This window comes from Puma concolor, unplaced genomic scaffold, assembly GCF_028749965.1.
Source record: "Puma concolor isolate L17-30 unplaced genomic scaffold, mPumCon1.1.hap2 unalloc_scaffold_76, whole genome shotgun sequence".
NCBI lineage: Eukaryota > Metazoa > Chordata > Mammalia > Carnivora > Felidae > Puma > Puma concolor.
This window is the reverse complement of record NW_028240287.1, coordinates 29,946-155,762: the sequence shown is the minus strand read 5'-3', so window position 1 is coordinate 155,762 and position 125,817 is coordinate 29,946. Positions and strand designations below refer to the sequence as shown.

General features: G+C 45.2%; 3 protein-coding genes, 4 long non-coding RNA genes and 2 pseudogenes across 31 annotated transcripts in view; 4 read left to right on the top strand and 5 right to left on the bottom strand.

Moving 5' to 3' along the window:
• The first annotated feature begins 6,055 nt into the window (after positions 1–6,055).
• Positions 6,056–14,045, top strand: LOC112869957 (uncharacterized). The gene is made up of 6 exons (XM_086696712.1): positions 6,056–6,992; positions 7,697–7,823; positions 8,548–8,643; positions 9,165–9,253; positions 9,691–10,784; positions 12,513–14,045. The coding sequence occupies exons 1-6, from the start codon at positions 6,855–6,857 to the stop codon at positions 12,526–12,528; spliced, it is 1,560 nt and encodes a 519-aa protein (XP_086552838.1). The 5' UTR covers positions 6,056–6,854; the 3' UTR covers positions 12,529–14,045.
• Positions 14,046–27,897: 13,852 nt separating this feature from the next.
• On the top strand, positions 27,898–28,533 carry LOC147570999 (ubiquitin carboxyl-terminal hydrolase 17-like protein 6; annotated as a pseudogene).
• A 5,176-nt stretch (positions 28,534–33,709) lies between these two features.
• Positions 33,710–36,853, bottom strand: LOC147570998 (uncharacterized). Its single transcript, XR_015247832.1, has 2 exons — positions 36,790–36,853; positions 33,710–35,560 (listed from the first exon to the last, which is right to left on the bottom strand). It is a non-coding gene; the product is annotated as an uncharacterized LOC147570998 (long non-coding RNA).
• A 2,032-nt stretch (positions 36,854–38,885) lies between these two features.
• On the top strand, positions 38,886–57,205 carry LOC147570997 (uncharacterized). Of its 2 annotated transcripts, XR_015247834.1 has the most exons (3): positions 38,886–39,087; positions 47,959–48,155; positions 56,230–57,205. It is a non-coding gene; the product is annotated as an uncharacterized LOC147570997 (long non-coding RNA). The 2 variants fall into 2 exon arrangements; XR_015247833.1 differs by lacking the exon at positions 56,230–57,205 and having other exon boundaries at positions 47,959–48,509.
• LOC112869889 (uncharacterized) lies at positions 52,276–67,241 on the bottom strand. Of its 4 annotated transcripts, XM_086696709.1 has the most exons (7): positions 67,035–67,241; positions 65,240–65,491; positions 57,537–57,597; positions 55,362–55,488; positions 54,539–54,634; positions 53,986–54,068; positions 52,276–53,550 (listed from the first exon to the last, which is right to left on the bottom strand). In XM_086696709.1, the coding sequence occupies exons 3-7, from the start codon at positions 57,570–57,572 to the stop codon at positions 52,306–52,308; spliced, it is 1,587 nt and encodes a 528-aa protein (XP_086552835.1). In that variant the 5' UTR covers positions 57,573–57,597; positions 65,240–65,491; positions 67,035–67,241; the 3' UTR covers positions 52,276–52,305. The 4 variants fall into 4 exon arrangements, with proteins under 4 accessions (XP_086552835.1, XP_025788710.1, XP_086552836.1 ...); XM_025932925.2 differs by lacking the exon at positions 65,240–65,491; XM_086696710.1 differs by lacking the exon at positions 67,035–67,241 and having other exon boundaries at positions 65,240–65,635.
• Positions 66,524–98,463, top strand: LOC147570995 (uncharacterized). Of its 9 annotated transcripts, XR_015247825.1 has the most exons (7): positions 67,630–67,744; positions 70,193–70,294; positions 70,520–70,574; positions 73,047–73,126; positions 75,556–75,716; positions 95,327–95,383; positions 96,613–98,463. It is a non-coding gene; the product is annotated as an uncharacterized LOC147570995 (long non-coding RNA). The 9 variants fall into 9 exon arrangements; XR_015247824.1 differs by lacking the exon at positions 67,630–67,744 and having other exon boundaries at positions 69,162–70,294; XR_015247830.1 differs by lacking the exons at positions 70,193–70,294; positions 70,520–70,574; positions 73,047–73,126 and adding an exon at positions 93,026–93,207 and having other exon boundaries at positions 67,624–67,744.
• On the bottom strand, positions 90,280–93,511 carry LOC147570996 (uncharacterized). The gene is made up of 2 exons (XR_015247835.1): positions 93,083–93,511; positions 90,280–91,360 (listed from the first exon to the last, which is right to left on the bottom strand). It is a non-coding gene; the product is annotated as an uncharacterized LOC147570996 (long non-coding RNA).
• A 3,925-nt stretch (positions 98,464–102,388) lies between the features above and the next one.
• On the bottom strand, positions 102,389–105,313 carry LOC147570994 (ubiquitin carboxyl-terminal hydrolase 17-like protein 13; annotated as a pseudogene).
• A 14,423-nt stretch (positions 105,314–119,736) lies between these two features.
• The window catches only part of LOC147570993 (uncharacterized), an 18,700-nt gene continuing 12,619 nt past the window's right edge, over positions 119,737–125,817 (bottom strand). For 10 of the 13 annotated variants that reach the window (XM_086696698.1, XM_086696704.1, XM_086696699.1 and 7 more), the window contains 5 exons: positions 125,725–125,817; positions 124,880–125,006; positions 124,056–124,151; positions 123,466–123,548; positions 119,737–123,014 (listed from right to left, as the gene is read on the bottom strand). The exon at positions 125,725–125,817 is cut by the window's right edge and continues 73 nt beyond it. In XM_086696698.1, the coding sequence (XP_086552824.1) occupies positions 121,224–123,014; positions 123,466–123,548; positions 124,056–124,151; positions 124,880–125,006; positions 125,725–125,817 (2,190 nt within the window). In that variant the 3' untranslated portion in view covers positions 119,737–121,223. The remainder of the gene's footprint in view (positions 123,015–123,465; positions 123,549–124,055; positions 124,152–124,879; positions 125,007–125,724) is intronic. The other 3 variants (XM_086696705.1, XM_086696707.1, XM_086696708.1) reach the window with 3 other exon arrangements.

Genomic DNA, 125,817 nt, shown 5'->3' with positions numbered 1-125,817 from the left:
CCTGGGTGGCTCAGTCAAGTGAGCATGCCACTTTGATTCAGGTCAAGATCTCATGGTTCGAGAGTATGAGCCCCATGTTGGGCTCTGTGCTGACAGCTTGGACCCTGGAGCCTGCTTTGGATTCTGTGTCTCTGCCCTTACCCTGGTCCCACTCTCTCTCTCTCAAAATAAACAAACCATTAAATAGTAATAATAATAATAATAATAAAAGGGATAGAAGGAACCAGCACTAGGAAGCCAACTATCAGACCCAATTTAAGTATCTCAGTCTTTTAACTTTAAGATTAGTGCCTGCCTTCTCCACACTGCCTCAGGTATCATTGTATTGGGATAAATGCCAACCAGGCATATAAGGAGCTCTGTCTCAGTAATTGTATATTAATGCTTCTATCCATTTTCCTTTCAAAACAAGCTTCCATATTGTCTTTTGTTTCCTAAAAATTACACAAACTGATTCTAATACTTTTTGCCAGTGACGAAAACAGCACAAAACAAATGATACTTAATAAATATTAAAACTTACCTTTTACCTGTCACCCAAGGGGTGTTACTGTGACTCTCTATCCCAGTGCCTACACCCGCTTGCTAATTCACAGTCCTGTTTGGCTTGTCCCACCTCGGGCATTTGCACTTGTCTGTTTTTCTCTGTATGACTCTTCCTCTGATCTCCTCATGAATGATTGCCACTATCATTTCTCTACTTTCTCAGAACTACATTCTCTGAACACATGTTTTTAAAACAACTTTTGTTTTCTAACAACAAATATTTTCAGGATTTATTCAACTATGCCATATTTACAACTGTGCCTTGGGGCCCCTGGGTGGCTAAGCCAGTTAAGTGTCTGACTTCAGCTCAGGTCATGATCTCACAGTCTGCGGGTTCAAACCCCATGTTGGGCTGTGTGCTGACCGCTCAGAGCCTGGAGCCTCTTCCAATTCTGTGTCTCCCTCTCTCCCTGCCCGCCCTCTCTCTTTCTCTCTCTTTCACAAATAAATACACATTAACAAAAAAAAAAAAGTGTGCCTACAAGTTAAAGAGGGGAAACTCTTCTGTTTTTGGATTTTTTTTCTTATAGAGATCTTTGTAAGTTTTTATTCCTGTATAATTTATCAACATTCTGGGTCTTGAATCCATATGTCTGACCCCAGTGCCCCTGCCATTCTGCAGAATGGATGTCGTGTTAGCAGGCATGAAAACTACAGTAATCTTATTGTCCATTTCCATCAGAGCTCTTGGGTGACCAAATGCATTGTCAATGAGCAGTGATATTTTGAAAAGGATTTTTTTTCTGAGCAGTAGGTCTCAACAGTGGGCTTAAATACTCAGCAAACTACGTTGTAAAGAGATGCGCTATCATCCAGCCTTTCTTGTCTGTTGATGGAGCTCAGCCAGGGTAGACTTAGTATAATTCTTAAGGGCCCCAGGATTTTCAGGATGGTACATGGGCATTGGCTTCAACTTAGTCACCAGCCGCCTTAGCTCCTAACAAGAAAGTCAGTCTGTCCTTTGCAGTTTGAAACCAGCCACTGACTTCTCTCTGGCTATGAAAGTCCTGGATGGCATCTTCTTCTGACAGAAGGCTTCCAGTAGATTATCCAACTTAAAAGCTGTTGGTCAGTGCACCCACCAGCATGAATTGTCTCAGCCAGATCCTCTGGATAACTGGCTGCAGCTTCTGTATCAGCACTCGCTGCCTCACCTTGCAGTTTATGTTATGGAGGCGACTTCTTTTCCTTACTCCCACCAACCATCCTCTGCTCACATCAGGTGTTTTTCTGAAGTTTCTTCACCTCCCTCATCCTTCAGAGAATTAATTGAAGAGAGTCAGGGCCTTGCTCTGGATTAGGCTTTGGCTTAAGGGAATGGTGACCTTCTCTACAGACCACACAAACCTTCTCCATATCTACAATAGGTCTGTTTCAGTTCACTTTCTTTTTTTTAATGTGTATTTATTTTTGAGATAGAGACAGAGCACGAGCAGAGGAGGGGCAGAGAGAGAGACACACACACAAAATCCTAAGCAGGCTCCAGACTCTGAGCTGTCAGCACAGAGCCCGACACGGGGCCGGATCCCATGAACCGTGAGATCGTGACCTGAGCCGAAGTCGGACGCTTACCCGACTGAGCCACCCAGGCTCCCCTCACTTCACATTCTTATCACCCATGTGTCCACTGGACTTGCACTTTTAATTTCCTTCAAGGACTCTTCCTTTGCATTCACAGCTTGGCTGACCTTTTGGCACAAGACACCTAGCTTTCAGCCTGTCTCTGCTTTCAGCATGCCTTTCTCACGAAGCTCATTCATTTCTAGCTCTTGATTTAACGTGACAGGCCTTGAACACTTAGGAGGCCGGTGTACGGCTGTCTCATGGAAAAGAGGTCCAAGGAGAGGAGAAGAGGGACAGCTGGTAGGTGGAGCAGTCAGAATACACGCAACACTTACTGATTAAGGTAGCCCACACCTATGGGCACAGCTCGTGGCACCCCAAAACAATTGCAATAGTAACATCAAAGATCACTGAGCACAGACCACAGTAACAAATATGATAATGAAAATGTTTTAAATATTGTGAGAATTCCCAAAATGTGACACAGAGATAATGTGAGCAATTGCCCTTGGAAAAATGGCACCGATCAACATGGCGTTGCCACACACCTTTGTAAAAAGCAGTATCTGTAAAGCACAATACAACAAAGTGTGCCTGCCTGTAGTTAAGACCTGGAGGAGAAGAGGTTCTATATTCTTCTGGGCCCAGGCCACCGCCTTCAGCAGCCCCCTCCTCTTCATCTCCAGGCAAGCAAATGAGATCCTAGAGCAGACCCTTCCTCTTCTCCAAGTCAGATTTAGTTGACATCCTACCGACTGCCATGCTCTACACGCACAAAATGTGATAGGTTCCATGAATAAATTATACCTCCAATGTTCATTTTCCCATACATAGGATGTGTTTCAACTATTTTTGAATAATACGAAACAGTATATACGTCTTAGGATCTGTCTTCATATATAAAAGAATAAATTACTTGTGAAGAAAACTCAGGCAATGTATTTTCATTTCAGGCATAGGCATTTGGTTCCCAAAAGAACAGTTTGTCCCTTTTTTCTTCTTAATGTGTTTGTATCAAATATAAAAGTGAACCTATAGTAACTCTCAAAAGGGAGCATTATTTTTACAGCGGAATTTAAGGTAATCAGGTTCTCGTTTCCCTGGTTCTCTGACACGTTCCTGTCTTGCCAGCCTCATCACACTGCACCATCCTTGAGCCAATGAGGGCTTCTGCTCATCAGAAAGGAGTGTCTGCGGTAGGAGACTGTGGACCAGGCTTGTGCCACACAGAGAGTGGAGCTCTATTAGAGAGTAAAAAGGATACGTGGTCAGATCCTGCGTTGTTTAAGGGCTCATTTAGAAGAGATCATTTAAAGAAATTTTTAAAAAACAAGAAAACTTTGTGTACAGAATCTCAAAGGATATATCTTTTAGGAAAACTTGTAGAAAATACAGATGTTTTAGTCAGTTTCCTAAAAACTTATTTGAGCAAAGCCTTAGGACTCCCCATGGAGGTAGGCAGGAGCACTATTAGAGACTTTCCCCCCTCCCCTGGTAACAGAACTTGTGTAAAATTGCTGAAAGAAGCCAAACCATTTGTGTCCCAGGGACTGAGAGCAAACTACAGTCAGGTGAGTTGGGTGGACTGGACGGGGAGGCAGGCTAGTGGATTTCTGAAGACGATGGCAGGTCTAAAGGTCCTACTTGTAAGGCCAGTGAGAAAGCAGGGAAGAAGTTAAAGCTGGAGAGTGTTAGGAATGAAATTTGTGCTTGTAAGTGATATTAGCCCCACCCAGCAACCTCTGGAGAGGGGAGTGGTTGCTGGAGGTTGAGCTCTAGAATCACTCTTGAACACTGGAGACCAACCTCCAGGCTGGTGAGAGCTTCCATCTGCTGGAGGGTAATCCTGCCCACCTCCATGGAGACTGATGGATCCTACCCTGGGGACCCTTCTGAACCTCACCCCGTGTACCTCTTCATCTGACTGTTCATCCTTGTAATAAACCAGTAAAACTGAGTAAAGTGTTTTCCTAAATTCTAGGAGTCATTCTAGAAAATTGCCAAGCCTAATTTGAGGGATTGTGGGAACCCTTGAATCCACAATGCTCTCGGCAGAAAATGTGGGCAGTCTGGGCACTACATTTATGGTTGGCATCTGAAGTAGAGGAAGTCTCATGGGGTAAGACTTTGAACTTGTGGGATCTGATGCTGACTCCAGGAAGATGGTGTCAGAATGAACTGAATCCTTGGACACCCAGGCAATGTCAGAACATTAGTTGTTGGGGTGAAGAAAACTATTTATACGAATTTTTAGGTTTTGAGAAATCCATGACTGTTGTCTGTCACAGGGTGTTGGTCGGTAAGTGGGTGGAAGAAATGGACGTATAAGGGAGGTAAGAAGGCGGAACTAACAAAATATGCTTTTTTGTCTCAGATGTTATTGAGCACGAGCCATGTAACCAGGCATTGGGATAGGTCCCGTGTATGCAGTTGGAATAAAGTTGCTTTTTTTTTTTTTTTTCTGTCCTGCATGCATGCAGAAAAGAGTGCATGGGGATTGAGGTGGGCAATAAAAGGGATGGAATTAGGGGCTGATAGACTTTAAGTGGTGTCAGTGGATGAGCTGGAAAGGGAGAGGCTCTGATTGCTGGAGGGATCTCCGGTTCTTCATCCGACAGGGCATTCCTGGTAAGACCTGGCAGGGGGCTATACCACTTAAGAGGACCATGTTTAGAAATCTGAGTTTGGGAAACAGAACACAACTGAAATCCTAGCTGTATCATTCCTTAGCCATGTACTTTCCTCATCTTGCTAAAGTTTCCTGAAACTGTGTCATGTGTCCATGTCATTCTGGGCTGCAATAATAAAATAGCACACATAGGTGGCTTAAACAACCGACATTTGTTTTTCACAGTTCTGGAGCCTGGGAACTCCCAAGACCAAGGTGTCAGCAGATTCAGTATCCTTGATGTGCCTGCCTTCTCACTGGGTCCTAACTTGGTAGAGAGAGAGAGCTGTGGTGTGTTCCTCTAAGAATTACTCCAGTCCCTTCATCGGGGACCTCCTCTCAAGACCTCATCTAAACCTAATTACCTCTCAAAACGCCCCACCTCCAGGTACCATCACATGGGGAATTAGGGCTTTGACATACGGACTTGGGTGAGGCTGGAGGGGACACTGCCATCCGGTCCATAACAGTGACTGTACTGAAAACAGCAGGATCTATTCTGAGGATTAGTTAAGTGAATGTTCTTAAGTTTCCAAGCAGAGAGTCCTATTATTAAACTTTGAATTTGTCTTCCTTATTTTTTGGACTCCAGGTGTAAGGAGGTGAGTTATGTCTGTTTTTGTTTGTGATACAATATCATTTTTCCATGAAATACATTTAAGTACAAACAAAATTTTGGTAAGAATTCAGACTTTACCAATATGTTTAAATATACGATTTATGAAATGCTGGGGTGTCATTTGTGGTGATGACTAATATACGACAATATTCCAGTTACAACTTTACTAAAATGTCAGATTGAACAAATATATTCCCTCATAAAACAAAACCTCTGCATTGTACATTTTCTAAGTCAGGCACTTTTTTTTAGGTTTGGGGTTCAGGGAGGGAATTAAATATCCCTATGAAAAAGTTGGCAGTTAACTTAGAAATAATGATTTTCATTGCCTCGTATGAAAATAAAAAAGAATATTCCTATCTTATTGACGAGCAGCAGTAGCCAAAGCCTTGTCACTTCTGATCCAAGCAGAAGTGAGAGCTCCCGCAATTGTCTCAGGGCATGTGGCGTGTTCTTGTAGGGGGAGCTGGGGGGTTGCATGCAGGCACATCAGGGATTCGTGACCAGGGGGTCTGGGAATTGTGGGTAACACTGGAGTCTCTTGGCTTCTCTCTCCTTGCCCAGCTTTTCCTGCATACGGTTTGCACTCTCTGTGAGTGGAAATCCGGAGGAAGAGACGTGGTGGCGGAACCCTTGGTGATGCAACTGCATGTGGGTGGATATGCGATCCTTCTCCGAATGATGCCTCTGTTGCCTGTGGCTGGGAATGCTTCTCTTGGCCCAAGTCTTCTAAGTGCATCCAGGCAGTTTTCAAGGGTCTGGGTTCTAGTTCATTGTTGCCAGGACGCGCGGATACTTTTTGTTGGTCAGGGATGGATCAGGAAGAAGTCTCCTTTCCAGCATTTACACCAGTGCATCTCGTGCTCCTTAAGGATGTCCTTGCAGAAAAGAAATATGCAGAGTTTTCCTTCCTCATGCAGTGTATGGGCTTGGTTGGTGGGTGATTTACCCGTGGGCCATGGTAGTGGCTGCAGTGACCTCGGCACGTGGTGACAGGTGATAGAGATGAGCAAGACCAGCAGTTTACGCTCCACTGAGGAGGCGGGCCTTTGAGCAGGTCAGCTCTGCAGTTTTCCAGAGAGTACAGGAAACTTTTGTGTGAGAGAGGAAATCAGCCATCATTTCTTTTCCCCTCAGTTTTAAGCTTACTAAAGGTTTGGTAACATACACTTGACTAATCTGGAAACTTCCAAGGATGACTAAATCCTCTTTACTACCCTTATCCCTTTTCACCCATTTTCCCTCGTTACAATTAAACTTTTTAAAATTGGAAATCTGAAAACAGTGCCTAGGGAGTATTTTTCAAAAAATTAACTCTGTATTTGGCAGAATGTGGGTAAAACTAGAGTCAAATTTAGAATCCTGTTGCAATTTTAGAAGGATTAGAGAGGCTACAAGTAATCGAGAGGATTCTATTGCCTTTCAACAGAAAAAACAGGATTACCATACGGAGGATTGATGCAGTCATCATTGTTGTTAAGAATGGAGAGCTCACTGCAGGAGAGATCACTGTGGGGCCATCCTTCGGACGAGCCATCTCAGGAGCCCCTAACCGGACCGCAGGACCTGTCTGCCCTGATACCTTATAAAGAACAAGTGAGTTTGTAACATGAGAGGTGCGACTTGCTGACCTCAAGTTCTGCATGAGAGTTGTTCATCCTGCAGAATGCTGGGCATTGCTTCATAGGTGTCTACCTTTAATGTTTATATACCTTCATTTGTACGTATGAAGTGTTTGCTGTAAAAGAAGCAACTGCGCATTACCTCATTGGAACTCCCAGTACATATATATATAGGTGGGTGTGTGTGTATGTATATCTGCGTGTGTGTGTGTGTGTGTGTGTGTGTGTGTATACACATACATATACATATACACACAAATATATTTTTTTCTTTTTTTAGTAATTTCTACAGTGAGCATGGGGTGCAAACTCATGACCCTGAGGCCAAGAGTCACATGCTCTTCCAACTGAGCCAGCCAGGTGCTTCTCACTACTATTTACTATTTAACCTAGGTTATAATCGCCACCCAGGGCATCAAAATTGCCAGCTTACTGGAAAATTTCCAGGCTATTTCCTATTGACATTCCTTTATGATAAAGTAATTGTGTGTGTATTTCCGTTTGAATGTGTCTGAAGGGCAGAAAGCAGATCGGCACAGTAGGAACATTTGATTTGAACCACAAATGGAGTCAGTTTTCTATACATACAGCTCCCCCATCTGCTATCACTATCATGTGACAGCTGCCCCCTAGGGATTGTTCAGCCTGGCCCTACTGAAACAATATCTGATATTTTAGGAATCTGTGACCTACAAAGATGTAGCTGTAGACTTTACCCAGGAAGAGTGGGCCCTGATGGACACATCCCAGAGAATGCTGTACAGAGATGTGACGCTGGAAAACATTAGTCATCTGGTCTCTGTGGGTGAGTCGGTCACATCTGTTCATTCATCCATCCTTCCATACATCTATCCATCTTTTTGTTTATTAACCTTGTATCCAGGAGAGCTTCCACATATTCTAATACAGCTGTCTGCTCTAACTGATATTTTTTTGTAGCATTTCTGAATACTAGATGGAATTTGTAACTTTCTATACTTTCATCATGTGTATTACATGATAATTTGAATACAGACTTCTTGGCCACAAGTGTGTATCTACTGCACTTTCTCCAAGACCCAGAACAATGCTGGGAATACAGTGCATATTTTTTGAATGAATAAATAAACATCCTAAATATTTTTCTGTCCTAAGCAGTGTGGGAATGGTGAGCACGGTAGAAAATATAACATCTTGTATCACTTTCCACATAAAACTCCACAGAATATTCTGGTGGAGCTTATGTGTATTGTATTCCCTTGAAAATAGTGTTAATCCCCTTGTGAGAACATTTAATTCCTTCTGGATGTAAACACTAAGCCTTCTGCTCTCTCTCAGCTTGGGCAGGAGCATCAGCAACCAGAGATCATACTGTCTTTGGGTGCAGTGTCAGGCTGAGAGCCTTTATCAATGTTTTTAGTGTTCAAGGTGTTATCCTCTGGGCTGTTCTTCCACACTCACGTTCTTCCTCAGCTGCCTGTACAGTAGTATATCAGGTGCTGGTCTCAGCACGGAACTGCAAATTCACATACCATTCTCCATTGATATAGGGTGTCATTTCTTCAGATCAGATGTGATCTCCCCGTGGGAGCAAAGAGGGGAGCTGTGGAGGGAAGAAAGAGGACCTCCCCAAGGCTGGAGTCCAGGTGAGCTGCAGACATGCGCTCAATGTGAGAAGGCTAGTGAGTAAGCAGGGTCTTATTGATGTCAGTGCAGATTTCCTTGAGTGAACGACAGCTTCAGAAACTGTGAGTGGCCAGTGAGACAGCATTCCTCACATTGTGTCATTATTTCTCACACATCAGTTTCTCTTCATGTACCTGTACTTACATTTCACCTCAGGCAAGCAATGTTCCTGTCCTCGTTGGAGGTGAAATTTCACATTGTGGTCTGTGTCATGATTTCTAGTGTCCTTCTTTTAGGATTTCCACTCTGATATTCTCTGCAACCGCCCATCATTATTTTATTTTTCTTTAACTTAAACATTGAGTTTTGTTCTAATTGATACTGTTCTAAAATGTATGTCTATTCACCAGTATTTTCCTCAATTTCACATTATTTGGTCATGTGTGCTTACCTGGTCTTGTGAGCTTGTCAACACTTTAATTCCCCTAGTCTACTCAAGGTGTTTCTCAGGTTTATTTCTTTTTTTCCTCAATTATATTAGGCATGAAAAAAAGCCATAACAAGCAAGAAATAATATCTATGCAAGATATCTACATGAAGGACCCACCTAACTGCTGGACAATAGTAAGTGTCATGAGGAGGAACCTTGCCTATTCATGTTCAAAGACCTGGGTGGAGCCTAAGTCATCAGTTGTAGAATCACATAACAATTAGTATAAGTACCTTCTCACAGAATGTGATTCACAATTTAAATCTGGGGAAGAAATTAGCCTGGATTTAAGCTATAATTGTTCTGAGAAATGGATAATTGCATAACCATGGTTTATTGGCATGACACATAATGATATCTTCAAAAACACTCAGCCCTCCAATAAAGATGCTACCAAGGGTAAAAATGTTTGTGCATGTCAGTGATGAACACCCCATGTGCATGTAAGTGATCTGGGGAAGGTTTTAGTTGGAGATTACCACTGAATGGCCAGCCTGGAATTCATAGGTAGAGAACTGGGTGTATACATGTTTGGGAGAAGTCCTATAACAGTCTCTCATCTCTTTTCCAACAGCAGAAACATCATGCAGAAGACCTCTCTGTATATAGTGGGTATGAAGTTTTCATTCACACCTACACACTTACGCAACATATCTTAACTGACACTGGACACAAACCCTATAAGTGTAATGAATGTGGAAAACACTTCACCCGAAACGCCAACCTTCATACCCATAAAATAAGTCACACAGGAGAGAATCCATTTGCTTGTAATCAGTGTGGGAGGCGCTTCAGGTATTTTTCATCTTTAACTAGACATAAGCGAATTCATACTGGAGAGAAGCCTTATGAATGTCATCTATGTGGGAAAGCCTTTGTTCGTAGTTCCCTTAAACAACATCAGAGAACACACACTGGAGAGAAACCATACACATGTCCTCTATGTGGAAAAGGCTTCGTTACAAGGTCTAATCTTCGAGAACATGAGAGAACTCACAGTGGAGAGAAACCATATACATGTCATCATTGTGGAAAAGCCTTTGTTCAAAGCTCTTGTCTTAGAAAACATGAGAGAACTCACAGTGGAGAGAAACCATATAAATGCCATCTATGTGGAAAAGCCTTTGTTACAAGCTCTAATCTTCGAGACCACGAGAGGACTCACACTGGCGAGAAACCATATAAATGTCATCTGTGTGGAAAAGCCTTTGTTCAAAGCTCTTGTCTTAGAAAACATGAGAAAACTCACACTGGTGAGAAACCATATACATGTCACCTATGTGGAAAATCCTTTGTTCAAAACTCTTATCTTCGAGAACATGAGAGAACTCACACTGGAGAGAAACCATATAGATGTCATCTATGTGGGAAAGCCTTTGTTCGAAGCTCTTGTCTTAGAAGACATGAGAGAATTCACATTGGAGAGGACCCATATACATGTCATCTGTGTGGAAAAGCCTTTGTTACAAACTCTGATCTTAGTAAACACAAGAAAATTCACACTGGACAAAAACCATATACATGTCGTCTATGTGGAAAAGCCTTTGATCATACCTCTTGTCTTAGAAGACACGAGAAAACTCACAGTGGCGAAAAACCATATACATGTCATCTATGTGGAAAAGCCTTTGTTCAAGGCTCTAATCTTCGAAAACATGAGAGAACACACTGGTGAGAAGACATATCATTGTCATCTGTGTGAAAAAGCCTTTGTTCAAAGCTCTTGGTTTAGAACACATGAGAAAACACACTAGAGAGAAACCATAAACATGTCATCTATGTGGAAAAGTCTTTGATATAAGCTCTGATCTTAGAGACCATAATGGAACTCACTCTAATTCTAGTGAGTGAACATGGAAGTGCCTTCAGCCACATTACTAATGTGAAACCAGCCAGAGGACTCAGGTGGGGGAAGTTCCATGGTCATATTCATTACAGAAATGCCTTCATTTTTAACTTCTCCTTACACAACATGAGTAAACTACATTTGGAGGAACCCTATATTTATAATCAAAGAGGAAGACACATTAGCTGGTCTCTGGTCATAGGTAGCACAAGAACATCCAGTATGAATACTAATCTAATCTCCTTTAAGTGGGAATTTACACAGGAAAATCTTTATAGATGGAGGTCACTGTAGGAGAATAACAGAAAAATTAATGCTGGAGAAGTTATTCATTGTTACATGCATGGAAAAAAACTTGACTAGTAGAAAATCTATTATAAGCAAGTGAAGCTTCACACTCTGTATTATAGTAAACGAATGGCAGCCTAAGTGGTTTTTAATTCCTTAGTCAACATGTAGTTTCTCACACTGTATATATGGCATTACTAAAATCAGATGAAAGGTTAGACTTTGCATTAGAAATCCCTGACTAGGAAAAACATTTATCAAGAAAGTCTTAACACACAATTTAGACATTGATTTATAATTCTGCCTAACAGCCTATTATTATAAAAATGTAAGAAGGGTAGCATTGTGACATCATCTGGCAGTTCTAAATTCAGAATTTTGTAACTTTTTTTTTTTGGTTCTTGGAACTGCATATGAAGCAAAGTTTTGCTGAAAAAGCCATTATGTTGGTCAGGGTCCTATTTTTCATGCAGCAATAGTAATTATGATGATTGGATTCAACTAGAAAGTGTCTTTGAATATTAACTGAAAAACATAGAACACAAGATGATGTGTCATTACTACATATTGTTAACCACGTATGTAGGTCGTAATGATGAATTAAAGATTCTTATATAGATAGTTTGTGACCGAACCCTGTATGAATTTTCATTTTAAAATGCCATTGAAACAAAGAAGGGTATTACCTAACAATAAGGGGGTCCATTCAACAACAGGATATAACATCTGTAAATATTCCTGCACTCAACATAGGAGCACCTACATATATAAAACAAATACGAACAGAAGTCAAGGGAGAGACAGTTATGCAGTAGAAGGGGGATGTTAATACACACTTCCATCAATGAACGAATCATTTGGACAAAAATCAGATAACATCTACCGTAAGTGACACGTTAGATGAGATGGACGACTTCACAGAGGTACACTGCACACTTCATCCCAAAGCAGCAGAGTAACATACTCTTGGCAAGTTTCCATTGAGACATTCTCCAGAATTGGTCATAGTTACTGCCTGTTAGTAGCAATGAGTAATTTTTTTTTTCTCTTTTACCCAAGCCATGTAATTGCCCCTCTTCCTCTTTCTCCTATAAAGCCCTTGCTTTCACCCCACAGATAGGACACGTTTCTGGTTACTGCTGGAATCGGTGCTCCCCAAACTGCAAATCTTTAATCCCAAGTAAACACTCATCTGCCTCTCGTTGCAGCTCTTGTTTTCAGGTGGCAATGGGGACAAGTAATGTTTCCTTTCCTTTCTTGGCCAGGCACTACAGAGCGTGACCTGGGAGAGCTGACTTTGGAAGGAACTCTCCATTCTGGCTCTCCCACTTTTCAGAATCCAACCCGCAGCTCCAGAATGAGTGTGATCACTCTGCCACTGCCTCAAAAGGTGCCATCATAGGCCACCAAACGATTGAAGAAAAATAATAGTTAAAAAAAACTGTTAATATTTATTTATTTTGGGGAGGGAGAAGGAGAGAGAGCATGAGCAGGGGAGGGACAAGAGGGGGAGAGAGAAAATCCAAGCAGGCTCTGCGCTGTCAGTGCAGAGCCCGATGTGAGGCTCAAACTCACGAACTGAGATCATGACCTAAGCCAAAATCAAGAGTCAGATGCTCACTCGACTGAGCCACCCAGGTGCCCCTCCATTACATGTTTTGATGACTGCCCCGCAACGGTGTGTTCGAACTCAACAACTCTGCCACCCACAGCCCCCGTCACTGGTGCACACAGATTTCCCCATCTCTGAACCATTCAGACCCTGGATTCCAGTTTCACACTGGTCAGGATCTGGCCTTTTCCTTCACCACGGCCCTAACAAGTCTCACAGGCCTGATGCCACGATGCTACTTTCCCTTCTCCCAGGCTCCCCAGTGGCCTGTGGGCCTGTAATGGACTCGCTGGTGCTCCGGGGTTTGAACTGTTGCCAGGCAGACCTTGCTTTTCACCTCCTGCATGCACTGATCCCACGGTGAACAAAACGCCCTCGACACACACACGCAATCTGATAACATGTTCTGACAATCACATGTAGACCTTCCACCCTGACCACACTCTCAACAGACACAATAATGGCCAACACCCCCACAGGCAGACAACGCAGGGACACACAACTGTATACAGATCATATGACTATATACTTTCTGACCACACAGAATTGGTGACACACATATAGTCATCATATAAAGGGAATCTGGCTGTGCATGTGTGTTTTGGTGTTGAGGCGTTTCACATGTTGCCATCAACATGACAACCCAGGGCTTAGAGAGAGGGGAGAGGCTCAAGGCACAGAATGTGTGCTGATGCCCATCAGAGCCTGGCAGTGCTCGTTCTTGGTGTATTGTGTAAGAGGCAGGTGGAGCCTAAGGATCTGCATACTAAGTGTTTGATACAAACATATCAGCCAAGAAAAATTTTTTTGGTAGAAAAAAATGCAGAAAATTTAGCCAGGGTCCCGTGAGAATGCATGAAGGATTCAGTATGAGTCCAAACTGTCAGCTGAGGATTTTTCCTCAGAAGATTCATACTGCTCTTAAAACTTGCATATAAATGTTGTATACATACAAATACTGAAGCATTCTTTGCGTTAAAATATTTCAAGTAGGGGTAACCTGGATGGCTCAGTCGGTTAAGTGTCCAACTTTGGCTCAGGTCATGATCTCACAGTTAGTGGGTTCGAGCCCCACATTGGGCTCTGCACTGGCAGTTTGGAGCCTGGAATTGCTTCGGATTCTGTGTCTCCCTCTCTCTACCCCTCGCCTGCTTGTGCAGGCTCGCTCTCTCTCTCTCTCTCTCTCTCTCTCTCTCTCCCAAAAATAAATTTAAAACAATAAAATACTTGGCGTGCCTGGGTGACTAAGTCGGTTAAGCGTCCGACTTCGGCTCAGGTCATGATCTCACGGTTCATGAGTTCGAGCCCCACTGACAACTCAGAGCCTGAAGCCTGCAGCCTGCTTTGAATTCTCTGTCTCCCTCTCTCTCTGCCCCACCCCCGCTTGTGCTCTGTCTCTCACAAATGAATAAACGTTAAAAAAAAAATTAAATAGAAATAAAAAATATTTGGAGTAAAAGAAGTTCAGTTTCTGCCATGACTGAGTAGATTTTATTGGTCTTACCCATAAAAAGCAACATCAAAACCTGATTAAAATATACAGATCTTTGAAGATTTGTCATGTTACCTGTTTAAACAGGAGTTTTTGAGGTACAATCCATGAGACTAGGGAAATCCAATGAGATGATTGGCACATCCACACTGGGTTTTCTACTGAGGCAATTGAAAATTAGGGGGGTGGGAGAATGAAATTCCAGGAAAAAAGATGGAGCCTTTCTGGGCTTGGTAGAAATAAGTTTGAATTCTGTGCATGCAAAATATTGGGGCTTTTGCTTCCAGATAAGGTGTGAGTAGAGGTGGAATAACAGTAGAAATTAAATATTCACTTAAAAGGTGTATTTGTTAAAGTCTAAAACGTTGTGGAACCAGAAAGGATTACCTGAACTGAGATTCCACCCGGGTAAAAGCCTTCGTTAGTGGAGGTGAGATCACCAGACATTTCCACACCTGAAGAAATTGCTTAGTATGGACACTGACAGTCTCAGGGAGAAAGACATCACCAGGGAATAAAAACAAGCTGATAGGCACATAGACTGTCGTGGCAGCTTGAAATCAGCAAGAGTCCCCCCAAACGGGGCTGCTTTTCTTTACAGGCTATTAGGTCGGGACTGGCAAGAAAGGTGGTGTAATACAATCCCATGATTTTGGGAGATTACTTCCAACAGCAGGAAGACATCTGCAGTGATTTTAGAAGAATGAACGTGAAGGCATGAAGGTCAGATTCACTCCAATCAAAGTGGCAACACAGGCAGAGTGCATTCCGATTACCGAATGGGGAAAATGTGATGTGTCCCAATTCTGTCTGCCTAAGGAAGGGGATAGTCACCATCTCTATGTAAAACAACATCAGTGCCAGCGTCTCCCTTTTAGAAGATCTCAGAGCAGCGCCCTGCCGGCTCACTCGGTGGAGCATGCAACTCTTGATCTCGGGGTTGTGAGTTCAAGCCCCATGTTGGAAATCAAGATTACTGAAAAGTAAAATCTTCAAAAAGAAGGAGAAAAAGGAGAAGGAGGAGGAGGAGAAGAAGAGGAAGAAGAAAATCTCAGGTATACAAGAAAAAAAGTAAGGAAACGTGATGGGGGGTGGGGGTAGAGGACAAATATAGACAAGACCAAAAAACCCATGCATATTTTTAGATTGGAGTCATGAAGAAAGGAATTTACAATAATTATGTTAAATAGAGTAAAGTAATAAAAATATATTTGAATAGAGACAAGTGCAATGGCTCTGGTTTTAGCAAACTCTGGTCTATAAGTGAAATTAATGGAGGAGGTTAACAGACTTTACATAGAAAACCAAATTAGTGGGGCGCATGGTGGCTCAGTCAGTTAAGTGCCCAACTCGGTTTTGGCTCAGGTCATGACTCACAGTTCGGGCTGATGGCGCAGAACCTGCTCGGGATTCTGTCTGTCTGTCTCTTTCTCTGTCTCTCTGCCTTTCTCTGCCCCTCCTCTGCTTATGCTCTCTCTCTCTCCCTCAAAATAACTTTTAAAAAGTTAAAAAAAAAATAAATAGAAAACCAAATTAGTGAACTCGTGGATGTTTATATGAAATATTCACACAAAAGCCCAAGCGATAAAGTGGGGGAACTGAGAAAGGCATTGTAATACCCTTCAAAAAGCACAGGATAATTAGATTCTCAGTGTTCCCACATATGAAAGGGATATTAGTCATTTCTAAATGAATAGTAGGAGCCAGTTACTGCCTTGTCCTCCTGAAAGAGGAGAAGCCCCCCCCCCCCTTCTCTCTCTCTCATCTCAGACTTCTACATGTATTTATGGGAAGGACTAATATGGGACTCATTCCCATTTAGTGATTTGGGGATTCATGGCTGTTGAGAAAAATCAGATTTTCATAGCTTCTTTCTGCGCTACGAGTTTTGCCAAACAGTACACAGCCTGTCACTAGAAGAGATGATGATTTTTTTTACATGATTATCTAGATTCAAGTTAGTTAACGTATAGTGCAGTACAGGTTTCAGGAACAGAATTTAGTGATTCAGCACTTACATACAACACCCAGTGCTCAACACAAGTGCCCTCCTGAATGCCTGTCACCCATCTAGCCCAACCCCCCACCCACATCCCTCCATTCATCCTCAGTTTGTTCTCTTTATTTAAGATTCTCTAGGGGCGCCTGGGTGGCTCAGTCATTGAGCGTCTGACTTCGGCTCAGGTCATGATCTCACGGTCCGTCAGTTCGAGCCCCGCATCGGGCTCTGTGCTGTCAGCAGAGCCTGGAGCCTGCTTCAGATTCTGTGTCTCCCTCTCTCTACCCCTCCCCCCACCCATGCTCTGTCTCTCTCTCTCCCTGTCAAAAATAAATAAACTTTAAAAAGATTCTCTTATGGTTTGCTTCCCTCTCTGTTTTTATCTTTTATTTCCTGTCCCTAGGCATACCTGTTTGGTTTCATAAATTCCGTATATGAGTGAAATTATATGATGTTTGTGTTTCTCTGATGACTTATTTCGCTTAGCATAATACACTCTAGTTCCATCCACGTTGTTCCAAATGGCAAGATTTCATTCCTTTTGATTGCCGAGTAGTATTCCAGCGTGTCTGTGTGTGTGTGTGTACACACCAACTTCTCTTTTATCCGCTCATCAGTCGATGGACCTTTGAGCTCTTTCCATAATTTGGCTATTCTTGACAGTGCGGCTATAAACATTGGGGTGCATGTTCCCCTTAGAATCAGCACTTTTGTACTGTTTGAATACCTAGTAGTGCAACTGCTGGGTTGTAGGGTGGCTCTATTTTTTAACTTTTTTGAGGAGCCTCCATAGGGTTTTCCACAGTAGCTGACAGTTGGCATTCCTTCCAATGATGCAAAAGGGTTCCCGTTTCTCCACCTCTGTGCCAGCACCTGCACCTGCGCCTGTTGTTTCATGAGTTGTTAATTTCAGCCATTCTGACAGGTGTGAGGTGGCATCTCCTTGTGGTTTTGATTTGTACTTCCTTGATGATGAATGACGTTGAGCATTTTTTCGTGTGTCTGTTACCCACGTGGATGTCTTCTTTGGAAAAGTGTCTATTCATGTCCTCTGCCCATCTCTTCACTGGATTAGTTGTTTTTTGGGTCTTGAGTTTGATAAGTTCTTTATAGATTTTGGATACTAACCCTTTATCTGAAATGTCATTTGCAAATATCTTCTCTCATTCCGTCGGTGGTCTTCTAGTTTTGCTGATTGTTTCCTTTGCCTTGCAGAAGCTTTTGATCTTGATGAGGGTCCAATAGCTCATTTTTGCTTTTGGTTCCTTTGCCTCCAGAGTCAAGCTGAGTAAGAAGTTGGTGCGGCCAAGGTCAAAGAGGCTGTTGACTGTTTTCTCCTCTAGGGTTTTGATGACTTCCTGTCTTACGTTTAGATCTTTTGTCCACTTTGAGTTTATTTTTGTGTATGGTGTTAAGAAAGTGGCCCAGGTTCATTCTTCTGCATGTCGCTGTCCAGTTTTCCCAACACCATTTGCTGAAGAGACTGTCTTTATTCCATTGGATGTTCTTTCCTGCTTTGCCAAAGATTAGTTGGCCATACGTTTGCGGGTCCATTTCAGGGTTCTCTATTCTGTTCCATTGATCTGAGTGTCTATTTTTGTGCCAGTACCATATTTTCTTGATGATTACAGCTTTGCAATACATCTTCAAGTCTGGAATTGTGATGCCTCCAGGTTTGGTTTTCTTTTTCAGGATTGTTTTTGACTATTAGGTCTTTTCTGCTTCCATACAAATTGTTTGTTCTAGCTCTGTGAAGAATGCTGGTGTTATTTTGATGGGGATTGCACTGAGTGTGTAGATTGCCTTGGGTAGTATCGACATTTTAACAATGTTTGTTCTTCCAATCCATGTCCATGGAATGTTTTTCCTGTGTGTGTGTGTGTGTGTGTGTGTGTGTGTGTGTCTGTCTGTCTGTCTGTCTGTCTTCTTCTATTTCTTTCATAAGCTTTCTATAGTTTTCTGTGTATAGATTTTTCACCTGTTTGGTTAGGTTTATTCCTAGGTATTTTATGGGTTTTGGTGCAGTTGTAAATGGGATTGATTCCTTGGTTTCTCTTTCTGCTGCTTCATTATTAGTGTCTAGAAGTGCAACCGATTTCTGTGCATTGATTTTTGTCACAGACTATGAGTCTGGAGTTCTCTCTTGTGCAGCAGAAGAGTGGACACAGAAGTGAATACAAGAGAGGCTAATGTCCAGGAGGAGACAAGAGCCCCAAACAGGGGTTTCGTCTCCATATTCATTGAGCTCACGAGATATTACCCGTGTAGTGAACGTGAAGAAAACAAGATCTTACACACGTGAACATAGAGCAAACAGTCACATAGTAATCATTAACTTGTGTGAGTAAGAAGCAAAGGGTCTGGGGGCATGTGGAGTTTGTGATCAAGGTACATTGGCACCAGCTGGAAAGTAATTTCCTTCAGGTGATATAACAAGTTTCCTTCATGATCCCATTACAGTATCTCACTAGCTAACCTCGGGCGTTTTCGCCCCGTGGTGGTGGCTTTCCTCCCTAAGCATTTTTCTAACCCATTACGTAAATAGAACCTGTTTCCCCAAGATTTTAAATCCTGCGACTTTGCTGAATTCATGGATCCGTTGTAGCAGGTTTTTGGTGCAGTCTTTTGGGTTTTCCACATAGAGTATCCTGTTGTCGGTGAAGAGTGAAAATTTGACTTCCTCCTTGCTGATTTGGATGCCTTTTATTTCTTTGTGTTGTCTGATTGCTGAGGCTAGGACTTCCAACTCTATGTTGAATAACAGTGGTGAGACCTTAGGGAGAAAGCGTTTCTGTCGCCTTCCTGACCTAAGGGGAAAGCTGTCAGTTTTTCCCCCATGAGGGTAATATTAGCGGTGGGCCTTTCGTATATGGCTTTTATGATCTTGAGGTATGATCCTTCTATCCCTACTTTCTGGAGGGTTTTTTTTGTTTTGTTTTGTTTTTGTTTTTTTTTGTTTTTTTTTTGGTCAAGAAAGGATGCTGTACTTTGTCAAATGCTTTCTCTGCATCTATTGAGAGGATCATGTGGTTCTTATTATTTCTTTTATTAATGTGATGTATCACATTGATTGATTTGTGGACATTGAACCAGCCCTGCATCCCAGGTATAAATCCCACTTGATACTGGTGAATAATTCTTTGAATGCCTGTTGGATCCGGTTGGCTAGTATCTTGTTGAGAACTTTTGCATCCATGTCCATCATGGATATTGGACTGTAGTTCTCCTTTTTAGTGGGGTCTTTGTCTGGTTTTGGAAACAAGGTAATGCTGGTGTTGTAGAATGAGATTGGAAGTTTTCCTTCCATTTTTATTTGTTGGAACAGCTTCAAAAGAATAAGGGTTAACTCTTCTTTAAATGTTTGGTAGAATTCCCCTGGAAAGCCATCTGGCCCTGGACTCGATTTGGGGGAGATTTTTGATTACTAATTCAATTTTATTACTGGTTATGGGTCTGTTCAAACTTTCTTTCTGTTTCAGTGTTGGTCACTTAGATATTCCTAGGAATTTGTCCACTTCTTCTGGATTGCCCAATTTACTGGCATATAACTGCTCATGATATTCTCTTACTTTTGTTTGTATTTCTGCAGTGTTGGTTGTGATGTCTCCTCTTTCACTCAAGATTTTATTTATTTGGGTCCTTATTCTTTTTGATCGATCTGGCTACGGGTTTGTCAATTTGTTAATTCTTTCAAAAAACCAGCTCCTGGTTTCATCGATCCGTTCTACTGGGTTTTATTTGTTTTCGTTTTTTTTTTTTTTTTTTCCTCGATATCATTGATTTCTGCTCTAATCTGTATTCTTTCCCATCTTCTGCTGGTTTGGGGCTTTGTTTGCTGTTCTTTTTCCAGCTCTTTAAGGTGGCAGATTAGATTGTGTAGCTGAGACCTTTCTTCCTTCTTTAGGGAGGCCTGGATTGCTGTATACTTACCTGACTGCCTTTGCTGCATCCCAGAGGTTTTGGGCTGTCGTGTTATAATTTTCATTGGCTTCCATGTACTTTTTAAAAATGTTTGCTTGTTTTTGAGAGAGAGAGAGTGCGAGTGGGAGAGGGGCAGAGGCAGAGGGGGAGACAGAATCCCAAGCAGGGTCCAGGCTCTGAGCTATCAGCACCAAGCCCGACACAGGGCTCAAACTCACGGACCTGAGATGGTCACGTAACTGACTGAGCCACCCAGACACCCCGGCTTCCATGTACTTTTTAATCTCCTCTTTAATTTCTTGGTTAACCCATTCATTCTTCAGTAGGATGTTCATTAATCTCCGAGTGTTTGTGGCCTTTCCAAATGTTTTCTTGTGGTTGATTTCAAGTTTCATATCATTGTGGTCTGAAAATACACACCGTATGATCCCGATCTCTTTGTACTTGTTGAGGGCTGATTTGTGTCCCAGTATGTGATGTCTTCTGGAGAATGTTCCATGTGCACTGGAGAAGAACGTATATTGTGCTGCTATAGGACGAAATGTTCTGAATATATCTGTTAAGTACATCTGGTCCCATGTGTCATTCAAAGATATTGTTTCCTTGTTGATTTTCTGCTTAGATGAGCTGTCCATTGTTGTAAGTGGGGTGTTGAAGTCCCCTACTATTATGGCGTTATTATCAGTGAGTTTCATTGTGCTTGTGATTATTTGATTTATATACTTGGGTGCTCCCAAACTGGCGGTATAAATGTTTACAATTGTGAGATCTTCTTGGTGGATAGGCACCTTCACTATGATATAATGCCCTTCTTCATGTCTTGTTACAGTCTTTATTTTAAAATCTAGTTTGTCTGATATAAGTACGGCTACTCTGGGTTCCTTTGGCGACCATTAGCATGATAGATGGTTCTCGATCCCCTTACTTTCCATCTGAAGGTGGCTTTAGGTCTAAAATGGATCTCTTGTGGGGCACCTGGGTGGCTCAGTCAGTTGAGCGTCCGACTTCAGCTCAGATCATGATCTCGCGGTCTGTGAGTTCGAGCCCTGTGTCGGGCTCTGTGCTGACAGCTCAGAGCTTGGAGCCTGCTTCGGATTCTGTGTCTCCCTCGCTCTCTCTGCCCCTCCCCCACTCATGCTCTGTCTCTGTCTCTCTCTCTCTCTCTCTCTCTCTCTGGCAAAAATAAATAAACATTAAAAAAATAAAATGGATCTCTTGTAAGCAGCCTATAGATGGATCTTGTTTTCTTATCCATTCTGATACCCTATTTCTTTTGATTGGAGCGTTTAGTTCATTGACATTTAGAGTGACTACTGAAAGATATGAATCTATTGCCATTGTGTTGCCTGTAGAGTTTGGAGTTTCTGGTGATGTTCTCTGCTCCTTTCCAGTCTTTGTTACTTTTGGTCTATTTTGTTTTGCTTCATCTTTTCTCCCCTCAGAGAGTTCCCCTTAAAATTTCTTGCAGGGCTGGTTTAGTGGTCATGAACTCTTTTATTTTTTGTTTGTCTGGGAAATTCTATCTCCCTTCTATTTTGGATGACAGCCTTGCTGGATAAAGGATTCTTGGCTCCATATTTTTCTGATTCAGCACGTTGAATATGTCCTGCCACCCCTTTCTGGCCTGCCAAGTTTCTGTGGATAGGTCTGTTGAGAACCTGATCTGTCTTCCCATAGAGGTTAAGTGTCATAGACTCTGGGTCTGGAGTTCTCTCTTGTCCAGAAAGAGAGCGGATGCAGGGTTACAATGAGAGAGAGGCTAATGTCCGGGAGGAGACAAGAGCCCCGAGTAAGGGTCCTTGCTCCATTGTTGTCAGGATCAGAGGCTTACAAGCATGATGGATGTGCACAAAGGGACAATGCAATCGTGAACATTAACTCATGGGTGTGAGGGAAAGGGGATTTTGAAGATATGTGCTGTTAGGGGTTTGGGTCAATACAAAACAAAATCCTGGCACTGGCCAGAAGGTTGTTTACAGCAGACGTGAGGCACCACCTCTGTTTACCTAAACTGGCCTAGGGGATAAGAAAGACAGAGCATGCTACCTCAGGGTCAACAAGGCGTCTTCCTTTTGCTAATTAGCTCAGCTCTGGGCAATTTTGCCCTTCTGTGATCTAAAGTCTTGTTTTCCTCTTTTTGTCCTTCCTTTCCTTCCCTCCTTCCCTCCCTCCTCCTTCCTTCCTTCCTTCCTTCCTTCCTTCCTTCCTTCCTTCCTTCCTTCATGTGAAAGCAGCTTTCTGCTATTGTACTAGATCAGGGGGTGCTTCCGCCCTGAATACCTAATCTTATTTACCTAATCTTGGATGTTTTCATCTTGAGATTTCCTATTCCTACACCTTTGTCCTATACTGGGGGCCTTTGCCCTGTTTACCTAATCTTGTTTACCTAATCTCGGAGGCATTCATCCTGTGGCTTTCTATTTCTTTATGCCTTGTTAACCCACTGGTGTAAGCTCAGGGAATTCCTAAGCTTATTCCCCACAGTTAAGGACTTTTTTCCCCTTGCTGCTTTCATCACTCTTTCCTTGTCTGTATATTATGTGAATTTGACTATGATACGCCTTGGTCATGGTCGGTTTTTGTTGAATCTAATGGGAGTTTCTGTGCTTCTTGGATATTGATAGGTCTTTCCCCAGATTAGGAACGTTTTCTGCTATAATTTGCTCACAAAAACCTACTACCCCTTATTCTCTCTCTTCATCATCGGGGACTCCTATGATTTGGGTGTTACTCCTGTAAAAAAATTTTTTTTAACAATTTATTTATTATTGAGAGACACAGAGAGACAGAGCATGAGCAGGGGTGGGGGGCGGGTAGAGACAGAGGGACATACAGAATCCAAAGCACGTTCCAGGCTGTGAGCTGTCAGCACAGAGCCCAACGCGGGGCTCCAACTCATGAACCGTGGGATCATGACCTGAGCTGCCCACTGAGCAACCCAGGTGCCCCACGGTTATAGCATTTTTAATATCGTCCTTACTAGCTTTTACTTCTTTTACCCCTGCAGAAAAGGATTCTATGCTTTTTTTCAGCCCAGCTAGTATTCTTATTATCGTGGTTCTATATTCTAGTTCAGACATTTTGCTTATGTCTGTATTGATTAAGCCTCTGACTGTCATTTCTTCCTCTTTCTTTTGGGGTGAATTCCTTCGTTTGTCATTTTGCAGGAAGAAAAAGAATTAATAAAATGGAAAATTTAAAACTTAAAAACAAAAAATCAAATAAAGGAATCTAGACCCTAGGTGTGTTTGGTCTGGTTGCTGAAAGAAGCTTGACAAAATAGAGATAAAAGGGAAAGAAAAAAAAGTAAGAAAAAGTTTAAAAACTACAAAAAGGATATAAAATAGAATAAAATGAAATGAAGAAAGAGAAAAAATTACCAAAAAATAAAAAAGCATAGTAAAAAGAATTTCAAGAAAAATTTAAAGAAAAATGAAAAGAAGCTTTTCTCTTGCTTTATCCAAGAAAACGAAAAGGGAGAAAAAAAAATAGCAATGTAAACAAAAGCAGTAAAAAAAAACCCCACAACTAGACGGACCAGTAAACAGAATGAAACCCGAATGAATTTACCTCACGTTTCCCCTAGTTTCCTCACTCAAACTATGAAGCACTCTATAGTCCATACACTAAGCAGCGGGAGTGACTTCTGGTGGTCCTCCAGGGCTTGGTTGGTGCAGTTGGGCAGGGCTCGGTGTAACTGCTCCGTTTTCCACTAGGAGGCGCTGCTTAGCTTACTGCTGCGGATCCGTGTGGTGCGTGTGCGCATGTATGCACATGCACAGGAGAGGTGTAAATGGCTTCACCCAGCCTCCTAGTTTCTGGCACAGGAACTCTACGCTTTCACCGACCCTCAGTCAAGCACCCCTTCTCTGTCTCCAGCTTCCGTCCTCTCCCTGCTTCTATACTGCCCGTGTCCAAGCTGTCAGCCTGCCAGGCAGGACCTTCCTCTTGAGTTTTACCTCAGATGAGGCTGTGTTTCCAAACCCTTAACTCCTGAGGCCCCTGCAGCTTGGACCCACTCTGACTCTCTGGGGCAGGGTCTTGCTGAGCAATGGTCAGGTGCCACCTTGCCACAGACAACATTCGTGTGATTCCGCTGCAGCAGAGGTTCAGAGACTGTGGCCAGGTGCCTGCTTGCCCCAGAAAAAGTTCATGCAATCGCACAGCAGCAGAGGTTCAGAGAGTATGGCAATTCACAACACACAGCCCGCACCAGGTTTTACTGAACTCTGGCATTTTTGTTCTAATACCAGCAAACGTGGCTGTTCTCCGGGGCTCACTGGGATCTTTGCCTGTGGGGAAGCCATATGGCCTCTACCACATGCCCTCCAAGCAGGGGAACTACTTCTCCCCTTGTGGCCCACAGACTCCTTGGAGCCAACTGCCTGTTCCTGGGGATTCGCCCCTCCTCCCCACCAGAGCATGGCCAGGCACTGACCTCTGAAACCTCAGACTCTGCACGCCCCTGTTTGTAGAGTCGTAATGGTATTAAAACCCTCTCCTTTCTCCTTTTCTTGTTCAGTCACTGGTGGGTGTTTCTACTCTTTCTCTCTAGCTACTTTTGGGTGGAGTGCTTTCCCTCTACATTCCCCCCATCCCCTGCCCCTTCTCTGTCCTCTCTCCACAAAAACAGCTCCCTACCCTCTGTGGCTTCTCTCTCCCCCAGTTCACCTCTCACACCATGTACCCGCCAAGTTCTGTGGCTCAAGTTGTGCAGATTATTGTGTTAATCCTCAGATCAATTAGCTATGTGCCCCAAATGTTTTGGTGCTGACCTAGCTGCATTTCAGGGATGAGAGAAGCCGAGAACTTCCATGCTGTTCCGCCATCTGGGAACATGAGGTTTAGTTCACTTAAGTGTGTGTGTGTGTGTGTGTGTGTGTGTGTGTGTGTGTGTGTGATGCCGATGTCAACTCAGGAAGAGAAGGTTGGATACCAATATTTCTACAGGTTGGCTTATATTTGTGGATATTTCTGAAGCTATTTCCTTTATGGCTAATGTGCACTGCTCTGTGGGCATTTTCCCTAAGATACTCCTCAATTCAGATAAAATAAAAAGCAAAACTAATTTCTTTTGATTAAGTCTTCAAGATCCAAAATCCATTTAGTCAATTTGAACTCTTTCAATTACAAAAATGAAATATCATGAAGGGTATTCCGGTTAAGACATCTTATTGATCTCCAGAGGTTGTATAAGCAATTACCAAAACCTTGGTGGCTTCAAAGGAGAGAACGTTATTCTCTCACAGTCTGGAGATGAGAAGTCAAAATCAAGATGCTATTCAGGCCACATTCCCTCTGAAGCCAAGTCAGTGACAAGGGCCAGGCAAAGTGCTCCTATATTTCTTGGCCTCTATTTACCAAAGAGGAGAAACAGACTTTGGTGTCTTCTCTTCTTAAGCTGTAGCTCCTCTTCCCAAGTGTTATGACTTCCAGATATGATTCTTTTTTGTTTTTTGGTCATTGCAAATTACATGGTGCACCAGCATTACTCATTTTCTAAAAGGACCTGATCATCGTAACATGTGTGAAAGAATTCTCTTGTCCGCTCAAAAATATATCGAATTTAATAAACCAAACAGAAGAACACAGGGGAAGGGATGAGAGAGAGAGAGACAGAGAGACAGAGAGATAGAGAGAGACACACAGAGAGAAGCAAACCTTAAGAGGCTCTTAACTACAGGGAACAAACTTAACTGATGGAGGGCAGGTGGGCGGGGGGGGTGCGGGGGGCTAGATGGGTGATGGAAATTATGGAGGGCGCTTGTGATGAGCACTGGCTGTTGTATGTAAGTGATGAATCACTAAATTCTAATCCTGAGACCAATCTCACCCTACATGTTAAGTAACTAGAATTTAAATAAAAACTTGAAGTCAAAAAGCAAACAAACAAGGGGAGCCTGGAGGGCTCAGTCAATTAAGCATCCGACTCTTTTGATTTCAGCTTAGGTCATGTTTTCACAGTTTATCAGTTTGAACCCACGTTGGGCTCTGCACTAACAGCATGGAGCTTGCTTGGGATTCTCTCTCTTTCTTCGCTGCCCCTCCTCGGCTTGCCCACGTGGGCTCTCTCTCTCTCTCTCTCTCTCTCAATAAACAGTAGAAAAATAAAAACAAACAAACAATAGAGGGGGAAAAACACAATTTCGGTGGACCCTGCCGCTCTGACACCTGGTTGAGTGACAGATAACTGATACATTAAAGCCACAGCTTAAATGAGGGTGCACTGCTCCCTGCATTTCCAAATTCCAACCTCCAACTGTGTATCAATGTCACAAATCCACAACAAACGTGTCCTGAAACAAGTGAACCTAAAACTACCTTGCAGTGTAATGTCCCAGTAGCACCAGTTAAAATTTGGCAAATAAACGATGGATATAGGATATGTACTCATATTGGGAAGGGAGCTAAAAAAAAAAAAAAAAAAAAAAAGATTTTACAAAGCATGAAACCAGCCACAGGATGTCTCTTGTTAGCATTTCTAGGCCACACCTTGATAGACAAATAAGTTTATAAAAACCTTCATGATAGTTGTATATACGGACCATATGGAGAGAGTTCAGGAAGTTTAGAAGCACAGTCATGGACAGTAATCATCCCCAAATAATTTGCTGGTGCCACATGCATTCTGGCTGGTGGGGAAGAAGTCCTCCTACATGACACCCGAGCTCAATTTGCAAAATGATCTTCCACATCCTAGGAAAAATAATATCCACCAGTGCTTGACTCACTTGATATTACTCTGAAAGCAAAGTGGACACTCAAAAAGGATTTCCACGGGGAAGTTGGAAACTCTCAAGTCAGTCTGTCCAGAAAGGGAGCAATGGAAATGAGGGAGGTGGAGAAAGTGCTGAAATGTGTGTCTATCCATTGAGGGAGGCAGGGGAAGGAGACAGGCTGGGCTCAGTGGTCTCTCTGCAGAAGAGGGACCACACCCTAAAACCCTTAGTCCCACCTCGAGCCTGTGGCGGATTGGATGACGTGTTCCTAGTCGAGTGGGTGGGGCGAGCAATAAAAGGGCTGGGGAGAGGGCCACAGCTATCATTCTGAGACAGGTCTCCTGAGACAAGCATCGCTCTGCAACGTGAGGCTCCACATGGGAGATCCTATGAAAGCTCTTTCTGGAGACATGAGGGCTGTTTTGTCCTACTGCCAAGAAGAGTTTCAGTTCAATGTCTTTCCCAAACTCAAATCTTGCTGGTCAAATATAGGTGGTGCTGAAGTCCACAGGGGACCCACTCTACCTCAGAAGCCATCACCATCATCGCAGACACTCTGCGACCTGCCTAACGGTTGGGCTCCCATGTCAATAGGTCTGCCCCCCGCAAAGAAACCTGTGAGTTGGAGGAGACCTTCTGTGGTTGGGGCTGGACTGCAGAACCTTGGGGAACACGTGCTATGCGAATGCGGCGCTGCAGTGTCTGACGTACACACCACCCCTCGCCAGCTACATGCTGTCCCAGGAGCACTCCCGAAGCTGTGGGAGGCAGCCATTCTGCGTGCTGTGTGCTCTGCAGGCTCACGTGACCCGGGCCCTCTGCCACCCTGGAGATGTGATCCGGCCCCGCCAGAACTGCTGGCTGCCTTCCACACACACACACACACACACACACACACACACACACACACAAGCAGGAAGATACCCATGAGTTTCTGATATTCACTCTGGATCCAACGCAGCAAGCGCGTTTGCGTGAGGACAAGACTTCAAGAGCCTCTCTGTCTGAGGACCTCACCCTCATCTGGCAAATCTTTGGAGGGCACTGGAGGTCTCAAGTCCAGTGTCTCCACTGCCCTGGCGTTTCCAGCACTTTGGACCCTTACCTGGATGGCAGGGCAGCTCAGAGTGTGAGCCAAGCGTTGCTCCAGTTGGTGAAGCCTGAAAAGTTGGATGGTGAAAATGCCTATCATTGTAGTACTTGCCTAGACAAGGTACCTGCTTCCAAGACGTTAACTTTGTACACTTGCCCCAAGGACCTAATGCTGGTGTTGAAATAATTCTCAGGTTCCACACGCAGCAAACTGGCTAAGGAAGTGCAATATCCTGAGCGCCTTGACCTGCGACAGTGCGTGTCTGAGCAGAAGGCGGGATTGATAATTTACCTGCTCTATGCCACGCCGGTGCATCCGGGGAGGAAATGTCACAGCGGACATCACTTCTGTTACATCAAAGCTGGGAATGGCCAGTGGTACAAAATGGATGACACCAGTGATGTGACTTCTGCCCTGAGCCAACATGCGTAGGTCTTCTTTGACACCCAGACGAGTGAATTGGAAAGAGACCATGGGAGTGAACCAGGCAGTGGGGAGACCACATCACTCCAGGCTGACCATGCAGACATGGCTGTGGCCCAAGGGGGGGTGGGGGGGGGGCTCACACAGACCCCAGCATCAAAGTTCCAGAATTGGAGGACCACGTGGAAGAGACACCAGTGCAACCAATCACATTAGACCAGTGGAGAGTCTTCCAAGAAAGCCACCATCCCAAGTCTGAATTCAACCTCAGGAAAACACAATTTGTTCTTCCCGCCCATGCAGTCCTAACTCACCAGTCCAAATACAGAGAGGAGATGGAAAAGGATCGTCCTGAACAAAACATCTACCGGCTCAACAACTTAGCCAGGGACATCCCACCTCGGAGGGCAACAAACATCGGCAAAGTCCCTTGTCTCACAGGCAGAGCCAGAGCTACCAAGAGGAAGAACAAGAAGGGACAGAGGTCTTGGGAAGCAGTCCAGGGATCTGAGTGCAGGCTTTAATGCACACACCTGCACACATACACACTCAGCCACAAACATTCACTCACGGCCCCTTGTAGGACATTATGTGTGATCTGGACATGTGGAGGGGCCATCTATCTGGCTGTGTTCATGACATATGGCATTCAACTTGACCTGGAGAATACTGAGCTATAAGGCTGGCTGTCTACGATGATGTTATTGGAGAGTTTTAGGTTTGTTACTGGATATTTGGAGGATTTCTCTCCTCCGTCAGCACCAAGGAGCACTGGGGGGCTATCGGAGCCTGAAAGGGCCAGAGGAGGTGGCCAGTCGGGCATGAAGGGTGGAAAGAAGGCTGAGCACCTGGAGTCCCTGTGAAAATGCCTGATACTCACGGTCCTATCATCCCATCCCTTACTCTCTGTGTATTTCTAAAGTACATTTGCCCAAAGATATTCACGTGTGGATGCTAGGTAAAGATGTGTTTGGAAATATCCAAACATGCACCAACAGAAGAAGGAGTTTGGAACAAACTCAGTGCTTCCACACAGAGAAATGACAAACGACCAAGAAACTGGATGAACTACAGCTCCAACTGAAGGCAGACAGACTTTTCAGCAAGTTTTTGTGTCAAAGGGGAGGAACAGAAGTAAACAGCAATTGGTTAGTTGTGCAAAGTTTTTACTTGCATAAATAATATATATATTCTGTAAAGTCTACACATGTCAACGTGAACACTGGCTGATTGCTTGGAAATGGTAAACAGCAAATAAATGCTTATTTTTCAGGAGATAAGTGGGCGAAGCCTTATTGGCTCGTGTTGGTTAAATTAGGCTCCCTTAACAATCACCCTCCCATGAGCCTGCAGAGAAGATGGTGGAAAGGAACCTTCTCCCACCTGTAATCGCTCAGCCACCAAGCAGCTGTATCTTGTCCCGCAGAGTTTGCTACCACCCCCCATCTGACAATCTCCTACACATGGGAGGAGGCACGGGGATTTCCGGTCGGTTCCATTACAATCTCGGTCCTCAGTTGTACACCTCAGAAAAACAGTCCCAAATGGACACCTAGGCAGCGATGTGGTATTTAAGGTCAGGGTATGGATGGATGTTCTAAGTCATGATTATATTTCTTGGGAGAGAGAATGACTAAGTACGTTGTTGAATGGGAAATTAGTGCATGATGCTTAAATTCCTCCTATGTGAGTGGGGCCACATAGGAGCAATCTGGTCATTTGACAAGGGCATTGAAAGGTAAACACTTGCTTTTTTCAGTCCGTGTTAAACATAGAGATGTCGCATTTATTAGAAACTAATGTCAGCATTTGAACTTTGTACAGGAAATCATATTTAATTCTAGATTCTCAAATATCATAGCTGACAAAGGTAAAAAGATACCCTTTTTTCTTTTTTATAATATATTTTAAATTTTAAGTCCAAGTTAGTTAATCATTAGTGTAGTCTTGGTTTCGGGAGTAGAATTTACTGATTCACTGGTTACATGTAACACCTAGTGCTAATCCCCACAAATGCCCTCCAGAAAGCTCATCATCCACTTACCCCATCCCCACACCCATTTCCCCTCTAGCAACCCTCAGTTTGTTCTCTATAGTTAAGAGTCTCCAGGGGCGCCTGGGTGGCTCAATCAGTTAAGCGTCTGACTTTGACTCAGGTCATGATCTTGGGGTTCATGCGTTCGAGCCCCGCATAGGGCTCTGTGCTGGCAGCTCAGAGCCTGGAGCCTGCTCAGATTCTGTGTCTCCCCTCCTCTGCTCATGCTCTCTCTCTCTCTCTCTCAAAAATAAACATTAAAAATTAAAAAGAAAACACAAAAAGAGTCTCCGATGGCTTGCCTCCCTCTCTGATTTCATCTTACTTTATTTTTCTTTCCTTTCCCCTATGTTCTTCTGTTTTGTTTTTTATTTCACATATGAGTGATGCCACTTCACTCTTTAATTAAAAGAGTTCAACTGGGCTAAATAGATGTTAGAGCCTGAATGACTTTAACCAATGAAATCCATTTTTACTTTTGATTTGATTCTTAATTAGGCAGAATCTTAGGTAAAATGCAAATAGTAGTGTATGTGCACCAGAGCCATAAAGGGAAAAGCCTCAGAAAAATAACCACTCTAGGTCAACCTGTGATTTTGGTATCCAACCTTCTCTTCCTGGATTGACATCTGCATCACACACACACACACACACACACACACACACACACACACTTTGAGCTGGATCTCATGATGGCATCCATAAGCATCCTTTGAGCTCCCAGGACGACTATGGCCAGCTCCTCCTGGCTGACCTTCTGCCATGTGTTCCACCCACACCCGAGGAAGTCCACACACCTGGCTTTGCAATTCACAGGGGAGGTCACAAGACAGAGTGTTGCACGGTGCTCTCTGACCAGAAGGGGGCGTCACTGGCCAGCACAGGCATTACATAGGCTTCCAGGAGGACCTGACATTGGGCAGTTGCTCAGCCTGGCAGGTCTGAGTCTCCATGCCTTGCTCTGCAGCCTGGGCATTCTCTGGGGCATAAAGGGTACCATGAACATTTACAGAAGGTCCAGTGGGCCCAGGATTTCCTCCTTGTGACTCTTAATTTTGGCCATGCTGGACCCTGGGCTTGGAGCTAACGTAGAGAACACTGAGCTGCTGAGTGCTCTGGGGAACGGAACCCCAGAGTCTGATTTGTGTGGAGTCATGAAGGAGCAGTGACAGCATCCAGCTCAGTTTCACTGTGGCGACTGAAAGCCTCAAGTATTAGCTTGTTTACTGGAAGTTAAGATCCTTGTGGGTTCAGAGTGGGGCCCTGAAAAGAAAACATTAAGTAAAAAGAGTTCAGACGCTCAGTTGGGAAGCTTCCAATTGAGTAGAGGAGAACCTAGGTTTTTGGAAGTAAATTTGTACTTGAAAATGGCTTCCTCTTGTGTCAAATGGGAAATTCAGATGTTGTTTTTAATTTTCTTTCCCATTTATTTATTTTTGAGAGACAGAGAGAGACAGAGCACGAACAGGGGAGGGGCAGAGAAGAGAGAGACACGCAGAATCCGAAGCAGGCTCCAGGCTCTGAGCTGCCCGCCCACAGCCCTACACGGGGCTCAAACTCACAAACCTCGAGATCATGACCTGAGTCGAAGTCGGACGCTTAACTGACTGAGCCACTCAGGCGCCCCAGAAATTCATATTTTTGAGAGACAAGCATACTTCCTTTTCCACATGCAACTCTGTGTGCCACAGAGGGTGTTGCCATAGCATCGATTCTGGCGTCCGTCGGGGTTAGGACTTTGTGTGACTTTGCTTCCGGAGTACATTGTGACAGGCTTCATGGAAGTCTCCCCAATGAGTCGTTCAAGACCACCTCACTTGCCTTGCCTGAGGGTGCCCTCCTGGGGTTGGGTCCTCGGGAGAGTGTGCAGGACAGGCAGGAAGGAGAGGTCACACAGGGTGAGGACTCTGTTTGACCTGGTGGTTATGGCTCCCCCTCACGCCTCCTGGGAGAAGAAGGCACATGAAGGAGTCCTGTGTCTGTGTGAATGACTGTCCTTTTTCATTAGACTCAGGAAATCCAGAAATCCGTATCCGAGGGAAGGCTGACGTGAACCTCCAAGGAGGTGGGGCAGATGGCGGGTGGTCACTGTGGACCACTTCTCCGAAAGTTCTTTGTGTGATCCCATTTCTCCATTCATAATTAAATGATGCTGCCACTCAGGAATCTGGTGCTTGGCAAGTGCTTGGATTTCAGCATAAGAAACCTCAGGGAAGGACAGCATCTCCTACAACACACATGCTTCTCTTCACCTGCATCTGGGGGATGAGCTGCTCTGCAGTTGATTCTGCTGAGATCCCCTCCCAGGGGGAGAAGACGGGAAAACCCTGAAAACGCTTGTCCAACTCTGACACAGTGCCCAGTGCTTTCCTGCCCCTAGCACTTGTCACTCTCCCTCCAGCCCAAGGGTCTATGAAAACGCCACACCTTTTGTTTGGGGTTTCCTCAACAGTGAGACCAAGCCCACATTTGTGTTCACCCGATCCGTGATCTGTACAACATCCCAGGTGATGAGGAATAGAACGGGGTGGGGGGTGGGGGAGTCAGAACTTCTGCGGCTAAGGCTCTTGCTTGTGCCACCACAATAAGTCATTATAGGCTTAACTCTTTCATTTTTGACTTGATGCTTTGTCTGCTACTCTGACACCTGGCAACTCAGATGTCTCTCCCCAAGGTCAGCTCAGCTCCTGCCAGGAGAAACACATGAACTGTCCTGGGCCGTGGGGATGAAGAGACGGTGAAATGAGTTCCATGATGGGACTGTGAAAAGGGATGAAGCATCACGTGGGCTGGCAGAGGGTGCAGGCACAGGGAACGCAGACTTTTGAGACTGTCAAGAACTGCTGGCAGAGGGATTAGAAAAACACGATGACAGACATGGGTCACCGGCACAGGGGTTGTAAATACACAGAGGAGGACATGGCGTGGCGATCCTGGAGAACAGATTTGGGCTGCGGGCACATGGGGTGGAGGCCCCGGAGGGCACACACGGCCGGCAGGCACAGGATTTGAGGAGACGAGAGGGAAGACATAGGACTCAACTAAATCAGTGCTTAGGCGTCCATTTAGAGACTGACATGCACACGGCTGAATACAGGCAAGACTCAGATCCGTCATGTCGGTTTCCTTCTCAGGGAGGAAGAAAAAAAAAAAATACAAACGCTGTAATACAGAAGTAAGAAAATAATAAAGAGGATAAAATAATGACACAGAAAGAGACAATATAAAAGTAAACAAGGGGGAAGTTGTTATGGTTAATAATAATATTCATAAACCGGTAGCAAACGTGCTAAGGAACAGAAATGGACAGTAAACCAGACTACTGATACTAGGCAGTCCAGATATTCTCTACAGAGCCTACAGACATGGACAAGACCAGGACACATTCTGCCCATAACCAGCCCACTTCCCTGCAGGGTCCCTCTCATGGAGCACCGCTTCTTCCCAGGCCACAAGCCCAGGATCCCCACGTAAATGCGCAGTGAAAGGGCACACCCTGGCCAAGTTCCCCCATATCATGTTAAAATCTATCTACAACATGATTCTTTGATATACATACATATATACTGTGATGGATTCCCACAGTCAAGCTAATTAACACATAGACCACCAGTTGGAAATCCGAGTAGAACTTTTGACTTCCCCAAAACTGAGCTACTAATAGCCTAGTGTTGCCTGGAAGCCTTCCCGATAACATAATCGGTCAGTGATCACGTATTTGTAGGGCATGTGTGTTACACACTGTATTTTTACAACGAAGTAAGCTAGAGAAAAGAAATTGATATTGAGAAAACATAAGGAAAATACATTTACAACGTTTTACTGTATTGAAAAAAAGCCACGAATAAGTGGTCCCATGCAATTCAAACCTGTGTTGTTCAAGGGTCGACTGTGTGTGCGTACACACATACGTACACACATACGTAGGTACATACACGTTTGTGTGTACGTGTGGGGTCTTCTCCCACAGCATCCAAACAGGCCTGTGCTTGTCTACGCAACCAAGAAGACATCTACCCTGGGCCCTATTCTCACAAGTCAGCTGCCGGGAAAGAAACCTGGTATGAGACCCATGCGCCCTACAGGGTCTCCCATCAAAAAACCTGAACTGAGCTTCACCTCACTTCAGGGACAAAACAATAAGACAGGAAGTGGCTGTCACTGATGCCCTTCTGCCAGCATCCAAGCACTTTGGCCAGGATCCTGCCCTCATCGTCATGCTGACACACAACAGGCCTCAAGTTTACTCCCGTGACGTTCCCCTGGCTGCCTCTAAACCACATAGCCTGAGCCAGTCCTAACCCAACAGACACAAATCAAGTGTCGTAATATGCCCTCAACACTGAACTCACATCCTGCTGCATGTATACGGGGCCAGGACTCTAAGCTCAGCCTCGAGGCATCCGGCAAGAGATTTGACCAGATGCCCGTCCAGACGCGCCTTAAGCCCCCAAATAAACTAAGACACATTCCATGCCAGATCACCCAGGAGAGCACTCAGAGACCTGATCCGGAGGCTGTCCAGACTCTCCAGTTTCTGTCCACTACAAATGGACTTGGACCAAAAGCAACACCCCACATGACCAGGAAGACACCAGCCCAGGTCCTGACCACTGACCTCTGGCCTCCAGGCAACAAGGCCTCCCCTTGAATGCTGCCTATACCTGTACCGTGCCTCCTCCTCCTTCACCACCCAGCCATGTTCTTGGCCGTCCCTCAGGATGGTCTGCACTGGATAAGACAATGGTTAATGGAGCTCCAGATTCAATGGCGGCTCTCATTCCATCCTCCTCGGAAGCAGGAGCCCTCAGTTTCTTGTTTGCAGACACTGTCCCTCTGTCCCCTCGAGGGTCCTCTGTGAAGACCTCTGGTCTCCTCTCTGAGAAGGACTGGGAGCGAGTGACTTGAGGGGACTGTGAGCGAGTTGACAGGAGGAAGATATACGAACAGCTGTTTCTGGTTGTTCAGTGCTTCCTCAGCTGCGGTATGTGTGCCAATGGCGGAATACTGCAGATAATGCTTGGGGGACACACACACACAGACACTGCATATTTAGTCACGTAAACTTAAATTGTATGTATGTAAATGGAACTTATTAAACTGGCATATAAATTATTTTTAAATTAATGAATTTTATTAAAAATGAGTCAAGGGGCGCCTGGGTGGCGCAGTCGGTTAAGCGTCCGACTTCAGCCAGGTCACGATCTCGCGGTCCGTGGGTTCGAGCCCCGCATCGGGCTCTGGGCTGATGGCTCAGAGCCTGGAGCCTGTTACCGATTCTGTCTCCCTCTCTCTCTGCCCCTCCCCCGTTCATGCTCTGTCTCTCTCTGTCCCAAAAATAAATTAAAAAAAAAAACAAACAAAAAAAATGAGTCAAGTTGTGTGAGTAGGTTTTAAACTGTAATGTAAAGAGAATACTATGAAATTCACCTGCATGTGGTCTGCAAATGATTAAATTTTGATACAATCTGGGAAAAGGACCCATCTATACGGTGTGCATCTTTTCAGCAGTGTCCTCTCCAGAGACAAGAGTTTTTGACTCTGCTGAAGTGTTTCAGTGGAAACCATGGTGGGGAATACTCTACTGTCTGGTACATTTTGATTATTAACCACCATTGAAACTGTGTCTTTTAAAAGTTATCTCACTATCAATAAAATTCTTACAAATATGATACACTGTACAAGTATTTTAACTTTGAAGCATTGGAGATCATTTTGTAAATCAGTTTCATTCATCAAAGTTTATTTATCTGAGAATAAAAAGGAGCTTGGCAGGACCTGTGTCTTATTAAAAACACTAAACCTTAGGCACAATTCAGCCCCAATGCATCAAGATACGCATATAAACAATACCCCTAAGTGGATCTTCCGTATATTAAATTGTGAAAAGCACTGTGTGCAAACCGACTGGCAGTTTTTCTCAAATTGCAAACAGTTGTTGGGTTTTAAAACTTTTTGTTCCCTAGGCACTGCCCTAAAGATACCAATCATTTGTTGTTGGTTGGTTTGTTGGTTTGTTTTGAGGCCTGGGCCTTGAGGTTTGAAGTCTCCACATGATGGTTACGGGCAGCAAAATGTGAGAGCCACTGGACTTGGTGGTGAAAATACTGCAGCACACGCATGCTGTCTGTATTTTCTAACTTTGGAAAATCCCTAACGAGCATCAAGAAAAGTTGTATGGCTCTGGATGACAAGGATTTCCTTCTGAAGAGCAAGTAACTTCTCCTTCCTTCCTGTCTAGCACTTACCTCAAAGGTGCTTTGGTCTTTGGACGGGAATTTTGTCCATCAAGTGCAGGCTGCCTCCTGTAGAGCAAGAAAACGTCCGTGAAAAACACGGGCAAAGGAAAGAAACCCAAGGCTGGACCAGCCCCAAATCCACTGTAACCCATGCAATGGTCCAGTCCCCACGTTGCTTGGGTCACGGGCTGTTTATTTTTCGTGCTGGACTGTGCTCTCGTCGTCTAAATCCTGCCTCTTTACTGTTTGGCAGCTTTTCGCAAAAACAAAGTAGCATGGCTCTTCATTTCGGGCAATAATGAAAGGGCCTGGAAAAGCACAGGAAATTCCTCTCCCTTCTGGAATCTTTTAACGACCACTGGAGTTAAAGCATTTTAGGGTCTGGTTGGCTCAGTCGGTTAAGCGTCTGACTTCAGCTCAGGTCATGATCTCACGACTCATAGGTTCGAGCCCCGCATCCGGCTCTGTGCTGACAGCTCAGAGCCTGGAGCCTGCTTTGGATTCTGTGTCTCCCTCTCTCTCTGCCCCTCCCCCACTCATGCTCTGTCTCTCTCTGTCTCAGAAATGAATAAACATTGAAAAAAATTTAAAAACAAAAAACAAAAAAACCTTGAAATGCTCATGTAAAAGAACAGACATCCATAACGACTATGCCTGGAACTACTGAAAAGTAATGTTTCCTTAGTTAACAACAGAGTGACTTATTTCCTGAAAAATACATAGTTTAAATGTCTCCATACGAGACACACAATATTCAGAAATAGAGAAAAAAATCATAAATATCTCATATATTTCAAATTATAATAATGGGAGCAAACATATGAAAAGATTAAAATACTTTAGAACGGTTCAAGCAAATTGTCGAATGCCATCATCATTCCTCATTTAGAATTCATAAGTCATCTGTACAAGTTCTTCTTCAATACATTTTTTCTTTTTTTTAAGTGTATTTTTGAGAGCGATAGAGCGAGCTATGTGTGTGCACACACAAGTGGGGCAGGGGGAGAGGGAGAAGGAGAGGAGGATGGGGGGGGAGAGGGGGGGGAGGGAGAGAGAGAGAGAGAGAGAGAGAGAGAGAGAGAGAGAGAGAGAATCTCAACCAGACTCCGCACTATCAGCACAGAGCTCCATGAGGGTATCCAACCCACAAACGGAGACATCATGATTATCAGCTGAAATCAAGAGGCTGAAGCTTAACCAACTGAGCCACCCAAGCACCCCATCACCTGTACAAATTCTAAACAGGATAAAGCAAATGTAAAGAAGAAAGGAGTTCCAGGCCATGTAGGAGCCCCGGGCAGTGCCTCTGCCTCCTGCGTGGACATGGAGTCTGGTTCCACAGTCTCTCAGCCTGGGCTGCCGGGAGGGTTGTTGGGGGGGGAGTGGGGAGGGGCGGGTGTGCTCACAAGCTGGCTTCCCCCCCCCACCCCCGCTCTACCTGCTCCATCCCCTCGCCCACTGGCTGTGGCCACCAATGTCCCCCTGTTCTACCCGTGGTGCCCCCGTGGCCCAGGCCACAACCGACAGCCCTTTACGCTCTTCCTGCTGGATGCCCCTGTCCACCGGGGTCCCGAGCCACCACAGAACCCCTGCTTCTCCTGCTCCACGTCCCCACCCACCAGGGTCCTGGCCCCCACAGCCCCCCTTCTCTCATCCGCTCGACGCCCCCTCCCTCCCGGGTCCCCGGTCCCCACAGCCCCCCTTCTCTCATCCGCTCGACGCCCCCGCCCATCAGGGTCCCCGGCTACCAAACCCAGCTGCTCTCAACCCACTCGCAGCAAACACTTAGAAAAAGCAGTTTGTGACATAAGCCCTTTCCAAACGGTTGAGAAAGAAACATCTCAGCCCTTATCACGTGTCCTCCCAACTGCATGCTTTGACTTGAAAGTAGCTCAAGTACTTAACTTGCAGAACAGAAGCGGCCCGCCACACCTGCGTGGACGCCCTGAGACTCCCCGCGCGGGACAGGACCGGACGGGACGGACCGGACCGGAAACGCCGCGCCCGGAGCGGAAGGAAGTGCCCAGACCGCACACACTGGCCCCGCCCCCTCAGCTCACCAAGACCCCGCGACCCCGCGACCCCGCGACCCCGCGACCCCGCGACCCCGCGACCCCGCGACCCCGCGACCCCGCGACCCCGCGACCCCGCGACCCGGAGGCGCTCTCTGGCAAGACCGCGCCTGCTCGCGAGTGTGAGCTCGTAGCCTCTGGCTGAGCTCCGCGCTTCGCGGCCCCATCCCCCCTGAGTCCTGGGCTGGGAGAGGCGAGGGTCCCGGATGCCTTGCCGCTGCTTATGCCTGCTAGGGTGTGTTTACGTTCCGGCCGGGAACACTCCCCTCGGGGGACTGTCTTGATTGTGTCCCTATGAACGCGGGGGTGGGAGCGGGACTGAGGGGACCGGGCGGGGGAGGGGGTATAGAGGGGTGACCGTCCCTGTGAGTGTGGTGGCGCGCGCTGGAAAGGGAGGGTGGATGGGGGAGGGGGTGAGGAGGGGTGATGGGCCCCTGTGAACCTGAGGGCGGGGAACCGGGCGGGGGCGGGGGTGATGAAGGGTGACGGGTCCCTGTGAATGTGGGTGTCGGTGGGTGGGGGAGACCCGGTGGGAGAAGGGGTGAAGAGGGGGGACAGGTCCCTGTGCACATAGGTGTGGGCGCGCGCGGGGTCTGGGCCGGGGACGGGGCGAAGAGGTGTGAAGGGTCCCTGTCAACGCGGTGGTGTGCACGGGGAAGGGAGGGTGGACGGCGTGGGGGTAATGAGGGGTGACAGGTTGCAGAGCATGCCGGTCCCCTGGTCTTGACAGCACACTTGGATAGCAAAGGACAGGTGAAGTGAGCAAGAAGCAGTGGGTTCAGTGAGAACAGAAGGAAAGGGCGTTAGTGTAGTCACGGAGTGGGGAGACTAGGAGAAGGGGAGACGGAAGGAAAGGAAGATAGGTACCAACATCTTTACAGTTTTTTACCTTCCACATTGACTGTGTCATACTCAGGTATGAGGCGTCAACAGTTACCTGCTCTTTATGGTGAAAATATTCTTTGGGACTTAATTTTACACTGTTTCAATGTGCATGTGTTCAGGATAGTGGCTTTTATATTTTTAGCTTTATTTATTTTTGTGTGAGAGAGCGCGCTTTCGTGAACAAGGGACAGGCAGAGAGAGAGGGAGAGAGAGAATCTCAAGCAGGTTCCAGGCTCAGTGCAGAGCCCGAATTGAGGCTTCATCCCACGATGGGGAGGTTGTGACCTGAGCTGAAATCAAGAGTTGGAAGCATAACTGACGCGGCCAGCCAGGTGCCCCTAGTTTTTATTTTTGTATAAACAGTCAAAATTCTGTTTAACCAGCTTGTATAATAAATTTCCTTCATGTGACCTTTTTAAAAATATATATATTGATTTAAATTCAAGTTCATTAACATACATTGTAGCCTTGGCTTCAGGAGTAGAATCCATTGATTACTCTCTTACATATAACACCCAGTGCTCATCCCAACAATTGTCCTCCTTAATGCCCATCCATGTATCCCATCCCTCCTCCCACCTCCCCTCCAGCAGACTTCAGTTTGTTCTTTTAATTTAGGAGTTTCTTATGGTTGCCTCCCTCTCTGTTTTTATCTTATTTTTCCTTTCTTTTTCTATGTTCACCTGTTTTGTTTCTTAAATTCCACATGTGAGTGGAGTCATATAATATTTGTCTTTCTTTGACTTATTTCCCTTTGCATAATACATTCTAGCTCCATCCACATTGTTGCAAATGGCAAGATTCTTTTTGATGGCTGAGCAGTATTCCATTGTATGTATCTACCACATCTTCTTTATCCATTTGTCAGTTGATGGACATATGTCTCTTTCCATACTTTGGCTATTGCTGTTAGGACTGCTATAAACTTTGGGGTGCATGTGCCCCTTCAAATCAGCATTTTTGTATCCTTTGGATAAGTATCGAGTAGTGCAATTGGTGGGTCATAAGGTAGTTCTATTTTAATTTTGTGCGGAACCTCCATATCGTTCTCCAGAGTGGCTGCACCAGTTTGCATTCCTACCAAAGGTGCAAAAGTGTTCCCCTTTCTCCACATTCTAACCAACTTTTGTGGTTTCTTGAACTGTTAATGTAGCCATTCTGATACGTGTGAGGTGGTATCACTGTGGTTTTGATTCGTATTTTCCTGATAATGAGTGATATTGAGCATCTTTTCATGTGTCTGTTGGCCAGCTGTATGTCTTCTTTGGAGAAATGTCTATTCATGTCTTCTGCCCATTTTTAACTGGATTATTTGTTTTGGAGGTGTTGTGTTTGATATGTTCTAAATTTTTTTTTTAAGTTTTTATTTATTTTTGAGACAGAGAGAGAAAGAGCATGAACGGGGGAGGGTCAGAGAGAGGGAGACACAGAATCTGAAACAGGCTCCAGGCTCTGAGCTGTCAGCACAGAGCCTGGCGCGGGCCTCGAACTCACGGACCACGAGATCACGACCTGAGCCGAAGTCGGACGCTTAACCGACTGAGCCACCCAGGCGCCCCGATATGTTCTTTCTAGATTTGGATACTAACTCATTTGCAAATATCTTCTCCCATTCCGTTGGTTGCCTTCTAGTTTTGCTGATTGTTTCCTTTGCTGTGCAGAAGATTTTGATCTTGTTGAGGTCCCTATAGTTCATTTTTGCTTTTGTTTCCTTTGTCTCCAGAGACATGTCTAGGAAAGAAATTGCTGGGGCTGAGGTCAAAGAGGTTGCTGCCTGTTTTCTCCTCTAGAATTTTGATGTTTTCCTGTCTCACAGTTAGGTCTGTCATCCATTTTGAATTTGTTTTTGTGTATGGTGTAAGAAAGTGGTCCAGTTTCATTCTTCTGCATGTTGCTGTCCAATCTTCCCAACACCATTTGCTGAAGAAATTGTCTTTTTTTATTCTTTCCTGCCTTTTTTTTTTTTAATTTTTTTTTCAACGTTTATTTATTTTTTTGGGGGACAGAGAGAGACACAGCATGAACGGGGGAGGGGCAGAGAGAGAGGGAGACACAGAATCGGAAACAGGCTCCAGGCTCCGAGCCATCAGCCCAGAGCCCGACGCGGGGCTCGAACTCACAGACGGTGAGATCGTGACCTGGCTGAAGTCGGACGTTTAACCGACTGCGCCACCCAGGCGCCCCATATTCTTTCCTGCTTTATTGATGATAGTTGACCATATAGCTGTAGGTCCATTTGTGGGTTCTCTATTCTGTTCCATTGATCCATGTGTCTGTTTTTGCACCAGTTTCATTCAGTCTTGATGACTACAGCTTTGTAACATAGCTTGAAGTCCAGAATTGTGGTACCTCCAGCTTTGGTTTTCTTTTTCCACATTACTTTGGCTATTTGGGGTCTTTCCTGGTTGCATACAAATTTTAGGATTGTTTGTTCTTGTGCCACAACTGTGCTCCATCTTTTTCTTTGGTGTATGGCTGGGTTTCAAAACCCAGTCTTAAAGGACCTGGCACTTGCGTGGATCCACTCCCCTCCTCCACATTAGAGCCTCTCCATGATGCTTGATGAAAGGCCTTTGGCTGGCACCTGCAGGGTCTTTTTTCCTTAGGGAGGCAAAAAACCCTCTTCCCAAAATACTCCAGGAAGGGGACCATGTTCTCCTAGTGTACACCTGGATATCTCTACACCATGCTATATGCTCTGGAGCCAGCTCCCTTCTCTGCAGGAGTGCACAGCACAGCTATGCTCTGGAGAATGTTGCTCACTTCCAAAACCTTCGAGTTTGAGCTCCAAGCACAGTTTGGAAAAAAAAAAAACCTGGGATGCTCAGCACTTTTTGCTCCCCATTCCATGGTCCAGAGAGGTTTCCTTCTTGTGCTAACTTGATACTGCACTTTTTAGCCCCTCTCTCTTTCTGTCCCTTTTGTCTCTCCTTACAGAGTGTTCCCTCCCTCTGTGACACCGCAGGTTTTCTCTCCCCCAATTCCCATCTATGCACTTCACATGTGCCATGCCATCTCCCTCAACTATGGAGATAAGCCAGACTGCAAATGTATTTACTGGGTGGTCCAAGTGATCAGACCTCAACAGAACTGTGTTTGAGGGATGAGGAAAACCCAGGGTCTCCCTACTTCTCCACCAGCTTAACTCCTTCCCCCCTTTATGTGATCTCTTAAATTTGTGGGCTGTGAATTAAAGTTTTCAACTAAGTATATGCTCCCTTTATCCTTTCTCAGCAAATGTAAAGGATGGTCTCAATTATACCTATGTTTTGTTCTATCAAAGCCCATCTGTTCAAGAATACCTCTTGTAGAGCTATTTACTTTGGTGGCTATCCTTTATGATTTCCAATGCTAAGAATTAGTTTTTAACTTCATATGTTCCGATGCTTTAATATGTTGTTTTAGAAAAAAGAAATACTTGAGATCATTATGATTAAAACCATGAAAGAGAAGTTGCTTTTGCTGAGGAGTAAGAGTAAGGAGTAATCTTTGGAAGTAGGGGTGAGAAGAGAGAGCCTGTCCCCGTGGCATTCAGGTCACATTATTCCTGTTAGGGTAGTGCTGGTTGCATTCTGCTGGCTTCTACTGACCTCCTTGCATGTCCCAACACCTGTGAACAAGGTTCCAAGGCAGTTGGGTAGGAGAGGACCAAGACTGTTTAAGCACAGAATCCAAGTGTCTGTCCCAAGGAGAGGGGCATCTGGCAATGTGAACTGGGCTTGGGCAAGGAAAAGAAGAGTGCTGAAAGGGATTGAAGAGCCTGGAATGGGTGGGACACTTGGAAGCCCTGAAATGGAGAAATTAAAATCTCTGCCCGTCCTCACCTGGAGATCCTAAGCTCAGCATGTATTAGAAGTGTCTTTAGTGTCTGATTTCATGTGCAAGTCAGTTCCTATCATGTACTTACTGTTGCCAAGTGACATGTGGATTTAACTAGGGTAGGAAGCCTTTCTGAACAAATGAACAGAAACAACCAGCTTTAGTTCTCCATGTTGAAGATTACTGTCCACATAGGAGTTCCTGTGGAGGATGTCCCAGTGTTTCAGTGGAAAGCAGAGGACTGCATATCCGATGGTGAATTCCTCCGTATGTGTGTGCTTGAGGCACAAGAAGGGGCATATTGATTCCAAGACCTTAAAGGCATAGTCTCAACACTCAGTAATGAGTTAATAGTGATCTTGCCTGAGAAGGAAGCTCAGACAAGAAGGAAGATGAGCAGGAGTCAAGAATGCCTCTTTCTTAGGAAAAAAATATATTCTCTGTTGATATGTTCTCTCCCTCCTGAAATGTTTTTTAGGACCTACTAATCTTCAATTCTCAGGTATCCTACCTAACAACATTTGCTTTCAATCATTCATGGTGTTTTCTGAGCCCTCTTCCATCTCCAGATAGATTCCATCTCACTATGAACCATTGACATCAAACTTTGGAAAGTATCTCCATTTGAGGGTGAATCAATGGAAGGGCTTCAGGATATATCTACGAATAAGGATTAAAGAAACTGCACAGATAAGTTGTTTATTAATGTGCAGGAATTGCTGGAGAATCCTAAAAAAATAAGATTGATAATGGAAAACCTGAGCTCCTTGACTTTATAATGCATTCCAACGTTAGCAAAGTGAGTCTGTGGGTGTAGCCTCAAAATAGTAATTATTTGGAATGAATTGGGAGAATGTAGAAACTGACTATGAAAATCAAGGTTGCATTTAATCCACATGATGGGATGGGTTTTATTCCACAATTTCTTTTTAAAAATGGAATCAACTTGGGGCGCCTGGGTGGTTCAGTCGGTTAAGCGTCCAACTTCGGCTCAGGTCACGATCTCACGGTCCGTGAGTTCGAGCCCCGTGTCGGGCTCTGGGCTGATGGCTCGGAGCCTGGAGCCTGCTTCAGATTCTGTGTCTCCCTCTGTCTCTGCCCCTCCCCCGTTCATGCTCTGTCTCTCTCTGTCTCAAAAATAAATAAATGTTTAAAAAAAAAAATGGAATCAACTTAAATGTCTTAGAGTAGGTGTTTTTAAAAAATAGCTCACAACACCTACATTCCAAAGAGACATTCGTGGATTTGTAAAGGATCTTCTAGTTGTTGCCTCTGAGCATGATGACTTCTCTGAAGATGTGTGCATGCTTCTATGCTTTGGGCAAGCTGGTTTTGAAGTACGGTGCATTCATGTTTTGATAGATTCTGGCAAGATCGCCCCTGCTTAGAGTTGCAGTGATGTTGTTAACAACCACAATGTGAGCTTTTTACTCAACTGTAAACAGGACTCAATATTACATTCTTTATTTTTATGTATATAAGGAAAAATATGGGTCTTATTTATATCTCACTGATTACTAAATAAATGTTGCTAATACAGTTGTGTTTCATAGACATGTCCCTGTCAATTAGTTTTCCTCCTTGGCTCATTTTTCATGTAATTTTACATATTTCATATTCTGTAGTTTTATCACGCACACAGTCATTTACACAAATGTGCACTTTGATCTATTTTAGTTATAATTTTTGTACATTGAAATATAAATCTTCATGTTATCACCTTTATCTTCCCCTGTTCTGTTATTATAAAAATATTCTGTTGATTTTAGTCTGAGTATTATATCATGTAATATACTTACACGTTATATTTTCTTGATGAACTCATCTCTGTGTCGACACATAATAGTCTTGTTTCTTGTTACAGCTTTTGAGTTAAAGTCCGTTTTATCTGATAAAAGTATAGCTACCTCTGCTCTCTCAGGATTTCCATTGACATGTACTATGTTTTTCTGTTTCACCACTTTGAGTCTGTGTGTGTCTTTAAAACTGAAGTGAATCTTTTGTAGGTAGCATATATTTGGATATTTTTTTTAATGTTTATTTTGAAAGAGTGTGTGTGAGCACGAGTGGAGGAGGGGCAGAGAGAGAGGGAGAAAGAATCCCAACAGGCTCCATGCTGTCAGCACATAGCCCAGTGTGGGGCTCCATCCGATGAACTCGTGACCTGAGCCCAAACCAAGAGTCAGATGGTTAACCGACTGGGCCACCCAGGCGCCCCTGGGAATTGTTTTTAATCCAGTCAGCCAGTATATGCCTTTTTATTGTAGAATTTAATCCACTCACATTTTAAATAATTATTATAGGCAAGGTTTACTAATGGCATCTTATTAGATCTTTTCTGGATGTTCTGCAGTTCTCTTGTTCCTTTCTTCCTGTCTTTGTGTACTGATGATTTTCTGTAGTGGTATGCTTTGATTCCTGCCTTTTTATCTTGTGTATTTTTTGTTGCTGTGTGGTTACTGTAAGACTTACATAAAACATCATTTAGATGTAAGTCTAATGTAAGCTGATAAGCAACTTCCCCCCTCATGTTTTGTTTTCAGTATCATAATTTCTTTTCATATTGTGTGTCCTTAAAAAGTTATGGTAGCTATTGTTATTTTCAGAACTTTTGTCCTTTAACCTGTATGCTGGAAGTAAGTGGTTAGTGAGTCACTGTATAACTGTATACAGTTAGAATTCTGTATTGTAGAATTCTGCATTTAACTACATTATGTGCTTTTTTGCTTGTTTGTTTTTTGTTACTAGTGTCCTTTCCGTTTCAACTCCCTTCAGCGTTTCTTGTAGGGAAGTTCATGGGTGATGCATTGCCTCAGCCTTTGTATATCTGGGAATGTCTTTCTCTCTCCTTCATTTAGAAAGAGACCTTTGCTAGGTGAAATGTTAAGTTTGGCAGGTTTTTTTCCCCTCAGTACTTTGAGTATGTTAGTCTACCCCCTCCTGGCCTACAAGGTTTCTGCTGAGAAACTCTCACAGTCTTGCTGGGGCAGGGGCTGCCCCATTCAGTGATAAACTTCTTTTCTTGCTGCCTTCAATATTCTCTCTTTGCCTTTGATGTTTGGTGTCTTACTATAGGAGGTCTTAGAAATTTCTTTGGTTAGAATTTTTTTTTTTTTTTTAGGGATTTATGAGCTTCATGAACTTGGATGTCCTATTCTCTCCCTAGATTTGGGAAATTCTCTGTCATTATTTTCTTAAATAAGCTGTGTGCCACTTTCTCCAACTCTTACTGTGGGACTTACATAAAGTCTTAATGGTACCCTGTGTTAATATATTCTTTCTTTACTCTTTTTCATTATTTTTGTTTGGTCTCCTCTCATTGGGTGATTTCAAATGACCTCTCTTCTACTCACAGATTCTTTCTTTTGCTTGATCCAGTCTGTTATTGCTGTACCCCATTGCATTTTTTATTTCGTTTATTGTATTCTTCTCCAACGTTTGTTTAGTTCTTAAAATTTCTATCACTTTAACTTCCCAATTTGTTCATGTACTGATTTCTTCATTCTGTTGAATTCTTCTGTGTTTTCTTGTAGCTCACTGAGATTCCTTCAAACAACTGTTTTGAAGTCTTCTAATGGGAAACTTGCACATTTCCATTTCTTTGTGGTCGTTGCTGGAAAACTATTGTGTGACTTTGGGAGTTTCATGTTTCCTTCATTTTTTATGTTCTTTTACATCTTGTATTTGCTATATCCTTTCTCATACCTTTTCTGTGTATAGTCCTGCACTGCATTTCTTGTCCCCTGTTGTGGGAGCGGGGGTGGAATTCCTGATTGTATGCCTTCTCTTGATACTGCAAAGCCAGGTCACGTGCAGAGAGCCTCCCTGTTGCTTTCCCTAGTATGGTGCTAAATGCTTCAGTTTTGTGTTGACTCACAACCCCATAGAGTTGGGCCAGTCTTGTCTGCTTGCTCACTAGTTATCTGCAAGTGCTCACTCTGGACACAGTTGGGAGTGCACTCAAGGTAGTTAACCACATGGTTTGGAGATGTGTACTGAGCACTGGGGGGAACTCTTATATCAACTGGGGTGTCTAGAAGTGCAGTGTCCCTGGCAGCTTATGGACATGCTTCCTGATAGAGTCTGCTATGGAGTTAGTAGGGTCCACACCTCTTTGAGGTCCTCAAAGAGCTCCATGTGCTCTTCTCACAGGTGCTTCCCAGTTCCAAGTCATGCAGCACATCCCAGTACTGTAGAAAGAACTGGGTTTCTTTGGCAGCATCTCACACAGCTAGAGGAGCATGTCACTCACATGCTGTCCCTTTCCCCCATGGGAGAAGACATGGGCCAGGATGGCCTCTTGGCCACTGAGATGTGCCATCCTGGGGAAGGGTGATAAAGTGAAACTTTGGGCTCTTGTCCTTTTTAATGCATCCAGTCTTCTTTTTTCTTGCTCCAACAGTGTGCTGGAGCTTCTCCGCTGGACTCCTGGATTTCCACACAGGCCCTCTCATCCATGGATGATTGTCCAATCAGTGTTCTTTAAGAGGAAGACAATAGAAAATTATTCTGGCATATTGATGAAGTCTGTTTTCTCAGAAAGTAATATTTCATAACAACAAAATAGGGAGTCCTTTCACAGGAAGGCAAAAAAATAGGGTACGAAGGAAAGTTTTTATGTTTGCATAAAATTATAAGTAAAAGATCCAGGAAACCCTGAAAAGTCTACTACAGAAATGACTTTATGCAATCTATTAATCATGTTGAATGTTGAGCTTACTGTTTATTAAGTCCGAAGATCCCATAAGGAGAGGAAGGATGGTGCTGAATATTAGAGTAGCTGGTTAAAGAAGGTTTTACTGATTTATATAAAAAATCTAATATCCTTACACCCTGTATATTGAAATGATGCAAAATTGTTTAACAAGGACTGAAGAATATTTCCAGTATATTATACTGAAAAACACTGAGTGCTTTTCATATGTGACACAATAAATTTTGAGGGAGAAGTAATTTAGAACAATTTTTAAAATGTAATGATTATGGCATCCGCCCCCTTTGTTCCCTGTGCTGCTGTTGTTTAAGGCCTGCTTCTATTCCGTCCTCTTCTATCTCTGTTCTTCCCATTTTTATCTCTTTTCATTTATCCCACTGATTCTTGTCCTATCACTTTTTTTTTTTTAATGTTTATTTATTTTTGAGAGAGAGAGGCAGAGCACGAGTGGGGGAGGGAAAGAGAGAGAGAGGGAGACAGAATCCAAAGCAGGCTCCAGGTTGCTCTGCTGTCAGCACAGAGCCCTATGTGGGGCTTGAACCCACGAACTGCGAGATCATGACCTGAGCCAAAGTCGAACACCCAACTGACTGAGCCACCCAGGTGCCCCATCCAGATCACTTATTTTGCTCCCATTATATCTTCATGAGTTCTTTGGACCCACTCTCCCCTACCACCCAACCTTTATTTTACTCTCTTTCATTCCACCTCACTTTCTCGGACTTATTCTGTCTCACTTGTTTTCCCTCTTTGATATGTTCTTTCTTCCTTACCCTCACATGCAACTCAGACATCTGTATGGATGTACAAAAGATGCCCACCTCCTGGGAAGAGTTCACTTTCCAGTGAAACACTGGGAATGTAAACACACCATGCCAGGCACAGCAAGGAAGGTGAAGTTTGGGACAGGACATGGGATGTCAGGAGAGGTTGGTGACCTCCCCTGTCCAAGGCTCAGGGACCTCCTTTAAGGTAGACTGAAGGGAGGGCCTAAGAAGCAGCCGGGTGCAGCTCCCAAGACAAAAAAGGGGTCTCAGGAGAGGACTGGGGTCTGCAGAGTCCTAAGGCTGGGGTTGGCATGGCATCTGGGGGGTGGTCTTAAGTGCCAACAGGTTTGATGGGTGGTGAAGGGCAATAATCCACTTCCCTTAATTGTGACCTGACATTGATTGGGACAGGAGTCCATGAAAAGCTGAAAGGGAGAAAGTGCAGACAGGGATAGCTTCCCATTACTTCTTAACCAGAAACAAAATGAGTCATACCTGGCAGCAGAATGACCAGTATCCTGAGCCTCTCAGGATGATGTGGGCCTCTCTGATGATGGTATGGACAGGTACATGGACTGTGATGTCTGCAGGGACCCCTGCAACCAGATGTGGAGAATGGGTGGGGAGGGGGCCAATGGATGCAGGATTTGAATCTCAAAGACAGGAGCACCTGGTCCACCCCACTAGAGTGGCACCTTTGCTCCAGGAAATCTGCTTCTAGCTCAGCAGGAAACTGTAGGGCAGGTGGTGTTGGTCAAAGAGGGGTGTGGCCAAAGATCCCTCCTCACCCAGGAAGGGGCAGGGACTGTGAGACTTGGGTCAGGTGGTGCTGGGTCTTGAGAAACAAATGGCCAGTGTCAGCAGTCCATGCCTCATTTGCCTACTCTCAGGTGTTTCTGTACCTCCCCCTCCTTCCTCTAACACATATCACCTCACATTTTCACCTTGGGATTGTTGCCTCAAAGTGGCCTTGGTCCTTTCCCCTGGTGGAGAGTTTAGGATCTTTGATCCCCCAACCTATAGGGTTTCCACCACATATCTTCATAACTCAGTCCCCAACGTTGTGTCCAAACTCAACAACCCTCCCACTCACAGCCCCCATCACAAGTGCACACAGGTTTCCCCAGCTCTGAACCATTCAGATCCTGGATTCTAGTTTTTCACTGGTCAGGATCTGGCCTTCCCTTCACCACGGCCCCAGTAAGTTTCACAGGCCTGATGCCACAATGCTAGTTTCACTTTGTTTAAGCAAAATATTGAGGCTTCTTCTTCCAGGTAAGATGTGTGAGTAGAGAGACAAGACACACAAGAGGAAATTAAAGATTCAAATAAAAGTTATATTGTTCCAAATTCAGAGATTTGTGGAATCAGAGAGGGCTGTAAGAACCACAATTCCAGGAAGAGAAGAGGTCATCTGATTTCCACACCTGGGTGAATTTGCTTAGTACACACAGTGAAACTCATAGGCAGAAGTTCACTACCAGGGAATAACAAGTAGATCGATATGTAAACATGTGGGCTGGCATAGGCTGATTGAAATATAGAGAATGTCCAATACTGGGATCCTTTTCCCCATAGATTTTTTAGGTGGGGATACAGAGGAAAAGAAAGCATTTTAGCTTCTCAGTTTATAGTACTTAAGAAGGTGTCTTCAATAAGTTTAGAAGAATGACCTGAAAGGCATGGATGTTTGAATAAAATCAAAGCTGTAACCTAACCTGAGTGTAATTTTTAAGTTTATTTTGGGAGAGAGCGAGAGAGCGAGCATGAATAGGGGAGAAGCAGAAGAGAGAGAATCCAACCAGGCTCCATGCAGTCAGCACAAAGCCCGATGTGGGGCTCAAACTCACAAACTGAGATTATGACCTGAGCTGAAACTGAGTTGCATGCTTAACCAGCTGAGCCACCCAGGTGCCCCGTTTTTAGGACTATTTCAATTCCTGATTGGAAGAAATGATGTAAGAGAATAATAAACTTCTCTAGGTAAAACAATATCAACTTCAGCCTCTTCCTTTTTTTAAGACCACGTGTGAAATCAATCAAACAAACAAAAAAACAACAAAAAAACAGACCATTGCAAAACAGGAAAGGTAATGGAAAAATAAAACAGACAAAATGAACAAACCCACATGTATCTTGAGATTGGACTTAGGAAAATTTTATATTACACTAAAAAGAAGTTATAAGAAACATGAAAAGATGGAGAAATTTAGTAGTTCTAGGTTTCAGAAAGTATGTCCTCCGACATTAATGGAGTTTAATAGACTTTACACACTGAAAACAAAAGTCAGTTTGAGGACACAACAATAATATATAATATTCAAACCAAAGAACAGAAATAAAGTGGGGGATTGAAAAGGGAATTGCATACTCCCTCATAATAACATTATAAATTAATAATAAGCATCTACATTCTCTTTTTTGCTACTTGTGAAGCAGGATTACTAATCATGTTCAAATGAGTACTAATGACTTGGCCTTCTCTTGTTATCCTGGCAGTAGAGAAGCACCAACTACTTTCCTAGCTTTCTGCATTTGCATGTGGGAGGTGCTGGGACTCCCAGGTCTCATTCTTGGTGATTTGTGGATTTGTAGCTGTTGTGATGGGGATATAGGCAAGGTCAGATTGTCTTTGCTTCTGCTTTCAGCTTTGCCAGTGTTTTTTGTCACTACAGAAATTATTGTAAGTATATGAGGCACTCAGGAAATAGGATACTCCAAAATGTCTTCAGCCACTTTCATGTCCTAGTTCTCACTGAACAAAACCCTTTGGCAACAAAATTCTCGTCTTCCCAGTAATGATTCTTTCCCACTTATTTCTTGGTTTAGCAGATACACATCACTGAGTTTTCTTCTGCATGCAAGTGTGTTGCTCAATTGAATGAGTACAAAGTGATTACTGATCTAGAATCTTTCCTGTGCAATTTATTTAAAGGATAAATGAAAAGTATGTCTACATTGATTACTGACACAGATTTATCTCTGACATGTGACTTCTCCACTTTAACAGAACTGTGGATGAAAATTCTTCCACACTCACTTCATTTACATTCTCCCAGGTCATATATTGACTCCCAGGTCAGTCCATTATCTAAAGGCTTTGTCATACAGATGGCCCATATATGGATTCTCTCCCATTTTGGATTAACTTCAGTTGAGTGAAGTCATAAGGATGAATAAAGGCTCTCCCATACGTACATACGTAAGAAATACAAACGTACTTTCCCATACGTAAGAAATACAAAGTGTTTCTTAGGTGTTTGGGCCCTCAAGTGTGTTTATAGTTTGAAGCTATAGGTGGTGAATCTTCTGCATTTATTACCTTTACATGTGTTTTCTCGTGTTGTCTAAGGTTAAAATATTTACTGAAGGCTTTCCCACATACATAACATTTATATGGTTTTTCTCCAGTGTGGATTCTCTTATGCAGTCTAAAGTTATAGCTTCTATTGAAGGCTTTCCCACATACATTGCATTCGTATGGTTTCTCACCAGTGTGAGTTCTCTCATGTCGTCTAAGGACAGAAGAGTGATTGAAAGCTTTCCCACATAGGTGACATTCATATGGTTTCTCCCCAGTGTGAGTTCTCTCGTGTCGTTTAAGGACAGATGAGTCAGTGAAGGCTTTCCAACACAGATGACATTCATACGGTTTCTCTCCAGTGTGGGTTCTCTCATGTCGTCTAAGGACAGAAGATTCAGTGAAGGCTTTCCCACATAGATGACATTCATATGGTTTCTCTCCAGTGTGAGTTCTCTCATGTTTTCTAAGGTGAGAACAATGAGTGAATGCCTTCCCACAGAGGTGACATTCATACGGTTTCTGTCCATTATGAGTTCGCTCATGTTGTCTAAGGTAAGATGTTTTACTGAATGTCTTCCCACATAGATGGCATCCATATGGTTTCTCTCCAAAGTGAGTTCTTTCATGTTTGTTAAGGTCAGAACAATGAGTGAAGGCTTTCCCACATAGATGACATTCATGAGGTTTTTTTCTAGTGTGAATCATCTCATGTCGCCTAAGGTTATAACTCTTACTGAAGGCTTTCCCACACAGATGACATCCATATGATTTCTCTCCAGTGTGAATTCTCTCATGTTTTCTAAGGTCAGAACAATGAGTGAAGGCCTTCCCACATAGATGACATCCATGTGGTTTCACTCCAGTGTGAATCAGCTCATGTCGCCTAAGGTTAGAACTTTTTCCAAAAGCTTTCCCACATTCATGACATTCAAATGTTTTCTCTCCATTTTGAGTATTATTGGGTTGTCTAAGGGCAGAGCTTTGAATAAAGGCATTCCCACCTTGATGACATTCATATGGTTTACTTGTAGCATGACTCTGCTTATGTATATTAATGGATGTCAAATAACTGCTGTCTTGTCCACATTTGTTGCCGATATAGGGATTCTTTCCCATTTTAGGTACCACATATTGAGTCCACGTTAATATTTCAGTAAAATTTTCTCCCAAATCATTGCATTCAAAAGGATCTTCTTGGGTGTGAGATTTCTGGTTTTTGAAAGGAAATGAGAGACTGTTAAAAATTTGCTCATATTTATTCCTTCCTTCATTTCATCTACATATAAATTCTACAGTCATCATTCAGTGACAGTCCTACAAAACTTTTTATATTAGTTACGTAAACACAGGGTATTACATTCCAGCAAGCAAAGAGATTTCTGTAGCATCCTAAATGCACAGATATCATTATTACATTTCAACTGTTAGGTATAAGTCATGATTATGCAGCTATCTCTTTACAAGAACTCAAGTATGGTTTTGACCTCAGATTAATTTCTTCCCTAAAAATCAAACTAACCAAAACTTCCTACTATGAAAGCCCTTGATTCCAATCTCAATTATGGTTGCGTAACTATGCCCAATTCCTTACTTATTCAATACCCACATCATTTGTAAGAACAGGTCCACACCCTTAAAGCTTACCATTGCACTGATTAATGTCGTGTCCTTCTTGTAGATATGTTGCATGAATATTATTTCTTGTTTTTTAAGATCATCTTCCCTACCTGAAAAAATTGGGGAAAAAATTGCCACAGTGACACTGAGGGAATTAAAATGCTGAAGACACTAAATGCTCATTTGAATAGGTTTCAAATACTAACAGATGGGAAGGAAAAATGCCAAATTAAGGAATACTTTAAGAAGAAACAATTATAGGACATCAGCAGTTGACATTTTCAGGACTGAAATATGAAAAACATAAGATGGAGATGACAATTTGGGAATGAAAAGAGAGGGAAAATCTTCATAGAAGAAAGAAACAGGGACATTTTTGTGAATTGTCACCAGTAAGTACATAACTATTACCCTCCCCAAGCCAAAGACAGAATAGAAATTGACACCTATAAAGTATAATGTCAACATCTGAAGAAATTTCCCCCATCACATTGTCTATCTTAAAAAAAAAGTCACTAAATTTCATTTCATGATTCTTAGGGCCTACTCACTCACTGACTAGGCTCTTCATGTAGCTCACCTAGACTCTGGAATTGCAGCAAACCTATCCCTTCTGTGGAAAGTTGCTCTCCTTGTTCCAAGTGGAAAATTGTATCTAATTTGTAGAGTTGTTTGCCTGTTAGTAGAAAAAAGATAATCAAATTTTGGGTTTTGTGCCCCAAACAGTACATGATCATCAATATAGGGCCAACTAATGAGAAAGAATAAGGTAACCTCTAAAAGTCATCCCAGGGAAGAATATGTTGGAAACAACATGGATAGTCCTTCACCAACAAAAGCTTAACTCTTCACTTGTTCCCAAAGACATTAAGGACCTATTACTGACACCCAACCAAGTTCAAAGACAAACCGTGCAATCTTCGATATTTTAATACAGTAAGAAGATACAAGGTCTCACAGTGTTTAAATACTGTATCCCAAACAAATCCAATAAATAATAACTCCACCAGAAACATCTAGATTCTATGTGGAAAAGTTTTTTGTTTTGTTTTTTTTAATACTGTGGTCTGATCTAACCACAGCCCCCACAGGAAAAAAATTCTTTTTTAAAAAGTCAATACATTTAGTTATCAATTCAAAAATAATGAGTTCTCACCACTGTTTGAGTGTTCTGGAGATTAAGTAGCAAGAATGGCATGAAATTGTGTGAGGAAGATTACATTCTAGTGGGATGACAAATTAAAGTAAAACGTGAAGAAGACTGCTGTAAGGTAGTTGTGAGAGTTAAGAAAGAATCAAGACAGAATCTGTGGTGAGAAATGAGGAAGCTCTTCTACATGGCTGTTGAATGAATGAGTGAATGGATAAACGTATACATACATGATAAATAGTAAGAGACTCACCAACTGAGACTAGATGACTTATGTTCTCCAGCATCACATCTCTGAAGAGTTTTCTCTGGGACCAGTCCAGTAGGGTCCACTCTTCCTGGGTAAAGTCTACAGCTACATCCTCAAAGGTCACTGATTCCTAGAGCATTATGGACATTGTTTTCAGACAGGGCCATTTCTGCCAATATTCAGGGGAGCGTGGTATATGTAACAGCACTAAGGAAGTGGGGGCTGCAGGTACAGAACATTCAAATAGGATGCTGGGTTCGGTCATTGTTTGCAGTGCACACCTGGACATCTGACTTTCAGATAGACCCACAGGCATACACATTCTAAATACATAACTTTCATTATAAAGAGATATCAAGTGAGATGTGGCATAATATAACCCAAGAATTTCCCAATAAACTTGTAATTAAGACTTCCAGTTCGGGTTACCCAGGTGGCTCAGTTGGTTAAGTGTCTGACTCTTGGTTATGACCTCACAGTTTTGTGAGTTTGAGCCCTGCATCAGGCTCTGCGCTGACAGTGTGAAGCCTGCTTGGGATTCTCAATCTCTCCCTCTCTCTCTTCCCCTACCCCACTTGTGCTGCCTCTCTTTGTCTCAAAATAAACTTTATTAAAAAAAAAAAAAAAAGGCCTTCACATCATGAGTATAAAAGTTTCTCCTGAAAACTTAAAACTCTATTCTCCACCAATTTCAAAAAATCTATGGACTCATTATATACAACCTGCCACTTTTTAAGTACTATGATTAGATTATTCCTCTTTATGACTTCAGTTTCATCATCCATGAAATGGTGTAGTGACCTTTTATGAATTCTTAAAGATCCAATGACATAGCAAACTGCTAATGAACAAACATTTTTTTAATTTTTAGAAATTTTCAAATGCTTTTGAGAGAGCATGTGCACGCACACATACGCACGTGAGTGAGTGTGGGAGAGGCAGAGAGAAAGAGAGAAAGAGAGAGAGAGTCCAAAGTGTGGAGCCTAAACTCAGGTCTGTAAGATCATGACCTGAGCTGAAATCAAGAGTTGGATGCTCAAGTGACTGAGCCACCCAGGCACCCCTAGCAAATATTTCACTAAACACAACTTCTAGTTTTATTATTCAATAAATGTCAGATGATATTGAAGCACTGTCCATAATTCTGCAAAACTGAAAACAATTCATACAAGATGGGAGATCAGCAGGCACATCCTTTAATTTTCACATAACTACACTGTTCATTACAAAGTATAAAGCTAAATGGTTCATGAGCACAAGCCAGAGGCTCTGAGACTTGTGTAATGAAAGACAGTATTTCCTGACCCTTCCTATGGCCTGAGTCCTCCCAATAGCAGTTAACACTGTTTTTTGTTTCTTTATCTTGTGTCTCAGTTCAAGCATACTTAAAGCCAGTATTGTTCTTGTCTCTTCAATTCATCAAAAGTTTCCAGAGGTCCTTAAATTTTATTTTACCTCCTATGCTCCTTTTACTGAATTACAGCCAAAACTAAGAAAACCATACTCCCTATACATTGTTTCCAGTTACCAAATCTGAACAGAGGGAAATTACAAAGAGGGGAAAAGTAGGATTTGGTACATGAGAAGTAATGAGAATTTGTTTTCTCTTTCATAAATTTCAAAAAGTACAAATACATTCTATCAAAACTTTTACAAGGTTTAAATTTGGGGGAAAAAAAGAGAATGACTCCTCATTGGCTTCTCCAGCATGACCACCATTCATCTTCCCTCAATATTAATTAGCATTCCCTGCAGCAAGCACATAGAATACTGCATTGGAGCTCACCTGTGGGAACAGCTGCCTAACTATTGGGCTGTAAGGTTTTGCTCTTAATCATCTTTATCACCTGCACTGACCTCAATCCTAAGCCCAATATAGTCAATAAAATGGTTAATGAGTGTATCTTTGGTGCTAAGAAGGCCATGGGATGGATATGGAAAAAGAAAATCTCTGATACCTGTCTTGTAAATACCCGGCATTAAACTAGGCTGATATCTTAGTGTAACATTGGGAAGGAAATTACCACATGAAGAATCCTTAATTTCATAGTTCTTGGAAAACTTCAAGTTCAGATTCTTGAAAAACTTGAGTGTACTTAGAACATGAATGCTTGTAGGAGATACATAGCCATATGATGGCAATGGACATTTCAGTAGAAAGAATAATTCCCTACTCACTTGTGATTCCATTCTGTCTTCTGGGTTTTCACTCATATAGTCCAAGCAACAGGAGGCAAAGCTGAGGAAGGAGAAAGGAGCCATGAAACTCCAGTTGCCCACATTTTCCATACCCACTTGTTATGAAGCCCCAGTTCTTTACCTGGAAGTGATCCCCAGCACAAACGACAGAAACATGCACTGTACTCCAAAGGAAATGGGGTTGCAGGGGGATGGCTCTCCACTACCAGGGAAAAAGTTAAGGCTCTGACTCTTGTTGCTTGGAGAAAAGATAGAAGTACCCTCAATTTAGGAAGAATGTGAAAACCCACTTCCTCCTGATTCCAAAATAGGATTTCTGGCATATGTGGAACCCTTGTGAAAGTTCTCAGGCTGAGGGATTAGTTTGTGTACTGACTAGCACTTTCCTTGGCTCCTCAGCCCTCTGGTATCTCACTCCATTCCTATTTTTCCCTGCCCTCAGCCCTCTGAATTCCGTATCAATCATGGTCTCCTCCAAGAAGGGTCTCCAGCAATATCACCCCCTCAACATTTACCTTTCGATTTGTTCTGAATGGGTTTGGTTATGAAACAACAGAATTAAGAATGCATTTTATGGTAAGGTTAATCAATTCAGTGACTTACTTCATTTTGAGGATCAATGACACCCATGCCACATATTTAACCCTTAAAATCCCCTGCATCAGAAAACTGTAGGAACATGTGGGTTATGGCATTATTGTCATGTCTAACAATCTTTACAGGGTAGTACTCCCAGAAATTATACAATGAAAGGATTTTAGGAGGGCATTTATTTACTCCAACTAAAGTTTTAGAAAATTGTTCACTGAAATCTGCATTAGATACAACTTTCCTGAATTTCATGGTTTGATTTTCTGTATGTGTATATCTCTGAAAACATTTATAAATTGTAAATCCTCCCCCTAAAACATCCATAGTAAGTAAGTATATTTCATGGAGAAATGATAATAATAAGTCATAAACATAAGTGGGTTCAACTCACCCATTTGTATCTCACATCAAGACAAGATAACAATAGTTTTAGTTTATGTGACTTTGTGCTTGGAAATTTACATACAGTTGTTCATTTATTTCTCAAAATAATTCTGCTAGTTATCGTTTTGTTATTAATTTATTAATCAATGCCATCATCATCAGTCCAGGAAACTTTAGTCATAGGACACAACTACACGCACACCAGCATATACATACACATAAGCATATGTTAGAAAGTGGTATAGGTAGAATTTGAATTTTCCTTTCCTGCCTCCTAATATCAGATTCTTTAAGGGTTACACATCCCACCCAGATTTTACCTGGAATAGTACCCCTAACATTAACGATCAGAGGTGCCACCCTGTTTTTATCTTACTCTCCTTGTTTTTTTTCATAAAATTTGTCCCTGTGTCCATGTTTTCTACCACGTAAGAACCATGGCACTGTCAGAATTCCTAAATGTTAGCCTCCAGCCCTCCTCATTGTTACTGCCCAGTTTAATTCTGTCACCCATTTCGATAGATATTTGCCCAGACTAACGTCATTTATGTCTTTTAATTATATCTGCTAATCAAGGCCCCAACAGAAAGGGACTCCAAATACCTGCCTGTTCCATGACTGTATCTGGCAGCACAGCATTAGAATACTGACCCTTCTCTATATGTGAAGTCACAACTCACAGTGGCATCCACATATATCTGGCAACACTGTTCTTGTTTGGTAACTAGTAAGTCTTCCATGTTCCTTAAATATTTCAAATCTTCTCCATCCTTTGAACTCTTTGATTTCTCCCCCCACTTTCCAAAAATGAGATTTTTCCACTAAATAAATGAATTATATAACTTGATGTTTTATTTCCAGAGTGAACAATCACTGTAAGAATTGATTTTACTATAAGTAGGATATTTTTCTATTTTATTTTATTGTGGTAAAATTCATACAACATTTACCATTCTAATCATGTTTTTTTAAAGATTTTTAAACAATCTTTACACCCAACGTGGGGCTTGAACTTACAACCCTGAGATCAAGAGTCACACGTTCCACTGACTGAGCTCCACTCCAGTCCAAGTGCCCCTCATTCTAATCATTTTCAAGTGTATGATCCAGTGGTGTTAAATACATTCATAATGTTGTGTAACATCACCACCATCTATCTCCACAACTCTTTCCATCTTCTAAACCTGAAACCTTGTTCCCATTAAACCACTCCCATTCCTCTTCCCCACCCTCACCCTCTGACAACCATGGAATTTCTACGATCTCTAAATAGTATATATTTTAAATTGATGGCAAAGGAATAAAAATTTTAAGATATTAAGACATTCCTAATAGAATATATTATTTTGGAGGAAAAATCATGCAATGTATTTTCCTTTCAGGTAGGATGCCATAAGAAATATTTTGTTGTAGGGGCGCCTGGGTGGCTCAGTCGGTTGAGCGCCCGACTTCAGCCCAGGTCATCATCCTGCACTTTGTGGGTTCAAGCCCCACGTTGGGCTTTGTGCTGACAGCTGGGAGCCTGGAGCCTGCTTCAGATTCTGTGTCTCCCTCTTTCTCTGCCCCTCCCCTGCTTGTACTCTGTCTCCCCAAAATAAATAAACATTTAAAAAAATTAAGAAAAGAAATACTTTGTGGTTTTCTAAACATTTTAATCTTCTGACAGCAAAAGATCTTTAGTATATTTTAGTAGAAAACCATTAGTTGACGAATGTTTTGATTTTCATGTATCTTTGATATGTTCTGTCTTTTCAACCTATTTACTGCAACATCTGAGTCTTTGAGAAAAAAGTGATGATCTCCTTTTGTCATTAATAAATATATGTTTCAAGGGGCACCTGGGTGGCTCAGTCAGTTAAGCATCCCGCTTTCACTCAGATCATGATCTCACAGTTTGTGAGTTCGAGCCCTGCGTCCAGCTCTGTGCTGACATCTCAGAGCCTGGAGCCTGCCTCAGATTCTTTGTCTTCCTCTCTCTCTGCCCCTCCCCCACTCATGCTGTCTCTCTCTCTCTCTCTTTCAAAATAACTAAACATTAAAAAATTTTTAAATAAATTATGTTTCAAGTCAAAGACTATACCAAACAATGAAATTACATGGACGAATAAAGCAGAGAGATCATCTGTTCTTGAGGAGTTGTCTAGTTTAGAACTAGAGATTTTTAAAGAAATAATGACAAGGATATTCTATATACATATACTAAAACATTTCATTTGCGGAAGTGGGGAAACACTCTTAAAATGCACATATCATTTATCTGATACCTTAAAATTTTACTTGGGAAAGCATTAGAAAGTTCAGCAGAGAGGGGCGCCTGGGTGGCGCAGTCGGTTAAGCGTCCGGCTTCAGCCAGGTCACGATCTCGCGGTCCGTGAGTTCGAGCCCCGCGTCGGGCTCTGGGCTGATGGCTCAGAGCCTGGAGCCTGTTTCTGATTCTGTGTCTCCCTCTCTCTCTGCCCCTCCCCCGTTCATGCTCTGTCTCTCTCTGTCCCAAAAATAAATAAACGTTGGAAAAAAAAAAAATTAAAAAAAAAAAAAAAAAAAAAGAAAGTTCAGCAGAGATACAAATAAGCTCACCCCTGTACCTGCACCCTCCCCACCCTCATGAGGGAGCAAGCGTAACACTGCAGACACACTGCAGTGCCCAGGGTGCCCAGGGAAGGAGAACATACTGGCAGGCAGCTGAACAATGGGATAAACCTGAGATGGTGGCAGGCAGGTGGACTTCAGGGCCCAAAGGTCATTGTAACTGGACTCGTCTTTCTTTCAATTTTTAAAGCTAATGGGAAGCCACTGGAGAATTGCAAGCAAGAAATGGGAACAGATATTTGTTTGCAAATTAGTCTTTGCTGAAGAATGCAGTAAAGCAATTAGGAAGAGTTTGATTAATTTTCATACTTAGGTATTTGTCTGGCATAGGGTGTTGACAGTGAAAGCATATGAGAACAAAAGAAAAGGAAGTATAAAAATAATACATTTTTAAGTTTGTCAGTTATTATCGATCGCTAATTATGAGTCAGACTGTGCTAATCATGAGTCAGGCTGTGTATGTACTTAAAAAAAAATTTTCCTCCTTGAATGCATTTAAAATACAATAAAGACATAAATATTAAGTTGCAACACTATGTTACCATATAACCTGAAGATATTTTCTTAGAGATGTAACCTTTGCATTTGGTTGGCCACAGTGTAAAGCAAGCAAGAACTGCTGTACATTTTAATTTTAAGCCTCTGGAGAAGAGTTAAAGCCAAAACCTTCAGTGAGTTTAAAAACACTTATAAACCAAGAGAAGAAAAAAGGAAAGAAGACTTTTCAGTTTTCAGATGTTCACAAATAAACCACATATTTATAAAAGAAGAATAAAAAGAGTAAATAAAGAATGAAATGAAGAAAACAAATTTGACAGAAATTAATAAAAAGTCTGCACAGTGAAATCAAGCAATTACAAAGGACTTATGAAAAAAATAACATTGGCAAATAAAATAGACCGTGTATTCATTTAAAAGCAGTAACTTAAATGTAAGAAAAACAGGAATTATATTGTTATTGTAAATATAGGAGAAATTGGTTAATTTCCAAGAAAATGTTATGAATATTCACTCACAAAGAAGAACAATGCCATCAGCCAATTTTAATACATAAACTATATATATCAGATTCCATCCATACAATGGATTTGTGATTTCTCCCAAAGCACTTATACAACATTGTCAAGTGTAGTTTATTGCAATAATGAATGCTTCAATACTAGAAAACATATTACCTTCATTAAATAATTTTAAATACCCCAATAATTAGATCACATCAATGGACCCTTAGAAAAACATATGACCTTTCAAAATAATTTCAAATCTTTAAAAATCATGTCAAATAGGGGGGAATAATTCTTGCTAATCAAGAAAAGCTCAGCAAACATATTCAGCAGCAGAGAAAGAAGCAGTCTCACTAAAGTGAAGGCTGAGAAAGGAGGGCTGGTGAGGGCTGCAGCCATTCACCACCGCACAGGACACTGGATTCAGGGCAAGTAAAAGAGAGAAAGAGAAGAGCCAAGGGGCGCCTGGGTGGCACAGTCGGTTAAGCGTCCGACTTCAGCCAGGTCACGATCTCGCGGTCCGTGAGTTCGAGCCCCACGTCGGGCTCTGGGCTGATGGCTCAGAGCCTGGAGCCTGTTTCCGATTCTGTGTCTCTCTCTCTCTCTGCCCCTCCCCCATTCATGCTCTGTCTCTCTCTGTCCCAAAAATAAATAAACATTGAAAAAAAAATTAAAAAAAAAAAAAGAGAAGAGCCAAAGAACCGGAACAGGAACTGTTCTTTGAAGACAGGATTTCAAATTCCAAAAAACAGAAGACTTTTTAATGATCATACTTAATACAAATATTTTAAAAAGTAGACAAAGCTATTCTTAATATACTGAAATCAATACTGCTTAGTTAATATAATTTAAAAACTAAGCAAACACACACACACACACACACACACACACACAAAGTCTACTTACAACAGCAAAATATTATGGCTTCCATTTGAAATAATTTTGTAGACCCACATAAAAATGTCTTTAAAACTTTTTGAGGACATAATATAACAGGAGTAAAGCTGCCAAACCAATTCTTAACCTAGAGGACATCATGACATAAAAACCTCAGTGACTACAGAAATTCGGTGCAATCGAAATGTAAAAGTTTTAAATTTTTAAAAATTTACATTTTTAAATTTAAATTTTATGTATTCACATACAAACTGAGAATTATCTTAAAAGTCAATTTTGTGTCAATTTTGATTTTGGGTGGGGCTATAGCCAAAACAATTTGGAACAGAAAAAACATGAAAGTAGGTCAAATTCTATCTGAAAATACATTATCTGAAACTTTAATGTTTATTTTTGAGAGAGACACAGAACATGAACAGGGGAGGGGCAAAGAGAGAAAGACACACAGAATCTGAAGCAGGTTCCAGTCTCTGAGTTGTCAGCACAGAGTGGGGCTCAAACTCACCAGCTGCAAGATCGTGACCTGAACCAAAGTCAGACGCTTAACCAACTGAGCCATCCAGGCATTGCTACATTATCTGAAACTTTAACACAATTGAAATGAAGTACTTAAAATAAACAATATTCAATGCTATATTACAACTGAATGGGACATAACACTTTTAAATGTGCAATAGGTGATGCCTTCCACAGGAAAAATAAAAAGCATGAAGAAAGGATTTTGGTTCACCACAAAAACATAATACCAAAGTGCGTAAGTGCCTGTGTGTATATCGTTAAATCACAAAATAAAAAATAGTATGTAAATGCACATCAAAAATGAATTAGAGGGGTGCCTAGGTGGCTCAGTCGAAGCATCTAACTCCTGATTTCAGCTCAGGTCATGATTTCATCGTTTGTGAGAGTGAGCCCCACATCAGGCTGTGCTGACAGCATGGAACCTGCTTAGGACTCTCTCTCTCTCTCCTCTCTTTCTGCCCCTCCCCTGCTTGTGCTCTTTCTCTCTCTCTCTCTCTCAAAATAAATAAATAAAGAATTGGAAAAACAATTAATTATACATAGGTCTACAAAAACGAAAAAAAATTATACATATGTCTAGTGAAACGAAAATAAAAACAAAGGGTTGTCATTTCATCCAAATCTGTATGTATGTATGCACATAATGTGTATATGTAATTAATTCCTGGGTTTTGCAGGGGGGGATGCCTCAAGAGTTGGTCAGTGATAAAGATTTCCTTGCAGTTTTGGGGGGGGGGGGTGGGTCACTGGGCCAGAATCTATCACAACGTGAAAGGTGCTACTTCTTGGCCCAGCAAACTCCTACTTACCCAGAGTGTAGAAACCCTCAGCCAACTGCAGAGACGTTGATTCTTTACAGATCCTTGAAGACTAAATCTCACTGGGATCGATGTGCTGTTAACAATTTAAAACCCTCTTTATGTCAGACACTTAGGTTGATTTTAAATAACAATTAGTGAATAAAGCACTCATCACGTGTGAAGTGCCGCCGTATTTTGTCATGGCTATTGGTTTGTAATCTCTGCCTTCTATTGCAAATTGTTAATAGTTTTAGCTCAAATGCACACATTCACTTTGTTAAACTTCAAATACATTACACAATTGGGTGCCACAAATTTCCCCTTATTGGTATTCTTTTCCAGGATTTTTCAGGCACTCCTGAGATTCACTACTAATGTGTGCACTTTCTTTAATCCTGGTGTGTAAAGAGCTAACAGTACATCCAGATTTGGTGCACAGTCTGTATGGGCAAACCTCACTGATACCACGGTGTCCAGTCCTTTCCCTACTTGATGTCTGGGCATGAAGCACTTGTCACAAAGACCCTCTAAACAGAGCCACTTCACAAGTTCTATGTCGCTGGCTCACAGAGAGATGGAACTGGTCTGGAGTGGGGAGAATTCTGAGGGAAAGTCGTGGGTGAGTGAGGAAATGTGTCAGGCAGGATACCTGAGTGTCAGAGATCAGAATGTCCTAAGAACAGCATTTCAGGAAGGAGAGGGTAATCATCAGATAAAAGAACTTTTCCAGTTTGGAAAATGTGCCAATCAGGTCTTTGAATAGCTTGTCCCATTCCTGGGCTACGAGCACTCAAGTGGGGAGGAAAATCAGCGCGTGGAACAGATGGCCCTCTACCCTCCACTAAGCCACCAGGGAACAGGGACAATAAACTTGTAAATGGAGAGGAACACATGTTACCGTGTGCTTCACAATACCCTGAATCCTGGTGAAGCCCACACGCCACGTGGTAGCCGTGGGAATGTGAGTCTTTGTGTCCCATTCAAGTCACACTCCTTGCACTCTTGTAGCGTATGCTGAACACAGGACCACCAAGGAAGGATGTGCAGGCTTTTCCTTTTCTCCAGTCTCTGAGCTTCCCAGGCTCCCTTCCATCCATTAACATCCCAAGTGCTGTGCCTTTCCATCACAGAGCCAAGTCTCACCTCCTCACTAGAGAGATACCTTTGTTCAGCGATTATTTATAAAATTCTTGGGCTTTCCCTCCCCAGCTTCCCTGTGCTGTGTGTGTTTTGGGCCAGGCAGAGATGTGAAAAGGAGGCCAGTGGAGGTAACCATTACTGGCCTTATACATGAGTTGGATTGCATTTGATAGTGGTAAGTTGGCTTGCCCTTCTCACCCCTGCTCCTGAAAATTCCTGCCCGTATTTCTCCTGAGCAAGAGCAGCGTCTCTATTTCATGGTTTTACTCATACTGATTAAAAGCTTTTAACTTCTCTTTTTACCAGAACATCACATTTATACATCAAAAATGGAATATTAAGACCTAATTATTGGCATGCGGAAACGTACAAGGTCAGGCAGGTATGGAAGTACCTTTGAGCAATGTATTAATCATGATGAGACAAGTTAGAACAAAGGTTCCAGGACTATGCAGCCAATCCCACGATATTTGGTGAAAGAATAACAACAAAAAAGGGCAAAGGGAATTCAAAGAAATCATAAACTTAGTTGGAAACCTTAGCTCTCAGACCATATAATTAAAATATCGAGAAAAAGGAAGATGTTGAATATTAGAATACCTGTTTAAACTTTGTTTTGAATGTCAAGACAAAAATCATCAGTATCTCCAACAACTGCACACAGAAATATTGTAAAATTATTTACTAGTCAGCAAAACACTTTCAGTATATAGCGGACAGGAAAAGCACTGTGGCCTCATAGTTTGAATGTGACAAATAATTTAATAGGGAAAGCAATTTAGAAATTAAAAAAAAATTAATGAGACTGCAATCCAACCTGCTATCGCCCAATGCTACTGTTGGTCAAAGTCTGATTACATACTCTGTCCCTATTTCCGTACTGATCTTTTCGTCTCTTTTCACATACTGAACTATCTTCTCCCCAGGTCACTTTCTTTCTCACTGTCACTGTTCCTGTGAAAGTCCATTGTAACCACCCACCTCCCATCCTCCACTTGACTCTCCCTTACTCCCTCCATCTCTATATTGTGCCTCTTGCATCCTCATCCTGCGGACACAACTGGACATTCAAAGGGATGGGATCACAGTTGATCTCTGCCCAGAAGAGCTCCCTTTTCCAGTGGGATGTGGACAGGGCAAACACAGCGTCAGACACAGCCAGCGGGAGCAGGATTGGGACGTTAAGTACACGGGGGTTCCTAGCACGGGATCGGTCTCTGCCGTCAGGCCGGGGCCCACGAGCCTCGCTGAGGCGGTGACCGTGCTTCCGGCCGCGGGAGGACGAGGATGGCGAGGGTTTCAGAAGAGGACTGGGTTCTGTGGGAGGCCTCCGAACGACTTCAACCGGAAACGGACACGGACCAGAGGACCGAGGAGCGGAGGGATCGACGTCCTGAGCGTCTCAGGGCAACGCTGAACTCCCCCCGGGACTGACGGGCGGCTACGGGGCCTGAGGCGGGGACCAGTAAGTGGCAGGAATCCTTGGGCCCCGGCTATGGAGAATGGGGCCGGGAAGGGGCTGAGGTAAACCTCAAACACCACAATTCACTTACCGAGCGATACCTGCTCTTCCGGAAATCCGCTTCCGGGTTAGTAAGAAATTACGCGAAGGGCGTGGCCTGGGGAGGAAGAGAGGGGACCGGACGTCTGCGGAGGGGCGGGCCAGCGTGGGGCCGCACTGAGAGAGGGTGAGCGGAGAGCGGGGACCACACAACAGTGGAGGGGCAGGGCCCGTGTAGGACGTGGCTAGCGTGGGGAGGAGCTTAGGGAGGGTGAGCGAAGTGGACGGGACGTCACGAGGACTGTGTAGGTCGTGACGAGCGTGGGGCGGGGCCTAGGGAGGGTGAGTGGGGTGGGGGTGGGGCCAGTGCCGGACGTGGCCAGCCTGAGGCGGGGCCTAGTGAGGTTGAACTGAGACCTAAAGGGGCAGAAGCGGAGGGGTGGGGCCCGTGTAGGGAGGATGAGCAAAGACCAGAAGGAGACGTAAGCGGTGGGGCGGGTTCGGTGCAGGACCTGGCCGCGTGGTTCGGGGCCTAGGTAGGGTGAACTGGGAGGGTGCGTCCCCGGAGGGGCGGGGTCGGTGTTGGACGTGGCGAGGGTGGGGCGGGGCCGGGTTGTGGTGTGGTCGCGTCCCCCTCCCTCCCGCCTTTCCGGTCCTGCTCCTTACGTCCCACAGGACGCGGGCTGCGTGTTCAGGTGAGTTTGGGGGTGTTTGGTGTCCGAGGAGCCGGCTGCCTGCAGTGACTGTTTCGGGCAGTTCCAGGTGAGACTTAGAGCCCCGAGGCCTCTTACACTGTACGCGCCAGTATGTCCGCGCTAGGGTGACAGGTTTGTGCACAGCCCCGGTTGACTGGACACGCCGGGCTGGAGGCACGAGTGTCGCGGGACCCCGGCGGCCGCGCTTGGCGCTAGTTAGTGGGCCGAGCAGGACAGGCGGGGTCTGTGCTGCTGGCGGAGAGCCGGCGGGAGAGGCGGGACGTGGCCCAGAGCAGGGGGTGCTCAGCGGGAGGCTGAGTGTCCAGGATTTGGGGAGAAGCGTGGGTGCCACCGAGAATCGCTTTGGGTCGTTAAGTCGTCGGTGTTGCAGCTTCACGTTTTCCCGGGGAGACTCCCAGAGCTATCTCAAAGTGTGTAATTGTTTAAGAAAAAAATCAATGACGTTTGTTAAAGCACAGTTACGGATACTTTTTTCAGGCAGCGGGGCTATCTCCACAAGTGGGATTTTGTAGTGCAGAGGGGGAAATTGGACTCAATTCTGAATACAGCCTGGCGGTATAGCTAAGGAGCAAAGGCAGGGCGTCAGTGGGTAGAAAATAAATAAGATGAAATATGAGGGTTAAGGGGGATTGTGACAACAATGACTAATAGGTTTCTTGCTGAAGATCGTCCAGGACGATCACACATCAGCTGTGGGTTAGTGGAGGATCCGGGATCTGGCCAGATATTGTGGGGGCTAGGGGCAGCCTGCTCCAAAATGTACCACAATGACATATTGATTATTTTAAGTAAAAATCCCTTTTTTAAAAAGTTTATTTATTTTGAGAGAGAGTGCGAGCAGAGGAGGGGCAGAGAGAAAGAGAGAGAGAGAGAGAGGGAGGGAGAGAGGGAGCAATCCAAACTGGCTCCATGCTGTCAGCACAGAGCCTGATGCAGGGCTCAAGCTCATGAATGGTGAGATCATGACCTGAGCTGAAATCAAGAGTTGGATGCTCAACTGACTGAGCCACCCAGGTGCTCCTTAAATAAGAATTACTTAGGAGACAGGCTATGCTAGGACACTCAGACCCTCCTCTTTCTCCCTGGAGGCAGGAATTAAATCTGGTATGTGAAAGGTATCATCGTACTGATGAGACGAAAACTTTCTAAAGGGCTAATATACAAAGGAAACCATTTTAGATTTCTTTCTAGGTCAGCATAACTGTACATAAACTTGTTCAAACCCCAACCCTGATTCCACCACACATGGCCTGTGCATCTGCTTTGCGAACGTGGCCTAAAGCCTAAAGGAAAACCTTCTTGTCCTAAAGGAAAACCTTCTTGTCCTAAAGGAAAACCTTCTTGTCCTAAAGGAAAACCTTCTTGTCCTAAAGGAAAACCTTCTTGTCCTAAAGGAAAACCTTCTTGTCCTAAAGGAAAACCTTCTTGTCCTAAAGGAAAACCTTCTTGTCCTAAAGGAAAACCTTCTTGTCCTTGCGATATGGATCAACACTTCCTACTCCCTGCATTCCATTACGCTAAAACTTGTGATTCCCATCTATGTGTTCATCTTTAATCTGTTGACCTTGTATAAGATGTAAAAAGTGTATAAACCTGTAAAAACTGTTCATTCTCTGGAGCCCTTTCTTCCCTGTGGAGAGTGTGTTTCCCGGGTAGCTGTCCTAACTTGGGCTGGAATAAAACTCTTTTCTTCTAGAGATTCTAATTGGTGTGTTCACTTTGCATCCACATTTCTTGTAGTCAGCAGGGTACGGCGCTTGATTCCAACCCAGGCCTTTTGTGCCCTTCTAACTTCTCTGCACCTCATGGGCTTATCAAGTGAGTTCTCATGATATCCCAACCTCCTCAATTTAGATTGAGGGTCCTGACTCGTATTCCAGTTGTTGAAGGTGGCCGGTTTAGGTAGGAATAACCTAGAGGGATTGGAGTTGATGGATTGGTTGTTTTACTTTGTCATTATACTAATTGATGATATAAGGCTTAAGGAAGTTTTCTGGCTAGAAATATGAGTGACTGAATCATTCAGCTCAGAAGAGAAGGGACATTTGCTCCTTCTGGTCAAATGACACTTTGAGGAGCCCAGCAAAGAGAGACACCTGGGAGACCTTGACTGCTGAAGAAGCCCCGGACCCCACAGAGGCAGCCAGTCCCCAAAAGGACTGACAGTATCAGATGAAGCCTCAGAAAGCCATTCAGAGTGCCCGCCCGTCACCCTGCAGGCTGTGCAGGTGAACAGGTTAGGCCAGACCTTCATAGGCCTGGAACATCCCTGGCCACCTGGGGCCAGCTCCCAGGGTGCTGACTGTGCAGGGCCGGGTGGGGCAGGTCGGGGAGCCAGGACCCAGAACCGGGTGATGTCCAGCCAGGCTAGGGGACTGGTGGAACTTTTGGGGGGTTCATGTCAGCATCTGCATTTTTCCAAGCCTTACCTGCACATTTGGGCATATTGGTATCCCTTAGGGCAGACTTAGAGGACTTGGGTTTGTCCTGCCAGGTCTGGGCCTGCCCACAGGACCAGGGAGCCAGCCAAAGGTGGAACCTGGGAGCCTCGAGTGTTGGGGAAGCCTGGGAACCTATCGCGTAGCCTGTCTAAAGGGTGAGTGACTGTGGCCAGTTGAAGGTTGCCGCCTCAGAAAGATTTTCAGTGTGTGGGCTCCCTCTACCTGGGGATTGGACAGATAGATGTAGACTGTTAGTGTTGTGGAAGTTTTTCAGTATCGGCCCCCAAATCTCCCGAATTCATATTTCTGTGTTAGAAAAATGCACACATTTCATTCCAGAATGTATTGCTAAAAATGTGTGGACTGCCTTTTCTGTGCAGGACTATGTGGCTGCAAGGTATTCTTCACTATGACACCTGGGAGACTTGATTCTTGGTAAGCCAGTGACCCCATTAGTAGCCACTGAGTTGAAGTACGGACTGCCTCCGAAGAAGCACTCTGGGGTAGGAGGGCTCTCTGCCCTGGTGGCTGTTGGGGTGGTTCCAGAGCGAATCATGGCTCCAGTGGCCTGGAGGGTCTTAACTGGCCCCACTGCCCTCAAGCGGTCGAAGAGGGGCTGTACTGTGCATCCACGAGCACAAAACCCAGCAAAGCCAGCAATGTGAGCCAGCTGTTGAAGTTGGCCCATTAGGAGGAGAAAGCTGCCTCATTTTAATCACTCATCAGAACCACTGAGCATATTTTCCCTGAGGGCACAGGTGGAGGAATCTAGGCAGCTCTGTTCAGGTTGGGGGGTGTGGGATGTTCTCGGGGACCCTACAAACAGACCCCTGGGAGCCACGAGTGTTAGAGGATCCTTGGGCCCAATCAGGCATCCAGTCCGAAAGGGCTCTGTGTGTGGCCAGTTTCAAGCTGCCACCTTTGAAAGCATTTCAGGGAGTAACCAGTCTGGACCATGGTGGTACGTAGGTTTGGGGCACCAAACTGAGCCCAACAGCCCATGAGGTTACCAGCAGACAAAAGCAACGTGGTAGTGAGGGGCTTGACTGTGCACCCTCAGGCTGAGCCTGATCATCGGGGACCCACGATGAGAGATGTCTGACAGGGCGTGAAAAGGAGGCCCAGGCCTGAGGGACTGTGTGGAGTCGAAAAGATGAATAGGAGGGAGGGAGAGTCTGGGCCCTGGAGCAGGCTGTGGATTGACCCCTCAGACCTCAAGACAGACCCCAGGGAGCATGGTTGTGTGAGAAGCCTTGGGACCCACAAAGCCCCCAGTTCCAAAAGGGTCTGTCTGTGCCGGCCTGAAGCTGCTGCCTTTGGAAGAATTTCAAGGAGTAACCCCTCTCCACCCTCGGATGGTGCAGTTTGGGACACAGGCCCAAGCCCAACATTCCCGGAGGGGCTCAGCTGAAAGAGTTGGTAGGGCAGGTAAATGAGGAGGGCTGGCTATACATGCAGAGGCCGCTCAGGCCTGAGGGGAAGCCTGGACCTGAGTTGGGAGACCACAGCCCCAGCCCCAGAGCAGGCTTCTAGGGGGCCAGTCTGATCCCAACAGCCCAGCATGGCCCTGACCAGCAGGGTGGCCTTGGAGGCCAGTGATGGGGGCTGAGCACACATGGCCGTTACATGGCTGCCACAGGACCCACATGGCCTGAACCTTAAAGAAACAGCCATAAGCAGAGCCTAGGCCTGGGACCAAGCTCTCAGTGGCTCGTGGCATCTGCGGAATCCAAGCCACATCCTAGACAATTGCATGCGTCACCCCTGAAGCAGAGCTGGAGGAATCTGGGCTGACTTGACAGGGAAGAGGCCAGGTCACAGGTGCCCCTGATACCAGTCTCACTGGAAGCCTTAGCTGACATGGAGGCCTCCCCTGGAGGCCAAGCTATAAGCAATTGCACTGCCTGATCAATACACCAGCTGGCTGGGGTATGCTTCCACAGAAGACCCCTGGGGGCCTTGATTGCTGGTGAAGCTGGGGACTCCATTTGGCAGGCAGACAGGCTACATGGGGACTGACTGCCACCTCTGGAAACTTCGGAGGGTTGGCTCAGTATTGTGACCTCAGGGTTGGGATCCTGCTGCCCAGGAGGCTATGTGGGTGCTTTGGGTGTGGGCAGAGCTCCACAGGCAGAGAGAGAGCCGGCTTCCTCAAAACAGGTAAAAGGGTGGCTAGTGTGCGTGATGAGACGTGCAGGTGCAGGCAGCCAGGGACCAGCAGAGGCAAGTGTGTGGAGAGATTGGGTGTTGTGGGTAGGCCTTTGGCTGTCCAAGTCCTCTGCCTGATTCCCAGCTTTGTGCTCCATAGATGAGCATACTTTTCCTCCCAAAGGTAAAGCCAGTGGAGCGTGGACTGCCTTGGCCAGACAGGGCCAGTCTGTCTGGGCCTGGGAACCCGGATTCCTGGTAAGCCCAGAGCCCCATCAGGGAGGCAGCCAGCTGCATGGGTACTGACTGTTGGCTCATAAACATTTTGTAGGGGAGGGTATCTTCTGCCCTGGAGGGTGTTCAGGTGGTTTGAGAGCCACTTGAGGCCCCAGAGGCCTCAGGCAGGCCTGTCTGGGGTTGTCTGGGGGACCCACCAAACACAGACCCCTGGAAGCCCTGGGGCCAGCCAAGCGCGCAGTGCAAGAGGAGTCTGGCCAGTTTCAAGCTGCCACATCAGAAAGAATTTGGGAGAGGAAGCTCTCTGGACCCTGGGATGTGCAGGTCTAGGCAAACTGACCAAGCCCAACAGACCAAGGGGAAATTAGCAGACTTCTGGGTGTCCTTCACAGGTGGGCCTACTGGGCCTCACTATCCTGCCCAGGGGGGATTTGAAGAGACCGGACAGGTAAGGACCTTTTTTAGGGGCAGGTTTGAGGAGGAGAACGTTTCTTTTCTGAGAAACGATATCTGTTATTTCAGAGTGAAGTAAATTTTGCCCCCAGAGGTCCACCCTAGGACCCCAGGATGTGACCTCATTCAGGAGTAGGACCTTTGCAGATGTAAGTAGGTAATAGGAGTCATTAGAGTGGCCCTAATCCTGCATGACTTACGTCCTTGTAGGAAGAAGAAAAGCCATTTAAAGACAGTGATGGAAGGGACACAGCCAAAGAATACCTGGAGTCCCCGGAAGCTGGAAGAATCCAGAAGGACCCTCTTCTGGAGCCTCAGCACTTTCACAGCTGGGAGTTGTGGGTGGGCCTCAGTGGAGGGCAGCGCTGTGGTCCCTGACAGTTCCATGTCCATGCACAGCGGCCGTGGAGCAGCTCCCACAGCCTGCTGACCAGCCAGCTGGTCTCCTGGGAAACTGGGGTGCTGCATATCTACACTTGGCTCGGCCATCACAGCCTTCCTCCCAGGGCTCCGGTCTGCACGGGACTTGGGGCCAAGGGGATCTGGGCTTTCAGCCTCCACACAGGGGCCTCCAGGGGCCCAGTAATAGTGCCAAGTGTGTCTGCCAGGATGATGGAAAGTGCACTTCCATCCGTGTGGAATGGGAGCTGGGAGTTCTCCTTACTTAACTAAATTGAGAGCAGAGAGGGTGCATAGTATTCAGCTATAAATAGGAGTAGGGTGGACACATGTGCCCAGTGAGAGAAACCAGACCTAAAAGGCCACGAAACGTCCAGGACAGGCAGGTCCACAGACGGAAAGCACCCTAGTGGTCCCTGGGGGCCGGGGAATGAGAGGTGGCCACCTAAGGGTGGGATAATGGGGATTCGGACTGTGGCGATGGTTGTACCACTCTGTGACTCTACAAAACAACACTGAGGTTTACAGTTTATTTTTAATTTTTTATTATTTTTTTAAGATTTTTTTTAAGTAATCTGTACACCCAGGATGGGGCTCGAACTCACAACCTGAGATCAAGGGTTGCACGCCCTACCAACTGAGCCACCCAGGTGCCCCTGAGGTTTATTTATTTATTTATTTATTTTTTCAACGTTTATTTATTTTTGGGACAGAGAGAGACAGAGCATGAACGGGGGAGGAGCAGAGAGAGAGGGAGACACAGAATCGGAAACAGGCTCCAGGCTCTGAGCCATCAGCCCAGAGCCTGATGCGGGGCTCGAACTCCCGGACCGCGAGATCGTGACCTGGCTGAAGTCGGACGCTTAACCGACTGCGCCACCCAGGCGCCCCTGAGGTTTATATTTTAAGTGAGTTCATTGTATGGTATGTGAATTATATCTCAATAAAGTTGTTGTCAGGCAGCAACAGCTAGGGGATTCCAGCTGCACATCCAGAATCTGTCACAGGAGTTGAGAATGTGGCAGAACCTGCCCGGACCGCTGAGGGTCCTTACAAAATCCCTGCAACATGAAACACGTGGGGCCACAGCATGTTTAGACCTCAGCCAGCAAGGCTGGATTCTGTGGACTTGCTGTCCTCCCTTACAGACAAGGCATCGCCCCCCAGGAGAAGGTGAGGCGGCTTGAACAGCCCTTCTTTCTTGGGTACATTTCTTCTTTCCCTCCCAGGGATGGTGGCAGCCGAACTTAGAGCAGCCAAGGCAAAAGTGTGATGCACAAAACAACCGAGAAGTTTGACCAGGTGTGGTGGGCTCCACGGAGTCCAGGAGCCCAGGGCCTGAGGTCACAGGAGCTTCCTTCTCAGCATCATTGCCCTGTACCCCCAAGTATGGGGCATTTGCTGACATACTTGAGGGTTGAAGGCATTATGATTTCACTGGTAGAAGCCATCCTACTTCTGGCACTTTGTTTAGGAAGACCACTTTTTAAAAAACAAAGAATAACCTTATATGTTAGAAATTATGTTGTATATGTGGGAAATATAATCATAAAATTGTAATTACGGAGCCGTCATCCAGATCAAGAAATAGAGCATAGATGGTAAGTGCCCAGAGGTGCACGGCCCTCTTAAGCTCCTCCCTGCCATGAGATAACTATTGCCCTGAACTTGGTGGTGACAGTATTGTGGTGCTTGTGGCACGCCCCACATATGCACCCATAAATAAGAAACCCAGCTCTGCCTGGTTTCACCTGTGTGTGTGGGAAGTACTAGTGCAGTCTGATTTATCCTTGTCATTGGCTCAGTATTGTGTCTGTGACATTCTTCTACAAAGATACAATCTTTAAAATAACTTTTGTGGGGTACCTGGGTGGCTCAGTCGATTGAGCATCCGACTTCGGCTCAGGTCATGATCTCATGGTCTGTGAGTTTGAGCCCCGCGTTGGGCTCTGTGCCGACAGCTCGGATCCTGGAGCCTCTTTCGGATTCTGTGTCTCCCTCTCTCTCTCTGACCCTCCCCCGTTCATGCTCTGTCTCAAAAATAAATAAATAAAATAAAATAACTTTTATGAATTTTAATGTGAAGTTAAAATTTATTTTATTGCTGTGGAATATTCCATCACAGGCATGTGCTTAATTCATGTCTCTGTTCTGCTTCTGGTTTGTTTTTTTTTTACAGAGTGAGTGTGCATGAACTGGGAGAGAGACAGAAGGAAAGAGAATCCCAAGCAGGCTGCACACTCAGCACGGAGCCTGACACGGGGCTTGATGCCACCACCCTGGGATCATGACCTGAGCCAAAATTGAGAGTCAGATGCCCAATGGACTGAGCCCCCCCAGGTACCCCTCCATTGTGTTTCTGATGGCATTCAGATTGGTTCCAGATTTTGTCTCTTTGTACTGAGAATGTCCGTGTTTGTGTGTCCTAGTGTGTGTGTTCTTGTGTTTGTGTATAACTGAAGGTCAGAGTATGTGCATGTTTTACTTTACTATGTAATGCCGAATTGTTTTCTTTTTTTCTTTTTTAAATTTGCGTTTTAGATAACAATATTGGTTTCAGGAGTAGAATTCAGTGATTCATCACTTACATGTGGCACCCAGTGCTCATCACAAGTGTCCTCCTTTTTTTTTTTTTTTTTTTTAATTTTTTTTAACGTTTATTCATCTTTGAGAGACAACAGAGAGACAGGGTGTGAATGGGGGAGGGGCAGAGAGAGAGGGAGACACAGAGGCTGAAGCAGGCTCCATGTTCTGAGCTGTCAGCACAGAGCCTGACTCCAGGCTCGAACTTACGAACATGAGATCATGACCCAAGCTGAAGTCAGCCACCTAACCGACTGAGCCACCCAGGTGCCCCACAAGTGTCTTCCTTAATGCCCATAACCCATCTCGCCCATCTTCCTCCATCAACCTTCAGTTTGTTCTCTGTTGTTAGAGTCTCTTGTGGTTTGTTTCCCTCTGTTCTCTCCCCCACATATGTTCATCTGTTTTATTAAATTCCACATATGAGTAAAATCATGTGGTACTTGTCTTTCTCTGATTGACTTACTTCAGTTAGCATCATACACTTTAGTTCCATCCACGTTGTTGCAGATGGCAAGATTTTGTTCTTTTTGATCACCGAGTAACATTCCATTGTATATATATATATCACATCTTCTTCATCCATTCATCAGTCAATAGACATTTGGGCTCTTTCCATCTGTTGGTCATTGTTAAGAATACTGCTATAAACATCAGGGTGCATGTATCCCTTTGAGTCTGTAATTTTGTATCCTTTGGGTAAAATACCTAATTGTGCAATTGCCTGATCATAGGGTAGTTCTATTTTTTTTTTAATGTGGTAAAATAAACATAACAAAGAATGTACCATTTTAGGGGAGTGTCAGTGGCTCAGTTGGTTAAGCGTCCGACTTCGGCTCAGGTCATGATCTCATGGTTCATGAGTTCGAGCCCTGTGTTGGGCTCTGTGCTGACAGCTCGCACTCTGTTTCTCTCTCACAAATAAATAGACATTAAAAAAATTTTTTAAAAGAATGTGTCATTTTTATCATTTTTAAGTGTACTATTCAGTGGCATGAAACACATTCACATTCTTATGCAACTGTCCCCACCATCATCTCCAGAACTTTTTTCCCGTTTTGTAAAACTGAAACTCTGTCCCTATTAAATAGTCCTCTCATCTCCAGCCACTGGCATCCACCATCTTGTCTCTATGGACCTGTCTACTCGAGGGACCTCCTATGAGTGGAATCATACAGTATTTGTTCGTTTTGGGGCTGCCTTCTTTCATTCAGCATCATGTCCTCAAGGCTCATCCATGTTGTAGCAGGTGTCAGAATATCCTTCCTTCTCAACACTGAGTATTCTTGCATTGTCTGGATAGACCACAGTTAGCTGATCCACTCATCTATTGATGGGCAGATGTATTATCTACATTAATTTCTCATATCTTAAAATATTTGAATATCTTCAGAAAGTCCTGTGAATCAGGTCTTTTACCATTAACTTTTCTCTTTAACTTTTTATTTTTTGATTAAAAATTTTTTTTTTAATTTTTTTTTTTTTTTTGAGAAAGAGGGAGACACAGGATCTAAAGCAGGCTCTAGGCTCTGAGCTATCAGCACAGAGCCCAATGTGGGACTCAAACCCACGAACCATTAGATCATGACCTGAGCCGAAGTCAGACGCTTAACTGACTGAGCCACCCAGGTGCCCCTTAACTTTTTATTTTGAAAACCATCAAACAGGAAAAGGTAGAATTCAAAAACTTCACCTGCATTCAGCAATCAATGCTTTGCCGCATTCACTTTATTCTCTGCATGCGTGTGCATGTGTGTTTACTGGAACCACTTGCAAGGTGGCTGCAAACTGCAGTGGGCCCTCATGCGTCACTGGGATTGCTCCTGTGTGACCGTGCTACAGTCATTGCTCTCCGGAACTTGAAATGGCTGGAAGACAACATCCCAGTGAAGAATCTGTGTGGATTGCCATGCCTGTCTCAGGAATGCCCTTCACACTTTCTTTTTGTCCCATTCAGAGTCCAACTAAGGGCCATGTTGCATTTAGCTGTCCTGTGCATGGGTTCACTTTAAGCCACAAGCTTGGTGGGTTGGAGAGCCCAGGCTTGTCGTATGGAAGACACCCCTGCTGTGCTTCTGGTCTCCATGTCCCTGAACTTAGTTCCTTCCTTGGGGTCACTCAGCATGACCCTACTCGGACTGGGCCTCTTTCTACAGACAGTCCTCATCACCAGGTTGGGGTCCTGCTCACCCTCTCCCGACTTTAGAATCAGCAATGGGGGCTTTGCCAGCCCCCCAGCCCATCTCCCTCATGGGAGACCCTGTACTTTCAAAGAGCATGAACCTGGACATGTCTGTTTGGAAGTGTCGTGGAGTGCAGGGCCCACAGCAGGCAAGGTGACACGCATGGCCATGGCAGTAGCCTTGCGGTGGTGTGGCAAGTTCAAACATTTCCAGGTTCTCTGCTCAGAGCGGCTTCTGTGTCATGACCTCTTCACGTCCTTGCCTTCAAAGACGACACAGTGCGTGTCCTGAGTGTCAGCCGTGTATACACAGTGGCCAAACGCCACAGAAGTAGTCTATCAGTGCTCTGTCCCAAGGGCACTGATGTGAAGGTGGACGTGGGCCCCTGCCACAGAGGCAGGGTGTGCATGCTTTTGGCTGCCCCAAGCAATCATAGGCCCTGGCCCCCGGGGTGGATGGACACCAGCACCTGGTGCCCCGTGCTGGGCCAGCCTGGGCCGGTCCCTGCTGAGTGCCCAGTACATGCAGCAGGTGGGAACACTTCACATCACAGCCACCTCTCTGTGCAGGAGCCCGGTCTGTGCTACTGCAAGTTTCTGGCATCCCCCTGGATCCTGACCATCAGGTGGCCAGAGACATTGGTAATACTTGCATCTCATTTTGAAATGTTTAAAAATGGGATGGTCCTGTGTATTTTCCTGGTGAGTGTGTGTGTGGGTTGAACCTCAGTGTAGTTTATGTCCTCCTTCCCAGCTCACGGTGAGCTCCCTGCTCATCTAAGAGGAACCATGTGCTCCTTGAGAGAGCAGTGCTAGGCTCGCTTACCTGACCACGTTCTGCGGACATGGTACATGGAGAGCCCACCGTGTCCTGTCTACACTGGGACATTTAGTTCTGACTATGTTCTGTCTTCACAAGACTTGTAGACCTGATTGTGTTCTCTCTATTCAGTATATTTAGACCTGGCCATGCTCTGTCTACACTGAATATATGTAGACCTGCCCAGCGCTGTCTACACTGGGACATTTAGACGTGTGTGTTCTGTCTACAATGTGTCATGTAGGCCAGTGTTCGGTTTACACTGGGCATTTAGTCCTGATTGTGTTCTCTATGTTGTCTATCCTGGTACCTTTACATTTGACCATGTACTCTGTGCATTAGCCTCTAAACGTCATTTTGATGATCACGGTTGAAATGACCACAAAGGGTTTCTATAGCGCTTTAAATCCTGCGTGGACATGAGTTAGAACAGAGACTGTTCTAGAGCCCTGAGAAGCTGGCTCCAGCACAACAGCTGCACGTGTCACGGAGGTTGGTGACTCTCTAGGTGACCCTCATATCGTTAATTCCCTAACATCTCACAAGTCCAAACCATCTTAACAGTGAAGGTGTACAGAGTTTTTCCTCACAAAGTGCACTGAAAATTTGGAGATTGAGAACAGGCCTTGGAATTGGTTAGACACATGGTTTAACCTCAGTATGGGGAGTTGCACAACCATGGCCTATGTTCAGATTTTAGTGCTTTGAGGTCTGGGGTGCACAACTGAGACTGCCTTGTTTGGGTAACCTTGCTAAGACCCCAAGTGTGGTCATGGGTCCTGGCGAGGGTGTGAGGTGCATGGGGGTCTTGGCACATGGTGGGGGCTGGGAGGACAGTGAGGTGTGGGGGCCTGGTGCATGGGGGATGGATGCAGGGCATAGGGGTCTCTGTGCACAAGGCAGAGGTGTCCCAAATGCAGCACTGCAAAGATGGGAACTTGTAGGGGTACAGAGGGCTGCACGTGGGGATAACAGCATGGGGTATTAGCAGAGCACATGGGGCACGATGTCAGGTGGGCACCTGCTCCACAGACATCCCCTGGGCACCCTGGTTCTACAAGCTGCCCTGGACTCACCTTCTGGGTTAGCACCTCCAGCTTTGAACTCCCTATGGGGTTCACCTTCCTTTGGGGTCTCCTGCAGACTTTGTGACCACAGGTGCAGTGTCTGGGACATTTGGGGGTCTCCCTGTGTCGGTATGGGTGATGGTCCCAGATGCAGGGTGAATGTGGACGTGTGATCACCCCAGCTCAGGGTCTGGGGAACTTGGGCCCCCCTCTGTCAATAAGGATGAATGATCCTACGTGCAGGGTCTGGGAGATATGGGGTCACTCTGGTAAGTGTGGACGTGTGACCTCCCCAGCTCAGGGTCAGGGAGATTTGGGGGTCCTCCTGTGTCAGGATGGTTTAGTGACCACAGGTGCAGTGTCTGAGACATTTGTGAGTCCCTGTGTGACACTATGGATGAGTGTCCCCAGTTGTGGTGTCTGGGAGAGGTTGGGTCACCCTAGTAAGTGTGGACCTGTGACCACCTCAGTTCATGATCTGGGAGATTTGGGAGCCCTCCTGTGTCAGTATGGGTGAGTGAAGTCAGGTGCAGCATCAGGGAGATTTGGGGGGGTCTCCCTTGTCATTATGGGTGAGTGATCCCAATTGAAGCATCTGAGAAATTGGGGGTCCCTCTGTGTCAGTTTAGATGAGTGACCCCAGGTGCACGTTCTGGGACAAGTGGGGCCACCCTGGTGCCTGTGGATGTGTAACCACTCCAGCTCAGGTTTACTGAGATTTGGGGGTCCACTGTTCTAGCATGAATTAGTGACCGCAGGTGAGGCACTTGGTAGAGTAGAGGTCACCATGGTGTGTGTAACTGTGACCACCCTACCTAGGGGTCTGGAAGATTTGGGGGTCTCCCTGTGTCAGTATGGATGAGTGACCCTAGGTGCAGCATCTGGTAGACGTGGGGTCACCCTGGTGAATATGAACGTGTGTCCACCTGAGCTCATGGTGTGCAAATTCGGGAGGCCCACTTCATCAGCATGTTTGAGTGACACCAGGTGCAGAGTCTGGGAGAGGTGGGATCACCCTGGTGAGTGTGAAGGTGTGACCACCCATTCTCAGGGCCTGGCAGTTTTGGGGGTCCCCCTGTGTAAGTACTAATGAGTGACCCCAGGTGGAGTGTCTGGGAGATACGCAGGCCCCTCTGTTTCAGTATGGATGAATGACAGCAGTTACAGGGTCTAGGAAAGATGGGGGTCACCCTGGTGAGTGTGGACATGTGACATCCCAGATCAGGGTCTGGAAGATTAAGGCTCCCTGTTTGTTATTATGGTTGAGTGACCCTAGATGTAGGTCTGGGAGGTTTGGGGGTCCCCCCATTTCAGTATGGATGTGATCCTTGGTGCAGATTCTGGGAGAGGTGGGGTCACCTTGGTTAAGTGTGGACGTTTTACCACTCTAGCACAGGTTTTGGGAGTTTTGGGGATCCCCTGTGTAAGTATAAATGATTGGTTGCAGTTGCAGTGTCCTGGAGATGTGGGGTCACCCTGGTGAGTTTAGATGTGTGACCACCCCAGCTCAGAGTTGGGAGATTTGGTGGTCCCCCTCTGTCAGTATGAATGAGTTATCCCAGGTGCAAGGTCTGTGAGAGGTGGGGCACTCTGGTGAGTGTCACTGTGTGACCACCCCAACTCAAGTTCTGTGATATTTTGGGGTCTCCTCTTTCAGTATGAATGAGTGACCCCAGGTGCAGTGTCTGGGAAAGATGAAGTCACCGTGGTGAGTGTGGATGTGTGAGCACCCCAAATCAGGATCTTGGAGACTGGGGGGTCCCCGAGTCAGTACAAATGTGTTACACCAGGTGCAGGATCTGGGAGACGTTGGGTTACCCTGGTGAGTGTGGACATGTGATCACATCTACTCAGGGCCTGTGAGATTTGGGGGTCCTTTTGTGTCAGTATGGATAAGTGACTCCAGTTAAAGTGTCTGGGAGATTTGGGAGTCCCATGTGTAAGGTTGAATGATTTACTCCAGGTACAGGGAATGGGAGAGTTTGGGTCACCCTGGTGAGTGCGGATGTGTGACCACCCCAGCTCAGGGTCTGGCAGATTTGGGGGTCCCCCTTTGTCAGAAAGAGTGAGTGACCCCAGGTGCAAGGTCTGTGATACTTGTGGATCTCCCTGTGTCGGTATGGATGAATGACCCCCGTGGCAGAATGGTGGGTTCACCCTTGTGTGTAGACATGTGATTACCCCATCTCAGTGTCTGGGAAATTTGGGAGTCCTTCTGTGCTAGGCTGGATGAGTGACCCCAGATGCCATGTCTGGGATATTTTGTGGGTCCCTTTGTGTCACGATGGATAAGTGACCCAAGGGGCACAGTCTCAGAGATTTGGGGTTCTCCTGTGTCACTTTGGTTCAGTGGTACAGGGTATAGGGTCTGGGAAATTTGGTGGTCCCCCTGTGTAAGTATGAATGAGTTACCCCAAGTGCAGGCTCTGGGAGAGGTGAGTTCACCCTGGTGAGTGTGGATGTGTGAACCACACCAGCTCAGGGTCTTGGAGATTAGGCTGTACTCATATGTAAATATGTATGAGTACCCCAGATGCAGAGTCTGGGACATTCTGGCGTACCCCTGTGTCAATATGGATGAGTGACCTCAGCTACTGGGTTGGGGAGAGATGAGGTGACACTGGTGCATGTGGATGTGTGACCACCTTGCTCATAGCCTGGGAGATTTGTGGGTCCTTGTCTGTTAGTATGGATGAGTGATCCCACGTGCAGTGTCTTAGAGATTTGGTGTTCCTTCTGTGTCAGTATGGATGAGTGACCCCAGGTGCAGGGTATGAGAATTTTGGGGGTGTCCCTATCAGTATGGATGAGTGACCCCAGGTGAAAACTCTGGAAGAGGTGGGTCACCCTGGTGATTGTGGGTGTGTGATAACCCCAGCTCAAGTTCTGGGAGTTTGGGGCATCCCTCTTTGTTAGTATGGACGAGTAACTCACTTTAATGATCTGGGAGATTTGGGGGGTCCCTCTGTAGCAGTATGGATGAGTGACCCCAGGTGCAGGGTCTGGGAGATTGGGCATTCCCTCATGTCATTATGGATGAATGACTACAGTTATAGGTCTGGGAGATTTGGAGGTCCCCCTTTGTCATTATGGATGAGTGACCCCAGGTGGAGTGTCTGCGATATGTGGGGTCACCCTGGTGAGAGAAGATGTATGACCACCCCCTATAAGTATGTGGGAGATTCGGAGGTCCTCCTATGTCAACATGGGTGGGTAACACCATTTGCAGTGTTTGGTAGATTTGGGGGAGCCCTATATCAGTATGAATTTTTACCACAGGTTCAGGATCTGGGAGACATGGAATCACCCTGGTGAGTGTGGACATGTGACCACTGCAGCTCTAGGTCTGGAAATTTGGTGGTCCCCTTTGTCAGTATGGTTGAGTGACCCCAAGTGCAGGGTCTGGGAGAGGTGGGGTCACTCTGGTGAGTGTGAACATGTGACCACCCCAGATCAAGGTCTTAGAGAAATGGGAGTTATTCTCTGTTAGTGTGGATTATTGACACCAGGTGCCAGGGTCTGGAAGATTTGGAAGTCCCCCTTTATCAGAGTCAATGAGTGTCCACAGGTGCAGGGTCCGGGAAAGGTGGGGTCACCCTGATGACCTTGATAAGTATGGACCTGTGACCTTCCCAGATCAAGTTCTGGTAGATATGGGGGCCCCCTTTGTCAGTAGGGATAAGGGACCCAGGGTAGGATATGGCATATTTGGGGGTCCCCCTGTGTCAATGTGGATGAGGGACCCCAGGGGCATGGTCTGGAAGATTAGGAGTCCCAGAGTGTCATTGAATGAGTACCAAGATGGAGGGTCTGGGAGATTAGGCGATCCCCCAGTGTCCTTATGGATTAGTGACTCCAGAGGCAGTGTTGGAGAGATGCTGGGTCACCCTTGATAGTGTGGGTGTGTAATGACCCTAGCTCATGATTTGGGAGATTTAGGAGTCTCCCTTTGTCAGTATGGATGAGTGACCCTAGGTGCAAGGGCTTGGAGATTGCAGGGTCCTCCTGTGTCATTATGGATGAGTGACCCTAGGTGCAGTTTCCAGATAGGTGGGGTTAACCTGGTGAGTGTGGGCGTGTGACCATCCCAAGTCAAGCTTTGGGATAGTTGGTGATCCTCTTTTGTCAGTATGGATGAGTGATATCAAGGTGCAGGGTCTGGGAAAGGTGGGGTCACCTTGGCGAGTGTTGATGTATGACCACCTCATTTCAGGGTCAGGGAGATTTGGAGGACCCCTCTGCTGGTATGAATGAAGTGACCTCAGTTGTAGGGTCTAGGAGATGTGGGGTCACCCTGGTGAGTGTGGATGTGTGACCTACACAATTCAGGGCCTGGGATATTTGTCAGTCCTCCTTTGTCAGTATGGATGAGTGATCTCAGACATTAAGGGTCCTTCTGTGTCAGTATGAATGAGTGATCCAACTTGAAAATCTGGGAGATGTGGTGTGTGTGGACATGTGACCACCCTGCTCAAGGTCTAGGAGATTTGTGGGTCCTGTTGTGTCAGTATGGATGAGGGACTCCAGGTGAAGGCTCTGGGAGAGGTGGGTCACCCTGGTGAGTGTGGATGTGTGACCACCTCAGTTCTATTCTGGGAGACTTGGGTGGCCCCATTTGTCAGTATGGATGAGTGACCCAGGTTAAGGATATGGGAGATTTGGGGGTCCCTCTGTGTCAATATGGATGAGGGACTCCAGGTGCAAGTTTTGGGATTTGGGCTCCCCTGTATCAGTATGGATGAGTGACCACACAGGCAGGTGCTCAGAGATTTGGACTTCCCTGTGTTAGTAGTGTTGTGTGACTTCATACAAGGGTCGGGAAGAGGTTGGGTCACCCTGGTGAGTGTGGACCTGTGAGGACCACAGCTCAGGGACTGGGAGATTTTGGGGTCACCCTTTGTCAGTATAGGTGTTTGACAACCTCCTAGACTCTGGGAGATTTTGCCCCCCCCCCCCTTGTCATTATAGATGAGTGATGCCAGGTGCAGGTTCTGGGAGGGGTGGGGTCAGCCTGATGAGTGTGAACATGTGACCACCACCACTCAGGGTCTGGGACATCTCAGGGTTCCTCTTTGTCAGTATGGACTACTGGCCCTAGGTGCAGGGTCAGTGAGATTTGGAGGTCCCACTGTGTCAGTATGGATGAATGACCCTATCCAGTGTCTGGGAGCGGTGGGGTCACTGTGGCGAGTGTGGATGAGTAACCACCCCATCTCAGTGTCTGAAAGATCTGGGGGTCCCCTGTATCAATATGAAGAGAGACCCTAGTTGCCATGTCTGTGAGATCTGGTGGTTCCCTTGTGTCAGTATGGATGTGTGAACCCAGTTGCAGATCCTGGGAGATTAGGGGGTCACCCTGTGTCAATATGGATGAGTGACCCCCGGTGCAGAATCTGGGAGAGGTGGGGTCACTCTGGTGAGTTTGGATGTGTGACCACCCCAGCTCAAGCTTAAGGAGGATTGCAGGTCCTATGAGTAAGTATGGCTGGATGACCCCAGGTGCAGGCACTATGAGAGGAGTATTCACCCTGGTGAGTGTGGACATGTGACCACCCAGGCTCAAGTTCTGGGAGATTTCAGGTTCCCCCATGTCAGTGTAGAGGGATGACCCCAGGTGCAAGGTCTAGGAGGTTTGGACTTCCCCACGTGGAATATGGATGAGTGTCCCCAGGTCTGGGAGAGTTGCGGTCACACCGATGTGGATGTGCGATCACATGTCATCCAGGCCCCGTGTGCCCTCTGAGGTCATTTTCCACCTCATTGATAAGTGCCAGCTGTGGTTTACTGGAGTGATTTCACAGCTGGGAAGTCCCTGTGGCATGCACAATGCTGTCCAGATGCTGAGATGTGTTCTCAGATGTTTGATAATTGATTAGGTGATCTCACTGTGCACAGTTGTGACTTGGAAGTGACATGACACATGTCAGCTCTTGTAGGCCCTAGCGCCTTAGCCCATTTTCAGCCACTAGTCACCCTATGTCTCCTGCCTTGAATGACCACTCCAAGGGAGATTCCCTGTGAGCACTGGTGTCCAGCCCTGTGGTCACAGCCATGTACTGCTTGTGGCCATGAAGCTGCTGAAAGCACTGGTGAGTGTGAGCCAGGACACCTGCATAGGTAGGCTCACAGCCCAACAGCTGTAAGAGATCGAGCATCCCAAAACTCTAGGGCAGATGCAAGTACTACCTGGAGCTTCTAGGCCTGTGGAGGTACCAGGTGTAAGAAAGGTGGTTGTGGGTGGAAGGACACACAGGGACACTGTTGGAGGGAGTGTCCATGAGAAGAAGAGGGGAATCAGGATGTCACTGTGTGCAGGGAAGGAAGAGAGGGTCCACCTGATGAGGGGAGAGGATGCAGGTATGAAGAATTACAATGTCAGGGGAGGGAGTGTCCACAATAAGGTGGAGGGTAATTTAGGGTGGTATAAAGACGTCACTGGGTACTGGGAGGGAGGGTACCAGGAGATGAGGAGAAGGGACGCAGGTATGAGAACATCACTCTATGGAGGGAATGTCCACCTGAGATGAGGGGAGGGGATGAAGGTAAGAGGATATCAATCTAGGGACATCTGAGATGAGGGGAAGTGATGAATATATGAGGATATCACTCTATGGTAGAAGGTCCACCTGAGATGGGGGAGGGGACACAGGTATGAGGACATCACTCTATGGAGGGAAGATCCACCTGTGATGAGGTGAGGAGACGCAAGTGTGAGGGCATCACTCTGGAGGAAAGGTCCACCTGAGATGAGGGGAAGGGATGCAGTTATGAGGACATCACTCTATGGAGGGGGGTCCACCTGAGAAGAAGGTACGCAGAGGTATGAGGACATCACTGTATGAAGGGGTTGTCGACAGAGATTAGCGGTGTTGACCCAGGCATAAGGACATTACTCTGTGGAGGGAGGGTCAACTGAAATGAGGGGAGAGGATGCAAGTATGAGGACATCACACTATGGAGGGAGGATTCACCAATGATTAGGGGAACGAAGGCAGGTATGAGCACAGAACACTATAGAGGATGGTACACCTCTATAGAGACGTAGGGGAGATGAGGCAGTTATGAGGAGTCACACTATGAATGGAGCTGAGTGGAGGGGACTTAGGTATGAGGAATTCACTCAATGGAGGGAGGGTCCACCTGCGACGAGGGGAGAGGAGGCAGGTACGAGGACATTACTATATGGATGGAGGGTCCACTTGAGGGGAGAAGATGCAGTTATAAGGACATCAGTGTATGTACAGCTGAGATAAAGGGAAGCTATGCAAGGATGAGGACATCACCCTGTGGAGGGAGCATGATCTGAGATAAGGGGAAGGGAGGCCAGTGTGAAAATACCACTTTATGGAGGGAGGGTCTACTGGCAATGAGGAGAAGGGATGCAGTTACGATGATATCACTTAATGGATGTAGGGTGCACTCGAGGTGAAGGGAGGGGACCCAGGTGTGAGGACATCACTGTATGGACAAAGGGCCCACCTGCATTGAGAGGAGGGGACACAGGTAGGAGGACTCCACTCTAAGGTGGGAGGGCCCACCTGAGATTAGAGGAAGAGATGCAGATAGGAGAACATCACTCTATGGAGGGAGGGTCGACCTGAGGTGAGGGGAAGGGATGTAGGTATGAGGAATCACTAAATGGAGCAGTGGTCCACCTGAGATGTGGTGAAGGGATGCAGGTCTAAGGACTCACTGTGTGGTGGAACGGTTCACCTGAGATTAGGGGAGTAGACCCATGTGGAGGACATCACTCTTTTTTAAAATTAAAAAAAAAAAGTTTAATTTTTGAGAGAGACAGAGTGTAAGTGGGGGAGAGGCAAAGAGAGAGGGAGACAGAATCCAAAGTAGGCTTTAGGCTCTGTGCTGTTAGCACAGAGCCCAATGTAGGGTTTGAACCCATGAACTGCGAGACCATGACCTAAGCCACACACTTAACTGAGCCACCCAGGCATCCCAGGACATCACTCTTGAGAGAAGGTTCACCTGAGATGAGGGGAGAGGAAGCAAGTATGAGGACATCACTCTACGGAGGGAGGTCCACTTCAGAGGAGAGGAAGGGTCTCATGTATGAGTACATCACTCTATGGAACAAGGGTCCACCTGAGATGAGGTCAGGGGACACAGGTATGAGTAGTCACTCTATGGAGGGCAGATCCACCTGAATGGAGTGGAGGGAAAGAAGGTATGAGGATATCCCTCAGTGGAGGTAGGCTCCACCTGAGATGAGGAGAGGGGACAGGTATGGAAAGTCACTGTGTGGAGGGAGCAGAGGGGAGAGAAGGGGACGCAGGTATGAGAATACAGTCTATCAAGTGAGGGTCCACCTGAGATTAGCAGAGGGCATGCTGGTATGAGGACATCACACTATGGAGGGTGTATTCACCTGAGACGAGGGGACACAGGAGGACATCATTCAATGGAGGGTGGGTCCATATGAGGTGAAGTTGGGGTATGTAGGTATGAGGACATCGATCTATGGAAAAGGGGTCCACCTGAATTGAGGGGAAGGGAAGCAGTTATGAGGATGTCACTGTTTGGAGGGATGCCACCTGAGATGAAAGGAGTGGATGCAAGTATGAGGACAACACTCTGGAGGTGTCTACCTGAGATAAAGACTGGGGACACAGGAGTCACTGTGTGGAGGGAGCTTTGGGGAGGGGAGGAGAAAAAGGTATGAGGAAGTCACCCTGTGGAGGGAGGTCCACCTGAGATGAGGTAAGGTGACACTTATATGAGGAGTCACTGTGTGCAGGGAGAGGAGGGGAGGGGACACAGGTATGAGGACATGACTAGAGACAGGCCACTGAGATGAGGGGTGTGGAAGCAGGTATGAGGAAATCACTCTATGGAGGGAGGGTCCACTGAGATGAGGGAAGGGGATGCAGGTTTGAGGACATCACACTACAGAGGGAGGATCCACCTTAGAGGAGTGTAAAGGACATAGATAGGTATGAGTACATCTCTCTATGGAGGGAGGTCCACCTGAGATGAGGGGATGTGACAGGTATGGGTCACTGGGTTGAGAGAGTGGAGGGGAAGGGGCACAGTTATGAGGACATCACTCTATGGGTGAAGGGTACACCTGCGATGACAAAAGGGGACGCAGGTATGAGATCACTCTTTGGAGAGTGGGTCCATATGAGATGGGGGGAGGGTACACAGTTATGAGGAAATTCCTCTAAGGAGGGTTAGGGTTTAGGGTTAGGCTTAGTGTTACGGGTTAGGTCCCAGGAGGCACCCGGGGATGAACCCCCAGCCATGCAGTGGTCTCCCCCGAGGGCTGCAGTAGGGCGCATGTTAGGGTGCGCGTCAGGCTTAAGTCTTTGGGTTCAAGGCCCAGCCTATGGTGTAGGCTAAGCTTAGGTTGGACCTCAGGATTCCCACCTTGTGCAGCTCCATCCCTGCTTTGCAAATGGCATGGCGATTTTCCAAATTCCATGGTGAATAATCCTGTACCGCTTATAGGCTCCAAATCTGTTCTGTTCTCAGACCTAGGAATTGGGCCCCCATAGGGAAAAAGCTGTGGCTAGGGTTAGGGTTGGGTCCCAGGAGGTTTCAGGGGCTGAACCATGATCACCAGTGCAATGATCTCCCTGGAGGACTGAATTGAGGGCAACTGTTAGGATGTGGGACAGGCACAGGGTTTGGATGCAGTGGACAGCTGACAGCATGTTCCAGGCTGAGGTTTGGGGCCTGGATCCACTTCTGAAGCTCCGTTCATGCCCTCTAAATATTATGGTCAATTCTGGGTTTCTCACTAAATATTTCGGCACCCTGCATGGGCCCCTGGTGGTCTGTTCTTTTCTCAGACCTAGGAGGTGGGTCCCCTTCGAACCAGAGCCATGGGTAGGGGTAGGTTTGGCAACCAGTAAGTGCCAGGGGCAGAACCACCAACACTGCAGTAATCTCCCTGGAGGGCTGAGTGAAGGGCACATGTTCAAGTGTGGGTCAGGCTTAGGGTTTGGATTCAGGAGCCAAAAGATGGTGTGGGCCAGGGTTAGGCAAGGTCGCAGGATCCCCTCCTGCAGCACCATCCTGGCCATGGAAATGTCATGGTGAAATTCTGGCTTCCATGCTGACATATTCCGTGTTGGTCATTGGTCCCAAATCCATTCTTTCCCAGACCTCAATGGTGGGCCCCCCATAGGGCCAGAATCCAGGCTAGGGTTCGGGTTAGGTCCTGAGAGGCACCAAGGGCTGAACCACTAACAGCACAGTCCTGGAGGACTGAATTGAGGGTGTGTGTTATGGTGTGGGTCAGGCTTGGGCTTTGGCTTATTGGGCCAGCCAATCGTGTGGGCCAGGCTTCCATCCCTGCCTTGGAAATGTTATCGTGTCTGGGTTCCTTGCGGATTAATCCTGTGCCAGTCATGGGCCCCAGATGTGTTCTTTCCTCAGACCTAGCAGGTGGGTCATGTGAGGAAAGGCCTGGGCTAGGATTAGGGTTAGGTCCCTGGAGGTGCCAGGGCATGAAGTAACACCAGTTCAGTGATGTCGCTGGAGGCCTGTGTTGAGGGCGCCTGTTAGGGTGTAGGACACCCTTAGGATGTGTGGGGAGGGGGTGGCTGGTATGTTCCAGGCTTCGATTTTGGTCCTGGATCCCCTTCAGCAGCTCCATTCTTACCCTGGAAATGTCATGGCCGACTCCTGGGTTCCTTGCTGAATAATTGTGCACCGCTCATAGGTCCCAAAGATTTTTCCCCTGTCATAGGATGTGGGCCCCCTTCGAGAAAGAGCCTGAGCTAGGGTTAGGGTTAGATCCCCAGAGGTGTCAGGGGCAGAGTCACTGGCAGTGCAGTGATCTCCCTGGAGGGTTAGGTGGAGGGCGCATGGTAGGCAGTGATTCAGGCTTAGAGTTTGGGTTCAGGAGCCAGAAGACTGTGTGGGAGAGGGTTAGGTTGCAGCTCAGATTCCCCTCATGCACCTCCATCCTGGCCATGGAAATGCCATGGAGAAATTCAGGCGTCCATGCTGAAAAACACACTGGTTTTTGGCCCCAAATCCATTCTTTCCTCAGACCTCAATGGTGGGCTGCCTTAAGTCCAGAGCCCTGGGTAGGGTTACAGTTAGGTCCCAAGAGGTGCCAGGCGCTGAAATTGCAGCAGCTCAGAGGTCTCAGAGAGCTGAGTTGAGGGTGCATGTTAGGGTGCAGGTCAGGCTTAGTCTTTAGGTTCAAGTGCCAGCGTATGGAGTGGGCCAAGCTTACGTTTGGCCTCATCATCCCCATTGTGCAGCTTCATTCCTCCTTTGGAAATGGTATGACGACTTTCCATGTTCCATGCTGAATAATCCTGCACCAGTTACAGGCTCCTATGGACATTTGGGCTCTTTCCTGCATTGGAGAATGGATAAAGAAGACGTGGTAGATATACACAATGGAATACTGCTCAGCAATCTAAAAGAATAAAATCTTGCCATGTGGAACAATGTGGATGAAGGCAGAATGTATTATGCTAAGGAAAATAAGTCATTCAGAAAAGATAAATATCATAAGATTTCACTCATATGTGGAATTTAAAAACAAAACAGATGAACATAGGGGAAGGGCAGGAAAAATAAGATACAAAGAAAAGCAGGCAAAACATCATAGACTCTACAACACAGAGGGTTGCTGGAGTGAAGGTGGGTGGAGGGATGACCTAAATGGTTGATGGGCATTAAAGAGGGCACTTCTTGGGATGAGCAGTGGGTGTTATATGTAAGAGATTAGTCATTGGATTATAGTCCTGAAGCCAAGACTACATTGTATGTCAACAAATTTGAATTCAAATTTTTAAATGTTTTTATTTTTGAGAGATAATAGACACAAGGCGAGCAGGAGTGGGGCAGAAAGAAAGAGAGTGACACAAGACCTGAAGCAGGTTCCAGTCTCTGAACTTTCAGCACAGAGCATGAAACAGGGCTGGAACCCAGGAACAGTAAGATCATGACCTGAGCCAAACTTGGATGTTTAAATGACTGTGCCACCCAGGAGCCCCCCTTAACTTACTTAGGCCACGTGAAGGAAATTTATTATACAAGCTGGTTAAACAGAATTTTGACTGTTTATACAAAAATAAAAACTAGGGGCACCTGGCTGGCCGCGTCAGTTATGCTTCCAACTCTTGATTTCAGCTCAGGTCACAACCTCCCCATCGTGGGATGAAGCCTCAATTCGGGCTCTGCACTGAGCCTGGAACCTGCTTGAGATTCTCTCTCTCCCTCTCTCTCTGCCTGTCCCTTGTTCACGAAAGCGCGCTCTCTCACACAAAAATAAATAAAGCTAAAAATATAAAAGCCACTATCCTGAACACATGCACATTGAAACAGTGTAAAATTAAGTCCCAAAGAATATTTTCACCATAAAGAGCAGGTAACTGTTGACGCCTCATACCTGAGTATGACACAGTCAATGTGGAAGGTAAAAAACTGTAAAGATGTTGGTACCTATCTTCCTTTCCTTCCGTCTCCCCTTCTCCTAGTCTCCCCACTCCGTGACTACACTAACGCCCTTTCCTTCTGTTCTCACTGAACCCACTGCTTCTTGCTCACTTCACCTGTCCTTTGCTATCCAAGTGTGCTGTCAAGACCAGGGGACCGGCATGCTCTGCAACCTGTCACCCCTCATTACCCCCACGCCGTCCACCCTCCCTTCCCCGTGCACACCACCGCGTTGACAGGGACCCTTCACACCTCTTCGCCCCGTCCCCGGCCCAGACCCCGCGCGCGCCCACACCTATGTGCACAGGGACCTGTCCCCCCTCTTCACCCCTTCTCCCACCGGGTCTCCCCCACCCACCGACACCCACATTCACAGGGACCCGTCACCCTTCATCACCCCCGCCCCCGCCCGGTTCCCCGCCCTCAGGTTCACAGGGGCCCATCACCCCTCCTCACCCCCTCCCCCATCCACCCTCCCTTTCCAGCGCGCGCCACCACACTCACAGGGACGGTCACCCCTCTATACCCCCTCCCCCGCCCGGTCCCCTCAGTCCCGCTCCCACCCCCGCGTTCATAGGGACACAATCAAGACAGTCCCCCGAGGGGAGTGTTCCCGGCCGGAACGTAAACACACCCTAGCAGGCATAAGCAGCGGCAAGGCATCCGGGACCCTCGCCTCTCCCAGCCCAGGACTCAGGCGGGATGGGGCCGCGAAGCGCGGAGCTCAGCCAGAGGCTACGAGCTCACACTCGCGAGCAGGCGCGGTCTTGCCAGAGAGCGCCTCCGGGTCGCGGGGTCGCGGGGTCGCGGGGTCGCGGGGTCGCGGGGTCGCGGGGTCGCGGGGTCGCGGGGTCGCGGGGTCGCGGGGTCGCGGGGTCGCGGGGTCTTGGTGAGCTGAGGGGGCGGGGCCAGTGTGTGCGGTCTGGGCACTTCCTTCCGCTCCGGGCGCGGCGTTTCCGGTCCGGTCCGTCCCGTCCCGTCCCGTCCCGCGCGGGGAGTCTCAGGGCGTCCACGCAGGTGTGGCGGGCCGCTTCTGTTCTGCAAGTTAAGTACTTGAGCTACTTTCAAGTCAAAGCATGCAGTTGGCAGGACACGTGATAAGGGCTGAGATGTTTCTTTCTCAACCGTTTGGAAAGGGCTTATGTCACAAACTGCTTTTTCTAAGTGTTTGCTGCGAGTGGGTTGAGAGCAGCTGGGTTTGGTAGCCGGGGACCCTGATGGGGGGGGCGTCGAGCGGATGAGAGAAGGGGGGCTGTGGGGACCGGGGACCCGGGAGGGAGGGGGCGTCGAGCGGATGAGAGAAGGGGGGCTGTGGGGGCCAGGACCCTGGTGGGTGGGGACGTGGAGCAGGAGAAGCAGGGGTTCTGTGGTGGCTCGGGACCCCGGTGGACAGGGGCATCCAGCAGGAAGAGCGTAAAGGGCTGTCGGTTGTGGCCTGGGCCACGGGGGCACCACGGGTAGAACAGGGGGACATTGGTGGCCACAGCCAGTGGGCGAGGGGATGGAGCAGGTAGAGCGGGGGTGGGGGGGGGAAAGCCAGCTTGTGAGCACACCCGCCCCTCCCCACTCCCCCCCCAACAACCCTCCCGGCAGCCCAGGCTGAGAGACTGTGGAACCAGACTCCATGTCCACGCAGGAGGCAGAGGCACTGCCCGGGGCTCCTACATGGCCTGGAACTCCTTTCTTCTTTACATTTGCTTTATCCTGTTTAGAATTTGTACAGGTGATGGGGTGCTTGGGTGGCTCAGTTGGTTAAGCTTCAGCCTCTTGATTTCAGCTGATAATCATGATGTCTCCGTTTGTGGGTTGGATACCCTCATGGAGCTCTGTGCTGATAGTGCGGAGTCTGGTTGAGATTCTCTCTCTCTCTCTCTCTCTCTCTCTCTCTCTCTCTCTCTCTCTCCCCCCCCTCCCCCCCATCCTCCTCTCCTTCTCCCTCTCCCCCTGCCCCACTTGTGTGTGCACACACATAGCTCGCTCTATCGCTCTCAAAAATACACTTAAAAAAAAGAAAAAATGTATTGAAGAAGAACTTGTACAGATGACTTATGAATTCTAAATGAGGAATGATGATGGCATTCGACAATTTGCTTGAACCGTTCTAAAGTATTTTAATCTTTTCATATGTTTGCTCCCATTATTATAATTTGAAATATATGAGATATTTATGATTTTTTTCTCTATTTCTGAATATTGTGTGTCTCGTATGGAGACATTTAAACTATGTATTTTTCAGGAAATAAGTCACTCTGTTGTTAACTAAGGAAACATTACTTTTCAGTAGTTCCAGGCATAGTCGTTATGGATGTCTGTTCTTTTACATGAGCATTTCAAGGTTTTTTTGTTTTTTGTTTTTAAATTTTTTTCAATGTTTATTCATTTCTGAGACAGAGAGAGACAGAGCATGAGTGGGGGAGGGGCAGAGAGAGAGGGAGACACAGAATCCAAAGCAGGCTCCAGGCTCTGAGCTGTCAGCACAGAGCCGGATGCGGGGCTCGAACCTATGAGTCGTGAGATCATGACCTGAGCTGAAGTCAGACGCTTAACCGACTGAGCCAACCAGACCCTAAAATGCTTTAACTCCAGTGGTCGTTAAAAGATTCCAGAAGGGAGAGGAATTTCCTGTGCTTTTCCAGGCCCTTTCATTATTGCCCGAAATGAAGAGCCATGCTACTTTGTTTTTGCGAAAAGCTGCCAAACAGTAAAGAGGCAGGATTTAGACGACGAGAGCACAGTCCAGCACGAAAAATAAACAGCCCGTGACCCAAGCAACGTGGGGACTGGACCATTGCATGGGTTACAGTGGATTTGGGGCTGGTCCAGCCTTGGGTTTCTTTCCTTTGCCCGTGTTTTTCACGGACGTTTTCTTGCTCTACAGGAGGCAGCCTGCACTTGATGGACAAAATTCCCGTCCAAAGACCAAAGCACCTTTGAGGTAAGTGCTAGACAGGAAGGAAGGAGAAGTTACTTGCTCTTCAGAAGGAAATCCTTGTCATCCAGAGCCATACAACTTTTCTTGATGCTCGTTAGGGATTTTCCAAAGTTAGAAAATACAGACAGCATGCGTGTGCTGCAGTATTTTCACCACCAAGTCCAGTGGCTCTCACATTTTGCTGCCCGTAACCATCATGTGGAGACTTCAAACCTCAAGGCCCAGGCCTCAAAACAAACCAACAAACCAACCAACAACAAATGATTGGTATCTTTAGGGCAGTGCCTAGGGAACAAAAAGTTTTAAAACCCAACAACTGTTTGCAATTTGAGAAAAACTGCCAGTCGGTTTGCACACAGTGCTTTTCACAATTTAATATACGGAAGATCCACTTAGGGGTATTGTTTATATGCGTATCTTGATGCATTGGGGCTGAATTGTGCCTAAGGTTTAGTGTTTTTAATAAGACACAGGTCCTGCCAAGCTCCTTTTTATTCTCAGATAAATAAACTTTGATGAATGAAACTGATTTACAAAATGATCTCCAATGCTTCAAAGTTAAAATACTTGTACAGTGTATCATATTTGTAAGAATTTTATTGATAGTGAGATAACTTTTAAAAGACACAGTTTCAATGGTGGTTAATAATCAAAATGTACCAGACAGTAGAGTATTCCCCACCATGGTTTCCACTGAAACACTTCAGCAGAGTCAAAAACTCTTGTCTCTGGAGAGGACACTGCTGAAAAGATGCACACCGTATAGATGGGTCCTTTTCCCAGATTGTATCAAAATTTAATCATTTGCAGACCACATGCAGGTGAATTTCATAGTATTCTCTTTACATTACAGTTTAAAACCTACTCACACAACTTGACTCATTTTTTTTGTTTGTTTTTTTTTTTAATTTATTTTTGGGACAGAGAGAGACAGAGCATGAACGGGGGAGGGGCAGAGAGAGAGGGAGACAGAATCGGTAACAGGCTCCAGGCTCTGAGCCATCAGCCCAGAGCCCGATGCGGGGCTCGAACCCACGGACCGCGAGATCGTGACCTGGCTGAAGTCGGACGCTTAACCGACTGCGCCACCCAGGCGCCCCTTGACTCATTTTTAATAAAATTCATTAATTTAAAAATAATTTATATGCCAGTTTAATAAGTTCCATTTACATACATACAATTTAAGTTTACGTGACTAAATATGCAGTGTCTGTGTGTGTGTGTCCCCCAAGCATTATCTGCAGTATTCTGCCATTGGCACACATACCGCAGCTGAGGAAGCACTGAACAACCAGAAACAGCTGTTCGTATATCTTCCTCCTGTCAACTCGCTCACAGTCCCCTCAAGTCACTCGCTCCCAGTCCTTCTCAGAGAGGAGACCAGAGGTCTTCACAGAGGACCCTCGAGGGGACAGAGGGACAGTGTCTGCAAACAAGAAACTGAGGGCTCCTGCTTCCGAGGAGGATGGAATGAGAGCCGCCATTGAATCTGGAGCTCCATTAACCATTGTCTTATCCAGTGCAGACCATCCTGAGGGACGGCCAAGAACATGGCTGGGTGGTGAAGGAGGAGGAGGCACGGTACAGGTATAGGCAGCATTCAAGGGGAGGCCTTGTTGCCTGGAGGCCAGAGGTCAGTGGTCAGGACCTGGGCTGGTGTCTTCCTGGTCATGTGGGGTGTTGCTTTTGGTCCAAGTCCATTTGTAGTGGACAGAAACTGGAGAGTCTGGACAGCCTCCGGATCAGGTCTCTGAGTGCTCTCCTGGGTGATCTGGCATGGAATGTGTCTTAGTTTATTTGGGGGCTTAAGGCGCGTCTGGACGGGCATCTGGTCAAATCTCTTGCCGGATGCCTCGAGGCTGAGCTTAGAGTCCTGGCCCCGTATACATGCAGCAGGATGTGAGTTCAGTGTTGAGGGCATATTATGACACTTGATTTGTGTCTGTTGGGTTAGGACTGGCTCAGGCTATGTGGTTTAGAGGCAGCCAGGGGAACGTCACGGGAGCAAACTTGAGGCCTGTTGTGTGTCAGCATGACGATGAGGGCAGGATCCTGGCCAAAGTGCTTGGATGCTGGCAGAAGGGCATCAGTGACAGCCACTTCCTGTCTTATTGTTTTGTCCCTGAAGTGAGGTGAAGCTCAGTTCAGGTTTTTTGATGGGAGACCCTGTAGGGCGCATGGGTCTCATACCAGGTTTCTTTCCCGGCAGCTGACTTGTGAGAATAGGGCCCAGGGTAGATGTCTTCTTGGTTGCGTAGACAAGCACAGGCCTGTTTGGATGCTGTGGGAGAAGACCCCACACGTACACACAAACGTGTATGTACCTACGTATGTGTGTACGTATGTGTGTACGCACACACAGTCGACCCTTGAACAACACAGGTTTGAATTGCATGGGACCACTTATTCGTGGCGTTTTTTCAATACAGTAAAACGTTGTAAATGTATTTTCCTTATGTTTTCTCAATATCAATTTCTTTTCTCTAGCTTACTTCGTTGTAAAAATACAGTGTGTAACACACATGCCCTACAAATACGTGATCACTGACCGATTATGTTGTCGGGAAGGCTTCCAGGCAACACTAGGCTATTAGTAGCTCAGTTTTGGGGAAGTCAAAAGTTCTACTCGGATTTCCAACTGGTGGTCTATGTGTTAATTAGCTTGACTGTGGGAATCCATCACAGTATATATGTATGTATATCAAAGAATCATGTTGTAGATAGATTTTAACATGATATGGGGGAACTTGGCCAGGGTGTGCCCTTTCACTGCGCATTTACGTGGGGATCCTGGGCTTGTGGCCTGGGAAGAAGCGGTGCTCCATGAGAGGGACCCTGCAGGGAAGTGGGCTGGTTATGGGCAGAATGTGTCCTGGTCTTGTCCATGTCTGTAGGCTCTGTAGAGAATATCTGGACTGCCTAGTATCAGTAGTCTGGTTTACTGTCCATTTCTGTTCCTTAGCACGTTTGCTACCGGTTTATGAATATTATTATTAACCATAACAACTTCCCCCTTGTTTACTTTTATATTGTCTCTTTCTGTGTCATTATTTTATCCTCTTTATTATTTTCTTACTTCTGTATTACAGCGTTTGTATTTTTTTTTTTTCTTCCTCCCTGAGAAGGAAACCGACATGACGGATCTGAGTCTTGCCTGTATTCAGCCGTGTGCATGTCAGTCTCTAAATGGACGCCTAAGCACTGATTTAGTTGAGTCCTATGTCTTCCCTCTCGTCTCCTCAAATCCTGTGCCTGCCGGCCGTGTGTGCCCTCCGGGGCCTCCACCCCATGTGCCCGCAGCCCAAATCTGTTCTCCAGGATCGCCACGCCATGTCCTCCTCTGTGTATTTACAACCCCTGTGCCGGTGACCCATGTCTGTCATCGTGTTTTTCTAATCCCTCTGCCAGCAGTTCTTGACAGTCTCAAAAGTCTGCGTTCCCTGTGCCTGCACCCTCTGCCAGCCCACGTGATGCTTCATCCCTTTTCACAGTCCCATCATGGAACTCATTTCACCGTCTCTTCATCCCCACGGCCCAGGACAGTTCATGTGTTTCTCCTGGCAGGAGCTGAGCTGACCTTGGGGAGAGACATCTGAGTTGCCAGGTGTCAGAGTAGCAGACAAAGCATCAAGTCAAAAATGAAAGAGTTAAGCCTATAATGACTTATTGTGGTGGCACAAGCAAGAGCCTTAGCCGCAGAAGTTCTGACTCCCCCACCCCCCACCCCGTTCTATTCCTCATCACCTGGGATGTTGTACAGATCACGGATCGGGTGAACACAAATGTGGGCTTGGTCTCACTGTTGAGGAAACCCCAAACAAAAGGTGTGGCGTTTTCATAGACCCTTGGGCTGGAGGGAGAGTGACAAGTGCTAGGGGCAGGAAAGCACTGGGCACTGTGTCAGAGTTGGACAAGCGTTTTCAGGGTTTTCCCGTCTTCTCCCCCTGGGAGGGGATCTCAGCAGAATCAACTGCAGAGCAGCTCATCCCCCAGATGCAGGTGAAGAGAAGCATGTGTGTTGTAGGAGATGCTGTCCTTCCCTGAGGTTTCTTATGCTGAAATCCAAGCACTTGCCAAGCACCAGATTCCTGAGTGGCAGCATCATTTAATTATGAATGGAGAAATGGGATCACACAAAGAACTTTCGGAGAAGTGGTCCACAGTGACCACCCGCCATCTGCCCCACCTCCTTGGAGGTTCACGTCAGCCTTCCCTCGGATACGGATTTCTGGATTTCCTGAGTCTAATGAAAAAGGACAGTCATTCACACAGACACAGGACTCCTTCATGTGCCTTCTTCTCCCAGGAGGCGTGAGGGGGAGCCATAACCACCAGGTCAAACAGAGTCCTCACCCTGTGTGACCTCTCCTTCCTGCCTGTCCTGCACACTCTCCCGAGGACCCAACCCCAGGAGGGCACCCTCAGGCAAGGCAAGTGAGGTGGTCTTGAACGACTCATTGGGGAGACTTCCATGAAGCCTGTCACAATGTACTCCGGAAGCAAAGTCACACAAAGTCCTAACCCCGACGGACGCCAGAATCGATGCTATGGCAACACCCTCTGTGGCACACAGAGTTGCATGTGGAAAAGGAAGTATGCTTGTCTCTCAAAAATATGAATTTCTGGGGCGCCTGAGTGGCTCAGTCAGTTAAGCGTCCGACTTCGACTCAGGTCATGATCTCGAGGTTTGTGAGTTTGAGCCCCGTGTAGGGCTGTGGGCGGGCAGCTCAGAGCCTGGAGCCTGCTTCGGATTCTGCGTGTCTCTCTCTTCTCTGCCCCTCCCCTGTTCGTGCTCTGTCTCTCTCTGTCTCTCAAAAATAAATAAATGGGAAAGAAAATTAAAAACAACATCTGAATTTCCCATTTGACACAAGAGGAAGCCATTTTCAAGTACAAATTTACTTCCAAAAACCTAGGTTCTCCTCTACTCAATTGGAAGCTTCCCAACTGAGCGTCTGAACTCTTTTTACTTAATGTTTTCTTTTCAGGGCCCCACTCTGAACCCACAAGGATCTTAACTTCCAGTAAACAAGCTAATACTTGAGGCTTTCAGTCGCCACAGTGAAACTGAGCTGGATGCTGTCACTGCTCCTTCATGACTCCACACAAATCAGACTCTGGGGTTCCGTTCCCCAGAGCACTCAGCAGCTCAGTGTTCTCTACGTTAGCTCCAAGCCCAGGGTCCAGCATGGCCAAAATTAAGAGTCACAAGGAGGAAATCCTGGGCCCACTGGACCTTCTGTAAATGTTCATGGTACCCTTTATGCCCCAGAGAATGCCCAGGCTGCAGAGCAAGGCATGGAGACTCAGACCTGCCAGGCTGAGCAACTGCCCAATGTCAGGTCCTCCTGGAAGCCTATGTAATGCCTGTGCTGGCCAGTGACGCCCCCTTCTGGTCAGAGAGCACCGTGCAACACTCTGTCTTGTGACCTCCCCTGTGAATTGCAAAGCCAGGTGTGTGGACTTCCTCGGGTGTGGGTGGAACACATGGCAGAAGGTCAGCCAGGAGGAGCTGGCCATAGTCGTCCTGGGAGCTCAAAGGATGCTTATGGATGCCATCATGAGATCCAGCTCAAAGTGTGTGTGTGTGTGTGTGTGTGTGTGTGTGTGTGTGTGTGATGCAGATGTCAATCCAGGAAGAGAAGGTTGGATACCAAAATCACAGGTTGACCTAGAGTGGTTATTTTTCTGAGGCTTTTCCCTTTATGGCTCTGGTGCACATACACTACTATTTGCATTTTACCTAAGATTCTGCCTAATTAAGAATCAAATCAAAAGTAAAAATGGATTTCATTGGTTAAAGTCATTCAGGCTCTAACATCTATTTAGCCCAGTTGAACTCTTTTAATTAAAGAGTGAAGTGGCATCACTCATATGTGAAATAAAAAACAAAACAGAAGAACATAGGGGAAAGGAAAGAAAAATAAAGTAAGATGAAATCAGAGAGGGAGGCAAGCCATCGGAGACTCTTTTTGTGTTTTCTTTTTAATTTTTAATGTTTATTTTTGAGAGAGAGAGAGAGAGAGCATGAGCAGAGGAGGGGAGACACAGAATCTGAGCAGGCTCCAGGCTCTGAGCTGCCAGCACAGAGCCCTATGCGGGGCTCGAACGCATGAACCCCAAGATCATGACCTGAGTCAAAGTCAGACGCTTAACTGATTGAGCCACCCAGGCGCCCCTGGAGACTCTTAACTATAGAGAACAAACTGAGGGTTGCTAGAGGGGAAATGGGTGTGGGGATGGGGTAAGTGGATGATGAGCTTTCTGGAGGGCATTTGTGGGGATTAGCACTAGGTGTTACATGTAACCAGTGAATCAGTAAATTCTACTCCCGAAACCAAGACTACACTAATGATTAACTAACTTGGACTTAAAATTTAAAATATATTATAAAAAAGAAAAAAGGGTATCTTTTTACCTTTGTCAGCTATGATATTTGAGAATCTAGAATTAAATATGATTTCCTGTACAAAGTTCAAATGCTGACATTAGTTTCTAATAAATGCGACATCTCTATGTTTAACACGGACTGAAAAAAGCAAGTGTTTACCTTTCAATGCCCTTGTCAAATGACCAGATTGCTCCTATGTGGCCCCACTCACATAGGAGGAATTTAAGCATCATGCACTAATTTCCCATTCAACAACGTACTTAGTCATTCTCTCTCCCAAGAAATATAATCATGACTTAGAACATCCATCCATACCCTGACCTTAAATACCACATCGCTGCCTAGGTGTCCATTTGGGACTGTTTTTCTGAGGTGTACAACTGAGGACCGAGATTGTAATGGAACCGACCGGAAATCCCCGTGCCTCCTCCCATGTGTAGGAGATTGTCAGATGGGGGGTGGTAGCAAACTCTGCGGGACAAGATACAGCTGCTTGGTGGCTGAGCGATTACAGGTGGGAGAAGGTTCCTTTCCACCATCTTCTCTGCAGGCTCATGGGAGGGTGATTGTTAAGGGAGCCTAATTTAACCAACACGAGCCAATAAGGCTTCGCCCACTTATCTCCTGAAAAATAAGCATTTATTTGCTGTTTACCATTTCCAAGCAATCAGCCAGTGTTCACGTTGACATGTGTAGACTTTACAGAATATATATATTATTTATGCAAGTAAAAACTTTGCACAACTAACCAATTGCTGTTTACTTCTGTTCCTCCCCTTTGACACAAAAACTTGCTGAAAAGTCTGTCTGCCTTCAGTTGGAGCTGTAGTTCATCCAGTTTCTTGGTCGTTTGTCATTTCTCTGTGTGGAAGCACTGAGTTTGTTCCAAACTCCTTCTTCTGTTGGTGCATGTTTGGATATTTCCAAACACATCTTTACCTAGCATCCACACGTGAATATCTTTGGGCAAATGTACTTTAGAAATACACAGAGAGTAAGGGATGGGATGATAGGACCGTGAGTATCAGGCATTTTCACAGGGACTCCAGGTGCTCAGCCTTCTTTCCACCCTTCATGCCCGACTGGCCACCTCCTCTGGCCCTTTCAGGCTCCGATAGCCCCCCAGTGCTCCTTGGTGCTGACGGAGGAGAGAAATCCTCCAAATATCCAGTAACAAACCTAAAACTCTCCAATAACATCATCGTAGACAGCCAGCCTTATAGCTCAGTATTCTCCAGGTCAAGTTGAATGCCATATGTCATGAACACAGCCAGATAGATGGCCCCTCCACATGTCCAGATCACACATAATGTCCTACAAGGGGCCGTGAGTGAATGTTTGTGGCTGAGTGTGTATGTGTGCAGGTGTGTGCATTAAAGCCTGCACTCAGATCCCTGGACTGCTTCCCAAGACCTCTGTCCCTTCTTGTTCTTCCTCTTGGTAGCTCTGGCTCTGCCTGTGAGACAAGGGACTTTGCCGATGTTTGTTGCCCTCCGAGGTGGGATGTCCCTGGCTAAGTTGTTGAGCCGGTAGATGTTTTGTTCAGGACGATCCTTTTCCATCTCCTCTCTGTATTTGGACTGGTGAGTTAGGACTGCATGGGCGGGAAGAACAAATTGTGTTTTCCTGAGGTTGAATTCAGACTTGGGATGGTGGCTTTCTTGGAAGACTCTCCACTGGTCTAATGTGATTGGTTGCACTGGTGTCTCTTCCACGTGGTCCTCCAACTCTGGAACTTTGATGCTGGGGTCTGTGTGAGCCCCCCCCCCACCCCCCCTTGGGCCACAGCCATGTCTGCATGGTCAGCCTGGAGTGATGTGGTCTCCCCACTGCCTGGTTCACTCCCATGGTCTCTTTCCAATTCACTCGTCTGGGTGTCAAAGAAGACATACGCATGTTGGCTCAGGGCAGAAGTCACATCACTGGTGTCATCCATTTTGTACCACTGGCCATTCCCAGCTTTGATGTAACAGAAGTGATGTCCGCTGTGACATTTCCTCCCCGGATGCACCGGCGTGGCATAGAGCAGGTAAATTATCAATCCCGCCTTCTGCTCAGACACGCACTGTCGCAGGTCAAGGCGCTCAGGATATTGCACTTCCTTAGCCAGTTTGCTGCGTGTGGAACCTGAGAATTATTTCAACACCAGCATTAGGTCCTTGGGGCAGGTGTACAAAGTTAACGTCTTGGAAGCAGGTACCTTGTCTAGGCAAGTACTACAATGATAGGCATTTTCACCATCCAACTTTTCAGGCTTCACCAACTGGAGCAACGCTTGGCTCACACTCTGAGCTGCCCTGCCATCCAGGTAAGGGTCCAAAGTGCTGGAAACGCCAGGGCAGTGGAGACACTGGACTTGAGACCTCCAGTGCCCTCCAAAGATTTGCCAGATGAGGGTGAGGTCCTCAGACAGAGAGGCTCTTGAAGTCTTGTCCTCACGCAAACGCGCTTGCTGCGTTGGATCCAGAGTGAATATCAGAAACTCATGGGTATCTTCCTGCTTGTGTGTGTGTGTGTGTGTGTGTGTGTGTGTGTGGAAGGCAGCCAGCAGTTCTGGCGGGGCCGGATCACATCTCCAGGGTGGCAGAGGGCCCGGGTCACGTGAGCCTGCAGAGCACACAGCACGCAGAATGGCTGCCTCCCACAGCTTCGGGAGTGCTCCTGGGACAGCATGTAGCTGGCGAGGGGTGGTGTGTACGTCAGACACTGCAGCGCCGCATTCGCATAGCACGTGTTCCCCAAGGTTCTGCAGTCCAGCCCCAACCACAGAAGGTCTCCTCCAACTCACAGGTTTCTTTGCGGGGGGCAGACCTATTGACATGGGAGCCCAACCGTTAGGCAGGTCGCAGAGTGTCTGCGATGATGGTGATGGCTTCTGAGGTAGAGTGGGTCCCCTGTGGACTTCAGCACCACCTATATTTGACCAGCAAGATTTGAGTTTGGGAAAGACATTGAACTGAAACTCTTCTTGGCAGTAGGACAAAACAGCCCTCATGTCTCCAGAAAGAGCTTTCATAGGATCTCCCATGTGGAGCCTCACGTTGCAGAGCGATGCTTGTCTCAGGAGACCTGTCTCAGAATGATAGCTGTGGCCCTCTCCCCAGCCCTTTTATTGCTCGCCCCACCCACACGACTAGGAACACGTCATCCAATCCGCCACAGGCTCGAGGTGGGACTAAGGGTTTTAGGGTGTGGTCCCTCTTCTGCAGAGAGACCACTGAGCCCAGCCTGTCTCCTTCCCCTGCCTCCCTCAATGGATAGACACACATTTCAGCACTTTCTCCACCTCCCTCATTTCCATTGCTCCCTTTCTGGACAGACTGACTTGAGAGTTTCCAACTTCCCCGTGGAAATCCTTTTTGAGTGTCCACTTTGCTTTCAGAGTAATATCAAGTGAGTCAAGCACTGGTGGATATTATTTTTCCTAGGATGTGGAAGATCATTTTGCAAATTGAGCTCGGGTGTCATGTAGGAGGACTTCTTCCCCACCAGCCAGAATGCATGTGGCACCAGCAAATTATTTGGGGATGATTACTGTCCATGACTGTGCTTCTAAACTTCCTGAACTCTCTCCATATGGTCCGTATATACAACTATCATGAAGGTTTTTATAAACTTATTTGTCTATCAAGGTGTGGCCTAGAAATGCTAACGAGACATCCTGTGGCTGGTTTCATGCTTTGTAAAATCTTTTTTTTTTTTTTTTTTTTTTTTTTTAGCTCCCTTCCCAATATGAGTACATATCCTATATCCATCGTTTATTTGCCAAATTTTAACTGGTGCTACTGGGACATTACACTGCAAGGTAGTTTTAGGTTCACTTGTTTCAGGACACGTTTGTTGTGGATTTGTGACATTGATACACAGTTGGAGGTTGGAATTTGGAAATGCAGGGAGCAGTGCACCCTCATTTAAGCTGTGGCTTTAATGTATCAGTTATCTGTCACTCAACCAGGTGTCAGAGCGGCAGGGTCCACCGAAATTGTGTTTTTTCCCTCTATTGTTTGTTTGTTTTTATTTTTCTACTGTTTATTGAGAGAGAGAGAGAGAGAGAGAGAGCCCACGTGGGCAAGCCGAGGAGGGGCAGCGAAGAAAGAGAGAGAATCCCAAGCAAGCTCCATGCTGTTAGTGCAGAGCCCAACGTGGGTTCAAACTGATAAACTGTGAAAACATGACCTAAGCTGAAATCAAAAGAGTCGGATGCTTAATTGACTGAGCCCTCCAGGCTCCCCTTGTTTGTTTGCTTTTTGACTTCAAGTTTTTATTTAAATTCTAGTTACTTAACATGTAGGGTGAGATTGGTCTCAGGATTAGAATTTAGTGATTCATCACTTACATACAACAGCCAGTGCTCATCACAAGCGCCCTCCATAATTTCCATCACCCATCTAGCCCCCCGCACCCCCCCCGCCCACCTGCCCTCCATCAGTTAAGTTTGTTCCCTGTAGTTAAGAGCCTCTTAAGGTTTGCTTCTCTCTGTGTGTCTCTCTCTATCTCTCTGTCTCTCTGTCTCTCTCTCTCTCATCCCTTCCCCTGTGTTCTTCTGTTTGGTTTATTAAATTCGATATATTTTTGAGCGGACAAGAGAATTCTTTCACACATGTTACGATGATCAGGTCCTTTTAGAAAATGAGTAATGCTGGTGCACCATGTAATTTGCAATGACCAAAAAACAAAAAAGAATCATATCTGGAAGTCATAACACTTGGGAAGAGGAGCTACAGCTTAAGAAGAGAAGACACCAAAGTCTGTTTCTCCTCTTTGGTAAATAGAGGCCAAGAAATATAGGAGCACTTTGCCTGGCCCTTGTCACTGACTTGGCTTCAGAGGGAATGTGGCCTGAATAGCATCTTGATTTTGACTTCTCATCTCCAGACTGTGAGAGAATAACGTTCTCTCCTTTGAAGCCACCAAGGTTTTGGTAATTGCTTATACAACCTCTGGAGATCAATAAGATGTCTTAACCGGAATACCCTTCATGATATTTCATTTTTGTAATTGAAAGAGTTCAAATTGACTAAATGGATTTTGGATCTTGAAGACTTAATCAAAAGAAATTAGTTTTGCTTTTTATTTTATCTGAATTGAGGAGTATCTTAGGGAAAATGCCCACAGAGCAGTGCACATTAGCCATAAAGGAAATAGCTTCAGAAATATCCACAAATATAAGCCAACCTGTAGAAATATTGGTATCCAACCTTCTCTTCCTGAGTTGACATCGGCATCACACACACACACACACACACACACACACACACACACACACTTAAGTGAACTAAACCTCATGTTCCCAGATGGCGGAACAGCATGGAAGTTCTCGGCTTCTCTCATCCCTGAAATGCAGCTAGGTCAGCACCAAAACATTTGGGGCACATAGCTAATTGATCTGAGGATTAACACAATAATCTGCACAACTTGAGCCACAGAACTTGGCGGGTACATGGTGTGAGAGGTGAACTGGGGGAGAGAGAAGCCACAGAGGGTAGGGAGCTGTTTTTGTGGAGAGAGGACAGAGAAGGGGCAGGGGATGGGGGGAATGTAGAGGGAAAGCACTCCACCCAAAAGTAGCTAGAGAGAAAGAGTAGAAACACCCACCAGTGACTGAACAAGAAAAGGAGAAAGGAGAGGGTTTTAATACCATTACGACTCTACAAACAGGGGCGTGCAGAGTCTGAGGTTTCAGAGGTCAGTGCCTGGCCATGCTCTGGTGGGGAGGAGGGGCGAATCCCCAGGAACAGGCAGTTGGCTCCAAGGAGTCTGTGGGCCACAAGGGGAGAAGTAGTTCCCCTGCTTGGAGGGCATGTGGTAGAGGCCATATGGCTTCCCCACAGGCAAAGATCCCAGTGAGCCCCGGAGAACAGCCACGTTTGCTGGTATTAGAACAAAAATGCCAGAGTTCAGTAAAACCTGGTGCGGGCTGTGTGTTGTGAATTGCCATACTCTCTGAACCTCTGCTGCTGTGCGATTGCATGAACTTTTTCTGGGGCAAGCAGGCACCTGGCCACAGTCTCTGAACCTCTGCTGCAGCGGAATCACACGAATGTTGTCTGTGGCAAGGTGGCACCTGACCATTGCTCAGCAAGACCCTGCCCCAGAGAGTCAGAGTGGGTCCAAGCTGCAGGGGCCTCAGGAGTTAAGGGTTTGGAAACACAGCCTCATCTGAGGTAAAACTCAAGAGGAAGGTCCTGCCTGGCAGGCTGACAGCTTGGACACGGGCAGTATAGAAGCAGGGAGAGGACGGAAGCTGGAGACAGAGAAGGGGTGCTTGACTGAGGGTCGGTGAAAGCGTAGAGTTCCTGTGCCAGAAACTAGGAGGCTGGGTGAAGCCACTTACACCTCTCCTGTGCATGTGCATACATGCGCACACGCACCACACGGATCCGCAGCAGTAAGCTAAGCAGCGCCTCCTAGTGGAAAACGGAGCAGTTACACCGAGCCCTGCCCAACTGCACCAACCAAGCCCTGGAGGACCACCAGAAGTCACTCCCGCTGCTTAGTGTATGGACTATAGAGTGCTTCATAGTTTGAGTGAGGAAACTAGGGGAAACGTGAGGTAAATTCATTCGGGTTTCATTCTGTTTACTGGTCCGTCTAGTTGTGGGTTTTTTTTTTTACTGCTTTTGTTTACATTGCTATTTTTTTTTCTCCCTTTTCGTTTTCTTGGATAAAGCAAGAGAAAAGCTTCTTTTCATTTTTCTTTAAATTTTTCTTGAAATTCTTTTTACTATGCTTTTTTATTTTTTGGTAATTTTTTCTCTTTCTTCATTTCATTTTATTCTATTTTATATCCTTTTTGTAGTTTTTAAACTTTTTCTTACTTTTTTTTCTTTCCCTTTTATCTCTATTTTGTCAAGCTTCTTTCAGCAACCAGACCAAACACACCTAGGGTCTAGATTCCTTTATTTGATTTTTTGTTTTTAAGTTTTAAATTTTCCATTTTATTAATTCTTTTTCTTCCTGCAAAATGACAAACGAAGGAATTCACCCCAAAAGAAAGAGGAAGAAATGACAGTCAGAGGCTTAATCAATACAGACATAAGCAAAATGTCTGAACTAGAATATAGAACCACGATAATAAGAATACTAGCTGGGCTGAAAAAAAGCATAGAATCCTTTTCTGCAGGGGTAAAAGAAGTAAAAGCTAGTAAGGACGATATTAAAAATGCTATAACCGTGGGGCACCTGGGTTGCTCAGTGGGCAGCTCAGGTCATGATCCCACGGTTCATGAGTTGGAGCCCCGCGTTGGGCTCTGTGCTGACAGCTCACAGCCTGGAACGTGCTTTGGATTCTGTATGTCCCTCTGTCTCTACCCGCCCCCCACCCCTGCTCATGCTCTGTCTCTCTGTGTCTCTCAATAATAAATAAATTGTTAAAAAAAATTTTTTTACAGGAGTAACACCCAAATCATAGGAGTCCCCGATGATGAAGAGAGAGAATAAGGGGTAGTAGGTTTTTGTGAGCAAATTATAGCAGAAAACGTTCCTAATCTGGGGAAAGACCTATCAATATCCAAGAAGCACAGAAACTCCCATTAGATTCAACAAAAACCGACCATGACCAAGGCGTATCATAGTCAAATTCACATAATATACAGACAAGGAAAGAGTGATGAAAGCAGCAAGGGGAAAAAAGTCCTTAACTGTGGGGAATAAGCTTAGGAATTCCCTGAGCTTACACCAGTGGGTTAACAAGGCATAAAGAAATAGAAAGCCACAGGATGAATGCCTCCGAGATTAGGTAAACAAGATTAGGTAAACAGGGCAAAGGCCCCCAGTATAGGACAAAGGTGTAGGAATAGGAAATCTCAAGATGAAAACATCCAAGATTAGGTAAATAAGATTAGGTATTCAGGGCGGAAGCACCCCCTGATCTAGTACAATAGCAGAAAGCTGCTTTCACATGAAGGAAGGAAGGAAGGAAGGAAGGAAGGAAGGAAGGAAGGAAGGAAGGAAGGAAGGAAGGAAGGAGGAGGAGGGAAGGAGGGAAGGAAAGGAAGGACAAAAAGAGGAAAACAAGACTTTAGATCACAGAAGGGCAAAATTGCCCAGAGCTGAGCTAATTAGCAAAAGGAAGACGCCTTGTTGACCCTGAGGTAGCATGCTCTGTCTTTCTTATCCCCTAGGCCAGTTTAGGTAAACAGAGGTGGTGCCTCACGTCTGCTGTAAACAACCTTCTGGCCAGTGCCAGGATTTTGTTTTGTATTGACCCAAACCCCTAACAGCACATATCTTCAAAATCCCCTTTCCCTCACACCCATGAGTTAATGTTCACGATTGCATTGTCCCTTTGTGCACATCCATCATGCTTGTAAGCCTCTGATCCTGACAACAATGGAGCAAGGACCCTTACTCGGGGCTCTTGTCTCCTCCCGGACATTAGCCTCTCTCTCATTGTAACCCTGCATCCGCTCTCTTTCTGGACAAGAGAGAACTCCAGACCCAGAGTCTATGACACTTAACCTCTATGGGAAGACAGATCAGGTTCTCAACAGACCTATCCACAGAAACTTGGCAGGCCAGAAAGGGGTGGCAGGACATATTCAACGTGCTGAATCAGAAAAATATGGAGCCAAGAATCCTTTATCCAGCAAGGCTGTCATCCAAAATAGAAGGGAGATAGAATTTCCCAGACAAACAAAAAATAAAAGAGTTCATGACCACTAAACCAGCCCTGCAAGAAATTTTAAGGGGAACTCTCTGAGGGGAGAAAAGATGAAGCAAAACAAAATAGACCAAAAGTAACAAAGACTGGAAAGGAGCAGAGAACATCACCAGAAACTCCAAACTCTACAGGCAACACAATGGCAATAGATTCATATCTTTCAGTAGTCACTCTAAATGTCAATGAACTAAACGCTCCAATCAAAAGAAATAGGGTATCAGAATGGATAAGAAAACAAGATCCATCTATAGGCTGCTTACAAGAGATCCATTTTATTTTTTTAATGTTTATTTATTTTTGCCAGAGAGAGAGAGAGAGAGAGAGAGAGAGACAGAGACAGAGCATGAGTGGGGGAGGGGCAGAGAGAGCGAGGGAGACACAGAATCCGAAGCAGGCTCCAAGCTCTGAGCTGTCAGCACAGAGCCCGACACAGGGCTCGAACTCACAGACCGCGAGATCATGATCTGAGCTGAAGTCGGACGCTCAACTGACTGAGCCACCCAGGTGCCCCACAAGAGATCCATTTTAGACCTAAAGCCACCTTCAGATGGAAAGTAAGGGGATCGAGAACCATCTATCATGCTAATGGTCGCCAAAGGAACCCAGAGTAGCCGTACTTATATCAGACAAACTAGATTTTAAAATAAAGACTGTAACAAGACATGAAGAAGGGCATTATATCATAGTGAAGGTGCCTATCCACCAAGAAGATCTCACAATTGTAAACATTTATACCGCCAGTTTGGGAGCACCCAAGTATATAAATCAAATAATCACAAGCACAATGAAACTCACTGATAATAACGCCATAATAGTAGGGGACTTCAACACCCCACTTACAACAATGGACAGCTCATCTAAGCAGAAAATCAACAAGGAAACAATATCTTTGAATGACACATGGGACCAGATGTACTTAACAGATATATTCAGAACATTTCGTCCTATAGCAGCACAATATACGTTCTTCTCCAGTGCACATGGAACATTCTCCAGAAGACATCACATACTGGGACACAAAGCCCTCAACAAGTACAAAGAGATCGGGATCATACGGTGTGTATTTTCAGACCACAATGATATGAAACTTGAAATCAACCACAAGAAAACATTTGGAAAGGCCACAAACACTCGGAGATTAATGAACATCCTACTGAAGAATGAATGGGTTAACCAAGAAATTAAAGAGGAGATTAAAAAGTACATGGAAGCCGGGGTGTCTGGGTGGCTCAGTCAGTTACGTGACCATCTCAGGTCCGTGAGTTTGAGCCCTGTGTCGGGCTTGGTGCTGATAGCTCAGAGCCTGGACCCTGCTTGGGATTCTGTCTCCCCCTCTGCCTCTGCCCCTCTCCCACTCGCACTCTCTCTCTCTCAAAAACAAGCAAACATTTTTAAAAAGTACATGGAAGCCAATGAAAATTATAACACGACAGCCCAAAACCTCTGGGATGCAGCAAAGGCAGTCATAAGAGGTAAGTATACAGCAATCCAGGCCTCCCTAAAGAAGGAAGAAAGGTCTCAGCTACACAATCTAATCTGCCACCTTAAAGAGCTGGAAAAAGAACAGCAAACAAAGCCCCAAACCAGCAGAAGATGGGAAAGAATACAGATTAGAGCAGAAATCAATGATATCGAGGGAAAAAAAAAAAAAAAACGAAAACAAATAAAACCCAGTAGAACGGATCGATGAAACCAGGAGCTGGTTTTTTGAAAGAATTAACAAATTGACAAACCCGTAGCCAGATCGATCAAAAAGAATAAGGACCCAAATAAATAAAATCTCGAGTGAAAGAGGAGACATCACAACCAACACTGCAGAAATACAAACAAAAGTAAGAGAATATCATGAGCAGTTATATGCCAGTAAATTGGGCAATCCAGAAGAAGTGGACAAATTCCTAGGAATATCTAAGTGACCAACACTGAAACAGAAAGAAAGTTTGAACAGACCCATAACCAGTAATAAAATTGAATTAGTAATCAAAAATCTCCCCCAAATCGAGTCCAGGGCCAGATGGCTTTCCAGGGGAATTCTACCAAACATTTAAAGAAGAGTTAACCCTTATTCTTTTGAAGCTGTTCCAACAAATAAAAATGGAAGGAAAACTTCCAATCTCATTCTACAACACCAGCATTACCTTGTTTCCAAAACCAGACAAAGACCCCACTAAAAAGGAGAACTACAGTCCAATATCCATGATGGACATGGATGCAAAAGTTCTCAACAAGATACTAGCCAACCGGATCCAACAGGCATTCAAAGAATTATTCACCAGTATCAAGTGGGATTTATACCTGGGATGCAGGGCTGGTTCAATGTCCACAAATCAATCAATGTGATACATCACATTAATAAAAGAAATAATAAGAACCACATGATCCTCTCAATAGATGCAGAGAAAGCATTTGACAAAGTACAGCATCCTTTCTTGACCAAAAAAAAAAAAAAAAACAACAAAACAAAACAAACAAAAAAAAACCCTCCAGAAAGTAGGGATAGAAGGATCATACCTCAAGATCATAAAAGCCATATACGAAAGGCCCACCGCTAATATTACCCTCATGGGGGAAAAACTGACAGCTTTCCCCTTAGGTCAGGAAGGCGACAGAAACGCTTTCTCCCTAAGGTCTCACCACTGTTATTCAACATAGAGTTGGAAGTCCTAGCCTCAGCAATCAGACAACACAAAGAAATAAAAGGCATCCAAATCAGCAAGGAGGAAGTCAAATTTTCATTCTTCACCGACAACAGGATACTCTATGTGGAAAACCCAAAAGACTGCACCAAAAACCTGCTACAACGGATCCATGAATTCAGCAAAGTCGCAGGATTTATAATCTTGGGGAAACAGGTTCTATTTACGTAATGGGTTAGAAAAATGCTTAGGGAGGAAAGCCACCACCACGGGGCGAAAACGCCCGAGGTTAGCTAGTGAGATACTGTAATGGGATCATGAAGGAAACTTGTTATATCACCTGAAGGAAATTACTTTCCAGCTGGTGCCAATGTACCTTGATCACAAACTCCACATGCCCCCAGACCCTTTGCTTCTTACTCACACAAGTTAATGATTACTATGTGACTGTTTGCTCTATGTTCACGTGTGTAAGATCTTGTTTTCTTCACGTTCACTACACGGGTAATATCTCGTGAGCTCAATGAATATGGAGACGAAACCCCTGTTTGGGGCTCTTGTCTCCTCCTGGACATTAGCCTCTCTTGTATTCACTTCTGTGTCCACTCTTCTGCTGCACAAGAGAGAACTCCAGACTCATAGTCTGTGACAAAAATCAATGCACAGAAATCGGTTGCACTTCTAGACACTAATAATGAAGCAGCAGAAAGAGAAACCAAGGAATCAATCCCATTTACAACTGCACCAAAACCCATAAAATACCTAGGAATAAACCTAACCAAACAGGTGAAAAATCTATACACAGAAAACTATAGAAAGCTTATGAAAGAAATAGAAGAAGACAGACAGACAGACAGACACACACACACACACACACACACACACACACACACACACAGGAAAAACATTCCATGGACATGGATTGGAAGAACAAACATTGTTAAAATGTCGATACTACCCAAGGCAATCTACACACTCAGTGCAATCCCCATCAAAATAACACCAGCATTCTTCACAGAGCTAGAACAAACAATTTGTATGGAAGCAGAAAAGACCTAATAGTCAAAAACAATCCTGAAAAAGAAAACCAAACCTGGAGGCATCACAATTCCAGACTTGAAGATGTATTGCAAAGCTGTAATCATCAAGAAAATATGGTACTGGCACAAAAATAGACACTCAGATCAATGGAACAGAATAGAGAACCCTGAAATGGACCCGCAAACGTATGGCCAACTAATCTTTGGCAAAGCAGGAAAGAACATCCAATGGAATAAAGACAGTCTCTTCAGCAAATGGTGTTGGGAAAACTGGACAGCGACATGCAGAAGAATGAACCTGGGCCACTTTCTTAACACCATACACAAAAATAAACTCAAAGTGGACAAAAGATCTAAACGTAAGACAGGAAGTCATCAAAACCCTAGAGGAGAAAACAGTCAACAGCCTCTTTGACCTTGGCCGCACCAACTTCTTACTCAGCTTGACTCTGGAGGCAAAGGAACCAAAAGCAAAAATGAGCTATTGGACCCTCATCAAGATCAAAAGCTTCTGCAAGGCAAAGGAAACAATCAGCAAAACTAGAAGACCACCGACGGAATGAGAGAAGATATTTGCAAATGACATTTCAGATAAAGGGTTAGTATCCAAAATCTATAAAGAACTTATCAAACTCAAGACCCAAAAAACAACTAATCCAGTGAAGAGATGGGCAGAGGACATGAATAGACACTTTTCCAAAGAAGACATCCACGTGGGTAACAGACACACGAAAAAATGCTCAACGTCATTCATCATCAAGGAAGTACAAATCAAAACCACAAGGAGATGCCACCTCACACCTGTCAGAATGGCTGAAATTAACAACTCATGAAACAACAGGCGCAGGTGCAGGTGCTGGCACAGAGGTGGAGAAACGGGAACCCTTTTGCATCATTGGAAGGAATGCCAACTGTCAGCTACTGTGGAAAACCCTATGGAGGCTCCTCAAAAAAGTTAAAAAATAGAGCCACCCTACAACCCAGCAGTTGCACTACTAGGTATTCAAACAGTACAAAAGTGCTGATTCTAAGGGGAACATGCACCCCAATGTTTATAGCTGCACTGTCAAGAATAGCCAAATTATGGAAAGAGCTCAAAGGTCCATCGACTGATGAGCGGATAAAAGAGAAGTTGGTGTGTACACACACACACACACAGACACGCTGGAATACTACTCGGCAATCAAAAGGAATGAAATCTTGCCATTTGGAACAACGTGGATGGAACTAGAGTGTATTATGCTAAGCGAAATAAGTCATCAGAGAAACACAAACATCATATAATTTCACTCATATGCGGAATTTATGAAACCAAACAGGTATGCCTAGGGACAGGAAATAAAAGATAAAAACAGAGAGGGAAGCAAACCATAAGAGAATCTTTTTAAAGTTTATTTATTTTTGACAGGGAGAGAGAGAGACAGAGCATGGGTGGGGGGAGGGGTAGAGAGAGGGAGACACAGAATCTGAAGCAGGCTCCAGGCTCTGCTGACAGCACAGAGCCCGATGCGGGGCTCGAACTGACGGACCGTGAGATCATGACCTGAGCCGAAGTCAGACGCTCAATGACTGAGCCACCCAGGCGCCCCTAGAGAATCTTAAATAAAGAGAACAAACTGAGGATGAATGGAGGGATGTGGGTGGGGGGTTGGGCTAGATGGGTGACAGGCATTCAGGAGGGCACTTGTGTTGAGCACTGGGTGTTGTATGTAAGTGCTGAATCACTAAATTCTGTTCCTGAAACCTGTACTGCACTATACGTTAACTAACTTGAATCTAGATAATCATGTAAAAAAAATCATCATCTCTTCTAGTGACAGGCTGTGTACTGTTTGGCAAAACTCGTAGCGCAGAAAGAAGCTATGAAAATCTGATTTTTCTCAACAGCCATGAATCCCCAAATCACTAAATGGGAATGAGTCCCATATTAGTCCTTCCCATAAATACATGTAGAAGTCTGAGATGAGAGAGAGAGAAGGGGGGGGGGGCTTCTCCTCTTTCAGGAGGACAAGGCAGTAACTGGCTCCTACTATTCATTTAGAAATGACTAATATCCCTTTCATATGTGGGAACACTGAGAATCTAATTATCCTGTGCTTTTTGAAGGGTATTACAATGCCTTTCTCAGTTCCCCCACTTTATCGCTTGGGCTTTTGTGTGAATATTTCATATAAACATCCACGAGTTCACTAATTTGGTTTTCTATTTATTTTTTTTTTTAACTTTTTAAAAGTTATTTTGAGGGAGAGAGAGAGAGCATAAGCAGAGGAGGGGCAGAGAAAGGCAGAGAGACAGAGAAAGAGACAGACAGACAGAATCCCGAGCAGGTTCTGCGCCATCAGCCCGAACTGTGAGTCATGACCTGAGCCAAAACCGAGTTGGGCACTTAACTGACTGAGCCACCATGCGCCCCACTAATTTGGTTTTCTATGTAAAGTCTGTTAACCTCCTCCATTAATTTCACTTATAGACCAGAGTTTGCTAAAACCAGAGCCATTGCACTTGTCTCTATTCAAATATATTTTTATTACTTTACTCTATTTAACATAATTATTGTAAATTCCTTTCTTCATGACTCCAATCTAAAAATATGCATGGGTTTTTTGGTCTTGTCTATATTTGTCCTCTACCCCCACCCCCCATCACGTTTCCTTACTTTTTTTCTTGTATACCTGAGATTTTCTTCTTCCTCTTCTTCTCCTCCTCCTCCTTCTCCTTTTTCTCCTTCTTTTTGAAGATTTTACTTTTCAGTAATCTTGATTTCCAACATGGGGCTTGAACTCACAACCCCGAGATCAAGAGTTGCATGCTCCACCGAGTGAGCCGGCAGGGCGCTGCTCTGAGATCTTCTAAAAGGGAGACGCTGGCACTGATGTTGTTTTACATAGAGATGGTGACTATCCCCTTCCTTAGGCAGACAGAATTGGGACACATCACATTTTCCCCATTCGGTAATCGGAATGCACTCTGCCTGTGTTGCCACTTTGATTGGAGTGAATCTGACCTTCATGCCTTCACGTTCATTCTTCTAAAATCACTGCAGATGTCTTCCTGCTGTTGGAAGTAATCTCCCAAAATCATGGGATTGTATTACACCACCTTTCTTGCCAGTCCCGACCTAATAGCCTGTAAAGAAAAGCAGCCCCGTTTGGGGGGACTCTTGCTGATTTCAAGCTGCCACGACAGTCTATGTGCCTATCAGCTTGTTTTTATTCCCTGGTGATGTCTTTCTCCCTGAGACTGTCAGTGTCCATACTAAGCAATTTCTTCAGGTGTGGAAATGTCTGGTGATCTCACCTCCACTAACGAAGGCTTTTACCCGGGTGGAATCTCAGTTCAGGTAATCCTTTCTGGTTCCACAACGTTTTAGACTTTAACAAATACACCTTTTAAGTGAATATTTAATTTCTACTGTTATTCCACCTCTACTCACACCTTATCTGGAAGCAAAAGCCCCAATATTTTGCATGCACAGAATTCAAACTTATTTCTACCAAGCCCAGAAAGGCTCCATCTTTTTTCCTGGAATTTCATTCTCCCACCCCCCTAATTTTCAATTGCCTCAGTAGAAAACCCAGTGTGGATGTGCCAATCATCTCATTGGATTTCCCTAGTCTCATGGATTGTACCTCAAAAACTCCTGTTTAAACAGGTAACATGACAAATCTTCAAAGATCTGTATATTTTAATCAGGTTTTGATGTTGCTTTTTATGGGTAAGACCAATAAAATCTACTCAGTCATGGCAGAAACTGAACTTCTTTTACTCCAAATATTTTTTATTTCTATTTAATTTTTTTTTTAACGTTTATTCATTTGTGAGAGACAGAGCACAAGCGGGGGTGGGGCAGAGAGAGAGGGAGACAGAGAATTCAAAGCAGGCTGCAGGCTTCAGGCTCTGAGTTGTCAGTGGGGCTCGAACTCATGAACCGTGAGATCATGACCTGAGCCGAAGTCGGACGCTTAACCGACTTAGTCACCCAGGCACGCCAAGTATTTTATTGTTTTAAATTTATTTTTGGGAGAGAGAGAGAGAGAGAGAGAGAGAGAGAGCGAGCCTGCACAAGCAGGCGAGGGGTAGAGAGAGGGAGACACAGAATCCGAAGCAATTCCAGGCTCCAAACTGCCAGTGCAGAGCCCAATGTGGGGCTCGAACCCACTAACTGTGAGATCATGACCTGAGCCAAAGTTGGACACTTAACCGACTGAGCCATCCAGGTTACCCCTACTTGAAATATTTTAACGCGAAGAATGCTTCAGTATTTGTATGTATACAACATTTATATGCAAGTTTTAAGAGCAGTATGAATCTTCTGAGGAAAAATCCTCAGCTGACAGTTTGGACTCATACTGAATCCTTCATGCATTCTCACGGGACCCTGGCTAAATTTTCTGCATTTTTTTCTACCAAAAAAATTTTTCTTGGCTGATATGTTTGTATCAAACACTTAGTATGCAGATCCTTAGGCTCCACCTGCCTCTTACACAATACACCAAGAACGAGCACTGCCAGGCTCTGATGGGCATCAGCACACATTCTGTGCCTTGAGCCTCTCCCCTCTCTCTAAGCCCTGGGTTGTCATGTTGATGGCAACATGTGAAACGCCTCAACACCAAAACACACATGCACAGCCAGATTCCCTTTATATGATGACTATATGTGTGTCACCAATTCTGTGTGGTCAGAAAGTATATAGTCATATGATCTGTATACAGTTGTGTGTCCCTGCGTTGTCTGCCTGTGGGGGTGTTGGCCATTATTGTGTCTGTTGAGAGTGTGGTCAGGGTGGAAGGTCTACATGTGATTGTCAGAACATGTTATCAGATTGCGTGTGTGTGTCGAGGGCGTTTTGTTCACCGTGGGATCAGTGCATGCAGGAGGTGAAAAGCAAGGTCTGCCTGCCAACAGTTCAAACCCCGGAGCACCAGCGAGTCCATTACAGGCCCACAGGCCACTGGGGAGCCTGGGAGAAGGGAAAGTAGCATCGTGGCATCAGGCATGTGAGACTTGTTAGGGCCGTGGTGAAGGAAAAGGCCAGATCCTGACCAGTGTGAAACTGGAATCCAGGGTCTGAATGGTTCAGAGATGGGGAAATCTGTGTGCACCAGTGACGGGGGCTGTGGGTGGCAGAGTTGTTGAGTTCGAACACACCGTTGCGGGGCAGTCATCAAAACATGTAATGGAGGGGCACCTGGGTGGCTCAGTCGAGTGAGCATCTGACTCTTGATTTTGGCTTAGGTCATGATCTCAGTTCGTGAGTTTGAGCCTCACATCGGGCTCTGCACTGACAGCGCAGAGCCTGCTTGGATTTTCTCTCTCCCCCTCTTGTCCCTCCCCTGCTCATGCTCTCTCTCCTTCTCCCTCCCCAAAATAAATAAATATTAAGGTTTTTTTTAACTATTATTTTTCTTCAATCGTTTGGTGGCCTATGATGGCACCTTTTGAGGCAGTGGCAGAGTGATCACACTCATTCTGGAGCTGCGGGTTGGATTCTGAAAACTGGGAGAGCCAGAATGGAGAGTTCCTTCCAAAGTCAGCTCTCCCAGGTCACGCTCTGTAGCGCCTGGCCAAGAAAGGAAAAGAAACATTACTTGTCCCCATTGCCACCTGAAAACAAGAGCTGCAACGAGAGGCAGATGAGTGTTTACTTGGGATTAAAGATTTGCAGTTTGGGGAGCACCGATTCCAGCAGTAACCAGAAACGTGTCCTATCTGTGGGGTGAAAGCAAGGGCTTTATAGGAGAAAGAGGAAGAGGGGCAATTACATGGCTTGGGTAAAAGAGAAAAAAAAAATTACTCATTGCTACTAACAGGCAGTAACTATGACCAATTCTGGAGAATGTCTCAATGGAAACTTGCCAAGAGTATGTTACTCTGCTGCTTTGGGATGAAGTGTGCGGTGTACCTCTGTGAAGTCGTCCATCTCATCTAACGTGTCACTTACGGTAGATGTTATCTGATTTTTGTCCAAATGATTCGTTCATTGATGAAAGTGTGTATTAACATCCCCCTTCTACTGCATAACTGTCTCTCCCTTGACATCTGTTCGTATTTGTTTTATATATGTAGGTGCTCCTATGTTGAGCGCATAAATATTTACAGATGTTATATCCTGTTGTTGAATGGACCCCCTTATTGTTAGGTAATACCCTTCTTTTTTCAATAATGGCATTTTAAAATGAAAATTTATACAGGGTTCGGTCACAAACTATCTATATAAGAATCTTTAATTCATCATTACGACCTACATACGTGGTTAACAATATGTAGTAATGACGCATCATCTTGTGTTCTATGTTTTTCAGTTAATATTCAAAGACACTTTCTAGTTGAATCCAATCATAATTACTATTGCTGCATGAAAAATAGGACCCTGACCAACATAATGGATTTTTCAGCAACAAGTTTGCCTCATATGCAGTTCCAAGAACTATTGCAAAAAAATTAGTTACAAAATACTGAATTTAGAATTCCCAGATGATGTCACAATTCTACATATCTTTCTTATATTTTTATAGTAAGAGGCCGTTAGGCAAAATTACAATTTAATGACTAAACTCTATTAAGACATTCTTGATAAATGTTTTTCCTAGTCAGGGATTTCTAATGCAAAGTCTAACCTTTCATCTGATTCTATCAATGTATATATACAGTGTGAGAAACTACATGTTGACTACGGAATTAAAATCACTGAAGACTTTCATTCATTCACTATTATATAGAGTGTGAAACTTCACATGCCTACAACAGTTTTTCTACTAGTAAAGGTTTTCCATGCATATAATAATGAATAACTTCTTCAGCATTAATTTTTCTGTTATTGTCCTGGAGTGATCTCCTTCTGTAAAGATTTTCCTGCGTAATTTCCCATTTAAGGGAGATTAGATTATTATTCATAGTGGATTTTCTTGTCCAACTTATGACCAGAGACCAGCTAATGTCTCTTCCTCCTTGATTATAAATATAGGGTTCCTCCACATGCAGTTCACTCATGTTATGTAAGGATAAATTAAAAATGAAGGCATTTCCATAATGAATATGACCATAGAACTTCCCCTACATGAGTCTTGTGGTTGATATTATATTAGAGCTGTGGCTAAAGGCACTTCCATGTTCATTCACTATAATTAAAGTGAGTTCCCTCATGGTCTCTAAGATCGGAGCTTGTAACAAAGGCTTTTCCACATAGATGACAAATATATTGTTCCTCTCCAGTGTGAGTCCCCTCATGGTCTCTAAGATCAGAATTTGTAACAAAGGCTTTTCCACATAGATGACAAATATATTGTTCCTCTCCAGTGTGAGTCCCCTCATGGTCTCTAAGATCAGAATTTGTAACAAAGGCTTTTCCACACAGATGGCATATATATTGTTCCTCTCCAGTGTGAGTGTCCTCATGGTCTCTAAGATCGGAGTTTGTAACAAAGGCTTTTCCACATAGATGACATATATATTGTTCCTCTCCAGTGTGAGTTCCTTCATGGTCTCTAAGATCAGAATTTGTAACAAAGGCTTTTCCACATAGATGACATATATACTGTTCCTCTCCAGTGTGAGCTCTCTCATGTTTTCTAAGACAAGAGCTTTGAACAAAGGCTTTTCCACATAGATGACATGTATATGGTTTCTCTCCAGTGTGAATCCTCTCATGTTCTCTAAGATAAGAGCTTTGAACAAAGGCTTTTCCACATAGGTGACATGTATATGGTTTCTCTCCAGTGTGAGTTTTCTCGTGCTTTCTAAGATTAGAGCTTGTAACAAAGGCTTTTCCACATAGATGACATTTGTATGGTTTCTCACCAGTGTGAGTTCTCTCATGTTCTCGAAGATTAGAACTTTGAACAAAGGATTTTCCGCATAGATGACATGTATATGGTTTCTCACCAGTGTGAGTTCTCTCATGTTTTCTAAGACAAGAGCTTGTAACAAAGGCTTTTCCACATAGATGACATTTGTATGGTTTCTCTCCGGTGTGAGTTCTCTCATGATCTCTAAGATAAGAACTTTGAACAAAGGCTTTTCCACATAGATGACATTTGTATGGTTTCTCTCCACTGTGAGTTCTCTCATGTTCTCGAAGATTAGAGCTTGTAACAAAGGCTTTTCCACATAGATGACAAGTATATGGTTTCTCTCCAGTGTGAGTTCTCTCGTGGTCTCTAAGATTAGAGCTTTGAATAAAAGCTTTTCCACATAGATGACATGCATATGGTCTCTCTCCAGTGTGAGTTCTCTCATGTTTTCGAAGACAAGAGCTTGTAACAAAGGCTCTTCCACATATAGGACATTTATATGGTTTCTCTCCAGTATGAATTCTCTCATGGTCTCTAAGACAAGAGCTTTGAACAAAGGCTTTTCCACATAGATGACACTTATATGGTTTTTCTCCACTGTGAGTTCTCTCATGTTCTCGAAGATTAGAGCTTGTAACAAAGGCTTTTCCACACTGATGACATGTATATGGTTTTTCTCCGGTGTGAGTTCTCTCATGTTCTCGAAGATTAGACCTAGTAACAAAGCCTTTTCCACATAGATGACATTTAAATGGTTTCTCTCCAGTGTGAGTTCTCTCATGTCGTTTAATGGAACTTCGAACAAAGGCTTTGCCACATAGACGACATTCATAAGGCTTCTCTCCAGTATGAATTCGCTTATGTCTAGTTAAAGATGAAAAATACCTGAAGCGCCTCCCACACTGATTACAAGCAAATGGATTCTCTCCTGTGTGAGTTATTTTATGAGTACGAAGGTTGGCGTTTCGGGTGAAGTGTTTTCCACATTCATTACATTTATAAGGTTTCCGTACAGTGTGAGTTAAGACATGTTGAGTCAATGTGTACGTGTGAGTAAAAACTTCATCAAACCCACTATATACAGAGAGGTCTTCTCCCGTGTGACATTTCTGCTGTTGGGAAAGAGATGAGAGACTGTTATAGGACTTCTCCCAAAAATGCATGCACCCAGTTCTCTACCTATGAATTCCAGGCTGACCACTCAGTGATAATCTCCAACTAAAACCTTCCCCAGATCACTTACTTACATATACATGGGGCATTCATCTCCAGCATGCACATTTTTACCCTTTGTAGCATCCTTATTGCAGGGCTGAGAGTTTATGAAGATATCATTACGTGTCATGCCAATAAACCATAGTTATACAATTATCCGCTTATCAGAATAATTTTATCTTAAGTCCAGGATAATTTCTTCCCCATATTTAAATTTCCAATCACATTCTCTGAGAAGGTACTTATATCAAACTGTAACAATCGTTATATGATCCTTCTAAATTGATAATTTAGGCTCCTCCCAGGCCTTGAACGTGGATAGGCAAGGTTCCTCCTCATGACACTTACTACTGTCCAGCAGTTAGGTGGGTCGTTCATGCAGATATCTTGCATAGGTATTATTTCTTGCTTGTTATGGCTGTTTTTCATGCCTAAAATAATTGAGGAAAAAAAGAAATAAACCTAAGAAATACCTTGAGTAGAGTAGGAAATTAAAGTGTTGAAAAGCTCACGAGACCACGTAAGCACACATGACCAAATGATGTGAAATTGAGGAAAATACTGGTGAACATACATTTTAGAATAATATCAATTAGAACAAAACTCAATGTTTAAGTTAAAGAAAAATAAAATAATGATGGGCTGTTGCAGAGAATATCAAGAGTGGAAATCCTAAAAGAAATCATGACAAAGACCACAATGTGAAATTTTACCTCCAACGAGGACAGGAACATTTGCTTGCCTGAGGTGAAATGTAAGTACAGGTACATGAAGAGAAACTCATATGGAAGAAATAATGACACAGTCTGAGGAATGTTGTCTCATTGGCCACTCACAGTTTCTGAAGCTGTCGTTCACTCAAGGAAATCTGCACTGACATCAATAAGACCCTGCTTACTCACTAGCCTTCTCACACTGAGCGCATGTCTGCAGCTCACCTGGACTCCAGCCTTGGGGAGGTCCTCTTTCTTCCCTCCACAGCTCCCCTCTTTGCTCCCACTGGGAGATCACATCTGATCTGAAGAAATGACACCCTATATCAATGGAGAATGGTATGTGAATTTTCAGTTCTGTGCCAAGAACAGCGCCTGATGTTCTACTGTACAGGCAACCAAGGAAGAACATGAGCGTGGAAGAACAGCCCAGAGAATAACACCTTGAACACTAAAAACATTGATAAATGTTCTGAGCCTGACACTGCACCCAAGGACAGTAAGATCTCTGATTGCTGATGCTCCTGCCCAAGCTGAGAGAGAGCAGAAGGCTTAGTGTTTGCATCCAGAAGGAATTAAATGTTCTCACAAGGGGATTAACACTATTTTCAAAGGAATACAATACACATAAGCTCCACCAGAATATTCTGTGGAGTTTTATGTGGAAAGTGATACAAGATATTACATTTTCTACAGTGCTCACCCTTCATCATACTGCCCAGGACAGAAAATATTCAGGATATTTATTTATTCATTCAAAAAATATTCATTGTATTCCCAGCATTGTTCTGGGTCTTGGAGAAAGTGCAGTAGATATACACTTGTGGCCAAGAAGACTGTATTCAAATTATCATGTAACACACAGGATGAAAGTAAAGAAACTTACAAATTCCATCTAGTATTCAGAAATGCTACAAAAGATATGAGTTAGGGCAGACAGCTGTATTAGAATATGTGGAAGCTCTCCTGGATACAAGGTTAATAAACAAAAAGATGAATGGATGTATGGAAGGATGGATGAATGAATGAATAGATGGTGACAGACTCACCCACAGAGACCAGATGACTAATGTTTTCCAGCGTCACATCTCTGTACAGCGTTCTCTGGGATGTGTCCATCAGGGCCCACTCTTCCTGGGTGAAGTCTACAGCTACATCTTTGTAGGTCACAGATTCCTAAAATATCAGATATTGTTTCAGTAGGGCCAGGCTGAACAATCCCTATGGGGCAGCTGTCAACATGATAGTGATAGCAGATGGGGGAGCTGTATGTATAGAAAACTGAAATTCCATTTGTGGTTCAAATCAAATGTTCCTACTGTGCCGATCTGCCTTCTGCCCTTCAGACACATTCAAACAGAAATACACACACAATTACTTCATCATAAAGGAATCTCAATATGAAATAACCTGGCAATTTTCAAATAAGCTGGTAATTTTGACATCCTGGGTGGCAATTATAACATAGGTTAAATAGTAAGTACTATTGAGAACCACTTGGCTGGCTCAGTTGGAAGAGCATGTGACTCTTGGCCTCAGGATCATGAGTTTGGGTGCCAGCTTGCTGTAGAAATTACTAAAAAAAGAAAAAAATATGTGTGTGTGTGTATACATATATATATATATATATATATATATATATATATATATATACACATATATACACACATATATATATACACACACACATATATACATACGTAGTGGTACTGAGAGTTCCAGTGAGCTAATGTGCAGATGCTTCTTTTACAGCAAACACTTCATACGTACAAGTGTAGGTATATTAACATTAAAGGTAGACACCTATGAAGCAATGCCCAGCATTCTGCAGGATGAACAACTCTCATGCAGAACTTGGGGTCAACAAGTCACACCTCTCATTTTAAAAACTCACTTGTTCTTTATAAGGTATCAGGGCAGACAGGTCCTGCGGTCCGGTTAGGGGCTCCTGAGATGGCTCGTCCGAAGGATGGCCCCACAGTGATCT

Bases quoted from the DNA above. Each gene is read 5' to 3' on its own strand.
- LOC112869957 (XM_086696712.1), top strand. From the start codon at position 6,855: ATGCAGTCATCATTGTTGTTAAGAATGGAGAGCTCACTGCAGGAGAGA. The intron at 8,644-9,164 runs GTGAGCTGCAGA...CAATTATATTAG, and splicing joins TCCCCAAGGCTGGAGTCCAG to GCATGAAAAAAAGCCATAAC. The intron at 9,254-9,690 runs GTCATGAGGAGG...TTCCAACAGCAG, and splicing joins ACTGCTGGACAATAGTAAGT to AAACATCATGCAGAAGACCT.
- LOC112869889 (XM_086696709.1), bottom strand. From the start codon at position 57,572: ATGAGTGAAAACCCAGAAGACAGAATGGAATCACAA. The intron at 54,635-55,361 runs GTGAGTCTCTTA...TTCTACTAACAG, and splicing joins AAGTCATCTAGTCTCAGTTG to GCAAACAACTCTACAAATTA. The intron at 53,551-53,985 runs GTAAGCTTTAAG...TTCAAAAACCAG, and splicing joins CGACATTAATCAGTGCAATG to AAATCTCACACCCAAGAAGA.